The sequence below is a fragment of the Podarcis bocagei genome (genome assembly GCF_964188305.1).
Source record: "Podarcis bocagei genome assembly, chromosome: 8".
In the NCBI taxonomy this organism is placed as follows: Eukaryota; Metazoa; Chordata; class Lepidosauria; order Squamata; family Lacertidae; genus Podarcis; species Podarcis bocagei.
This window is the reverse complement of record NC_138133.1, coordinates 50640242-50784420: the sequence shown is the minus strand read 5'-3', so window position 1 is coordinate 50784420 and position 144179 is coordinate 50640242. Positions and strand designations below refer to the sequence as shown.

Here is a 144179-nt window from a genome sequence, read left to right as displayed (position 1 = left end):
TGAGTGGAATAATACAGTGTTTCCCAACCTTTTTTGGGCAAAGGCACACTTGTTTCATGAAAAAAATCTCGAGGCACACCACAGCCCCGTGACGTCAGCACGCAGCGTCACGCCGGGAGGGACGCACGAAAGTGTAAGTTTCAATTCCCCCCCCTGCCTTCCTTCTGTGCCAACCGCCAAAAAGCCAAGAATCGTGGGACCGCCGGTGGAGGGGGGGAGGGGGGGAGGGCGAGCGGAGGCAGCGGCGAGCCCCGTTCCTCCCCATCCGCCCCATTCCGTGCAAGGAGCGCGAACAGGTGTGAGAAGGGGGTCAAACCTGCAGGTCGGCGTCGGGGAACCTCCAAGCTTTGGGGGTGGGGGGGGGAGGAGGCAGCAAAGCGAGGCAGGAAGGAGAGTGCGGCTTGGCTGGGTGAGCTTTGGCAGGGGCAGGGAATGAGAGCCGCGAGGCGGGCGCTGCGGACGGAGGCGCTGCCCGCCGAGCTCGCAGGCAGCCAGGCAGGCAGACGGCGAGAGCCCCGCGCTGGGCGGCCTCTCCTGGGAAGTTTCAAAGCTGTAGTTAACTTTTTTAGATTATTATAAAAAAAATTGAATGCTGGAGCACGATTTCTGTTCTCATCCTGAAGCAAAGTTCTTAACCCAAGGTAATATTTCTGGGTTAGTGGAGTCTGTAACCTGAAGCCTCAGTTACCCGAGGTACCACTGTCCCATGTAATGTAGTTTTGTGTTTTTGTGTTGTGAGCCTTGGATGTTAAACAGCCACCACCACCGCAGGCCCTTAAAAACAAGGTACTTTCATATTCATCTTTACTTGGAGGCAAGCCTCCCTCTTCCCAAGGGGGCCACTTCCCAATTCAGAGTGCTTGGCATCCTAAGGAGGGGAGCAGCGCTGGATTTGGGACGCTGCTGGCGGCAGAGGGGCGCAAATAACAACACTGAACAGATCCGTTGGAAAAAGCAGCTGTACCAAAATGAATTATTGCGAAAATGAGGGATATTTGAGGGAGGGGCCGTCAAATGTTGTCCTCGCCCAGGACGCCACTTGAAGGAAGCAGCGGGGGCGGACGCGGGTTAGAATCCTCTCAGCCCGGCCTCCCTCACAGGGTTGTTGTGGGGGGTAAATGGCGGGGAGCCCCCCCGCCCCCCCCACCGGAGCTCCTGGGAGGGAGAAAAAGGAATGCGAAAGCGCTAATAATAAAAGCCAATTTATATATGTGGAGAGAGGGAGGGAACCCTGAGGCCGCGTCAGGCCCACAAAGGCGGGAAGGGGCCCCTCAGCCGTGCAGGAGGCGCCTGTCCCGCAAGAGGCCGGCAAAGGTCACCTCGGACGCCCTTGCGCCTCCCTCCCTCTCTCCATTGCGCGCGCAGCGGGGGGGGGCGCCGCTCACATCCTCCGTGGCTGCGCGTGGCGGCTGCAGGTCGGCGGGCCCCTCTGGCGCGCGTGGACGGCGGCGCCCCTGGCGCAACTCAGGCGCTGGAGGGAGCGGAGCGAGCGGTACATGGCGGAGGCTGAGGAGCGAGGCGCCGCGGGCGGGCGAGGGGGAGGAGGACGGAGTGGGCGGAGTCGCAGCCAATGGGGTGGAAGAAACCCACGTTTCCTTTTTGAAAGAGAAACTTTTAAACGAGCGCGTGGTTGAAGAAGGCGCTTGCCCAGCTCCCCTCTGCGCCTCGGAGGGCGGGTTTGAGCACGCGCAATGCGCCGCCCTCCCGCCCTGCGCCGCCGCCGTCTCGCGCTCTTCCCTTTTGCGCGCGCTGCCCCGCCGCCGCCCCATTGGCCGGGTCCTGTCAGCTGATCCTGTGCTATTTCCTGTGTGTGTGTGTGTGAGGGGAGAATGGAAAGAGAAACCTCGGCACCACCATCGCGGAGCCGCCCCCGGCTCGACGCGGATCCTCACCGCCGCCGCCCCGCCTCTCGCCGCCCGACTCGCCCGCCTCCCTCCCACGGCACACCAGGCAACGACCCGCGGCACACTAGTGTGCCGCGGAACACCGGTTGGGAAACACTGGAATAATACATAGAAGGTCAAAGGGTAAGCAGGGCACTGTTATACAATGGCTCCACCCCTTCCTCCTGGGCCTTGTCCAGAAAGTGTTGTTGGGGGATGAGTCTTCAGACCCCTGGGCTCTCACTTGTGGGGTGCCTCAAGCTCTGTCCTCTCCGCTATGCTTTTTAACATCTATATGAAGCCGCTGGGAGAGATCATCAGGGGGCTTGGGATGGGTGTTCATCAGTATGCAGATGATACCCAGCTCTACCTCTCTTTTAAATCAGAACCAGTGAAGGCGGTGAAGGTCCTGTGTGAGTGTCTGGAGGCAGTTGGAAGATGGATGGTGGCTAACAGATTGAGGTTGACTCCTGACAAGACAGAAGTGCAGTTAAGGTGGGGGGACAGGGAGAGGGCAGGTGTGGAGAACTCCCTGTTCCTGAATGGGGTAACTGTGCCCCTGAAGGACCAGGTCCGTGCTTGGGAGTCATTTTGAACTCATAGATGTCCATGGAGACGCAGGTCAATTCTGTGTCCAGGGCAGCAGTCCACCAGCTCCATCTGGTACACAGGATGAGACCCTACCTGCCTGCGAATTGTATCGCCAGAGTGGTGCATGCTCTGGTTATCTCCCGCTTGGACTACTGCAATGCGCTCTATGTGGGGCTACCTTTGAAGGTGACCCGGAAACCACAACTAATCCAGAATGCGGCAGCTAGACTGGTGACTGGGAGTGGCCACCGAGACCATATAACACCGGTCCTGAAAGACCTACATTGACTCCCAGTATGTTTCTGAGCACAAGTCAAAGTGCTGGTGCTGACCTTTAAAGCCCTAAACGGCCTTGGCCCAGTATACCTGAAGGAGCAACTGAGGTCCAACTCCAAGAGGTGAAGTTATAAGGGAACGGGCAGAGGGCCTTCTTGGTAGTGGCTTCCACCCTGTGAAATGCCCTTCCCTCAGATGTCAAGGAAATAAACAACTATCTTCCTTTTAGAAGACATCTGAAGGCAGCCCTGTATCGAGAAGTTTTTAATGTCTGATATTTTACAATTTTTTATGTGCTATAAGCCACCCAGAGTAGCTGGGGAATCCCAGCCAGGTGGACTGGGTATAAATAATAAAATTATTATTATTATTATTATTATTATTATTATTATTATTATTATTATTTCTTAATCTCACAACTTGCCTTTGTTTAAAAAGAACATCCGAAGATTGTTGCACACTTCGGCATATAATGCCTAGTTTCAGCCTCAGAAATGAATGTCTTCTGTACTCTCATTCATGTTATCGTATTTTTCGTCCCATAGGACGCTCCGTCCCATAGGATGCACCTAGTTTTTTTTGGGGGGGGAATAAAGGAATTTCCCCCCCTTTATTCCCCCCCCCAAACCAGGTCGGGGAAACAAAACCAGGTCGAGGAACAGTGGGATGGCGGCGCTGCACCTCCCCGCTGTCCCCCGAGTTTGTGGGGCTGGCCGATGTCTGCCCAGCGCGAGGGGCACTCTGTTTCAGGGCACCCCTCGCGCCAGGCAGCAGGGTGCTATCTGCAGCGTAGGGAGCCCTGTGGGAACTCCCCCAGGGCTCCAACACGCTGCGGAAGTCTGCCCGGCGCAGGGGCCCTCTGCTTCAGGCTGCCCCTCGCGCCGGGCGGCAGGCTGCTATCCGCAGCGTAGGGAGCCCTGCAGGAACTCCCGCAGGGCTCCCCACGCTGTGGATGTCTGCCCGGCGCGAGGTGTGCTCTGCTTCAGGGTGCTTCAGGTGTGCTCTGCCTAGGCTGCGGATGTCTTCTCAAGCCCCGGGCGCTCTGCTTTCAGCACGCCCGGCACTCCGGGAAGCAGGCTGCTATCCGCAGCCTAGACAGCCCTGTGGGAACTCCCGCAGGGCTGCCTAGGCTCCGGATGTGTTCCCGAAGCGGCGGGCGCTCTGCTTTCAGCGCGCCTGGCGCTCCGGGAAGCAGGCAGCCTAGACAGCCCTGCGGGAACTCCTGCAGGGCTGCCTAGGCTGCGGATGTCTTCCTGAAGCCTGGAGAGTGAGAGGGGTCGGTGCGCACCGACCCCTCTCGCTCTCCAAGCTTCAGTGAAAGCCTGCATTCGCCCCATAGGACGCACCCAGATTTCCCCTTCATTTTTGGAGGGGAAAAAGTGTGTCCTATAGGGCGAAAAATACGGTATATTGTTTCTTTATTTTTAAAACATATTTGATACTGCATTTTGGCCCTAACAAGTGCTCCCAATGTGGTCCACAAGAAATTACAAAAGTAGTATAAACAGCAACAGGTTTAAAACATAACATTTAAAACAAAGATGAGCAGAGTTAAAATATTCCATCTCAAATTGAAATTGAAAGCCAGGCAGAATAAAAATGCTTTTGCTGTCCATTGGTCTAACCTCCCTAAGGAAGGAATTCTGCTACCACAGAAAATGTAATTTTAATGTTGCCCATAAGAATACTTCCTTCTTCCCTCAATCATGCAGTGGATAAGTGAATGTCTGTCTATATTGAGAAGACAACATAATGACCACCACAGAATTTAATATCCCTGTTGAGAATGTTTGGCTTTATTATTTATTAGGCTTTCATATATTTGCAATTTAAATCATGGATGTATTCATTTTTATTTTGTAATATTATATATATATTATTGTATATATGTATATCTATTATGTTAGGGTTAAATTTAAGGAGCACCTTTGTAATTTTGCACTAAAATAATGGGTGACTTGGTAATATGAGTCTGATTTGCCAAATTTGGAATTCTAGTGTTGACTTCATGGGGCTTTCATACAGAGCTGGAGGTCACATATTATGATCATCCATCTAAATATACGGGAATGGTTTCAGTACATGGCAATGGTTCATTTGCAAAACTGTAATGTGCAATCTTGCCCTTAATGATAGCAATTAGACTTTGCATTCCTCCTCAAGGCTTGCTGTTTAAGCAGACTTTCTTTGACTTCTTTTCATCCTGCTATCCAGTGATCAGCCATTTAAAAAATGGACATGAATGAACAGTGATATGCAAATTAGCGGGTAGGGCATCTAAGGTTGCTACCTGTTTTTCAGTGTGTGTGTGTGTGTGTGTGTGTGTGATCTTAGCTGCTACTCATTAATATATTATATAGCTCATTCAAACATATGTTTATTTAACTGACAACTGAAAGAAAGAAAATGAAGAGATTGGGAGGGGGGCACCCACAATAGGCTAAACTGCAAAAGAACACTAGTCAGGAACTCTCAATGTCAGAAAAAGATTATAGTCCACTTTGTTTAAAGCAGAGGCAGGAAACATGGTGCCCTCCATATGTTTTGGGTGATGGGAGTTGTGTGGGATAACCAGCCTCGTATAACCAACATCCTTAAGTCTAAGTAATGCATGAGGGGAGGGGTTAAAACCATAGAGTAAGCTGTCCTGTCAGGCATAGGTCACCTTGGGAGGACCTACATAATCAAGCCTCCCCCCTGCTCCGCAGCCCCAGTCTACCTAAGTAGCTCAACATGTGAGGAGGTCTAAATTGGTTGCTACAGCTCAGACCGCATGGCACTTACAAACCACTGTTGAGATCCTATACCAATAATTTAGGAACTTTCACCTCACCACTGTAACTAAGCCAAGTTGCTTCCATAACTTTTCCTGAATGCTGTATTAAAAAGCACATAAATCTGACCTTTGGAAAGTTTGCAAGTAAACTATTTTTAACTTACAAAATGTGTGGTCTTTTTCTATGTTGGGGAAGAGGGGAACTTTGGAAGGAATTCAGATGGGCATATTTTAAAGGTCTAAAGGATATTTTAAAGGTCTAAAGGATATTTCCAAGCTTTGCTGCATATTTTGTGATTTTAAATCTTTGCTGGGGTTCTCTCACCAAAGAGTACTTGCCTCAGACTTGAATCTTGGCATCCATGAATTCTCCTTTTTTACCTATATTTTTTCCCCTTGTACCAACACATTGTAGCTCACAACATCTTTAAAGTGTGGCACAACTGTTCTTTTTTCTGGGATAATCACACAGATTGTTAGGAGACAGATAGGAATAATATTTCAGTATTCCTCAGATTTGTAATTCCCCTTATGTTTAAATTTGAGAGAAAGGTTGCCTAGAAACTGGGAAAATGTGATGTGTGGAGTGGCTGACGTGTTCTATAATGTGGGCGTGGTGGCTTTAGTCCTTTTAGCCCTACTTACATAGCCGGAAGTCTAGATGTGTGCATTCTTTTAAGACTGTCTGTAATGAGTTCACTTTCTGTTTTTGAAACTGTATCATGCAAGATTTCCAAGTGCCCCCTGGTGGAAAACTCTAAATCATAGTGTTTCAGTTATCATTTTTAAAGTGATCAGTATTTATGACTATCACCTAAAGCTTATTTAAAATGTTTTTATATTATTCCATAAAATGTCAGTTGTTACTCCAAAAATAGTTTTGTGAGTTTGGGAGCGGGTTAGGCTGTGTGCCTGAGTCCCTCCTAATTTCTAAATCCAGCAAGGATTGAATTGTTGGAATAGCCAGGTTAGCTTCTTGGTAATGGTTGCCTAAGTATGGTTTGTTACAGTGCTTTTTTAAAAAAATGTTTAGGGGTACTCTCATTTTCCTACTTATACTGAAATACTGCCCCTCCATGAGGTCAAACTTAGATTCACAAAATGTTTAGGGGTATGTAAACTGCAGTGCGCCCCCAGAAAAAAAGCACTGGTTTGTTAAGGTAACAAAGGAAGCAGTTCTGTGCTAGATAGCAATTAGGTAGTCCTCCCCTTCTTCAACTAGCTGATAGCAGATAGGTAGCCGTGTTGGTCTGCCATAGTTTTTATTTTAACTAGCTGATAGTTAGGAAGAAAAAAGCCAAAGTCGGGTTGTGTGTTTGTGTGAGAGAGCTGGAAGAAGGCCACAGGCTGAAGCCAGAGAGGAAGAGCCATGGTTGATTTCTGCTGGAATCTAAGGCTGTGGTCATGGGAGAAGAAAGACCTTCTGAGCTGTTAATGCTGTGAGCCCCTCCTCTATCATAGGCTCAGGTTGCATATAAGTGTAAATAAACCACATATCATAAAGACACCACAGTCTCCACTGCCCCTCATTCTGAGGAAACTGAACTCTGGATTAGCACCAGGAATCTTGCACCACTTGGAGATTGGGGTGGCATGCAACAATATGAACAAAAATAAATATAGATATAATTGAACTGAAACAAGCATTAAATGTCTGTCATTGATTGGCATTTGAAGGCAGAAGAACTTTCTAGCTTTATTTAACCCCTCCTAGTAAAACCTTTGCAAATGAGCTTTTGCTAGTGGAGATTCAGTTTTTGCCCAGTTTGAGGAGAGTGACTCTGTGCGGTGAGCCACATCTTGCCTATTTCCATCCACAAAACACCTGAAGTGCCTCCTTGCTGATGTACTTGCTGCTGAGAGGGTGAGAGGGAATTGTGTTTCCCCTTGAGTCTGCAATGAAGCAATTGTTCAAGTTCTTTCCCGCAGACTGCAACTGGACGTATTCCTTGTGCCACCTACTTTATGTGAGTTGTGTGGTCATGCTGAGCAGCATGTTCTGTACTTAGGGTACAGGATGCACTGCTCAGAGGACTTCAGTATGGATTCAAAGGCATCATGAGTAATCAGCCTCCAGCTTTCTGTTCCAAGAGGGTTGTGAAAACTGGCACAATACCTGCTTTCTAATTTTACTAGAAGCTTAACTTCTAATGTGGGTACCTGTCCTACCTGACATAGGACAGCGCACTATTTGAAGAAATATTCTATTTGAAGGGGTGTCTAGTCCAAGTCCAGTTGAAGAGGGGAGGTCAGGGGCCCCAAAGTTGTCCATCAACAGTTAGCCCCTGGGCAGCGGTTTGATCAGGCACACTGGTCATAAAGCTACTAGTCAGTGTCATGGTATTGATGGAGTACGAAGGGGAGGAGGAGAGACGAGCAGACGAAGGGGGGCAGGAAGAGCCAGTGCAGGAAAGGGGGGGAAGCCAGGAGGAGGAAAGGCTCTCAGATGCTGGAGCAGAGCCTCAACCCCGCACAGGAAGTTCTGGCACGGATAGCGATGCAGTGTCAGTTCCATCTGCTCAGGAACGGAGAGGGTTAAAGCGGAGGGGGCAGAGACATCAGTTGAGAATGCCGCACCTCTTCTGCTGGAAAAGGGGCGGACATAAATCACTCCGGGAATCTGACTCACAGGATTCGGACGTGTAATTATGTGTGCTGCTTGTACATATGTAAAATAAAGGCTGTATCTATGTATCTCTGAGTGAGCAGAAGCACTTCTTGCGAAGAGTATTCTCAAGCCATCACAGCCAGGAAGCATTCTTCATCTCTAGTGTCAGAGGCAGTGTGTCTCTGAATACCAGTTGCCAGGGACTGAAAGTGGGAGAAGGCTATTAAACTCATATTCTGCTTATGGCCTTCTCACAGGCATCTGGTTGGCCATCTTCTTTTTGTTCCTTCCACCACTCATCATAATCAGGATACTGAAGGGCCTGCTCCCCACATACACACACACACACACACACACACACACACACACACACACCAGGGCTTCTTCATCACTTCCTACCCACTTAAATCCTCAACTACCTGGCCAGACTTATCCTTTCCCTTTTCTCATAGGACTGTATCATAGGATCATAGGACTGTAGAGTTGGAGGGTCATCTAGCCCAACCCCCTGCAATGCTGGAATCTCAGCTAAAGCATCCATGACAGATGGCCATCCAAACTCAGCTGTAAAACCTCCAAGGAAGGAGAGTTCACCATTTTCTGAGGTAGTCTGTTCCACTGTTGAACTGCTCTTACTTGTCAGAAAGTTTTTTCTGATGTTTAGTCAAAATCTCCTTTCTTGTAACTTGAAGCCATTGGTTCGGGTCCTGCCCACCAGAGCAGGAGAAAATAAGCTTGCTCCATCTTCCAAGTGACAGCCCTTAAGATATTTAAAGATGGCTATCATATCTCCTCTCAGTCTCCTCATTTCCAGACTAATACCCGCTTCCCTTAACCGTTCCTCATAAAGCTTGGTTTCCCAACCCTTGGTCATCTTGGCTGCCCTTTTCTGCACACATTCCAGCTTGTCAATAACCTTCTTAAATTGTGGTGCCCAGAATTGGACACAGTATTCCAGGTGTGGTCTGACCAAGGCAGAAGAGAATGGTACTCTTATTTCCCTTGATCTGGACACTATACTACTGCAGCCTAGAATGGTATGTGAAATCATTAAAATACAATTTCTCTTTAACTGTGAAATAGCTTCATATTCACTAATTTGCCGAGGAACATGCCTTTTTTAGTTTTGAAAGAAAACATTGTTGTGAACAAAAATATAGCTAAGAATTTTTTTCAGCTGTGTAGCTGCTGTGAATTAAAGAAAAATAAGCTATGTCTATTTCTGTTCCTTTTTGGCATTATCATGTCATTACAATTTGTTTTATAGCATAGATTTTGAGACTGCTAGCAACACACAACATTAACCAAATGCTGCCCAGCCATTCATCATTACTGTAGTGTGATTTTGACCTGCACTACTTATAACATATTTACAACACGTTTGTGTCTTGTTTCTTGCACCACACTGTTTTTTATTGCTGCTTTATTCACATGGAAGTATTTGAAGGTGGAGCAGTATGCTGGTAAATCTAATGTACTGAGAAAGCCATACCTGACCCAAATATTTATCTAGTATTTCTATCAGATATTCAAATATATGTGAGAGGTCAGGGCAAAGCTAATCAATTAAGTCTAGTCCTATCGAGTTTCAGTGGATAAAATGTAGGTACTGGGCATTATCGTGTGTGTGTGTGTGTGTGTGTGTGTGTGTGTGTGTGTGCCGAGACTTCCGGAGGCGGCGTGAAACAGTAATGGCGGTCCCCTTTGCGCTGTGAAGGGGAAGCTCCGCGGAAAAGGTATGAAAATATCTGTTCCAGCCTACAACTGGCATAAGAATGGGTGCAGACTGGGCCTGATACCAACAAGTATCAGGCATTCCTGGTCCCCAGAATGCCCCATTTTCAGACTTTTTGCTGGCTGCTGCAACCAAGGATCCTGCCAGCAGTACTTCTGCCTGCCTGCAGGCAGGAAGGAAGGGGGAGCTCTGCACTAGCAGTTTTACTGGCATCACTCCCCTGGCATAGCTTGGTGAGGGCTGACAGGGCAGGATGGAGGGATGCCTACACCCAATCTAACCCCCTCAATTGAATTGCACTCTAAATAAGATCCCAGGTGATCCATGTACAAATTCCTTTTGGATAAAAAGGAACCATGCTGATCAAATTCATCAAGTTTTTCTTAAGACCAGCTAGAGTATGAATCTGTTGTAGAGGCACCATACCGACTTGAACCACAAGATCCCAACAGCTTTTATCTTGGTGACTGGGTGATGGCACTACTACTATCAGGAGGTATTCACCATGAGCAATCGGTTTGAAAATCTAGACGTAGACTGAGTGGGTTACTAGTTTCTTAAAATCCTCTCGAATACTTTTTGTTCCTCTGGCTAGTTTGATGTGACACAAAACAATAGCTAGTGTTTTTGAATTGACCATCGAAAAAGTATGGTCAGGGGATAAAAGCCAGTTTGCAACTGCTATTGAAGCTGCTGACAAACTTTTCCTTGCAGACCTCTGAAATAAATCAAGATGAAGCAGGAGTAGAAATAATAACTGGTCCTTTGTGGCAGATGAACAGTATTCTTGGAAAGGAATTGACTTGATCAAAGGATTAATAATCTCTTTTGAACACAAGGTATAGCAGACATACCAAATACTACAAACAATTAAATTGATTAAGCAAAAGTATTTATGGGTGGGGTAGGGAATGATCAAAATACTTCAGAATAAAAAATACTAAATTGCCCTGAGATTTCTTAAATGACACGTACCAATGACTGATATTGCCAAGAGCCCAAAACCAGAAGCATCAGAAAGCCTAGATCTATCAATATACAATGACATGGCATTCTAATAGGTGCCCTAATCCAGCAGAGTTGTAGTTCATTGTGACCCTAAATCTTACTAGGTAACAATTTGTCCAAGGGAAGGGAACCAAGTTAAATTATTTCATACCCAGATCACTGAAACTGATCTACTGAGATTTTATTACCTACCAGAGACTACAAATCCCTGAGATGCGCCAGAAATCGGCAGTCCCAGCATATAAGTTGATTTGGCAGAGTGCTGGATAAGGGAATCTTCAGGGACAACAGCAAACCCCTTTCCTAACTGTTGGGTCTGTGCTTCTATCGCACAGATAAACCTGCTGTATTAAATTGTGAAAACTTAATCCCAACCCTTTTCATATGTCCACGTTTTAGTGATGCATGCTAGGCCAATGTGCTTATCCTATATCATAGCCTGGATGTTTCCCTGTTTCTTTGCCTGGCTTTCAGCAACAACACCTAGAGAGACCAAATGGAGTGACGACAGGACAATCAAAGGGACCCTGGCTGAAAGACTAGAAGAGTAATAGCCTTCCAACTGCCTAACCTCTCTTCTCATTACCTGGTGTGTCAATCTCCCACTCCCTCTGCCACTGTCATACAGGATAATACTTCATTGCATCTGGTGCAGTTCACTGTAGTCCTTAATAAACCAAAGTTAGTCTTTAAGGTACCAAATGTCTCTTGGTCTTTGCTGCAACAAACTAACATGGCTACCTCTCCCTGAAAACTCTTAATTGTGGCATCCAAGCACATTACAAACTAGGCAAGAGCGGGGAAACACTGCGCCAAATAACCCAAACCCCAAGGGACCAAAATGGAATGAAACTGCTGAATGGTGTTATCTGGAGATTTGGAGTGCAATGACAGCAATAAGCAGACAACGTATAACTCCATCTCTCTTTTGATCTCAGTGGATATTTCATAAGGGTGCTGGACAGGTACCTAATTGTAGCAATGAATTGAATGGAAGCTAATCAACTGAGGATTAATCCAAATAAGGCAGAGAAATTATTTTTGTGTGTGGGGGTGGGAGTTCATCAGCTGGAATAAGTGATGTTGAATCAATACTTGAGAGTATCAATTGTGGCTGCAGGTAGGCCAGCAGGGCATGTTGCAGCCGTGGGACAGCTTGGCAGAGCCTGTTGTGGCCGCAGGTAGACCTGACAGGGCCTGTCATGGCCATGGGAAGGCCAAATGGGCTGCAGAATATTGAGGGGGCTGGTCCCCTGCATAAAATTGGGGGCCCTCAAATCCTCACCCCCCTAGATGGTGCACCTGGTGTGTGTGTGTTACTTTGCTATGAGATTCCTCATTTATTTAGTTTTCTTCAATGGAATGGTTGTCATTTGCTGTTTAATGGAATGTAGTTTTGTGTTTTAAACTTTGTATGGTGCTGGAGGAGACTCTTGAGAGTCCCATGGACTGCAAGAAGATCAAACGCATCCATTCTTAAGGAAATTAGCCCTGAGTGCTCACGGGAAGTACAGATCGTGAAGCTGAGGCTCCAGTACTTTGGCCACCTCATGAGAAGAGAAGACTCCCTGGAAAAGACCCTGATATTGGGAAAGATTGAGGGCACAAGGAGAAGGGGACGACAGAGGATGAGATGGCTGGACAGTGTTCTCGAAGTTACAAACATGAGTCTGACCAAACTGCGGGAGGCAGTGGAAGACAGAAGTGCCTGGCGTGCTCCAGTCCATGGGGTCACGAAGAGTCAGACACGACTAAACGACTAAACAACAACAAACTTTGTATTTATGATTTTGGATGCGGTAGCTTACCTAGAAGCTCTGGCACTGGTGACACACACATCTGATAAAATGAAGATACAATAAAGGTTAAAATTTTCTGAATGTCTGACATTTGCCATGGGCTTCCTAAAACTGCTTTAACACTCATCATGTTTCTGATATTTACTATTCCATAAACAGTGTTCTACCTGTTTTAGAATCCTTCCCCATAGTTTATACATGGAATGATCAGATGTCTAGTGCTGTCAGTCTACTTTTGCAGGCATTACAGGTATTGCAATGAATGGCAAAGCTCATGTATCTTTGACCTACCGTTGTTTAAATTCAGCTGCTGAGAAAATGTTACCACAGTGCATTTGATATGCTGCAATTGAATTAGATATACTGCAATCTTCATACTGAAGATGAAGAATGCATTTCTTTTTAAACCATACTTCACGTTCTACAGAAGATTGTAAAAAAAAGGGGGAGAGGTAAAGGTAAAGGTGAAGGACCCCTGGACAGTTAAGTCCAGTCAAAGATGACTATGGGGTTGCAGTGCTCATCTCTCTTTTCAGGCTGAGGGAGCCGGCGTTTGTCCACAGACAGCATTCCGGGTCATGTAGCTGGCATGACTAAACCACTTCTGGTGCAACAGGACACCGTGACGGAAACCAGAGCACCCGGAAACACCATTTACCTTCATGCTGCAGTGCTACCTATTTATCTACTTGCACTGCTGTGCTTTTGAACTTCTAGGTTGGCAGAAGCTGTGACAGAGCAACCAGAGCTTGCCCCATCACGCAGATTCAAACCGCTGACCTTCCGATCAGCAAGCCCAAGAGGCTCAGTCGTTTAGACCACAGTGCCACCCACTCCCACACGGAAGACTGTAATGCTAGTCAAAAGGGATGGATGAACTGGACATTAGGAAATGATGTTCAGCAGTAAAACTTAAGTCTGGTGGCTTAATTTCTTATACCTAGAACCTAAACAAGTTTTGTTGGAAGGAAATGCCATTGATTTCAGTAGAATTTTATTTCTAATACAATGTAGTTAGTTATAACTGTTTCTTTCTTATCTGAAGAAATGGAGGAAAGTAGGTGAAATGATGATGATGATGATGATGCACTTTCAGGTATCTTAAGTACTTCACATGTATGATCTAGTTGTACTTCTAAATCAGTGTTTCCCAACCGGTGTTCCGCGGCACACTAGTGTGCCGTGAGACACCGGCTGGTGTGCCGTGGGAGGGAGGCGGCGGCGAGAGGCGGCGGCGGCGAGGATCCGCGTCGAGCCGGGGCGGCTCCGCGGTGGTCGTGCCGAGCGGCGGGGCAGCGCGCGCAAAAGGGAGGAGCGCGAGACAGCAGAGGAGGAGGAGGCCGGCATGTCCGGGCAGCAGCAGCAACAGCAGCAGCAGCAACTCCCGGCGACGGCTCCTCCTCCGCCCGCTATCGCAGCCGCCGCCGCCTCAGCTGCCGCCGCCGCCTCAGCTGCCCTCGCTCTGCTGCCTCCTCCCACCCCGGCAAGGGGGAGGGAAAAAACTTTCATTTTTGTGCGTCCCTCCCGGCGTGACGCTGCGCGCTGACGTCACGGGGGCGGGGCTTTAATGGTGGTGTGCCGCGAGATTTTTTTCTGGTAAGCAGGTGTGCCGTTGCCCAAAAACGTTTGGGAAACACTGTTCTAAATCAACCTTGTAAGGTAAATCAGTATTATTCCACCTGTTGGACATGTGGGGCAGGGACTGAAGCTGATCATGCATGGCTTGTCTGAAGTTATTGAGTGAGTTCATGGCAGACATGTGATTCAAGCCAAGAACTTCATGATTTATTTCAGTATTTTAGCCACTAAGCTTTCATAAACAAAAGACATTGAGTAGGAGTAATGCAACCAGATTACAACACCATTTACCACATTTAGAATCATAGAATCATAGAGTTGGAATAGACCACAAGGGCCATCGAGTCCAACCCCCTGCCAAGCAGGAAACACCATCAGAGCACTCCTGACATATGGTTGTCAAGCCTCTGCTTAAAGACCTCCAAAGTAGGAGACTCCACCACACTCCTTGGCAGCAAATTCCACTGTCGAACAGCTCTTACTTTTTCTGTGATAATCTGGAATAACATAGGAATACTGTGATGGACTATATGGAATTGGCGGAAATGACTGGCAGAATCTGAGACCAGGGAGAAGAGTCGGTGGAAGAAGATTGGAAGAAATTTAAAGACTATTTACAGAAATACTGTAAAATTAATGAATGTTAGAATGACGTCGGAATGAAGTTAAGTGGTTTTAGTAGCAATGTTACAAAGGAGTATGTAAAAATGGATTGTTAACAGGTGAGAATCTAAAGGTATAATATATTAAGATAAAGGATTAAGATAAAAACGAGGGAAAGGATTTGCTGAATTAACTAACTGAACTAGAATACAAAAAAGGGAGGTGTGAGGAGGTCAGGGAAACAAGTAAATGAAAGACAAGACATGGAAAGATTGATTTGTTTTTAACTGTTTTTACTTTTCTGTATTTTGTATTTTCTTTTTTTCTTTTTTTTGTAATCTTTTCTGAAACTTTAATAAATATTTTTTTTTTAAGGAATACTGTAAGCCTTACAACAAAATCAAAGTAAAAGACCTTACCTGCTTGTTTTTCTCACTTGGATTAACTTCTGCCATTGGCAAGTCCTTATCAATAATGAAAACAGCATTCCAGGACATCTGAAAACTTATATCTGGCTACAATATTCCTTCCTTCTCCAAGTAGCATTGCTCTGATGTTCAGTTTTGAAATGGATCATAGTGACCATGAATACAGCATCACTCATAGATATAATATTCCTGTTTTCCTCCCCCCGCCACTGTTCTGTGACCTCACACCTGTGTCAAACATAAAATGATATCAGTGTAATATAGCAGTGCTGAGAAGCTTCCAGTTAGAAATCATTCTTGGTAACAGCTCCATCAAGACACTGTAGATTGGCAGCCGAATCTATTTTGCGGCTATAAAAATCACATTGTACTAACAGTGGTTGAAATGGTACCTTATTTACAGAGAAATACATTTCAAGTGGTGTGTGGCACAACATTTCTAGAAAACAAAGGATTAACTTTCTGTTTCACTGGAAGGTGCAGGATAGAGAGATTAATTGCTTCAGTCGCATGCGAAAGGATGCAGCTCTTCCAGAAATATGTCTCTCTCAATGGTGATTATAACTTAATAATTTTTCTCTTGTTGAGTACATTTGCCATGACTCTGTATTTTCCCTTCTGATTCCTTAGGTTGCTGACTTTGCAGCTGAAATTACAATAAAAGTGTTCCCAGACCAATCTAAAATTAATGTAGGCCGACTTTGTATGTTATGTAGTAATTTTCATTTTAGCTGGATATAATTACAGTGGTGTTAGAGGGGAGGAAACACATGGCTCCTATTTTTAGGAGTTTAGCATAACCTCTACTTTGACCTTCAGAATCCACAAGGGACGGACGACAACAAAATGTTGCAGTGTATTCCTGATGCATGCATGTATAAAATAAAGGATAACACCAAGAACAAAATGCCTGCTCTACCTTGGGTGTTACTTCATACGCAAAAGATACTGCTCACTCTGTACATGCAAGTCAATGGAATATGACACATCCACATAAGGAAATGGGAGAGAAATGGAGCAAAGACAGTGGAGGAAGAACCACCGATATAATGACCTTCCACCATCATCACCGCTTATGATCCTTGACTTGTCTCTCAGCTAGCTTCTGTGGGACATTCTTACAGTCAAACCAACAATTCATGTTTTGCCAAATAGGCAGATGAAGGGGCTGAGGCTCACAGAGCTTACCAGAAAAATTTGCTAGAAAGAACTCTGTGAGATCACTTCCTTTGTCTGCCTTGGGAAGAAGTTGTAACACTACATACTTCCTTCCTGCCTCAACATCTCTCCTTTTCTCCATCATGCCTCCAAGCTGACCACATGTGCTTGTTTGAGCTCTGCAGCTCACACACTATTTTGAACTTAGATATTATACTTTTGTAACTTAGGTAGTAGTTATGAACCTGCCTTCATTTTGCTACTGTAACTGCTGCTTCAAGACCGTCCTAGATTATGTAAGTAAATGCTACTTTTACTTCTTTACAAAACAAAGTGTGTGTGGTTGTTATAGTTAAGGAGGTGAAAGGGGGTAATACTGGAGAAAACCCAGTCTCCCTTAAAGCACCCTGGATCATTGTTTCTAGAAGGAAAAAAACTTCCAAGTTTAAAGCTGCAGAGGATGGTACTCTGCTGATCTCACTCCTGTGAGCAAGAAGTATAATAACTAAATAATATATCCTCTCCTAGTGCCTACAGCCTCTAGAATATTGTCAGGATTCCACAGTGTAATTGTTGAAGCTCAGATCTTGTAAGATGTGGCTGCAGCACATATATTTAGTTAAAAAACACACAAAAAACCAGGGCCTAACTACTGCATATTTAATTATGTTAAATACCATGCCTCTCCAAAAGGAAGCAATGATAGCTTCAGCAAGCAAGGAGCCCATCTCTTTCCAGCTGGCTTTCCTCAACCAGAATGGGCAAGGTTCCATGGCACAACTGGCCACTCACTTCCTGCCAAATGTGATCTCTGCATTAGCTGATGGCTTAATGATCTATCCTCACTACATCACAGGCTAGCAAAATCTTTTTATAGCATCCCTATGGAGGGAGAGGACCAGTGCAGCTGAAACAGAGGATTGTCAGTCTCTTTCCCTCTTATTGGCCTTAAATACAAGGAATTGGGGATGGCACCTCACTATGTGAATATAATCATGGCTAAACAGCTTTCCTGAATTGGAAATTTCTGTCAATTCTTAATGAGAAACAAAATTTTAAAAACAGATAGGTAGCCGTGTTGGTCTGCCATAGTCAAAATAAAAAAATTCCTTCCTGTAGCACCTTAAATTTTTTTATTTTGACTATGGCAGACCAACACGGCTACCTATCTGTAACTGGAACCATGGAAGGCACCACATTGAGCCGCATGAAATGGAAGTCCATCAACCTCACCAAGAAACTTGCACAGGTACAGACTGATATCTTCTTTCTTACTAAATGCAAGAACCTGGACATTATACCCAAGGGTCTTAGAATTAAGAACCCTCTACAATCCACGTATCCAACTTAGTTGGTCTTTAAGGTGCTACAGGAAGGAAAATTTTAAAAAGTTTTTGCCACTCCATTGATAGTCATTCTTCAGTTATCTCTACTCTTCTTTTGCACTAGGCTTCTTAGATATTCCTGGTTACAGAATGTAGAAGACAACCACACAGATCATGGTACTTAAATGAAAAATCAGACTACAATGTTTATTTATAATAGCAACACATTAACTACTGATCCTGAACAGAAATCCTCAAAATTATGAGCTCTCCAAGGTTCCTAAGTTGAATTTAAAGAATAGAATATGAACTGAAACTGTATCAAACCTTTATTTGTTCCCAAACTGGAAAATAACACACCACACTATTTTTTTAAAAAACTTATATTCAAATGTGAGTGCATTTATACCCAGCTTTTCAGCCCTAGAAAAGGGCACCAAAGGGGCTTACAAAAAAATACAAGTACACAGTTGAAATACAAGAATTAAGCAAAAAAAAAAAAAAATACTGTTGAGAGAGTGAGCAAAACAAAACCACTAAAATTACATCCAACCAACAAGAGGACAAAAGTAATTTTGTTTATTTTAAAGTTTTTCTTGAATGCAACTTTTTGAAAAAGTCGAATTACTAGCCCAGAATAAGGTTCAGTAAAAGAGAGAGAGAGAGAGAGAGAGTGAGAGAGAGAGAGTGCAATTTTAGTGGTCCGTTCAGTCACAAAGCAGAATGAATAATAAACATACAAAAAGGAAATCTGGGGAGATTTTTGATTAGGCTGTCTGCTAAGTGACTGATTAAATTTAAATAAATATACAAAGCCTCCAAGCCCTTTTGATGATGTCTTGAATGAAGTGTGAGAATTTAGGGGGGAAAGCTACCACATTGTTAGAACAAAAGATAATTTTAATTCCCTATTCCAGTGTAACACCTGCACCAGAAAAATAATAAATAAGTGTGCTTTCATGCTTTAGCATGATTAAAAAATATTTCTTAAAAAGTGAGCAGTTACAGAGAGGCTGTATTTATGCTGCAGAATCCCAGATAATATAGAATGAAACCATCAAATGTTAAAGTTCTGAAGGAGATAATAGATCCAGGGAAGCAACAAAGAAATCTTGAAGAGAGGATCGTGTATGCATGAGCTAGATAATGAGTTTGCTTTTTAAATTTTGTGTGTTTTCACAGCACATTTCATGTTTTAATATTGAGTAATAATCTGGAATCAACAAAACATTTCTCAATGTTCCCTGTAAATTTTACTCCCCACTTCCTATGTACCAACATCTTGTAGAAGTTGTAGGCTTTCCTGACTGGTGTGTTTAATAATGTGATAATAAGATAGTAATGAAGTATCATCATATTCCAAATCAAAATTTTATTTGCTCATTAGCCAATCAGGCCATTCACATACACAGACAATAAACTTAACAAAATAAATGCATATAAAATACATTAAATTTTACAAAACTCTAATTATAATTTATACCACTACAATAACTCTTTGACTTATATTGACATATATTATTATATGAAATGGTAAGTGAATTGGGTATCATAGTCTTAATCACTGAATCCATATTACCTGTAGGTACGGTGAGACTGTGTCTCTCACCCAGCCTCCAGTCAGCTGAGTCACAACAAGCATGCCAGGATGGAGAGGAAGAGAGGTATGGTGCTGAGGCTGACACAGTGCAAAACACAATGCAAAACACAATGACTGAGATGATCTGGCACTCCTGCCAGTGTGTTTGCACCACACTGACCTCATCACCATGTCCCTCTCCAACTCCATCCTGCTGTGCTGCTGCAGCTCATGTGGATGAAAGTGCAGCCATCTGCTGCTGTGGTGGACAGTGAGGTGACTAGGGAAATGAATTTTCCTATTCTGGCATCCGAAATATGAAATATTCACCCCATGGAGGTTCACCTGGTGTGTTCATGAATTTGTTTTGGCACTAAGTGAAGACCCTATTCTCTTGGGCCTTTTAAATGTATGGTTTATCTACTGTGTCTTATTTGTGCTGTCCTCTTATGCTGAAACTTTTAATCAAGATTTTTATGTTATGATTATTTTAAAATTGTATTGTAAACAGCCTTTTTCTAAAGTACAATGCATAATTTAGAGGTGAGCAACCTGCAGCCCTAGCTTTAATAATTTTGAGTAGGTGTGGGGGGAGCCCAGTAGAAAGGAGGGTATGGGACAAAAAGCAGAGAGGAAAGCTGAACTTGATGCATTGATGGAAAGAGGAGGGTGTGGGGGAACCTCCTGCAAGAAATCAGTTCAGACAACTGGCAAGCAGAATCTGTCTCTCCCCTGGCAGCTGATTGGGTGGGGAGAGGGAGAGAGGGAGAGAGGAGAGAGGGAAGGAGGTGGCAGAAAGAGAAAGGGGTGATTCTCTCCACTTTGGGCTATGGTCCCACCCACTGCTGATATGCAGACCCTGATGAATTACCTCTTAGGGACAGTGGCCACCACAGTAGAAATGTTTTAAATAAATACAGAAATGAGCATCTAATATTAATATTTTTCCTGCATGAACCTGACCAGGTGTGTCAAACTGGCCACTGAACTAAATCCAAGCTGGAACATCTTGAGCCACTGATGAAGCTGGTAAGTACATAAATGTGGCATATAGCCTATACAGTGGTACCTCGGGTTACATACGCTTCAGGTTACATACGCTTCAGGTTACAGACTCTGCTAACCCAGAAATAGTGCTTCAGGTTAAGAACTTTGCTTCAAGATGAGAACAGAAATCGGGCTCTGACAGTGCGGCAGCAGCAGGAGGCCCCATTAGCTAAAGTGGTGCTTCAGGTTAAGAACAGTTTCAGGTTAAGAATGGACCTCCGGAACGAATTAAGTACTTAACCCGAGGTACCACTGTACTTTGAAATACAGAGCTGAGAGCGTAGCCCAGTGGACAATGATGATTATGACCTGGGGTCAAATCCTGACTTCAGTCATGACCTTACCAAATGATCCTTGGGAAGTTAGGTAAGATTTTAGTATGTGATGTTGTATTGTGTTTTTACTGAGGCAACCCAATCAGATGGGTGGCATCATCATCATCTTCATGACAGCCTATGTGGTCATTTGGGATGCGGGTGGCGCTGTGGTCTAAACCGCTGAACTTAGGGCTTGCCAATTGGAAGGTTGGCAGTTTGTCGGTCCCAGCTCCTGCCAACCTTGCAGTTCGAAAGCATGTCAAAGTACAAGTAAATAGGTACTGCTCTGGCGGGAAGGTAAATGGCATTTCTGTGCGCTACTCTGGTTTTACCAGAAGCAGATTAGTTATGCTAGTCACATGACCCAGAAAAACTGTCTGCGGACAAACGTTGGTTCCTTCGGCCAGTAAAGCGAGATGAGTGCCACAACCCCAGAGTCGTTTGCGACTGGACTTAACTGTCAGGGGTCCTTTATCTTTTATGTGGTCATCATCTGAACACTAAGTGTTGTTCTTCTCACACTCCAAAGGATATTGAGCTCTAGGACTTTCCACATCCTCATTGAGTAGCTTTGCCTCACATTTTCTGCCCTACAAAAATAATTTTCATCTTAGGCATGAAGAGTCCCACTTTATACCAGAAGAATTTACTTGTGAGGAAAATGTCCAAAGTTTTTGGTTTCGTGGGGAAGCTCCTTCCTAGTGCAAGAATTGCAGCTCTAAACAGCCTTATGGGAAAGGCAGGAACTGAACTCTCTCCGGAGTTCCCTCCCCGCACTTACCAGGTGAGCAACATCCTTGTACCAGAAGAGACATCCTAATGGAGACCTCCCCACAACACACACCCGATGGCATCCCCCCCTCCCTGTCAACAGCAAGTGTGCATTGGCTCTTGGAGACGGATAACTGAGCACGGGTCCATTTGAAGGCAGGACTGGTCCACGTGCTTTGTTTTGCAAAGGTACCCGCTAGCGGCAACAGCAAAGGATGCCTTGGCTGTACAGTACGGCGGCAGCAGCCCTCCATGCTTGCGGGCCACAGAGGGGTCCACGGGGGCCAGATTCCCGTCAGATTCATCGTCCTTTTCCCCCTCTCTCAGTCATCAACGACAACAAAAGTGGCAAGAAGGAGGAGGGGGACGGCGGAGCGGCGGAGCTGAGAGCTTGCAGGTTGCTAAGGGGGCGGCTGTGGCTGCGGGAGGAGCCCTGCAAGTTAACAAGAATCCACTCGGGACTCTTGGCTCACCGGACTCCGAGTGGGGGGAGCTGCCCCCCCCCACACACCCTGCCAGTCTCCTGCAGCTGGTCCTCTCCTCATTTGTTGCTCCAATAAGCAATAATTAGGTCCTAAGCTAATGACGTGTCAGCTGATCTGATGGGAGGGAGGTGGAAGGGGGGGACTTAGGGGAGAGAGAGAGAAAGAGGGAGGCTAAGCTAGGCTAGACCAGGAGAAATCTCCATGGAAACGCTCCCCTCGCACGCCCCTCCCCCTTCCCCCCACCTGGCTGTGGCGGGGAGGGTGGTGGAGAGGCCTCCTCCTCCGCCTTCCGCCGGCTCCCCTGCGCCACCTTGCCGCCCGCCGCTCGGGCCAGCCCCGCCCGCCTGCGCGGCGCTCTCCAACCTGCCGCCGCCCGCCCGCAGCATGCGCGAGCCCGGCATCCCTAAATGGGACAATTCTGTCCGTCACGTCGCCGCTCTGCCGTCTCCACAGAAACTTTTGTCCCGCTGGCCAATCAGCGGAGGGCGGCCAAGGAGCGGGGAGGCGAGGCGGGGAGCCGACGCGGGAGAGAAGGGCTTTGGCGAGGAGCTTTTGCTCGCGCTCGGCTCGCGCTGCCGGCTGTCAGTCCCGGTTCCTGCGCCGCGAGACCTTCTAGTAGAGCCGCTGAGCAGAGAGAGCGGCTGGCAGAGAGGGAGGCGGGGGAGGGAGAGAGAGAGAGAGAGAGACTGAGGGAGCGAGCGGGGTGGGGGGAGGAAGGGGGAAGAGGAGGAGGAGGAGGCGGGAGAGGCAGGCGGGCACTGTCCATTTCGCAAGTGCCTGCCTGGGACAAGGCTGAGGCGCGGCGCGCGCGCAAGGTGCCAGGCGGCCCATTCATTTACCTCACGGCGCCTTTCGGATGGAGGGAGAGCCGTGGAGAGGGGAGGGAGAGCAGCTCGGTGCCTTCCCCTCAGCCCCCACGGCAACGAGCCATAGGAGGGTCTGAGAGAGGGAGCTGGGATTGGCGTGTGAGGTGACCAGAGAGAGAGAGAGAGAGGAGCCAGGACTGGACGGGTCCGGGAGCCATGAGAGAGAAGACGCGCGCAGAGAGACAGAGTGGGAGTGTGTCTGGGCTCGCGCGGCGGAGAGGCGGAGGAGGCGGAGGCGGAGGAGGGGAACTCCCTTTCCCGGGCGGCGAATAGGTGTCGGATGGAGCAGCTGCCGCCTGCTTTCGCCAGCTCGGAGGGTCGTCGTCGCGAGGCGCTGGCAACGGGGCTCCCGAGGAGGAGAGGGGGCTCGGCGGCGCGGCCCACAGGCGGCGAGGGTTTCAAGGGGTAACGGAAACGGGGGCCAAGGCAGGGACAATAATCGAGGCTGCTCCAAGCAGGGAGGGAAGCAGGCGGCGGCGAGGAAACGGGCGGCGCTGGTTCTCCATCAAGCATCCGGACGCCAAACTTCCTCGAACGCCTCGCAGCCGGGGGAGACCACCAGATACCTTCGGCTGGACGAGTCGCTAAATGGGCGAAAAACCGTTTTTACATGCGCAGCCCCACCGCCGGCCGCCATCCGCCGGCCAACATCCTCCCAGAACTCAGCTCGCCCTCCTTTGGTCCCAAGCCTAATTTTTGTACCTTCCGAAGGGTCGAGGTTATTATCATCATTATTCTTTTACTCGGTTTAGTGGGATTTCCCCACCCCCCCAAAAATAGCTAAATAAAGCCTGCGAGGATGATCTGTCAAGATTTCTCTCGGTGATGCACCCTGGATTTGTTAGGCAGGAAAGAACTTTCTATCCCACCAACAGCTTCCCACCCAAAGCATGGAGCCCTAAGATGGAATAAAGGAGAAGAGAAGAAGAGAGACCCGCTTGCCCTTCAGCGTTTTCCTCCATCCTGCGTGGAGAGGCTGCTTGTGGGAGAAGCAGGGTCCTCCCGGACAGACACAGGAAGGCAGCCCAGGGTTGGCTGGCTGGGGTGGAGGGTGGGCTTTTCTCTCTGCCCCCCCTCCCTCCAACCTGCACCATCCAGGCTGAAGCGGATGCCCGGGAGAGAAGAATCCGACTCCATGATCTGTCCTTTCGCTCTCCCTTTCCTTTTTTCTTCGCGGAGCTAGGGTCCATGTCTTCGGGGCCATAAAGGCGCAACCCTCGGGGGTGGGGGGAGAGGCGCTGCTGGAGACGCTGGGATAGTCCTGCCGGCCACGAGATTAAAGGGACGGATCACGTACTGGGGAAGCAAGAGGAAGCAAGACCTGGTTGCCTGGTGGATGTGGGGAGGAGGGGTGGCGGTTGGGATGATCAAGTTGAAAAATGATCAGGACTGCTGAGCCACTCTGGAATTGATCGCCCAGCCCCTCATCCACCCCGATCGCTCCTCCAGCAAAGAAAGGGGGGAGGCGACCCCCCCCCCAGCAGACACACACGCACACACCCCAGCCACCCCCACCCCTCAGCCCTCTCTAGGGTGTGATTGTCGCGGGACCTCCTCCTCCTGGTTGCATCTTCCTCCTCCATGAGCCCGGGGTGAACAGGTGCCCCGGTCCGCTTTGGGGGTGTGTGTCTCGCCCGGGGACGATGGAGAGCGGCGACCGGGACATGTACCGCCAGTTCCAGGACTGGTGCCTCCGGACTTACGGGGACTCGGGCAAAACCAAGACGGTGACCCGCAAGAAATACGAGCGGATTGTCCAGCTGCTTAACGGCTCCGAGAGCAGCTCCACGGATAACGCCAAATTCAAATTCTGGGTCAAATCCAAAGGCTTTCAGCTCGGCCATCCGGACGAGGTCAGCGGGGCTGGCGCTGGTGGTGGCGGCGGCGGCGGAGGGAAGCAAGTGCTCTACGTGCCGGTCAAGACCACGGTGAGTCGAGAAATTGCCTGCCTTGTTTGGGAGCCGCACCGGGGAGGGAGAGTGGCGAGCAGCAGCAGCTGCCGCCCCATCGCGGCCACCCGTGGGCTCCGGCTGCTCGCCTCCCTCCGCCCCCTCCTCCTCCCCCCTCCCCCCAATCTCCAGCCAGCGCTGCCTTTGCCTGGCACCTTCTGCAAGGCTCTGGGCTTTGTGCGCCTCCCTTCCCTTCTTTCCCTGCGCAGCCAACGCACCAAGCACACCCTGAGCGCGATCGCCCTCCTGCCTTTCCCTTGCCATGATCCCCTTTCTGTCGTTGTTGGGGGCGGCCTCTTCCCTTCGCCTCCCGGGGCTGAGAGGGGGCGCCGTGGGGGTGGGGGCTGCTGGGGGGGGGCGGCGTGTCCTACGCCTCCGCGCTCCCCATCTGAGACGAGTTCCGAGCGAGAAAGCACCGCGGGTCCTTCTTGGCACAAAGCGGGGCGGCCCTTGGCTTGGGGCTTTCCCCGGGATAGCAGCTTGTGTTTTTCCCCTTCATTGTTAGCCCATATCCCTCTGAGCATCGGGGAGATGTGCTCGGCTCACTGCAGAAAGCAGAGGGCAGGGGGGAATCAACAAAAGAGCTGTAGGCTTTTGCACATGACCGAATGGGGGAATTGGTTGGTCTCTCCCCCCCCCCCCGCCCTCCCCGCTTGTTCAAGTCTCACTTGATGCCAGCCCAGAAGTATTGTGAGCCTTCCAGAGGTTGGAGGCTGAAAAGCTAGCTGCAGATCTCACAGCAGAAGTGCTATTATGCTGGGTTGTGGTGGTAGTGGTGGCGGCAGGAGCAACAGAATTTCCTGGTTCAGAAGATGGGAACTGTTGGTTACAAGTAGGTTTGCATTCTCCTCTCCTTCCTTTAGTTTTTCTTGATTTCCAAGCTTTGCCTTTTACTCTGGTTTGTGGAAGTGTGTGCAATAGCAAAAACTTTACCTTTGGCATTCGGAGTTAATGAAACACATTTTTGTTGTTGGACTAAGAAAAAGTGTCCTGCCTCTCCTTTTTCTTTTTTGACACTGTGAAAGATTTTGTAGAATGTATTTAAGATGTGGCTGTAGAATGCTAGGATTCCATGTGCTTTTTTTAATCACCAGCAGCAAATCAAGTGGCCATGGTTAATGAAATAAGTATGAAATAATACTAAATGTCTTAAAGTAATGGGAAATAATTTATACAGTGTTTATTATTTTATGGTTTCAGGATTTCAGCTACCTATTGGGATTACTTTGTAAAAGTTTTGTACCTTTGGGACACTCCACTGAGCACTCCTGCATAAATCCATTTATTTCAAAAGTGGATTTTATCCACTATAAACCTGTATCCAGACTATTTACTATGGTTCAAGTACCTAATCTCATAAAAATAAAGTATAACCAAATTTCAAGAAAAGCTCAACTAATATACTTTCGTATCTATGCTGATTAATTCAGTTAATGCTGATTAACTGGAATAGCATTGCAGGAAGCATCCTTTATGTCTCATAGCATCTTTCTTGGAAAGCTACAGGTAAACTCATGTTTGAAGGAAGATGGAATTCATGGATAGCCTTAGAAAAAATAGTTTACCTGTAAAGATAAAGCATTATTCTGGGACTTTATGGCTGTATTCCTATGCACACTTATCTGGGAGTAAGTACCACTGAATTCAACAGAGTTTACTTCTGAGTAGGCATATATAGGATTGCATTGTATAAATGACATACATCTGCATTAACTAAGTCCATATTTGTGCTGTTTCTAAAGGGTTTTGCATATCCCCACTCTTTTGGCTCATGCTTCTGTCACAATTTGATGCCCATAATTTATCTTGATATACTTACCTACTAAACATAGTTTCACCTAAGCATTTGTCTGCTTGAAAAGCTCAGAAAAGCACAGAACAATCCTATACTCAATCCTTTACTCAAGAGTTCAGTGAAACTTTCTCCCAGGTGTGTGTAGGTTTGCAGCAACAATGTTGGAAATGATCACCTCTACAACAGTGCAGTAATGGGGGAACAAAACTATAAAAAGGCCCATCACATTTCTATATTACATAAAATGGCCCAAATCCAATGCAGGTTGGTATATGCCCATGCATGTCTGTGCACTGGACTGTGCCCAGTACACACTACTCTGTACTATCAGTAGCACAATGGGACAGTGTGTCCGGCTGTTAACCAGAAGGTTGGTGGTTTGAACCCACCCAAGGCAGCTGTGGGCAAGATTCCTGCATTGCAGGGGGTTGGGCTAGATGACCCTCAGGGTCCCTTCCAACTCCACAATTCTATGATTCAAATCTAATAGCATTCCTTGCATTGGTAAAATATTCAATCTTGAGTGCATGCAAATATTTAGTTTCCTAAATCCTCTCCATAACAGAAATTTCAAACAGCATGCACAGATGTTATTGAATCATGATTACCTCAAACTTCATATCCCCATTCACAAGGATGCATCAATTGTTTAAGGACAAGATTTTTTCTAATGTGCACTCAGTGCTCAAAGTGGAAGTGAAGTGGAATGGTTTCATTTCAAATTATGCCAGACTCAATAACATCCATTGGAAGAAATAAGGTGGTTTGGAGGCAGCCTGAAAAGATGTGGGATAGCATCTTACTCCTTTTGAAGCACTGGGCATGCTGGAGCTGGATACATATCAATGGTTGACTTTGGAAGTGTTTTCAGTTTCACTTTGCTATTAACATTTATGTGAAGTCATTCAAGTTTACTCACTGGCACCATGGACAGAAGCTTCACTCTGTTTCGTAGCATCTCATTCATCCCAATATATCCAGTGGCCATAGAAGAGTTTAATCACATACTATCACTCCTTGTTAACTCTTCTGTCTGATTGCTGCATACACTTGACAATGTTGTCACATATATATCTGCTGCTACAGTGCGCAGAGACAGTAACTTCCATACTATATAATCAAAAAACTTTTCCCACTACCAGAAAAGTCATTGTAGTGTACAGTATTTCATTTAAAAAAATCAAACACTATTGATAATTCTGGTCAGTACAGAATTAACAGATGCACAAAATAACATTTTTAACATCAAAGCAATTGGCTTGATGAAAAATTAATATGCAAACCACCTTCATTGTCCAGAATTATTCTCTCCTTGAAGCTTTAAGGTTTGTTGCTCAGCTTTGCTGTCAGGCAGAGAGATTTGCTCCTGAAGGTTCTGTAATCCACTGCTGCTGGTAATTAGACATCATTACTGCTGCATTAAAGGGAAAGAGAGAAGGGGAGAGGACAGGCTGGGGCTAATTAACTACTTGATTTTAATGAAAGAAAGAGAGACTGATAGCAGGTGGGAGTTTGCACCGGAACAGACCAGACAAGCAACACAGACTTCACTGAAGCAAGAATAACTTGCAGGCATACAGTAGCAATGCCCTTATCTGTTTATTAAATGGCATGGACAGCGAATGAAATACAAAGGCCTGAACATATATCTAGTTTGCTGTTGCATGTTGGTGAACACCTCAGGCTCCCAGGGCCTCATTCAGTTTAAACAGCATGCAGAGAAAGGGAATATTTAGCTTGTTGAATGCTGATTTAATTTATTTCAGTGTCTCAGTCTTCTGGAGAGCAAAAGGAGCAAATCAGTCTCCCTGTTTTCACATCCCTCTGTGGTGTAGGAGATGCACTCTTGGTCACCAGGCAACAACATCCGGCAATACGGCCATTTTAGGTCTACAGTGGGACAACACACAGTGGAGTATTTATATGTGCAGTTCAATGAATAATATACTGTACCTCTGCTAACTCTTCCCACTGTTGTTCTTTTGTCATCTGCTCTCTTTCATGAAGCCCAAACTGCAGTTTATGAGAACAGTGAAATGATGCCTAATCAAGAGGCTTTACTTGAAAGCATAAGACAGAGAAATATGCCAAATGGCTGACAATAATTAGTTTAAAGTTTTTATACTTGATACTCACAGTCACTTAGCAACACATAACACTATCCTTAGTGTGACTGGTGACTGAAATTCTACAGATAATTTTATGAACCGCTTATATGAGATTTCTGACTAAATTAGTATTTATGTTTGAAAATAAAATTGGAAAGAATGAAAAACATCAGTGATGTTATGTGGTAATGGTACAAATTATAGTATCCGGCTTGAAATCAAATGTTCTCATGTGTACAGAATGATGTGCCAAGGATGTGAATTCAGGTCTATGGTCTAGAGCAGGCATGGCCAAACTTGGCCCTCCAGCTGTTTTGGGACTACAACTCCCATCACCCTTAGCTAACAGGACCAGTGGTCAGGGATGATGGGGATTGTAGTCCCAAAACAGCTGGAGGGCCGAGTTTGGCCATGCCTGCTAGAGTTCAAACATTTGTGAATTAGTTAGGGGTGGGGCCACAAATCAGCAGTTCAGGATAAGCAATGAGGGCCAGGTGAAATACTATATGAAAGCAGACAGTCCTCTTGATCCCTATTTGAGAGAAATATTTGTATCCTGCTATCTTTTGTGTAAGTAACTATGTGGATGTTATGCCACTAGTTCAGAAGTGTGTGCTGGTGAAGGTCTAATTAATGGATTCCGCAGACCAATATTTTGGTTACCCTAGCATAAAAGTTGTTGGAGTTAAAATTGCACTTTAAAAGGAAATTAAGTTGCATATGATTCAGTAGTCCAGTTTGTAACTGCTTAAGATGTGGGGTGTCAAAAATTATGCCAGTACAACTACACAAGAGTTGTGGTGATATTATGATGCTATTGCAGACACACCATCTGCACAAATGCATAGAATTGGACTGCTAGCCATGCTCCTTTTAAAAAAAATGTATCTTCATTATAAACTCTCCACTTTAACTTGCAGTGATAACTGTAAAGAGCAAAGAAGTTTGTGAAATACTTATAAAGAAAACTATTAACATGCAGGACTTTAACATGCCACAAGTGTCAGCACAACAATACAATTGTGGGAATATTATTGAAGGTTTGTAAATATGCATCTTGGGGTTCCTATTATTTTTCAGCAATAGATCAGTAGTAGAATAGAGGCAGAGTTCCAGGTCAATTTCTGGCATATCCTGTCAGGGATGGGAAAGACTCCAGTCTGAATCTCTAGAAAGCTGCTATCAGTGTACAAGGCAACTTCTTAATAATTACCACTCTCTGTTTCTGAGTTCTTAGTCTCTAATGTGTGTTAGAATAATCAATCCTCATGATAGGAGTAAAATGTGTCTATGTGCCACTTGTTAACTAAAAAAGTTAAAGCATTAGGATATAGCTACTCTGTGTTCTGCACCCTCTCTATATAAAAGTTATACTTTTATCTTAAAATTCCATGGAATAATATTTTCACTTTGGCTATGCTTTATACCTTATCTTTATGTCAAACTTGTTCAGTTATGTAAAACTCTTCTAAAGATTGTCATGGCTTATTAACTGGTAATTTTTAATGTAGATTTTCACAAATAAGAAAAATCCTTCATTACATGGCTAAATTATAGCCACAAAACTATCTATGGCAGTACTTAAAAAAAATATGGTAATTGCAATATTTTAGGATGTAGCTTTCCAAAGAATGTTAGAAAACAAGGATAGACTTTTGTAAATACATGTATATACTAAATCCCTCTTCAAAGGTTCAAAATTAGCAGTGAAAGTGAAAGTGGGTAGGAATGGTCAAAGTACAAACCAATATGAGGATGTGGAAATACAGTCAATATTTGCCACTGAACTTAGAACTTAAGGGGGTTCTGGACAGAAAACACAATACATTTACCTAATGAAGAATGTTTATGTTGCATTTAGCTATTAAATGACTGGCATGCAGAACAGAAGTGTGCATGCGTGTGCATTTTTTTTTGTTTTTATCTACATGCATTTTTACATGTGTTTTTATTTACATGTGTATTTATTTACACACACACACACACACACACACACACACACACACACACACCACACACATTGGGGTTGGTATTTATTCAGCTAAGTTTTACTCAAAGCAGGCCCATTGAAATTAATGAACATGACTAAATTAGCCCTCTTGATTTAAATGGGAGCCTAGGGCTTGCTGATCAGAAGGTCGGCGGTTCGAATCCCTGCGACGGGGTGAGCTCCCGTTGCTCGGTCCCTGCTCCTGCCCACCTAGCAGTTCGAAAGCATGTCAAGTGCAAGTAGATAAATAGGTACCGCTCCGGCGGGAAGGTAAACGTTGTTTCCGAGCGCTGCTCTGGTTCTCCAGAAGTAACTTAGTCATGCTGGCCACATGACCTGGAAGCTGTACGCCGGCTCCCTTGGCCAATAAAGCGAGATGAGCGCCGCAACCCCAGAGTCAGTCACAACTGGACCTAATGGTCAGGGGTTTCTTTACCTTTACCTTTACTCTGAGCAAAACTTAGTTGAGTACCACCTCATATGTCACTGAATACTAGCTGCACTTGGATCCAGGCTTCCCATAAGCATCTAGTTGGCCACTGCGAGAATAGGATGGACTAGATGGGCCTTCAGCCTGGCCCAGCAGCCAGACTCTTCTTATGTTTTTAATAAGAAGCACTTTACTAGTGCAAATCACCATCAAAGCAAAGCTTCTGGACTTCTGTATAACAGTGTGACTACACTTCAGACACTCAGTGGCTCTGGGTCTCCAGTGTAGGTGACCAGCAAAGGGAGGGGAAGTAATAGAGGCAGGGCCGTGGTTATACTGCTGGTGGTTCTCTCAGTTAATCTGCTCTCAGTGCCCATTTGGAATTTCCCATCAATCACAAACCCCTGCCTCCAGTGATTCCAGTAATCCTAGACTTTGAGAATCAAGCTGCTCCTGTCTTTGGTTAGAAGTGTGATGAAATGTTGGGAACTGAGGGGTGGAAAAGGTCGAGCTATACTTCCCTTGCAGGAGGCAGAGCTGATCCTTGTGGCTCAGCTCATTCCTTCTGCCTCCATTCACATGAGAGAAGAATTGCTGTTGCCATGGAGGGAGGCAAGGAAGATGATAGATATCTGAATGCACACCCTGTGGAACCCTCTTCAGATGTTCAAGCCCTTACATGATTACAGTCAAGGGGGAAACAGGATCACACTCACTTGGCTTGCCCCCCTCAGCACATCCTCAATGGCCTGACCCTCCTACTGTCCATGTGTTGGGACTAAAATCGTCAGCTATATGCATGTAGATTCCCTGATTTTTTTAGAACCTTGATTGCATGGGCTTCTAAATCACATGGGGAGGCTACACATAAACATTAGGCTCCCTACTTCAGACTTTCAGCTTTAGTGTGTGGACAAGCAATGCGACCAGGCCACTAATGCTACAGGGATAAGGCTAGCAGGCATGCCACCAACATTATGGCCCATGCAATTGTAATCACTTTGGAAGAGAGCTTCCTTTCACTTCAGCTCAGCTGTGTGTAGGGACGTGCGCCACACCAAAAGCACCATAAACCACCAGTTTCTGTTATCTCCCTTGTAGACAGAGACAGTCCTTACTATTCCAGGATTCCCTTTCACTTTCTCACCAAAAAATAAGGCAGTGGCATTCCTAGGATCATTCACCACAGGGGCGCAGGCCTAAGCAGAAAATATGGCTTGAGCGAGTGAGTAACAAGTTGGTGATCAGTGAAAAAGTTAAGCAGAAGGAAAACAGCCAAGAGACAGGGGTCCTGTACCGCTGATGACATCACCACCAGAAGAAGCAAGTGAAATTATTCATCTCTGTGCTTTGGTTTATCTTTTTTCCTTCTCCTTGTATTATTTTCCCCATACCTAGTTACTTGTAAAACTTGTTAAAATAAGCAGATTTGTGCAAGAACACCACACATCTACAGTGGTTACTCTTCCAAATGGAAGGAACTTTATCAAAAGCAGTATTCCTATTGCTCAAGGCAGAGGAAGTGAGTGTGGAATTTTATCTATTCTACACAAACTGTGAACTAGTGTTCTGTCAGTGCAAAAAGTTGTGCTTTTGTGTTTATATTATGGTCCCAAATTAATCAACTGTGCAAACTGAGTTCTTATGGGTCCTGTTCTCTGTGATCACCTGTTAATTCTGTTCATTGACTTACTGACCCAAATATTTATTCTCTCTCCACCCGTGTTTTTCTACATACTGCCACCAAAGAAAGCCAATATTTAGTGTATTATACAGAACACCCACAAACTATTATCCACAAATCACTTGTTCTAGATCACCATCGAAGAGTGTTTACAGAAGTTTAGTGATACTCTAGGCCACAAATGACTAACCTATGGCCCCCAGGACATATCCAGCCCCCAAAGGCTTTTTTCACTCCCCACTTCACAATTTGGTGGTGGTAGCAATGACAGGCCCCCACCCGACCCTCACCATCTGATTCTCTGCTGCTTCCTCATTGTGGAGCACCTCTGCAGCATTCAGCAAGCACTTTCTGAAGGGCTTGAGAGAGATTGGGATACAGATCTCTCCCTCCCTAGTATGTGTGTTCCCTAGTATGTACGCAATGTGCATGTGATTATCCTGCTGGGATAGCTCAGTTGGTAGAGCATGAGACTCTTAATCTCAGGGTCGTGGGTTTGAACCCCTTGTTGGGCAAGAGATTCCTGCATTGCAGGGGGTTAGACTAGATAAACTTTGTGGTCCCTTCCAACTCTACAGTTCTATGATTCTATGCGCGCTTGCTCTTCTGTTTATGTGATGTATATGCAAAATGTGTGTGTGGGGGGGGTAATGTATGGCATGCCAACTGTGAGGTGGCCACACTCAATTTTTGACCATCCATCAAGTTAGAAGGTAGCAATGTAGCCACTTCTCCTGTAGGTGGAGGTGAGGTAGGAAATCCAGCTGCTTTGGTACCTAGGAAATTGATGATAGTACAAGAATGTTGTAATACTTACTTGGTTTTTGCAGGACTCTTTCTTAAAACTTGAGGCTGAGTTTCCAAAATATTATGCTGGTTCCTGGGATTTTGAATGACTTTTGTAGCTCTCTTTTAAGGGTCGATTCCACACTACAGCCCTTGAGCACTGTTGAAGGGCTCCTTTTCTACAACTGGTGTTTGCTGGGCTCAACTGGAGCAGCAACACTACCCGGGAAAGGATTCCATCTGCCTCCACCACTGCTTCACCTGCTTGCTGCAGATTGCCAATTTCCCTCCCCACTGTTAGGAATGTAGGAAGCTGCCTTATACCAAGGTAGAACAAAGGAACATCTAGCCAGTATTGCCCATGCTGACTGGCATTGGCTTTACAGGGTTTGAAAACAAAGTCAAGGTGGCTCATGAATAAAATCCATACTTGCTGCAAGGCCATTTTGCACAGGGACTGGCTGCACTACAGCAGAAGTGCCACCTTGGCCCCACGACTGTGGGTGCCCAGGATGTGGGAGACATGCAGCATACATGGCCCTGGTACCAAAAATTGTGGGTGCCTGGCCCCTTCATGGGGAATTTTGTAGGTGCTACGGCACCCAGGGTCCCAGGGAGTTGGCACTTGTGTTCCCAGCCAGGAACTCCATAGCATAGCAAATCTCAACTACGGTTGGTGTCACCATTGATCAGTGCTGACAGCAAGGCTTGCTTGCCAAGAAACAATTAGAACACACTTCAAGGTTCCCAGTTTTTCCATGGAAGATGTGTCTACCTGCCTCACACTTGATATCACAAATGATGTCAGACACGAGGGAGATGGCTGTGGTTTGGAGGAAATGGCCTCATAGTCAAACTGGTGTCTGTATCAGGTCCAATTTGGCCCAGAGGCTGGAGGTTCCCCACCTCTGGTATAAATGTCTATGGTGAGAGGAACCTGCAACCTAGATGCATGCCACACCACAGAAAGGGCTACTTGATGCAGACTTATTCCTTGTTCACATGCTGTTCAACACTGGAGTGATGAATGCCAGAATATGGCTAAAGTATTCAAGTTTTCAATGGGCTCCCACTCTGTGTGCTAATGCAGTGCTGTGAAGGTTGGCGCCACATATATCTTTAGGTGCCAGGCAAAAACTTTCCTCCATAACCTGTGGTCTTTTAGAAGTGAGTGGATTATTTTATATGTATGGTATTTCTTTTTCCTCTTGGTTTTAATGTACAGCTATCTATGTGGGGTTTACTGTCTGGTTGTAAGTTGCTTTGGGGTACCTGTGACAAAATAAGCTGACTGACTGACTGACTGACTAAATAAATAAATAAATAAGATTAAAAGCAAGCTATCAAGGCTGGCCCAAGATATTATGCTACCTGAGGCAAAGGACAAAATGGCACACACATGCATCTGTGCCACATATAGCAGTAAATCTTACTTCAATATTAGTAATGGAGCACTGCAGTGCCCCTGAGAGAGATCAGCAGGGTAATTATAAAGGTGGAGGGCAAGAGGCATGACACACAGCTCTCTTCTCCCAACAGGAGAGTATGGTCAGGGAGCTCAGGAGGAAGAGCTGAGGGGCACCACTGCCTCCTAGCACACCCCACCTGAGGCTGCTCCCTCACTCTGCCAAATAACAGGACAAGCCCTGTAAGCTAGTGGAGACAGAAATAAATATTGAAATTTCAGAAAGAGCTTTTACAAGTTGAATAAAGTCCTTCTTCGTTCTCAATACACCCATGCAGTAGCACAGCAGTTAAGAGAATGAGCTGAGAACTGCATACCCTTGATTCACTTTAACTCAACTGAATTTGACTGGTTGGAAAATAGTAGTCCTTCATCCTCACGCCTAGATTATGAGACCTACTGTACAGGAGGATTGCAGTGATTACTGAGAATGTACTGATGTTTAAAAAGTCAAGGGAAAAAAATCCATATAAACACAAATGGGCCTCCCGCCATCTATCTATCACTGCATTTAATTGTTATTACTGTGGATTTAGGTGCTTAATGTTTGGAAGTTAGTAATAAAATGTGTCTGCCATTACAGAATAAGAATATCTATTTGGGACATCAAAACAAAATTTTGCGTAATTTGCTTCACATTTAGAGAGGCATATTAAATCTAAATCATAGAAGTTGACTGTGAATCACGAAAACATGACCAAAGAAGAGCCTGGGGTCATAGCTCAAAGACACTGAACCCAGCACAGCTCCTGGCTGTTAAGAGTTCTAACTTCAGCATACTGAAACAAGATCTTCCTAGAAATTAGTTCAGCTATTTAAATGCTATATGAAATGCTTGTGAACATTACAACTTCTCACTAAGTTTAGAAGCAGATGGAGCTGTTGATGAAAAGGGGTGCAGAGAAGACAGCCCCAACACAATGATACTCAACCGAATGTGTGGATGCTATAGATTAGACAGAGTGGGACATGAATGGAGTGTGTGAATAGTGTGAAATGGTTTGTGAGTGAGAGAATGAATAGTGAATGGACCCAATAGATGTTACAAACAAAAGCCTTATCTGCAAATGTCTATAGGTTCACATCTCTTCTGCCTTTAGCTTCAGACAATGTAGTCCAAACCATGCCAACTCAGAAGTCAGTCCTAATGATTTCAATGAGCCTACTCTAAGACAAAGGGTGTTACATATATTATCATACATGTGCACACGCAGTATATAATAGTTGTTCCTTAATACAAAGCAAATGCCAGGATACAAATCAACAGGCAGTAAGACCAGCCTTTCAATAGTGCTAGCTGAATGCTAATTGTTAGATCATTGCCTGGGGGGACATATTAAGTTGCAACTAACGAGATGTAATCTAAACTTTCTATGAGGGAATTTTTTTTAAAAAAATTCTAAATCTGGAATACAGTAAAATAAAAGCACCACTTATCATATGATCCCATAAGGTCCAGTCCGCCCACAGCAATCTGTAGCAGTATTTCATCTTTCTCTTAGCAAAACTTTAGATGACTTAAGAAAACTGTAACAGAGTAATCAAATTATTTTATTTCTGGGTTATTATTGAAGGCTGGGGCCAGAGAATAGTGAGGATGAGAAGAGAGGGAGCTGAAAGTGGTAGGACAGAGCCATGATTGTTCATAGTATGTAGACAATTTATTTTATTCTGATCAAGCTGGGTATTCATGTTTTTTATAGTGCTTCAAAAACCTGCAAACCTCTTTGCCAACTGATGAAAGCAAAGCAAGAGATATGCTGTGTATACCAGAGGCGGATTTAGGGTTCTGCCACACTGGGTGCTGAGCGTAGTGGGTGCCACAGGCCATCATAATTATGACATGGTGAATTGAGCCAAACAGAAGGTGAGAGGCGAGAGGGCACCAAACTTTGGCCTCACACAGTGCGCCACTGAAATTCGAAACACCAAATACTGAATAAAGAAATAACTATTCTGGTAAAATCATAGACATGCTGATCCCAAAGCGGAATCTTGAATGAAGCAAAATATTTAATCCCAAACATAACCCACCAGTGTAGGCATTTACATGGATGGAGGCAAGATCAAATGCTTGTTCATCAAACTTAGGGTTCAGGCAAAGCTAGCATAGTGCTCAGGACCACAATACCTCAAGAACTGTCTCTCGCCATATAAACCAAGCAGGACTTCGTGATCATCATATGAGGCCCTTCTTCCTCCATGACAGGTCTGGAGGGTGGCCACACAAGAACAGGCCTTTTCTGCAGTGGCTCCCTGTTTGTGAAATGCTCTCCCAAGGGGGGCTTTAGAAACCACGCAGAAATGTTTCTCTTCAACCAGGCCTTTTAAATGTGTTTGTGGGAGGTGGGGTTATTCTTTATTTATTTTGTGCTTCTATCCTGTTTTTTTTTTAATCTTCTGAACTGCCCTGAGTTCTTCAGATGAAGGGCAGAATATAAAATCAATCAATCAATCAATCAATCAATTAATTAATTAATAGTCTGGTCTGGATGTAATGGTAATCTAGGGTTCAGGAACCTGCGGCCCTCCGAACATTGTTGGACTCCAACTTCCATGAGCCTCAGTCAGCATGGGCAATAGGGATGATTGGAGTTGGAGTCCAATAGCATCTGGAGGGCCACAGGCTCCCTGCCCCCTATATTACGGTAAATCAAAGTTAATATGCATAGACTTGATCCCCTCTCCTCCTCTGGTGCTCTGTGCTGGTGCTGCTGGGACAGTGAGAAGGAAATCAGAAGCAGCCACCTCCGTTTTCAACCAACCAGTTTGTCATTTTGTCTGAACCAGGAAGTGTGGGTAGTTTTCATCATCAGCCACTGTTTGATGTATGTTTGTTTCGACAAGCCCTAATTATAACTAACCATAGTTTGTCTGAATCTGGATGAAGCAACAAACTGCAGTTAGTTGAAAACAGTATTGGATGTGGCATCAAGATGGCAGCTCCCTGCACTGCAGATTGTATGCCTGGGAAATGTGAGAAGTCTTATCTGCCCACCCCCAACCAACACATAGAGATTAGTGTCATATTGGGCAACAATCCGCAGTTTAGACTGTGCCCCTTGCAATGATAGTGCTGACATCTCAGATCTACTCTTTGGACTACCAGGCAACAGCACAAGGAATGACACAAATGACTTTTCTCAAATTATCCTTCTGGAATTGTTCACACAGGCACACATAAGTAGTTCTTCCCTTCTCCTTCATCTGCACCAGCTTGATTAGGGACTGTGTGGAACAACTCCAATAATATATTCGCTGCAGAGACTGAAGGAAAGAACAGATTTCCCATTTTTTTGTTATTTCTCCCCTAGAAACTAAAGACTTCTTGTCTTGTATCTTGCCCAGGTCTTCCAGTTATATTCCCACAGAAATGGGAGTGGGACCAGACCAAAAACCGAGCGGGGGCATATTAATTAAGGCTGTGAAGGAGTTGCCACAGGCCAAGTGGAAATGGAAAGAGGGGCACATTTAGCTCAGTAACAAAAGTTCTATAACCCCGATTTTAATTAGCACTTGACACTATGCTTTCCCCCTTCAATAAATACACAATCTGCATACATTCTAACAGAAACAAGATTCAAATAAAAATTCTGAAGGGCATCCAAAATTCTGCAAATTAAGGGTGGAGGAAATAAAGTAATAGATACTTGGACTTTAGTGCTGCTTTGGAAACCAGACTTTTATGTTTGTCTAATATGTTTACTGCAGCCTTTTATACTGTGGTGCTAGTCTTATATAAGAACTGAATGTTATAGTCAAAAACACCACAAAACCTCTGTGCTGGCTAAAATATGTGGTATGTGCATGTGTGTGCAAACTCACACACACTTCACATTTAACTTCAGGTTTTTTGGTGTGTGTGTTTTGAGAAATCTGCCTGCCTGCCTACTATTGGTTTAGCAAGTGGCAGACAATTCTCTCTCCACCCTCAGTCAATAAGCCATATACTGTAACAACAACAACAAATACGAAAAAACCCCAAAGGGCTTTCAATACTATAGTTTAGATAATTTGTTGGAACTCCAATTTCTCTATATTTTCTCTTGCAAAAAAAATACCTGTCTCCCACATCTCACCTGTTTTGCCTAAAACATTAAAATAAAAATGTAGGAAAATATCTCACACACCCTGAGCTTATCATACACCTTGGGGGAGATGCACAACAGGATGAATCAAAGGGCTTATTGCTGGCAGCTTAGAAGGGGGCCATATGCTGTGCTTGGCTGCTCTAGTAGTTTCCCTAGGCCAGCCTGACCCACTGCAAGCCTCCCAGGGGCCTTGGCAAAACACAAGAAAGAACGATGGCAAAAATAAGATGTGGAATACTCTCCTATATGAAGTGTGCAGCGGAGTGAACGAGAACGAAAGCAGCCTTAGTGGCGCTTGGGGGCACAAATTGACACAAACCTGGCCACGAGGAATTAGGGCCGGCTTGCGATCCCGTGCCGCACACTGACTCGGGAGTAAGTCCCGTTGGACGGAGTTACTACAGGAGAAAGAAAGACACTCTGCACAGGATCGGGCTGCAGGGAGTTGGCATACCGCAGGGCGGGGGTGGGGGGTGGTGGAAGCTGCCCATGCCACCGGGTGACACCACTGTGTGCCTTTGTCCCCTTCGCACACCTCGATGCCCTTCATTCGATGCGACTGCCCCTTCTTCCTGCCCGACGCTCCCTTTCTCCTCAAAGCCAGGCTGCAGCTCTGGCATCCGCAGGGTCCGTGGCGTTGCCAGGCTCCTCTCGCCCAACTGTAGCATCTTTCCCGGCGCGATGAACAGAAGCACCCTGGGCGGAGAGGGAGGGAGGGAGGGAGGAAGGGCCGAGAACGGACGCTCCTCACCCCCTCCCGCCGCCGCCTCCTATCCCGCCGCGCGTGCGTGTGGCGCGGCAGTGGGTCTGCGAGGAAGAGTCCCCAGCCGCGTGCAGGGCAGGCGAAGGCGGCAGCAGCAGCGAGGCTCTGGGGCTGGGACGGCGCGAGGAGGATGGCGGAGGACAGGCGCTGGCCCGGCTGCCTGCTTCCCCCCCCCCTGACTTCGCAGCCATGGCCTGGCACCTGACTCGGGGCATTGGGAGAAGGGGCGGGATGGGAATGATCGGGGTGGGGTGGGGGTTAGGGGCGGTGTGTGTGTGTGTGTGTGTGTGTACACGCGCTGGCGGGGGGGGCAGCTTTCTCCCCCTCGCCTTCGTTCTCTCCCTCTCCCTTCCCGTTCCTATAGTAACCCTGAAATACCTCCAGGACACACATAGCTGGGCTCCGAGGCTCCTCTCCGGATTGGCGGAGGCGAGAGGGGGGAGGGGGAGGAGAGCCGAAGCCAGGCGAGCAGGAAGAAGCGCGCGCGGCGCTGGGGCAGGCCCGGCAGCAGAAGGCAGAGCGCGCCCCCTCCCCCTCCGCCCGCCGAGTTCCCATGGCGACTGGGTCGGCGAGCTGCAGGAGCCAGCTGAGCGGTACCTGGACGGGCAGCGAGCGAGCCGGAGCCCAGCCGCCACAGGCGCTGGCTGACAGGAAACACGCCCACGTGCCGACCCCAAACACCCAACAGAACAGGCCGGCACGCGGTCGCCCCCTCCTCAATTTTCCGCTCTCTCTCGTGCTCCCCGCCCCGAGAACTGGTGATGTTGACACATCCCAAACCAGAGAATGGCTTTGCAACTAGATTGACTCAACCAAGGATTGTGGCACAAACAGAGCACAAGCCGACAGAATCAGCGCTGCGTCACAATGCATGCTTTGGGAGCACGGAACGCTCTAACAATCGTTGCGGTTGGGGGGGGGGGGAGAGGTGGGACCATGAATCATAGAACTGTAGGGTTGGAAGGGAGCACGAGCGTAATCTAGTCCAACCCCCTGCAATGCAGGAATCTTTTGTCCAACGTGGAGCTCGAACCCACGACCCTGAGATCAACTGCCTCATGCCCTACCAACTGAGCCATCCCACGTGTTCCTTGTCCCATGTGCTGGTTGTACGCGTGTGTGATTCACACACATCTGTATGCCCAGCAAAACACAAACACCAATACAATCACCTCATGGGATAACCTGCTTGTGGAGTCCTGCATGGAAAGGCAGGTGTGGACATGGACATTTGGTGCTCAGAGGCAATGATGTACCAGAGTACCAGATGTTGGGAGCAAACAGCAGGAATTGCATGTCATCTTCATGTACCTCTTGTGAGCTTCTAGGCATCTGGCAGGTTGCTGTTGGAAACGGAATGCTGGAGGAAACTGTTTCACATGTTATCCCCATAAACAGCGATCGACACACTGCTGGTTCCTCCACCCTTAATGATGTGCAACCCAACCCCCAACATTGACATATGGAGAGTATCTGAGCAGGGAATCTGACACATGTAGAATTCTGGTTGCTTGGCTTCCATGCACTCTGGAACCATGTGGCATTAGAGTTCCAGACTGTGTAGAAGCTTACATGCTTCTACATGTGTAGAAGCTCTATGTCAGGAGTGAAGAACCGGCAAGCCTCCAGATGTTGGACTACAACTCATCAATCCTGATCATTGGTCATGTTTGCTGGAGCCACTGGGCATAGGAGTTTGACAGCATTTAAAAGGTTTCAGGTTCCCCACAATTGTTCTCCATGCATTTGCTTCCTTCAGGTGCTCATGCTCAATTTGTGAACCTTGGGGTTAGGAGCATGTGGATAATGTGGGAAGAGGTTAGGGTTGGGGGTCTGTGGTCTAATTCAGCAAAGTGCAATATGTGAAATGGCTCTTATACTAACAGAAAATGATGCTGGTACAGACTGTGATGGGCATACACATATCTATTGATGTAGAGATATAAAATACATCAGGGGGAAATCCCCTCAATATGCTCTCATATGCATTGACCCTGACATGTCACCACCCAGAAAGACACTGGAACACAAACACAGAGAGAAAACACGCCCACTTTTTCATTGGAGTCCACAGTATCTTACTAATGTGACACAAACAAACATGACTTGGTACTACTACTCTCATTCTTTTGCACACTGAGAATTCTAACAGCAACCCTTCCTCACAGCTGTCAGTTAAGGCCCCAAGCTACTGTTAAACTGACTTTCTCCAGACCAGACACACACATCCAATACATTACCAATGTATGTCACAATACAAAATGTAATAACACATTACATGATACTTATTAAAACTTAATTCAAATAAACAGGATTTCTTCACAGACCCAAACTAATGCCTTCAAATTACGAGAAACAGAATTTCAACTAAATGTTGGGAAGAGCATCCTTATTTTGAGCTATTTGATAATGGAACAGGTTGCCCTGAAAAGTGGTGGACTCTTCTTTTTCATAGGAGGTTCCTAAGCAGAGGCTGGATGGGCTACTAATTAGTAGTAAAGTTCTTGCATCAGCAATGGATTGGACCAGATGGTCTTTGAGGTCCCTTATAGCACTACGATTCTGTAAACACAGAAGAGACTTGATACTATCCACACCAAAGTTTTCTCATTTAGTGTTGTTAATTTTTCTTATGTAGATGTACAGACATAAAAAAATGCAGATCTACTGTATATGTTGGTACTGCTGATACATAGACAAACACACAGAATACTGAACAAAGTGGAATACCTTCTCAGTCAAAGTTAAATAGAACTAATAAAAAAAGAGTTTGGGTCACTTCTGTTGCACTGGAAGTGTTTAGTTTGTGACATAAAAAGTGCTAGGGCTAGTTTGCTCTGAATTTGAACCCTGTGATCTGGAAGCCCGCACCAAACTAAGATGAGTGGGGGCAGTTGTGGTTAATCAATAGTAAGGAAATAGCATTTTGCACCTGCACAAACTACTATTCCTTATTAGATCATCTGCTGAAAACAGCTCCAAGACTCAATCTTAGCGTAGCATGACTCAAATTCAGTTTATAGTCTGAGCACAACCTCGGACACTATTCACAAAACTGCCAATTTATTTATTTTTACTGGGAGTAGCTGTAAAGTGCAAGGTTATTATGAAGGCAAGTGCCAAATCTCTCTCTTCATTCAGAATCTATCGTGCTCTGACAGAAGAGCTGAACTATAGAAGCGTATACCAGAAAAAGATGGCCCAAAGTACCATTGCAGCATCTACTTCAATAATTATTAGTCATCTTAGTATGGCAACTATTCTATACATGCCTATACAAAAGTAAGTTCCATTGAGTTTAGTGGGGCTCACTCTCAGGTTAAGTGGGTATAGGATTGCACCCTAAGCCTTTATTATTAATCCCATCTGGTATGTCAGAATCTCAGTTTCATGCTACTTTTACTGCTATTCTCACTACCACCGATTTAATACTTTCACTCTAAAGTGCTATTTGTATAAGCCTAATCGCTTCAGTTATAATTGCACTAAAGGATAAGGCTTCCCACCAGCAATGGTTCTGATAGAGATTGTTCCTATCTCTCAGATTTCAGTGTCCATCCCATAATTTGATCAATTACATACCTAATAGCTAGAGGAACAAGATTTGTTCCCATAGTTCTTAAAAGTTTCAACAATATGTGCTTTTAAAGTTTGGTTGGAAACAGGGGAGATTGACATTACTATGACTATTTTGATATCACTGGTCTGCTTGTCAACCTATACCTATTGAGATTCCAACCATATTTGTTTGTTTGTTTATATAAAAAATCATTTTTGTAACGCATTTCAGCCCTCAAAAGAGTTTCCAAGTTGATTTATAGTGTTAAAATAAGAGTATTAAAGCATGAGATTCTTTATCACAGGATTGTGGGTTCGTAACCCCCATTGGACGAAAGATACTTCCAATGCAGGGGGTTGGACTAGATGACCCTCAAGGTCCCTTCCACCTCTACAGTTCTATGATTCTTTTCTATGTCAGTAACCCCCTCCCCAAAAGGCCCACAGGTAGGTATGTGTTAAAACAGGGGGATGACGACGACTTCTGACTTGTGGGTCCCAGGTTGACCCATGGAACTGTTTTCCACAAGCCCACACACACCCCACACCTGATATCCTAAATGATGTCAACTGCAGAACAGGTAAAGAGGCAGCTGCAAAGGAACAGCTGGAAGCATGAAACGTACTTCTGATTGTCCCTTGGCAAACAGGGCTTGTATTTGGAACATTTTAAATTTGGCACCAAATGCAAGCCCCACTGGGATTGGTTTTACTCTGGAGCACCCAGACAGAGCTCCTGAGAGTAGCTGATTCCCTCCTGAAAGCAGAACATGAAGACAATGCCAGTCAGCTGAGACCACAGAGGGCAGTCCCTACTATTTCCTCCCTGTATGTGAGAGGAGACTAGCAGCACCTTCTATTCACTGAGAGGCCACTGTAGAAGTGGAACTGGGGGCTCTGATGAGGCGGCAGATCCAGTTCCAAGGAACACACTGCAGTCATTGCTGCCACTGCAGCAGCAGCAGCAGCAGCAGCAGCAGCAGCAGCAGCAGCAGCAGCAAGCAATGCATTCCTTGGAGGCTGGATCTGCTGCCCCTGTGGATCTTGCCACCTGAGGCAGTTTCCCCACGTTGCTTCATGGGTGGGCTGCCCTGTCCTTCAGGTAACCAGGTCCTAAGCCACATAGAACTTTAAAGATAAGTATAAGGATTATGATTGTTCGTAGAAATTGTTTGGAAGCCAGTGCAGCTCCTTAAGCACATGCAAGCTGTGTCCCCTATGTTACGTCCCAGTTAGTATCCCAGCAAAAGGAGAGAGACAGCAAAAATCCAGCTGAAAGTCAAACTAGGCATTCCAATATTGAAAGAACCAATAATTGCATGAATTAGGTCCCCCCCCCCAAAGGTAAATTGCAGGTGTGAGAGTTTGGGGGAAGCCATCCCAGGATTCTGGAAGAGCTGGCAGCTTTAATCCTTTGCCCTCCTGCTATAATCCCAATCTGGATTGGGTCCTCTAAATCAATTTACATAGAAAGGAATGCTTCCATGGGTACAGCTGGAGCTTTTCATCCAATGCAAGGAGCAGGTGCAGGAGGCCAGCTCTGGCTTAGGACCACAACAAAAGGAGGAAAGGCTAAAAAACAGAAAACAAACTCAGCCTCCATCAGGGTCCCTAAGAAAGTATTTTCCCATCTTCCCTCCACATAAGCATTGCAGCTTTCTCATGCTGATGACAAGGACTTGGGGGCCTGCCAGGTGACAGCAATCAATGAAGGCAGGAGTGTGAAAATCCAGTTCAATAGCTGTAGAGTGATAAACAGTATCTGGAAGAACAGACCATTGATGTCATAATCACATCAGCCAACAGGGAGATGTTTTCAATATGCTTAGCCAAAAAGAACAAATCCCCCTATGAGTAATCGAGGGGCCAAGCTAGGGAAGTAGATTCACCTGAAAAACTTTCTTTTAAAGGTACTTCTGGATGTAGTTCCTTAGAGCCTTCAATTCTGGCATTTTATACCCCAGATCCTGTCCACTGGGAGAATAATAGGATCTGTTGGGAGATAAGGGTCCTGGGTTTGAAATCTTGATGCTTCATTGATAGAGTGCCAGCTTATACATAGCCAAAAAAGATGGCAAAAGAGGACACAGATTTGTGTAATGTTTGCATATATTTTCATGGTTTAAATAGAATTACATTGTATTTCACCATTGTAGGGAAGACTATGACCTATGTGCCTGCTCAGCCTGCTGTCCAGGTGTTAACTGTTGATGGACAACTTCAAGGCCCCTGCTCTGCTTATAGTTCTTTATCTTTAAACTAGAGTTGGACCAGACACCCCTTCAAACGGACGACTCCTTCAGGCAGAGAACTGTCATCTATAAAGTAAACCACATGGCCACACTAGCAGAGGCAGTTTTAGGGTAGTGCAACCGGTTTGGCCACACTGGGTGCTGTGCTGCATGGGGAGCCACAACAGTGCTGTAGAACAGAGTGTGAGAGGCGGGGGTGCCAAATTTTAGCAGTGTACTGAAATTTGAGAGCCCCCAATCTGCCACTGACACTAGGCAAACACAGACTAATGGAACCTTAGGGTGTTAAAGTGGTCCTGAGTGTGGAGACAAGCTTTAGGGCAAAGTCTATGAGGTGGCTTCATTCAGAACTTCAGGGGGTGTGGCTGGGCAGCATTTCTTCATAGTGTATAGGTTCTGAAGCAGGGGTAAGCACTTGGACAGGTGGGGTTTGTCCATAGACCAGGATGTACAGCTGTTAGACACTCATTTTATTCAATGCATCATTCCAAGAGGTAAGAATCACAGGGCCCTGGACCATATTGATGCCCTCACCCAGCATACAGATGCCCCATTAACATTGGACTTGTCCCTAATAAAGAAGCACATTGTGTCCCACTTGTGACTGCCTCCCTTGCTTCAATCAAGTTTATACATGAAATGAGGATTAAATATCAGCAAAGACTGTGTGGCAAGTTAAAAGTAGTAATGCTAGTTCAAGGAAATTACAGGTCCCTAGAGGAGAGATGAGCACTGTTACATCCTCCCCTCCTGTACAAACAATTTGCTCTCTTCCCATAGAGAGTATTTCACTCATTCACTTCCACAGTCCTTAATCCCTGTAATGTGCTGGTCCAGGGTTTAGATCAGTTAGCCCTTCAAACACCCATTGATCTCACTGATGATTAGGTGTTAAAGAATCATGCTATTAACCCACTCTAGTTCCTGGATCGAAACATTAACAAAGTGGTGTGGAGAAAATTGCAAGGAACTGGCTCCCACATTGCAGTGGTTAATGCATCCATTTGCCTTATGTTGCAATCTCATGCAGTTACATAGGAAATAAGCCTCACAGAAGAGAATTAGGCATACTCCCAAGTAAACGTGCAGAAGACTGGGTTGCTGATAGATTGCAAAACATTTAAAGCAAGCTGTAGGTTGGAATATATATGGCTTACCTTGCATGTGTTTTATCTTGTGACACTATTTAAATGGCATTCAGAAAAGCATTACACTTCCACAACCATTCCCTTGCTGATCTCTGGATCTTCATCACAGTGACGTGAAAACTCCCTCAAAGAAATTTCAGTAGAAATGTCCAACTCCCTCTACTGGAAGTTTCTTGTAGGATAACAGAGAAAAGGTAAACTCTGCTGTTATGCATCTTGTAATAAGATCAACTGAGTGCTCTAGTGCAAAATCAGATGAAACAGTGCTATGAAGCCTTTTCTTGTACACTACTTAAAATTACTTTTCTTTGGTAGAACATTTTCTTACATTTCCTTATCACTAATGCAGTTTGGGTAAACTAATAAAACTGTGTTTGGGCAAATATTTTTTAAGCAAACATACACATTGACTAAGTTGCACATTGTATTAACAGTAATGCTGCCAGTTAGTTAACTGCCTACTTACAAACACACCCCTTTATTCAGTCAGCTTAATTTTTTGTTTGTTTGAATAAATATCTTTATTGCTTTATTTAAAAGAGCCTTCTTCTGAAGCTGGCCTAATGTGGTATCATTCAGAACTGGAGGTCACAAAGTTACCAACTTTCAACACCTTCTATTGAAAATATTTAATTATTTCCTTGTGAAAGTGATGTCTTTCTTTGCCATTACGTACACCACCTGCTTAGTACCACCTGCCCAGGGTCTAAAGTATTATTTTGGGTGGCAGGTGTGGATCATTAAAAAGATGCAGTATTTTCACACTGTGCAGACAGTGTGTTCAAAGAGATAAACAGTGGAGGCTGGTCTATTAGAATGACTGGGGCACTGCCCCAGCAATTTCAGGCTGCCCTCAGCCAGCCCCACCTGCCTGCTTTCTCTTATAGTCAATCCAGTGTGTGGAACTGTTTGCCAGCTTCCTCATTTTTAGTCTTAGTGTTACCCTTGTACAACTCAATAGGGAGGAGAATGGGGACAAAACTAGACTAAGTTGGCTCTGCCTGTCATTGGTTGTGGTTGCATCAGTCAGTGGCTTTGACTGCAATCATTGTTGACTTGCTGCCTTATGCCCCACCAGTCCCAATGGACAGTACCCACCATTGCAAACAGCATTTGCTAATATTGATGGTTTGTTATGAGTTTGAGTTACAACTGATGGCCTTCAACTTTTCAAGAGCTAGCACCCATTTGGAAACGCAAAATATTATCTCCAAACTGGGCAGGGTTGTGAACTCCTCTTCCACTGATGAGCATTTGCTGTTCAGCTCTTCCTCCTCCGCCTCCAGGTCAACAGGAGGAGTTGAAAGAGCACACTAGCAGTGTGCACTGTGTACTCAGGTAAGGAGAGGATATTGCATATTTTCAGGGTTGCCTCCTTGAAAAAGTATGGACTGAGGTGTGGCATGAGGACCCAGAATCCTGGACAATACTTGTGGTGGTACTAATTTGCCCTGCAACACGTGAAAGAAAACACAGGACAAACGAAAGTGTGGATACGCCCCCAGCCGTGCCAAAGCTTTGAAACTACATTGTTCTCAGAGAGGTCTTTCCCAAGGATTCAACTTGGGACATTTTGCATGCAGAGCATGTGCTCTATCACTAAGTTATGCTCCTTCCCCAGTTTAGCATCCAGTTTTGGCTCCCGCTACTTTAATTTGTTTTATATAATATTTTAATCTTGGACAGTTGTTTGCATTGTTTTCATTTACCTTCTTAGCTGCTTTGGATACTGAGTGTAGAAAGGTGGGAAAGTAAAAAATAGAATTCAAGTTATAAACAGTCAGATTCAGTCACTTCTGGAGCAGGGTTCTCTAGCCAGTATCAGCCTGCAACCGGAACACTGGCAGGGCTTTGTTTGACAAAGGAGTTCTCTGAACCTTTACTTTTTAACATCCACCAGAAACTACTTCTTAAAGCCTCGCATACATATGATGCATAGTGCACAATGTATAAATCATATCAGATATGTGAGGGGTGTCTAGCTTCAGAGTTCCTGACAACATGTGTTAGAGAAGGACAGCACCAAAGTTCCTAATAGCATCTTTGCTAGCAACATAGCAATATATATCAATATATATCAGTATTGATTACATTAACTATGAAAAACCATACTCAGCTTTTCCATGCTAAATGCCCAAGGTGACTAGCAATAATAAAACTCACTCACACACAAAACACTAGCCAGTTAAGAATGAAAGCCAGTAGTCAATGCAGCATGGTTGTTGCTGGCATCCATCTGTCTTGGGAGGCAATGGAAGAGTGTGCCTTTGGGGGGTGAAGTCAATGCAGCAGGGTACAGAATATTTAACTCAACAGGCCAAAGGCCTGCTGAAATAATGTCTGCTCTTGTAAGTGGAATGCCATCAAAGAGGGACAGAAATGGCAGAGCCTGTGCACAGCCACAGAGGAGGTTCTCTCTAGCATCTACACCAAATGCACATCTGATGTGGGCAGAATGCAGAAGAGAGCTTCTCCTGAACTTTTTAATAGGCGGGTTGGTTCATACTGGAGAGAATGGTCCTTCAGGTAACCTGTCCTAAAGTATTTAGGCTTTGCTGTTTATTACTTGCTAATGTGTCTAAATATGCTGTGGGCAAGAGGGGAAAGATTTGAGATTCCATGTCTTTTCAAAAGTGGCTATTGGGGTGCCTACTTTGACACTCTATTTTTTCCTTCCATACCATACAATTAGGATTATATCCAGGATGTGCTGTGATTTGCCAGTGATTCCGGTTTGTCAGTATAGTCCCATTCAATCTGCAGCTGAGTGCAAATTACCAGAACTGATCCATGTTGTAGCAATGGCAAAAAAAACAAAAAGGTGTGTTGGGCTTGAGAGGGCCAGGAGCAAAGCTGTACAAAGTAGACAAAAGGTCATCAAGGGCTTTTTGCCTGTCTAGCGCTTCAACTGCCATTGGTACAGGACTGCTGGACCTAATGAACTGCCCTTTGCTTTCTTTGAGACTGCTAGCAAAGGTGCCAATTAAGAGTTTGTTACTGCAATGGTTTTGGGAAAGAGACGGTTGTCCACTGGGAAAAGAATGGAGACAATGAACCTGTTTACAACAAACTGCTGTACAGCTGCTGCATTGCAGAATCATAGATGTAGACGATTAGGTCATCTAGTGCTGACATTACAAGATTGATGCCTCCAGCACAGTCACAAGTTGTAAGAGAAAGAGAATCAGCTCAAACCTGTCATGTAGAAGTTTGAGACCCGACTTGCTATTACCACAATCTGGTTCAGAAAGTTCAAGTTATTTAGCTATGGAGCTGGATCAGAGGAGAGAATTTGATAGCAGTAACAGAGAGTTAGTGCCAATGCATTAATTTAAAATGTGATTTATTGTCTATGATAGGAGACATGAGGACCAGCGCCTCAGTCAAAGGTCTTCTCCACTGACAATTTGACAAGCAGCTGTATCCTCTTTCAAAATTCTGATAACTTTTGAATAAAGAATGAACTAGCTGAACTGAGGGTGTGCACATCTTGGTGTGGTTTTTTTTTGGGGGGGGGGCAGTTTGTATATTTTGTTCCTACTTTTGGTGTGGCCATATTCTAACCCTTTTTCTTTTAATAAAACATTTCAATATTACTTTAAACTTTTATTTATATTGATTACTCTGTGCAAAACTTTTATGTATTTTAAATTCTTTTTTCACATTGTTATTTTTCTAAATTGTTAACCACTTTTCTGGAATGTTTGTCACTGCTTTCTTTTTAGCTCACATGGTTACTATGTTTTCACTTTCAAAAATTTCATTTTTCATTTCTCTTTATTTAAGCTCCTATATTTGTTTTATTACATTTGCAGTTATAGCCGCTACTTTTCTAACTTACTCATCATCCTATATATATATGGTTTTCTACCTGCCAGTGGTTGTGAGCTGTTGGTTTTTAAGGTATTATAATCTGAGAAAGAAATCCTGACTAGTGTGACCAGTTTTCTAGCAATCCTCTCCATAATCGTATACTGTATCTGCTTTTATTCAGGCATGATATGCAGAGAAAACTGCAGGGCAAACAGTGTTGTCATAACAAGGAAGCAAGGTCTGTACTCTGAAAATAAAATATATTATTTCCCCTAATTCTGTCAGGTCATCAAGTCAAGTCCCATTTTAGAAGGTCTCTGATTGAACCAAGGATGGAAGCAGGTGATGCTATCTAACTGGAGGACTTCAAGGCTGTAATCTGGATGTACAGGTCTAGTTTATCTAACTGCCACAGGCGAAGAGACAGATCATGAGTTGTCAAACTCCATTGATTTCCCTGGATACTTTGATTCATACCTACTGAAGATCTAACAGTAAATGCATAGTTCTATCTATGTGTTATCTTTTGGGATGGGCTATACTAATATAAATCTGATAAAATCCCAGACTTATCACATTTATTATACAGTTCTGATTCCTGTGGAGAGTTATTGCCTCACAAGTTTCTCACCTCATTCAGCACATATAGAAGAAATAAAATCCTAGTTATTGATGGTTTGATGTTTTGTATTCCCAGCTGGATCAGCTTTGGTATCAATACAGAGGCAGACGAACAGATCCTTTGGCAAACCTGCTTGACTTTTAAAAACTGCAAAAAGCAATAATATATATTTTTAATTTGAGTTTTATGTACTATGTTACCTATGCCTTGAGAGTTCAGTCCATCAAAGTGCAAATAATTTTAAATGACACTTTGGTTGTGGATAGGTGAGATTGTCAATTCTGCAGATCAGTGTAAAGATTTTGTGCGTCAATATGCTTAACTGCACAATGCTATGGATGTTTATTCAGAAGTAAGTCCCACTATGTTCAATGGTGCATGCTTCGGGGAACTGTGACTAGGATTACAACCTCAATAAAGTTATTAAATGCACATTTGAATATAGATATTCAAAAATAGATTTCAGTCATGTATGTTGCACATACATGTGTGAACATATTAGACTGGAGTTATACTTAGGGTAGATTTCAATACTTGTACTTTAAGTAAGACTAAGTGTGGATCAAACCCTTCTCTAGAAGTGTGCAAATACAATAGATATAGAATTTTCAACAAGTTCCATTTTTACTTCTTTATCTAACATCAAATGCATCATCTTTTCATGCTCAGTGCAATGATTCTGCCATGATTTTGCGGTGTTAAATGGTGGGAAAAGTAAAAATAACCAAGTGGGTCAGCACTGAACATTGCCTGATATTTCCATTACTATGAAAATATTATCTTCTAATATAGAGAAAACATGCTTGCCATTTATATTTTGTAGTGTAAACATTATAAGGTTGGATTAGTGAGCTTTCTGATGCTCTTATGCTGCAGCTGACTATTTTTTTAATATGTAACTTCAGACCTAAAAATATTATGGTGCATAAGAAGTCTGAAATTAACTGTCCAATTTAACCCTTTAAAGTAATACATGATTTTTTAAAGAATATAGTTTGAAACCCTACAAATGTTTCCAAAATGACATTTATGCATGATGAAAGAGAATTTTCAAGAGACCTATTTTCAAACAGACATGTGAGCAGTAGATAGGATTATTGCTTCTTTTTTATTTTATTTTATATATTTTATATATTTTTTGAAGCAAGGGGAAATGAATACACTTTATTTTCACAATTTTTTTGGTTTCAACACTTTACTGAAAATGCTGATGGGTTACAAAAGCAAGATGGCATACTGAAAATGTTTACGTCCATAGTTAGACTTGTTTTTTGTCTACTCTGGATGGAATAACACAGAATCATAAAAACACAGAACTGGGAGAGACTTCATAGGTTATCAGATCCAGCTTGTAGTAGGATATTGTAATTAAGGATGAGCAGATCTCCTTCCCCCATTTCCATTTGGGTGGGTTGTCTCTGCTGTATAAAGTGAGGAGCAGATGGGGCTCATCAACCTTTGAAGGTAGCCTATCTAAGAGAAGGAAAACTCTGGCCCATAACCTCTGCTACCTTGCAGGACATCTTCAAGATAAGAAAAGGCTGAGGAGTAAATCCTACTCAAATCTGGAGTGGATTGCTAAAGTGGTTAGCTGATGTCTTGTACGCCTCCTTCTGGCAACTCCCGCAGCCAGGCTTGCACCAAACGTATTTCACTGCTTTCCTTTGTACCCCATCAGCAAGGCTATTGTCTAAGCAGCCCAGGCTTGCACCCTGGGAACGTCACTTTGGTGCTGCTAATGCAGCAGTTTGACTTCACTGGAGGTGCACACCATTGTCTCTTGAGAGAGAAGGATGCCAACAAGTAAGTTTAAGGGTATACACAGTCATTGCGTATTATCAATAGATGTTATCTTCTCTTTGTAGTATATGAATGGATTTTAAAATTAATTTTAGATCAGTCCAGCATATGGTTATATAGGTTTAGGAGACCCAGTGGCCCGATTTTAAATTCATATGCTTTGAAGTAAATCCACCTGACTTTGATGGATCATATTTTGTAGTACATAAACCATACCAGCCACATACAGTAGTCTAATTGGGAGGTTATTGATGTATGGACCCCTACAGCAAGGCTATCCCTGTCTAGGAACAGTCAAAGTTGTCACGCCAGCCAGTTTGCAATGGGCACTCCAAGCCACTGAAGTCACCTGGGTCTCCAGTGATAGTGGTTGATCTAGGAACAACACCAAACCATACACTTGCTCCTTTGGAAAGAGTGCAATGCCATACAGGGCAAGTATGCAACCCAATTCCTCTACCTGAGAACCACTGATTCATAGGGTGTCTGTATTGTCAAGATTCAGTTACAGTTCATTAGCCCTTATCTAGCCCATGATTACATCCAGGCACTGATCATGGATTAGATAAAAGCAGTGCTTTTTTCTGGGGGTACGCAGGGGTACGCATACCCCTAAACATTTTGTGAATCTAAGTTTGGCCTCTTTGAGGGGTAGTATTTCAATATGAGTAGGAAAATGAAAGTACCCTTAAACATATTTTTTTTTTTTTAAAAAGCACTGGATAAAAGACAATGGTTTGGAAAAGATACTTATCCCATTTCTTTAATGAAGTAAGTACATGCATTTGGGGGGGGGGCAGGGAGCACAAACTTTGCTCACCTTCTGTACATGTATTAGCAGCCAAACACATAAAAAAATTCCTTATCTGGAACCGTCCTCAGGGCTGGACAGCTAGAATTTAGCATATATGTGTAAGGAAAGACTGAATATGAGAGCATCCACAAAGAATATTGTCAAATGGGACCATTGTTTGAAGGCATGCACCTTCATCCTTGCATGTTAGCCAGTGCTGTGAAATATGGATGGGATCTGCACAAGAGTACTAAAGTCACAGAAAAACAAGTTGATTCAGAGGTGTCTTTGCTAGTTGGTTAGCAATGATGTGAACATCAGTTGCAAGGTTTTGAGATGTAGGTGGCACTGTTAACTATGGAATCTATAAAGTCAAATTCTCTCACACAGTAAAAGCAACTAGTGGATACTTATAAACACTGCTTTAGTGACACTACTCAGTGGAAAAAGTAGGCTAGATGGGTACTGTAAATGTACATCAACAGTCTGTTCAAAATGAGAGTAAGTGAAGCAGGTGTGCTGAACATTGTGTTTATTCATTTATGAACTTGATTTTTAAGGAAGATTAAGCCAGGGCTTAATTTGTGATTAATGACAAAGAGTCCCCCCACACCAAGGATTCGGGAAGAGGGCTTCCAGATCAGAAGGTGGTGTTTCTATATAGATCTAAGCTCCAGTATCTACCTGAGAGTTATCTATCTGGGATTCTAGGTTCCCTCTGGCTCATTTTGTATAAACACAGATTCATGTATCTGTACTTTAACTTTCCACTGCCATCAACTCAGAATGCTTTCAAAACCTAGCAACATGAATTTCAGGCATAGGCATAAAATAGACAGGATGAAAATTGCTGGTTTATTAAAGGGATACAATGTACATAAGAAAATACTGATACACTGGGATCTTAAAAGGTGCTTGTTGACAGTTTCTGAAGACTCAAGAGACATTGTTGCTGACAGCAGCCTCTAAGTGGCTTTCATCTCAAGCCGAATTCCCTAAACTTCCATCCCACAACCCAGTCCAGCTACAGCAGACAATCTGTCTCTGTACCCCCAAAGCTAGGGTTGCCATACATCTGGGTTTTCCTGGCTATATCTGGAATACCGCAGTTGACAGTAGTGTCCAGATAGGAATGTAGAAAATGTCAGGGAATATCCGGATGTATGGCAGCCTGTGTCGGCAGTGCAATTGTGTCCAAAAAGCTCAACAATTCTGGGCAAAACTGAAAAAAGCTCAACAAATGGCTATACCTCAATTATTTCCCTTAGCTGTTCCTCACAACTTTCTCCCTCCAACCCCTCAGCCATCAAAATCCCAGCTGCCTTCCTCTCACTGACAGTCAACTCCCCATTGACTGGAACCTCCAACCAATCAGGGACAGGCCCAGAATTACAAAAGCCATCCTCGCTTCTGCTTTGATCCCAGAATGTCTTGGGAATATTTCCCCTGCCACCCATGCCACTGCCAAGCTTGGGGAGGAGGATGAGCCTCTCTGTGGCCGCTGCTACCAGCCTCCTCCCTTGGGCAGCTCGTAGTAGCTGCTGGAGAGCAGGCAAGGAGGGGAGGCTGCTGCCACTGAGGCCCAGCCCCACATGACGTACCAGCTTTGAGAGGCAGGCAGAAGGCTGGGTTGTCCTGGGCAGGAAGAAAAGGGGAGCAGAATGGAGTACAAGGAGTATTGATATTCTAAAACTATTTCTGTAAATCTACCAAAGAAATCAAATCAAATTGAGATTAAGGGGTTTTTCTCAGGACAGTGTGGTGTGTGCGTGCTGTGTCCCATTGGTGGAGTGGTGGTGACACTCTCCCTTCTTCTGACAGGAAATCCTCTTCCGGTAGGGGACAAAAAAAATGGGGGGGGTTTGAGGAGGGTCAGTTGTGGGGGGAATGAGAAATATCCCTATTTTCATCTGACGAATGTTGGAGGGTATGAGACCACATAATGATTTATTATTATTTCAGACATAAATATATGTGCAGCTTTTCTGCATACAAACGCTAGATGAAACCTTCTAACTCCTCTTCCTTGTGAGAATGTGGTTATACATAGGCATACTTTATATTTATTCTGGTCAGAAGTTAAGATGCAGTCTCTTTTCATAACCAGAATGATATTACAAATAGGGTACTGTTGTTTTTTTACAAATTTACAAATTTGTCCAGGGCAGCTGTTTACCAGCTCCATCTGGTACGTAGGCTGAGACCCTATCTGCCTGCGGACTGTCTCGCCAGAGTGGTGCATGCTCTGGTTATCTCCCGCTTGGACTACTGCAATGCGCTCTACGTGGGGCTACCTTTGAAGGTGACGCGGAAACTACAACTAATCCAGAATGCGGCAGCTAGACTGGTGACTGGGAGCGGCCGCCGAGACCATATAACACCGGTCTTGAAAGACCTGCATTGGCTCCCAGTACGTTTCCGAGCACAATTCAAAGTGTTGGTGCTGACCTTTAAAGCCCTAAATGGCCTCGGTCCAGTATACCTGAAGGAGCGTCTCCACCCCCATCAGTCTGCCCGGACGCTGAGGTCCAGCGCCGAGGGCCTTCTGGCGGTTCCCTCACTGCGAGAAGCAAAGCTACAGGGAACCAGGCAGAGGGCCTTCTCGGTAGTGGCGCCCGCCCTGTGGAACGCCCTTCCAGCAGATGTCAAAGCGATAAACAACTACCTGACATTCAGGAGACATCTTAAGGCAGCCCTGTTCAGGGAAGTTTTTAACGTGTGACATTTTACTGTATTTTTGGTTTTTATGGAAGCCGCCCAGAGTGGCTGGGGAGGCCCAGCCAGATGGGCGGGGTATAAATAATAAATTATTATTATTATATTATTAATTTGTGGCCAGACCTCATTGTAACTGAAGCAATTGTTTTTCCACTTAAGAATTAGTGAACATGTTTATAACATAGTTTTAAAAATGCTTTTTTTTATTTTGCATCAACTTCATGTAACTTTGAAGTGCTTTAAATAACATGGAAATCACCATCAGTGAAAAGCTAAGATAACCCAAATTATCCATTTTTGAATCTTATTCCCCACTTAGAATCTTATTCAGAGAATTCTTTATTTATTGTGCAATTATAATGTTGCTGTCATTGATTGAGCTGCTAAGTATTACTCTTGGATAGGGATCTTTAGATGTCAGTGCCAAGGGTCTTTATCTAATCAACTCTAAGTAACAGGATGTGTTTTCCTGGTAGTTTTATCTATTCATCTTGTGCTCCCTATCATTTTTTCCCCTAGGATGGAGTTGGCGTAGATGAGAAACTGTCTTTAAGACGGGTAGCAGTTGTTGAAGATTTCTTTGACATAATCTACTCCATGCATGTGGAAACGGGGCCCAATGGAGAACAAATCAGAAAACATGCAGGACAAAAAAGAACTTATAAAGCAGTAAGTAAACAACCTTACAAAACAAAAACACTTGTGCAACTCTAATCTTTTATCAAGATTACCTTACTAGAACTGTAATTTGTCTGCTACTCTTAGCAAACCATGTATTCCTAATAACATATGTTTCTATTAAAACATTTTACAAAAGCTATAGATATGCTCTAATATCTCTGGCTACGTACTTACCAATTTGTGTTGTTTGTGGACAAACACCGGTTCTGTCGGCCTGAAGTGAGATGAGCGCTGCAACCCATAGTCACCTTTGACTGGACTTAGCTGTCCAGGGGTCCTTTACCTTTACCTCCTTATCAATTTTAAGGGGAAATTATATAGGCTACATTATGTTATGTCCAAATACTGTGTGAGTTGCTTGACTTCATTTCTGTGGTGGAAATTATGAGGACATACCAGGATCAAAGCAGATTAAAAATCATTGGCTAAAAATATTTCAGTATTGTTTCTTATACATTCTCATGTGTTCAGGAAGGCATTATATGTCATGTCTGTATAAGTGATTGAGAAATAAATATATATGATGCTCATACAAACTTATGTGCTCACATCTAACTGACTCCTATAGGTTTTAAACTTTATTTTTATTGATGTTTTTGAAACAAAACTTATTTGTGGTAGCAGTTAACCAAGAATATATATGGCAAAATCCCTTCTCCTTTACTGATGAACTACTCTCTCAAATAATCTCCCTTGTTTTAAATAATATAGAGGAAAACAATCTTAAGTTAGGATAATGGGGTTACATTTTTCAGCGCATGGTTCTTTTCCAAGTAGCAAAGGACCTGTTCAGAAGGAGGCCTGTGACCCTTACTGAACTTCATTCCTGATGGTCTAGCTTTAATGCTTCAGCTTTCCTCTTCCCAATCACAGTCTCTTTCTTGAACTCTGTTCTCCCTACCTACCTCACCCCCACACTCTGATGCCTCTGAATGATGTACTGTTACATCACAATAGGGCTTTGTAGGCAAGGGTGAATAATAGGCTTTCCTTTGGCTGCTGTTGGCTTAAAAGCTGTCTAGAGTCTGACCAGCCTGAGGCCAAACAAGCTGACTGCTTAGGCAAAATGCTAGGCTCTGAACATCAATCCTCCCCAATTCCCCATCATCAGCTGTCAAACAAACAAAGGAGGAACAGCAACCAGCAGCAGAACAATATGGCAGCAGTTGTGCTGGAGAGGAACAGGCAGGAATTGGTCAGAAGACCTGAATCCAGAAGAGCAGAGGGAGACAGAGCCATGAAGCAAGGTAGAGAGTAGTCTTTTTAATCTTAACCACCTGAACTGGAGCTGCCCAGTAATGATGTGCTGATCACCAGGTCTTGTGGAGACTTGTGGATACATGGGACTTTTCAAGACCCAATGATCAGCTCATCAATGGTACTTGGGAAGCCCTATGCATAGCACTTCACAAGAACTGGTGATGATTGAGTGCATAAGCCTCAGACATGCTCATGTAATGCCACACCATGATTTGGTTTCAATTGTGAACAAGCTCAGCATGAATTCTAGTTCTCCTATAAGTGTCACAAGGCAAATAGAGCAGTTGTTCCACATTATGTTGTACACACTTTCCTGCCCTTGGATACCAATATAGGTTCTGGCCTTTAGTCTCAGCCCCTCAGTACCTTCTGATGTGATTCTGTGCTTACAACTATTGTGTAAAATAGGGAAACTACTTGGGAGAGGAATCTATATGTCATAAGAGTACAGTCATTTCAAAGGTGTTACTCCTGTAGGGCAGTTTGTGGTCAAACAGATGATTCATAGTGGATGCTGCTTGTGACAGGTAAGTTGTTGTATGCCATCTTTCCTTGCATCTAGCAATTTGCCTGCTCTATTCAACAGCATAGCTTTTCTGTTTGTGCAGCCAAAGTATGAGTAACCTGCCTTCTTTCTCACAATAGCATCTAAGCACTCTTGTAAAAATTGTATTTGACAGGTTCAAAATTGTTTCATATGAAAGCCCAGTTCTTAAGAAAACAAAAAGGCTTCAGTTTTGTGGATATGGTCTTTTGCATAATCCTTAAAGAGTCATGCAAAGCTAAAACCTCGTTTAATATCAACCTACATGCTTTATTCTGGTTACCTGCTAATTGCAGATTTTGAAATCTACTAGTATTAAACATCTGTCATTTAGTTGCTCCTCCCAAGAAGAGTCGACTCCTTTCAATATATTTGTGAGGTTGCTGCAAGGAGAAAATGAGCACCAATGTGCACATTTTTGAAGGAACTCTTTTTAAAAAAAAGTTTTTGAGAATACACAGTGCATTCAAAAACCACAGTGCCTTTCCTGTAAACATGTGTGGCGCTGAAGCTAAAGGTATTTGCACCTTAGGTATGGCTGTTGAATGGAAACTGTTCTAAATTGCTCCAGCTGGCTGTTATCATATGCTAAGCTGTTTATATGGTGTCGCTCAAGGCATATTGGGGAAATGTTCTCCAAGTGAACACAAATGTTATAAGATAATATCTTGCTCTGGTATGGAGAAATAACTCCAACTGCAAGATGAGCTGCTTCTTATGGTCAGGTTTACCATGCAATAGCAATTACCATATGTACCACTCTAAAGTGGCAGAAGAATTTTAAAAATAAGGAAAGGTATACCCTTATTCTGGGACCAGTTTCCTTAAGGGATCACCCTGCCTCATGTGTCTACTCAACCACTTCAATCTGCAGAACTTGCACTTCTACAAGTGCCACAGAATGTTTGTACCACATTTGTGAAGAGTTTATCTTTTAGTGTAGCAACACCTGTGCTTTGGAATTCCCTACTTACTGACATTGGCATATGCCCTCACTATATTGTTGTAGATGCCTACTGAAAACTTTTTTATTTCAACAAACCTACTCAGACATGTAACTTAGCCTCCAATATTTGCCTTGAAAAGTGCTACTAAGTTTTCTGTGTTTTAATTATAATTATTTTATTTATAAATTTGAATAGGTTTGTGCATATTAACTGTATTTTGTCTATAATTTTACTATGTATGCTATTTAGAGAGTGTTTTGATTAAGCAGTTTATAAACCTTCCTAAATTGAAATAATTGGGGTTTTTGGAAAACAATACTGTCTTTATTTAGTTTCTTGTGCTTACTGTGAACTGATACAACTTCTTAGCTTGATGACCTAAGAGTAGGTTCTATATTTCTTTTTGTGAAAACTGCATTAAATTTTAGAATTTTAATTTTTTTTTTTGCAAATTTTGACTTTCCCTGTTGAAGGCATTGACACTCGTAACTGTTCTGAATATACACATACAGCTAATAGTTTCCTTCCTATTGTGAGCAGGAACATGATCATTGATCTCTAGGTCTTACCCAATATACAAAATGAAAAGGGTAACATTCCTAGAAAACCAAGAATAAAAGAAACAGAAAATAAAACAACACATGTTCTCTTGAGTCCTTAATTTCAGTATAAGATTTCCTCAAATAAAGAAATAAGAAATAGCCACTATTTATGCCCAGAGTGAAAGAACAAAGGCCTTATCCGATAAAGATCATGCCAGTAATTAAGAAATACAAAGTTAAGAGTACACAGGTAGTTTAAAAAACCAAACAAAAGATACTGTATTGAGATTGTATAATCAACAGAGTAACCAATTGGACCAACCTCCCATGAAGGCCTCTGGCTTTCTCTTGCTCATGGTTGTCAATCCTTTGTAGGTTCAATTGTCATGGGGGGGGGGATATGTTCTATACTTCAGCCAGACCATGGTCTTCAGTAGGCAGCTCATTATCTTGTCACTCACTGGCAAAAACTGTTTTCACTGCTGCTAATAAATATATACCAAGAAACATGCTGCCTGCAGTGCCAAAAACATTTTCAAATTTATGCAATAAGGTCCCTATCAGACCTTCTGGGATAGGATGATCCACAGTTTATTTATAAACTTCAGTCAAAATAAGTTTTCAGATGTACTTTCTCACATTCCTACATACAGTACATATCTCTTTAGCCACATCCTTTTCAACCTTGGTCTGAGCCCTTTTGCAATATGTATGAGAGTCTGTAGGTTACAAAATACCACCTGCTCACACCTTTTAATGACAGTTCTCTAAAGTTTAGACAAAAAGAATTAGAAGGCTTAGCCATCCAAATGCATTTCCACGAGTCTTGCATAATTTCTGCCATAATATCATTTCCCCAGTGCTGTAAATAAACCACTGTATCATCTAGCAATGAGTGAAGATTGTATATATGCTAAAAACCAAACATCTTGAGGGCTGCATGCCTGTATGAAAGGATATAGTCAGACTGCAGAGGATTTTGAAGACAGCAGTAAAAATGACACCGGAACTGAGAAGCATGGCACAAAAGAATAGAATAAAAAGAGTGTACATGCTTTAAACACCACACTATAGAAGATAGGCAAATACAACTTTACTGAAGGCAGTATGAGTAGTAGGACAATAAGCAATTGGTTCAAGTTGCAGCAGAGCAAATTTAAAGCAGCTATAAGGAGCTATTTGTCCAATTTTTATAATGGCTTGATAGTGGTTCAAGTTGCCTTGTGTAGCTGTGGAATTTCCTTCCTCCTTCTTAGTTTTTTTTGGTTGCTGAATCAAATGAAAACATTTTCAGCATGATTGTCCTTTATATGAACAACATACATACCTCTTTCAGAACACCATGAGAGATATACACCCTCTTATTTTCTCCAGGTCAACAGTATTATACATAAAATACAGCGATACCTCAGGTTGAGTACTTAATTTGTTCCGGAGGTCCGTACTTAACCTGAAATTGTTCTTAACCTGAAGCACCACTTTAGCTAATGGGGCCTACCGCTGCTGCCGTGCTGCCGGAGCCTGATTTCTGTTCTCATCCTGAAGCAAAGTTCTTAACCTGAAGCACTATTTTTGGGTTAGCGGAGTCCGTAACCTGAAGCATATGTAACCTGAGGTACCACTGTATTGTAGCAGCCTTGGTTATGGATAAGAAAAGGCTTATTTTGAAAGTATGTTAGTGCAGTCTACAACGTACCCAAATAAACCACTTGAAGTTGTGGAAGCCAGTTGAGGACACAAAGGACACTGCAGTTCTTAATATGGTTGTACAGTTGTAGACTACAGAATGCATTCAGGGAAGCATCATGCATTTCTAAGGAAAAGCACAACATGTCCTAATAGGCATCCACTTCCATGGCATGCTAACCTCCTGCAGTGGAGTCCCTGTATGCTTGGAGAGAGAGAGAGAGAGAGAGAGAGAGAGAGAGAGAGAGAGAGAGAGATGGATGCAGGCATGACCTTGCCTCTGCTCCCATTTTCTTCCCACCACTCTCTTATCTGGTGACTAGTACTGCTAGCAAGACTCAACAAGCACATCTTGTACAACTGTACCTGCTGTGTTGAGTGTGGGTGGAGAGTTGAGAAATGTCACTTCAATTCTTCTTGTTATGTATCAATAGCAGAATGATCCAGGGTTTGTTAGGTTGGTTGAAACAAAGCAGGTTATGGCCAGACAGTACTGAAGACATATTCAAATTCCACTGGCTGCCTCTGTAGCAAGTGAATATGTTATGCTAAAGAGAGAGTAGTTAGTGAAGGATAGCAAAACAGCCTCTCTTTGTACCATTCTCAGAGAATCAGGTGTAATTGTTCTGCCATGGAGGCAAATTTAACATGCATTTGTGAAATGTCAGATCACATTTCAATGAACTGGACGAGTATCAATTCAGAGACTTAGTTCTATTGTTTCCCATGCAATATTGCTATCCTACTGGTGTGGATTGAGAGCCCAACAGGAATGTTCCATTAAAATAAATGAAGCATTCTCTTCCAAAATTCAGACTGTTAATGAATCCAAAGGTATGCTCCATTAATTTCGGTGCAGCCAAATTCTGAAAAGTGCTGCTAAAGAATGTATAAGGGTTCTAATTATTTTCAATTTCTATTTTAAATATTCACTCATTTAGTTTCCTGGCAGCAGCTTGGCAGCATCTAGTGCAATTGTTCCTTGCTGCAAAGTGTGGAACTGGCAGAGTGAATGGGTGCATGACTTCTACCTGCCTTCCTTCCATCTGATGGCCACAGCATCAAGATGAAAATTGCTTGCTTGATGGGTGGCAGGGGCAGGGGGGTTCTCTGCTGGAGTGGGGTCCAACCATGGTGGATGGGAGCCTACTTGGCTGCTATCTCCCCATTGCTATGTCAACAGCAGCTTCAAGAATGGCGAATGAAATTGTCAATGTTGCTGGGTGAAAAGTGACAGTCTCCAGTTTTGAACTTTTACAGTGGAATATATAAAGAGAGGTTTGTGTAACACTCTTATTTTATGAGAAAAAGCATTCCCTCCAACAGGGGCATTGTAAGGTACTTAAAAAGACACTGCATGAGTTTGCATAATATTTGCATAGTTTAAATTATATGTCTAGATGAAAATTTAGGCTGGCTTTCAGAAAGGAAAAAAGGATAGAGATGAGGGAGAAATTTGACTCAGTTAATATTTAAAGCCAAGCCTACTTAATTCATACTTTCTGGAACAATATGGAAACTGAAACATAGCCTTTCTTTGAAATTCACATTTCCCTGAATTTTGCAATGCAGTTTTCTGATCAACTAATGTGTACAAAAATGAATATACTAGGGTAAATTTATATGTTATGCATTTAAATGTACGGGTTAGCTAAAACAGCACACAAAAATGCATTACATTGGGCAAAAAGCTTTGCAAAAATGTGTATATCAGAAAAAAAATGCAAAAAACAAATCTATTACAAGAAATTCACACTAAAATGCAGATTAATCTTCATGACGATATTATTATTACTATTATTGACAAACAAATGTGGAAATGTGGAGAATCCTAGATTGGAAAAATAAGAAACCAAGAGAATCTGAAATTGACATCTTTGCCCATTGCTAGTCAAGCCCTACTTTGAGCTATGGTGTACCAACATTACTTTCTGGTTCTTGTACACTGTATGTTTATTGAGCCCTCCACCCAAAACACAATTGACAAGAACTACTGCTTTTGAATATATTAAAAGTAAAATCAAGGCCTCTGGGAAAATTAAGATGATGGGTGGGTGTGGGATTTCAGTGGCAGTATGTTGTGACATGCTCAGTTATAATGTTTTTAAAAGAATCATTTTAAGCATAAATTTTAAAAAGAGGGCAAGGGCCAGGAGTTCTGGGGGCTGGCACAAAAGATACAGGCCTGGGGCCCACTAGGTCATCCTCTAACAATGCCCCTGCCTTCCAGTATTTCATAGATGAAAATCTATGCATCCTGTTCACACTCTATTCTCATACCAAAGATCACTTTGCAAGCCCCACACCTTCCCCCATTACACACTGTGAAAATCTGTACTTCACCTGCTATATTCTTTATCAAACTGTCCATCTCATTGCTTTAAAACCCATGGCAGTGAGGGTTCCCTTTGTTAAGGAGTCAACTTACTAACTATGAACTGATTCTGCAACCATGGATATAACCGAACAACACCATCCACTCACAAGACGAAGGTATCTGAAGGCTAGGAAGAACCCCAAAATTTGCTTAAGTACAAAAAAAAATCTTTAGGAAAACAAAACTCTTAAAGGTATCAACTCCAAAGGTAGCCCCATGAGGAATGAGCACAAATAATGCTGATTATTGGGGTGCAAAATGGTAGGAAGGGGGAATGGACTGGCCTATGCTAGAAGAAGGCATGGCTGGCTGTAATTCTGAACAGGAGTACTCCACATGCCAATATTCTTTTGAAGATCCACATGTAGGCTATAAAACATAATTGCCCAGCATTATGCTATTAAAAGTTCAAAATATGCCGTGTGAAATCACACTGTGCATTGCATGATGGCACCTTAGTGTTCATCCAAATCCATTTAAATGAATGTGTGCTAGAGACTCCCACACAGGAGTTTTAACTTTAGAAACTTGTGTGTGTGTGTGTTCTTGTTCTGAAGCCTGAAGAATGATATCACTAGTAAGTCATTTTCCCCAAGATCTGAAGAAGGGGCCCTTGCAGATTGGTGTTTTATTGCGGGTATATTGTGCCACATGTTCTTGCCACAATAATAGTGCACCAGTGGTGGACTTTTTCTGCTTTATTAGTTATTAATATCCCCAGGGACACTACATTATTGCTGTCTGGAGGGGCTATAGCACAAAAAGTGGGAGAAAATTAAAGTGGAGTGTTTGTGCTATTAAAAGTTACAGGATTTTAGCAGAAAGTTACGAGATATGCAATAAACGAAAAAGCAGCAGTGTGACCACCCCAAAAACTTTTAGAGGTGCAGACAGTATTGAAAGTATATGGCACCCTGTCCCCATAGCATCATGACAACAGATCACCACAAATGCTCACTAAAGAGGATGTCTGGAAGGGTTCAAGGTATCCCCAGTGGTTTTCTAAGGGTAGCTTCCAGAAAGCCCCCTATTAAACTGAAATAATTCAACCCAAACTGAAGGCTTTGTGAACAGCCAGTTTATAAACATATCCTTATTTGATAAGCAGAAAGATTAAAATGCTGGATTGTTGTTGTTTTTAAAAAAATGTTGCATAGCACATGCTTTTTACTTCCAGCAATTATGATATGTACACTTTATTCAGAAATACAATGATGAGTTCAATCAACTTATATGATGCCTGTACTCATTTCAGATTTCAGAGACCTATGCCTTTCTACCAAGAGAAGCGGTGACACGATTTCTAATGAGCTGTTCAGAGTGCCAGAAAAGAATGCATTTAAACCCAGATGGAGCAGATCACAAAGGTAACTTTAGTGCCAAAGAGTGGGATGTAAAGTAATTTTATTCATAATGCCCATTTATATTTCCTTGGTTTAAATGAAGACTCATAAAACATTGTACACTAGAACGGTTCAACAAGTCATATTGTCTCATTCACTTAAGTCAGAATATAGTAGTCTTCTGCATTCTCTCAAAGGATTATGTGTAATACCATGTTCCTGCTAAAATGGTAATTTTACCTGAGGGAAACATTCCCCCCCCTTCCTTTTTGTGTGTCCACTTTTGTGTGTCCAAGGAGGAGCTAGCATGCATGCATGAATAGTCACAATGTTTTGGATTTATAAACTCAAAATATTTGTCTAAAAAGATGCATGTACCTTCTGTCAGGGTAGCATGATGGAGCACCTTAAAATACCAAAGATAATAAGGACTACAGGAACCTGAGATGCCAGCAAATGAAGCTTGTATCACCCCTAATGTAAAGGCCTTCACGTGCTCTCATGAATGTTGATGCCCTCAGCAGGGTGAAGATCAGACTAATGTAGTTTCTTACTCATTTTTATTTGCTGCTGCTCATTTAACAGGGGGATTGTTCCATAAATTGTTTATATGACTTCATGGGCATTTTTTTGTGTGAAGCAACTTGTGGGGCGTGTGTGTGTGTGTGTGTGTGTGGAATGTCCAGGAAGGCAAGTTAGATTATTTTAATAAATAAATAAAAGTAAAAATAAGGGCTCATTTAAGGTACCAAGGAGCCCTATACTGAATATATATTTTGAGACAAAGGACAATATCCCCTTCTTAGTCTTCTATATAAATAAATTATTATTATTATGCACACACAAACCTATACATAGTACTACTGCCATTAGAATTCCAACTAAAGTTAACATTTTAGAGCAATGAGGCGATTCCTCCTCAGGAGAAATTTTGAGGGAATCCCAAAGAAATTTGATAAATGAGCAAATTTTCTCAGAAGTCTTTTCTTGTACTTGAACGACACAGGAAGCATCCCTTGCCCCATCCATTCCATCCAGTCTTACCCCTTGCTGGACTTATTCTCTAGCACAGTTAGAATGCTAGTTAAATCAGGCCATTATATTATTCTGGCACATAATATGGTGACCTTGCAGATGCTAAAGATATCTGGATTGACTTGTAGCTGAATGAAATAATGCCTGAAAACCCTGTGCTTGCTGCTTTGAGTGTCATCATGGAAGAAAGGGGGAATATAAATATAATAAGTAAGTGCTAAAATCCACCAAAACATTGTCACAGGACTTTTTCAGGAGACCCAGTTCACACATCATGACAGCTGTAAAGCAGTGTTTCATGATGAAACACACCCATAGTATGAAGTACTATATACCATTTATTTGTAATTATTTTGTTTATAAAAAGCTCCATAATCATACCTTATTTAATCTTTGTTTATTCTTACAGATAATGGGAAGCCCCCAACTTTGGTTACCAGCATGATTGATTACAACATGCCAATCACAATGGCCTACATGAAGCACATGAAGCTACAGCTATTAAATTCCCAGCAAGATGAGGTGAATATCTAAGACTAATTCACAGTAACAGTAGTGGTGGACTACGTTCATCTACAGTTACCTTATTACATTAGCAATTTGTTTAGTCTACTATTAAGAGTAATTTTTAAAGCTACAACTTCATTTGCTCTAATGACACAGGAGGAATGGAAAACATTCACTTAATCATAGGTTGGAAATCATACCTTGCTATTTATAGTTTATGATTCTACATAGAGTATGCAACATATTCAATCTTGAGAGCTGATCATATGGAGTTTTCTATGGTTCTGTTTCCTCATGTTCAAATAATGAGAGAGAAGGGGAAAGGTCCTTGGGAAGGACATTCTTCTGGATTGTTCACTTCACTCCTTGGGCTTGACTTGACCTTCTTTTTCTTATCAATACTCAAGTATGGAAGAGCTGTTTTGTTGGTTCATGTTAATGTTTATTCTTCAAATATTTTAGATGGCAGATTTTCAAGAGTTTCATTTTAAGGCAGAAGTGGGAGGTCAGAAAGGCAATTGTGGCCCTTCAGGACTCTCCATCTGATCCTTAGGATTCTCAGCATGTCTCCTGAACATGGGGCTTAGCTCTCTCCAGACACACCAGGGCCTCTAGCCAATATTTGTCCTACTTTGGCATTTCTGGGAGAGCTAAACCAAAGCCCACGTTCGGATGACCAACTAGCCAAACCTTGACTTAACTCAGCACAGTGCAGCAGCAGAACTAGAACAGATCCAAAGCAGCTGTGACCTCCTCTCCAAGCATGCTCATTCATGCGAAGTCATGGTTTGGCTTAATATTATGTATAGTGAAACTGTAAAAGCTATTGCCAGAGGCAGTACTGAAGCCTGGGAAGGGTATGAGAGAGCATGTACATTTAAGGCAGAAGTGGGAGGTCAGAAAGGCAATTGTGGCCCTTCAGGACTCTCCATTATCAACCAAGTCCATCAGAAACTTCTGTAGATGTCTTAAGAACTAGCATGCTTAGGTCTTGAACCTAGTTCGTTCAATTCACATGGTTTGTTAGTGTGTATGTTAGTGTGCATGTGTTTAAATGATCCCTGCCAAATAAAACACTTTAGCGCAGCTTCTTAAGTCGCTACTTAAATTTACAGCAAAACCCTTGAGTCTGGACTTATGCAAGAGGGATTTCAGAATATGCTTAAAGCTTTTCTGAGTAGGGGTTTTCTGAGTGGGATAAGCAGAAGAAATATAACGAAGAGTTGATCTGATTATCTGGGAGAATTAAAGGAAAACTGATCTAGTATTTTTGCCTTTTCTCTGTTTTACATTAAACCATCTGACAATTTAGTAGAATAATTAGATAGATAGGGTCACCTGCAGCTTAGACAGGGTCTCAAAGGTCATGTAAGATATTTGCAGTTATTAAGATCATATTGAATTATGTAATGTTTTCTGTTCAGTTTCATCTTTGCAAGCTAGTTGATGAAAGGCTTAAGCTAAAATCCTGTACCTGCTTACCTAAGAATAAGTCACATTGAACTTAATAAAACCAGCTTCAGTGTAGACGTGTCTAGGATTTTGCTACATGTGAAAGAAAGGCAAGGTAGACTGGCATCTTCTAATACCACCACCATTCTTTCTATTGAATATGTTCAGGCTTTGAGTGCCATTGCTTATGTAGCTAAAATGGCACCTTTCACAGACAACAGGGAGGTATTCAGCAGCTTCCCAGGGTGTGGGAGAAGTGCAGAAGTAAACAAAAATATCTGAAGTAAAAACCTGAATGGGGAGATCTCAAGAATAACCACAAAATACTGATGGTCAGAAACATAGGTGGATTGATCCACACTGACTTTGCACTGCCTTGCCCCCCACTCCTCTCCATCCTCGAATGCTGGAATTCTCCATCCTGGAATCCATCCTGGAACTCAGCCAGAGGGAGGTCAGGTGAGCAGCACAGGCCAACCATACTGGCTACCCCTGCTCTATTTCCTTCCCTTCCTACTAGTAGCAGACAATGTGATGCCCTCCAGATGCTGGACTCCAGGTCTCATCAGCCAAAGCAAGCATAGTGATTCATCAGAGAGAGCACCCTGTTGGCGACCCCTAGGGCAGATCACTGTGGAGGAGTGCTGACTAACTGGACCAGTAAACAGGAACCGAATAATGATGACTCCATACTGCCACTGTTAGCTGCAGGTCCTATTTATCAATTCTACTGGCTTTGCTCCTGCATCCTATCATCATAGAGCACATCTAACAACTGAATACTGCTGGTGGAAGCGGGGAGTATCAGAGAAATGTGACTCTGAGTAGAATACAGTTGACTGGACATCAGAAGCCAGTAGCTGTTTTATGCAAGAGCTTCTGACCTTACTCACTGTCTAGCAGGAGCAATCTATGTGAAGAGACAAAAAGTCAACTCTTTATTTAAAAATATGCCGCCATTCTTAACACGGCTAGCTTCAGGTTTGAAGGGGCCTCTGGTAAACTGTGCTCTCGTAGGTTGCCTCCAATATTAGTGGGCCTCCTGATAGGGGCTTACCTGAAAACAGCTACAAGCCACCTCCCTCTGTGAGTGAGTATAGTAGTGGCCGATGTAGGTGTCTTTTTCCATTGATGGAGTGATTGGTGGGTGGAGCATGGCCACACCATTTTGTGATCCTTTCTCTTTTTTCCTGCTCTTTAGATGTGGCAGCCATTACACCAGCCCCCCAAGTAGTCATTTTGTGTCATGCCATGCCCCAATAGCAGCCATTCCCCCCTCCCAAATGTGCACACTGGCCCAGAAGGCCTTTGTGCGTACAGAGCCTATTTACAGCTCAGTGTAAATTAGGCTAATTTTTAGGAATTTTGTCCCCTTTTGCCAGGTTGCAAATATGTGTAATGGTGTAAAATGCTGCTACTGATGAATGAGTTGGGCTTGATTCAGAAAGGGCATACTTAAAATGAATAAATTTGTCTTGGTTCAAATTGGACTCAAAATTGTTCCTTTGAATTGGGGGGCTCTGGGTTTGGCATGCTCCCAATTGTGTTATTGGGGATTGACAAGGCCTTTACACACCAGAGGAATATAACAAGGACTGTAGGCCTCCACAAGCTCCAGATGAGTCCCAATCCACTCACTTCCTTTCTTCCCCACCCATCACGATTTACTTGGTAGATGCAACAAAGGTCTACTGTTGTGACCTTGATTGTGGCAATAGTATTGTTGGCTCCATGATCCCTGGAGTAACACCTTCCTGGGGTTTCTGGGTCCTTAAAGGTAAAGGTACCCCTGCCCGTACGGGCCAGTCTTGACAGACTCTAGGATTGTGCGCCCATCTCACTCAAGAGGCCGGGGGCCAGCGCTGTCCGGAGACACTTCCGGGTCACATGGCCAGCGTGACATCGCTGCTCTGGTGAGCCAGAGCCGCACACGGAAACACCATTTACCTTCCCGCTAGTAAGCGGTCCCTATTTATCTACTTGCACCTGGGGGTGCTTGCTTTCGAACTGCTAGGTTGGCAGGCGCTGGGACCGAGCAACAGGAGCGCACCCCGCCGTGGGGATTCAAACTGCCGACCTTTCGATCGGCAAGCCCTAGGCGTTGAGGCTTTTACCCACAGCGCCACCCGCGTCCCACCCGCGTCTGGGTCCCTAGTAAGGAGTCATTAGCTTAAAGAAACTTTGGCCTCCAGGAATCTTGTTGAACATGTTTCTGGACACCAGTTTTCTTGGGCCCAGAACATTTTCCTGTGCTGCTGCAAAGCCTAATAAAGGCAGCAGCAGCGGCAGCAGCAGCAACCCTTCACATCACTGTTTATACTGCCATAACATAGGTTTCAGTGGGAAAGGGAAGAGGACTGCGACAATGGGCAGGGCTGGTGCTGGGAGCCAAGCCTTTATTAATCACGAGCAGAGCCCAACTTTTTTAGAGGATGAAGCTCAGCTCATAATTTGCTTGGAAGTTCTTAACGAGGAGAAGTTCTTAATTTGGACTCCAAACTTTGCCGTTATGAATTTTGGGTGGGATAAGCATCTTGATAACCACATTAATTTTGGAAGGAACTTATTTCACATGGGGAAGCAGAATTCCTCTTGGAAGCTCATATACTGAAAGAGTGCAACATGCCATTACGCAGTGCAAAGAGAGTTGTTCAGTACAGAGACACTAAACCTTTAGACTGTCTTGTTTCATATTATGAAATGGGGGGAGCTGTGGTGAGAGCACCTCAGCTATCTGTTCCCCCCCTTCTCTGCAGTAGCTGTAATCCTGAGTCTATTTACACTCATCAATTGGAGTTAAGCACATGTTACTGGGCACAACAGTCAGTTAATTACTCTTGTATAGATCTTGTAGTTAAATAACAAAGAATCAAAGCATTCTAGGTTGTCAGTTCTAGGCTGAACAACACCAAGTAATTGCTTGGTAAACCCTAATCTATATGAACACTGTGCCTGAAAATTATCTTGACATTTGTTAATATGCTTGTGATACAGAATTTTATATTTTCAGGATGAAAGCTCTATAGAAAGTGATGAATTTGATCTGAGTGACTCCACCAGGATGTCTGCTGTGAACTCTGACCTCAGTTCAAATCTCGAAGAAAGAATTCAAAGTCCGCAGAATCTCCAGGGCCAGCAAGATGGTAAGCTAACTTTCTGGCAAATGAAGCTGAGTTTTGTTGATCAGTTCCTTTCTTCTTTTGTTCATTGTCAATGATGTGGGGTATAGGGTAGTAAACAAAGCCATTTCTGCTACTATTCATTCATTATGATGCTTCTGATCTGTGCACATTTATTGTGTCTGTAGACAACTTTAAGTACTGTTTTGTGTCTAAATGATTAACTTGGCTCACTTTTGTGACATTTCCCAAAGATGCAAAAATATTCAGCCTTATATATAACATATATTATGAAGAGACAATGGCATCTCCAAATGCGCACGCCTTTAGTTTCTTTCACAAAAGTAAACTACCATTCATTTTTATGGGAAAATATGAAGTATTGCACATGGAGACATTGCAGTACATGGAGGCAAAACTAGCCACACGTAGAGGCACTGAATGTACACCAAGGAATCTGTGGTTTTCCGTTATTGTTGAACTACGACACCTGTCAGCCCCAACCAGCATGGTCAATGGTCAGGGGTGATGGGAGTGATGGTCCAACAAAATAATGAGGGCCACAGATTCCTCACAGCCTGTTGCATATACCTGTGAGTCCTCAAGATCACTGGAAAAATATAGGTCTCCCTTCTAAACACTAGCAAAAAATAAAGAAGCAGGACTTCAGCCGAAAAAGAAAAAGAAAAAAAGGCTTGTAGTAGCAGAGATGTCAGAAAGAGGATTTTCAGTCTTGCTTCTGACATAGAGTCTGCTTTAGTAGAGATTGTATCCACAATATACTGACAACAATTTTATTAGTCTTTTTCGTGTAAAATTGAGGTTGGCATGGAGTGGATTAGGGTTCATTTTAAGTAAATGGAAGCAATTGTGGTTCCAAGTCTGTGATCTAAGGGAGATGAGTGTCCAATTGGAGGCAAGATTTTGTCCCCACAGTACTAAAATATAGCAGTCCAGTGTCTGACTGCCATGCTGCCCTTGACTACACCTATTACCCTTTTGAACTTTATCTTGCATCCTAGTAACATCCCATATCAGAGATAGGCCAAGACCTAAGAACTATATGAATGAATGGGAAGCCCCATTCACATGCCACACTGAATGTGTATGGAGGAAAACAAGTGAGGTCATTTGTGTTTCAGGTTCTCTATAATGCAAAGAAAGCCCTACATGCAAACTGTTTTATGAATGTAGCATCCATGAAGAAATTCAGCTGAATATATGAAGGTTGGGAAGGATAACAGCATGTGCCATCCCACCCCCCAACTTAATGCACTTAATGCAATGAATGGGAATGGCTATTAAATGCAAGGATGCAGTGAAACCTTATACTAAAGCCTAAGACTACTTCTCTAAGTATGAAGGTTTAAATTCTTTGCTGTTGTACAGAGAATAGTATAACACAATTTGTTAATACCAGTGTACAGATGCACTCCACTAGAATACTTCCTTCCATTTCCTAGCGTTCACTTAAAGCTGTCACCATTTTTTTCCAGTGTCGTAGCTCTGTCAGTGCACCCTTCTATACTTCTGCCCCTCTAGGTGGCAGGCACACAATATGCCCACTTCAAGAATCTACTTAAATCTTTGACTATTCTCCTTGTGGCTTCCTTTCCTGCTGTCCTAAACTAATTCATTCTGATAGAATTCTCTGTCACTTACTCACAAGCTGCATTCCAGCCTAACAGCTGGGGCTCTGTTTCTCTTTTCTCTGTTATACCTTGGGGGATTCCAGTTCACAATATTAGTGTGTCAGAGCCACTAGGGCTACCTGAAAGTGAAAGCTAAAAGTAGGTTCAGTAAAATTCCTTGTCTGAAAACAAACGTCTTTACTATATTGATTTTAAATGGAAAGTTACTAGACTTGCCATATAAGGTGTTTTTTTTAAAAAAACTAACTAACTAACTAACTAACTAACCAACTAACTGTGCTTTGAGAGGACAATTCCCTATCCAAGGGCTCATTTCTGAAAATATAACACTTTCTGAGAGAGTTCTAGTTCTTCCTAGTGATGCAGAGATATTTTTTTGTTGACTCACCTGCTCTATGGCCTACTTCTGACTACTTCTGACTTGTTATGCCAGGCACAGCTTATTAACTCCTCGGAATCCACAAAAGAGGTTGGGATGATTCTTAAATTCAGGGGATGGACGAAGGGCAGTAGCCTACTAGAAGTAGAAAATTCAGTCAGAGGTTCCTATTGTTATCTGAATTTCAAAGAAAGCCATAAAATTGAAAAGTGATCATACTGGATTCTAGACCTTTCAGGAGAAATCCTAATGGTACTGAAGTCACCAGTAGCATAAGACCCGTGATGCACCTATGATTAGAGAGGAATGGTAACATGTGTTGCTCATTATAAAAAATCACTAATTCCCCAAATCTAAACATATCTCTGTGCATGAAAATGCTATTACATGTACGAAAGCGTGTTTAAGGCTGGGTATATGCAGTTCCTAGATACCTAGTTTTAGGAAGTTACCAATTGTAATAAATGAATGAGTGCCATATGAATTGTGATATAACAGTTTGATCAGAACAAAGCACCATTCTTACACAGCTTTGGGGGTTCTTATGCATCAGATAAAAACTCTTCTCCATTGAATTGAAGAAAACCTTCTCAAAACCTGAGATCTACACATGTGTTCTATACACATCAGGTACATTTCAGATTGCCTATTATCTGCTGCAGTTGTATTTGTGACTGCGTAAGTAGTGCAAGCACTAAAAATTGAAGGTGGGGGGGAGGAATCTACCTAAATAACATGTCTTATGCTGACAACAAACTATGGTGTGTGTCAAAATTTAAGATAGTTACTTAGGCTTTCTGCTGCTTCTGTTGCATTAAAATTTGCGGACCAGACAATCTAGTTTATGAAGTGCCTTGGCTAAAGTAAGCCGGCAGAATAATGTAAAGAATCTCCCTGCTTCTATTGTGCAGCACCAGCTCTGAGAATAAAAATACATTCTCTGCCTCCATGATTGTCAGTCTGCCACCTTTCACAAGCACTGAATTCTTTTGTCAATAAAGAAAAAGAAATTGAACATTTACATCTGCATGTCTCAGAATAAGCCTTAGGGCTGAACTGAAAATTAATTGAAGTGTTATCTTTTTCATGGCAACATCACAAAAGTTTCTTCATACTGGGAGTAAATAATATCACTGTGTCGAAGAAAATTAATGCCTTTGTCACCTGTGAATAATTTAAGTGAAGCTGGCATATATCATTACTTCACTGACTTAAATTATATTCAGTTTCTTCAAAGAAATGAGTAGTGTCCATTGAGCTTTCTGAGGTGCAGTGTGAGTTTCACAAATTAATATCAACTGTAAAAGAAAACATTAAATAACTATACCTACCAACACAATTGTAGCACATGTTGCAGACACTTTAACTATTTCTTTGTGGCTAATATAAGGGAGTTTCAGTGACAGTGGAATGATTGTTCAGCTGAAGACAGATAAAGTATTACTGATAAAGCATTAGATATTTAAGTCATCGGATAACCTGCAACATTTAAGGATTGTCTGTAAGGAAGAGTGAATTGCTCTTTGAATCAGGTCAGGTGCCATAGCAGAAATAGATGCTTGTCCTTAGAGATAAGTAGGACTCCTGAGATGCAGTTTGCTATCCTCTGGCCTTTAGTATATAGAAATTTCACTCCAACCTCAACAGAAAAGCTTATGGTAGAAAGGAGCTCTGCGGATGCTTTCTTTCTTTTGAGGTTCCCATATTCTTACACTGTGCTCACACATGTTCCTTCTTACATTTCTTCCCTTTTTACTTTTATGCCATTATTTACAATTATTATTTAGTGAATTTAAATCCTGCCCTTTCTTCTGAAAGAGCCAAGGGTTGCATTCCCCAGCTCTTCCAAGTTTGCAAGGATGGTACTTTCAAGGCCAATAAATAAGTTATAAACAAGTACTTTGACTGCCCAGCAAGTTGAAATTCCTATTCACAAGAAAAATGTCCCTTGCAATCTGTAAACATAAAGTATAAGAAGCATTGCTTGGATGTTTTTACCTCTTTAACAAAGTACTGACTTCCCCAGAACAAAATCAGAAGTAGATCCCTCATCAGGGATACCGCATAAGCAGACTGGTAGAGTCAACTAAACAGGCAGCACCAGCTTGTTCTAGTATAACCTGGAACATATCCTAAGAAAAACAGACAGCAGAGTCAGATACTCTGGATAGGGATTTAATTCAGCCTGCACCTAGCGTGTTGTGGGAAATGAATTACCAAAATGGGTATTGTGATAGATGGCTTTATGCGACACTGCTCAGATATTCAGTTATCATGCTAATTTCTAACATTTTCATTTGTCTACGCATTATCTTGCCCAGATCTGGAAATTTCTGTTCTTGGGCAGGCTTTGGTGCTGCTTCCGGTCCCTTTCTGTTACAGCTCCCAAGTTGCTAGTCCCTTAGATTCCGCTCAGAGGTTATACAGCCAAGTGTGCATAGCCTTGGGGCTCAGGGAATCTGCTCATTCACTCTCCATACAATAAGGATATGTGAGGGGAAATCAGCTAGATAGAAAAGCAGAAGACCATGTGTCAAGATCCTAGTAGCTAATGAGTTTTGGACAAAAACTGAAGAGACCTGAGATCAAAGGTCTAGTTGATCATGAAGCTTACTGACAGACCACTGAGAATCCACTTTCAGTCCAGCCTGCCCCACAGAGATTTTGTGATGCTGCAATTGGCATAGGGAGCACTGCCCTTCCCTCCTGAGCTTCTTGAAGAAATAGTGGTGTAAGAGTATAATAAAACAAATAAATGTAGGGTAATTTTTTAGATGATCTTCTTGACATATCAATACCTAGATGGGCTGCTGCTCCAAGCAGTTTGAAAAGTCATAAAAAATAAAAAATACATGGAAAAAGCTAATAATCATACACTTTCTAAATGCACATGCTTGTTGATCCCTTTTCCAATTGGTTTTTGGGGGGTTTTTGGGTGGGGAGGAGGGAGGTGTGCCTGCTTATGTTTTCCTTTCCTCTGTAATTTGCTTTCAGTAAATGAAAATGTTATTAGACATGAATTATGTATTTAGCAAATGCAATGCTGAGTTGTGACTGGTCCAACGTGATGAGGGAACAATCACATTTTCCACACCGCTATCCCAGCTGCACAACTGTCACTTTCTATTACTCCTGCCCTGAACAATTGAATGTGGCTTATAATGACAATAATTGCTTCAAAATTGTTTGTCATGTTTGACTTGTTAGCAACAATCTACCAACGGTTGGTTACAGCCAACTCCTTCGTTATTACTGCATAATTACATAAGTGAATATTTTAACCAATAATACCCCAGAATGAAAATTATCTTCCCCTCTGTAAACAACACAGAAATATTTTTGACACTTCAGCACAATCACTTTCTTCTTTTTACATTAGCCAGGCTTAAATGAGTGACTTTATTGCACATGTTCCTGCAGGGACCTTTTCTGGTGCCTGGAGTCAGTGGCAGAACTCCATGCTCCGGCACTGAGGGGTGGAGACCAGGCGGGGCCGGGGCTGGCACGCATCCTGGGGGTGTAGTGTGCTACCCGCAGGGGCATGGTGCCCAGTGGGGGTGGGGTGGCAGCCGCAATGGCACCCCACCGGGACCGGGCTGCCGGGGACGGTACGCTCCCCCCACACTCCTCTTCCTCCACCAGTGCCTGGAGTGTCCCATCCATTTCTCCCTTCCCATGCTGAAATTAAGCTTGAAAGAAGTGCTCTATTTTAGCCAATAGAATAGGTTGTAATATGTGTTTCATTATGGTGTGTGTGCTCATGATAGTTCCTCTGGTTTGCAAATGAGAACAACATCAGAGGTCTCATTCTCTATATGTAATGTCCACTCAGAGTCATACCTAGGATGAAATCATGTTTGTCTCCACAGAAAAGAGCAACAGAACACTGAAATCAAGGATGTGCAAGAATCTCCTTCATGGAGAACTACACACAACATTCAGGGACACTAGCCACCCTCTTCAGAACTGACTCAAAGTCACCTACTGAAAGTGACTGGCAGTAGAATCTACAAAATGCAATAGCAAGCAGTTTAGATAGCTTTTTAGAAGTAGATAACCCATCTATAATCATGACCTATAGATTTTTAAAAACAATTAAATGATGACATCAAAATGGATCTAGTAAATAGTTCAGTGCTACATTCCACAGAATTTTCTGTCTTGACTATGGATACTATAACGGGAATGCTGATGCAGCTTTATCTACCACACTGGAGACAATGCTATAATAGCATTATTAGAAACGACAGGTCATTTTTTAAAAAATTGAACTCTCTTGTGTTGTATTTCCACTGTGCAAACTTGAAGGGTATGACCCAAACTGACAGGCTGCATGTTGACCACTGATCTATGCAATCCACAATCATTACATTTCAAATATGTCTAAATTGAAAGTGAGAAAATAAGTTGACTGCACTTGTCTTGAGTAGGAAGAGGCTTCTGTAGGTTGTTTCCATGGAGCTATCTGCTTCTTGTTTTCATCTCTGTATGAAGGACGGTTACTCACCTGCCATTTTCTACTGTAGAAACCCAGAAAAACAACAACAAATACACACCATTCAGAACAGATGTGAGGCATGTGCTTTTTGAAAGCTCTGAGGGATAGTTGTGTTCAATGATATCACAGGGAAATAGGTATACTTTACTTTGGTCAGATTTACTAATGTTTATATAAAATTATGGAACAGGACAATCACTTGCAAAACAATTGGGAAACATGGCCCCTGATCCACACTTACAGCACTATGTATGTGCTGTGCACACCTACCAGTTCTTGCCAATGTCAGCTTGGGCAGTTGCTTGGAGAATCAAAGCCTGAAGCCTTTCATCCCTCATCCCAGACAGCTTGAAAGCCAGTGTGGTGTAGTGGTTAAGAGCAGTAGATTTGTAATCTGGGGAACCGGGTTCGCGTCTCCGCTCCTCCACATGCAACTGCTGGGTGACCTTAGGCTAGTCACACTTCTCTGAAGTCTCTCAGCCCTACTTTGTTTGTTGTGGGGGAGGAAAGGAAAGGAGAATGTTAGCTGCTTTGAGACTCCTTCGGGTAGTGATAAAGAGGGATATCAAATCCAAACTCTTCTTCTTCTTCTTCTTCTTGATTTAATTCTCCACTCCAGAAGGCTATTATTGCTTTCAAAGCTGAAAAATTGAGGGTATCGTTTCACCAAATATTTTCCATTAGCCTGTGTGGGAGCAGGAATTCTTCAATATTTTAATGGGGAAGGGCAGCACAACAACAATGGCACAGCTTCTTTCCTTTAGTAGCCTGGCCACCACTTTGCACCCCTCACGATGCCTTGCATTATTAAGAGGCATTATGTATTAGACACAGTGACTATTCAGATAATAGGCCCCCCCAATTGTCCTCCATTTCAGAAAAGGGCAAAAATATTCTCAGATTTTCACTCCAGAAAAATCTCTTTTGAAAAATTTTGGGTCAGTTCTGAATTCTCATTTTTCACATCTGTAGCTTTGGTGATGTTCTAGAAATTCGGCTCTTAGGAAATGACTTTATGACAACTAATGCTAGTGTAGAGCTATTTCAGAAGATACATCAACGTGAGTAATTATTGAAATGATCTTTCAATATGATATTTCTGAATGAGTTGTTCCTTTTCTTTGTAAACTTAGCAGCCTTTCCTACATAAAATAGTAAAAAGATAGAAATCAACATTTATATTAATAGCCACTAGAGGTCTGCTGATATCAAAACTTAGGCAATGTGAATTTATTTCTGCAAAGTGAACTCTGTCTAAAGTATTTTATACATATTTTTGTCACACACACCCCTTAGCATTACTCATAATCAGAGGTGTTAACAAGGATTTGTGTTTTTTTGATAAGTTGACTAAGGTGTAGACTTGTGTTTCAACTTTTGCTTCTCTGTGAATTGGAACATATGGGTGCTTTCCCTTTCTCACACTGATGTTTGTGGCAATGCTTATATTCCATCACTAGGTGCCATTATAATGCTATTTGGTTTGGTTCAAAATTTGCCTCCTCAAACACAAGCCCTGTGCAGACATTATGATGAATGTGTGTGTGGACGGGGGTGGCAGAGATAGCACAGACTGTTTCTGTTTAAGACATTCACACATACAGTTTAATGTCTGCCTACAACCTACATGTGTACAAGTACACATGAATAGGACTCTTTCCTAACAGACACACCATTCTGTGTTTTCAAAATTCCTGATCATGTGGCTATAACCCTGTTTGCAAACAGGTGTATGAGAGATAATTCTGAAGGCTGGGTACTCTTCTCCAGCTTGCATTTTCAGGGCTTGTAAAGTTCATTTCTTCTTTGAGACAGTTTTTACATGCCCCTGAAGTTATTATACCATCATCTCTACTTTTATGCAAGTGTTAGAATGAACCTGTAAAGAGATCTGACAGGCTTCTACACTAAGCACACTTCATAGGCTAAATACACTAGAGACACTTTGTGCTTGCGCTTTATGTGCACATAAAAGGTAAAGGTAAAGGACCCCTGACATTTAAGTCCAGTCACGAATGACTCTGGGGTTGCGGCGCTCATCTCACTTTATTGGCCGAGGGAGCCGACGTTTGTCCGCAGACAGTTTTTGTGGGTCATGTGGCCAGCATGACTAAGCCGCTTCTGGCGAAACCAGAGCAGCGCACGGAAATGCTGTTTACCTTCCCACCAGAGCGGTACCTATTTATCTACTTGCACTTTGACGTGCTTTCAAACTGCTAGGTTGGCTGGAGCTGGGTATGAGCAATGGGAGCTCACCCCATCGCGCGGATTCGAACCACCGACCTTCCGATCAGCAAGACCAAGGCTCAGTTGTTTATACCACAGCACCACCTGGGTCCCCTTATGTGCACATACATGCAGCAAAAAAATTCATGACCTGTGTAATTATCTACATTTCCTTGATTCGTATGTTCTGAGGCAGCCCTCACTCCTATATAATTGTGAAACACAGGGAGAGGGAGTATTTTTTGCTCTATAAGACTCACTTTTTCCCTCCTAAAAAGTAAGGGGAAATGTGTGTGTGTCTTATGGAGTGAATGCAGGCTGTGCAGCTATCCCAGAAGCCAGAACAGCAAGAGGGATTGCTGCTTTCACTGCACAGCGATCCCTCTTGCTGTTCTGGCTTCTGAGACTCAGAATATTTTTTTTCTTGTTTTCCTCCTCCCAAAACTAGCTGCGTCTTGTGGTCTGGTGCGTCTTATAGAGCGAAAAATATGGTGATTGTGAAACACAGGGAGAGGGAGAGGGGGGGGAGAGAGAGATAAGGGGGTGGGGTCAGCTCTATCATTAGACAAAATGAGGTGACCACCACAGGTGGCAGGTGCTATGGGTCAGCTGTGGCAGTGCTCTGACTGTTCCTTCTATGTCCATTTCCTCCTACAGTTGTACCTTAGTTGCCGAACGCCTTGGAAGTAAGAGTTCCGGTTTTTGAACGATTTTTTGAAACCAAACATCCGGTGTGGCTTCCGCAGCTTCCGATTGGCTGCAGGATGCTCCTGCAGCTAATCAGAAGCCGTGCCTTGGTTTTCGAATGGTTCCAGGAGTTGAACAGACTCTGGAATGCATTCTTTTTGAGGACTCTGTGTGTTGCATGCCTGTCCTATTACCAGCACAAATTGTAATATACCACATTTTTCGCTCCATAAGACGCACCTGACCATAAGACGCACCTAGTTTTTAGAGGGGGAATGCAAGAAAAAAAATATTCTTTAAAGGGAGCGCTGAGCAGAGCCTGTATACATCCCAGGCTCTGCTCAGCACTCCCTTTCACGAACCATGTGGAGCATGTGTGCGGTGCTTGCAGGCTTTTCCCCAAGGAGGCAGAAGGGACTGATGGGCTGCCCTTCTCCCTCCTCGGGGAAAAGCCCCAAAGAGCCGCACACATGCTCCACGCGGCTCTTTAAAGGCAGCACTGAGCAGAACCTCCTGCCTGAACCTTCGCTCCATAAGACTCACACACATTTCCCCTTACTTTTTAGGAGGGAAAAAGTGCGTCTTATGGAGCAAAAAATACGGTATTTAGGACCCACTCTATTCTTCTGATTATACCTGGTTTTAAATGATTTTAATATTGGATTTTTCATTTTTGTAGCCCAGCCTGATATGTTACAGTGAAGGGTCAGTAAGGAATCTAAACAACAACAACTGTCAGCCCAGACACATTCTGTACCTGTAAAAGGGCACCATTGTGTCCTTAGTCCCAAATGTCTTCCACTTGCCCCAGGGTCAACAAATGGAGCATAAAAACAATGGCCTCCTGTGAACTCAAGAAGAAAGCCAGTGGTCCTGGATTCTAGCAGGTTAGCAGGGCTCAAGGAATAATGCAGAAATCTCTGTTGGTTTTGCTTGCACTAAGTTCCTCGAGAAACCAAGACAAATAAATGTTAGGGCTATAAAAGAAGTGACAACACAGTTATCACACTTTGCTGTAATACTGAGTATTGGCCATAGCCTATTAACATAATTTTATTTAAAACATTTCCCCACTACTATGATAGCCTAATAACATGTTTGTAGAACTGTGGAGTATTCCAACTTGATTGAGTGCCCCACATTATATTGTTCCTATTATGTTAAAGGATGGCAAGGTTAAGACGGTATGATTACTGTCCTCCAGGACGTTAATGAAGAGAGGGAATATTTTCACTCAAGCCAATTTCAGAGAATGATATATTACCTAAATGTATTTTCATGTAGATTCTTGAGAACACCAGCTATTACACTATTATATACTTTTACTATACCATTAAATAGCAATTTTCATGTAAAATTTTGGACAAGTTTGATGTAAAATTTTGGATAATTGATAGCATATTTTCTGTAAATGAAAATTGCACTGATCTTCTCACTTTTAGTTCCGCTTGAGGTGCCATTCAGCTTTCATATGACAATTTTCTATATCTGAAGCAAAGGCCAGATGGAACACTTCCACTGATGTTACTTTATAAAACATAGTGAAAGTGAGCTATATCCAGCAGATTATATCTAGCTATGTCTTTTTCTATTATATTTGTGAAAACAGCAGCACACCTGACTTCTATAATTTCAACTATTTATTGCTTTCAACTTACTGATAAAAACCCATAGCAGAATACCTGGCTGAAGGTTCCAGCTTAATGCAGAACTGACCCTGGCTAGTAGTCCATCTTGGCCCATGATTTTTTTGCCCCGTGAGGGGATAATGCTACAAAAATAAAACTGTTTCTTGCTGTTCACTCACATGGTCTGTAGCAACCCAGGGACTCTTAGGATTGGCTCTTAAAGAGTCTGTACACATTTTCCTTCTATAGATATTATACTGAAGTACAAATTCAAAGGAGCTGAGGGCATGCTACAACTTTAACTGTGTTGTTGTTCAGTTGTAAGCAGAAGTGGGCAGCCTGTGTTTTCCACATCATGTTGTTTTCCAGGTCCCATCAGTCCTAGCCAACATGGCCAATGGTCAGGAATGATTTTCTTACAGTTTTAAAAAACTGCCAACTCTTTCATTATCCCAATATTACTATTGCCTCAAATCCTTATTTTAATATACTTACACTCAAGGACAGGTGATTGGCAGGTGCATTTGCTAAATTCTGCTTATTATGCCCTCTAACACCACACAGATATATATATATATATTTTACACAGCCAGGTGTTCAGAAACCTGCTGTGTTATTCCAAGGCCTGCACTTTTTCCTCACTTAAATTTTTCACCATCTTTCTTCCCATTTTCCTGTTCACTCAGTGGGAAAGTCTCTGAAGTATTCTCATGCTGGCTAGGCAATTTACTGCAAAGTTTCAGATAGGATACAAAATTGAAGCTCTCAGCAAATGTTTCCTCCTGTTCCAGGTAGCTACATTCTGAGGATTTGCTGAGCTAGGATTAATAGTTGCCTCCATCTTGCCAATATTCTTTCTGGGTCTTTAATCATTTGTAAAAACAAAAGCAACTTTTGGATTTATATTAATTATACAGTATCGTATCGGGATAAATAATCTAATCCAATGGATAATGTTAGTTAGGAGATTCACTCAAGTGATTTGATTCACTCAAGTGATTTCATCTTCTCTCAAGTTGAATAAAACCATCTATTTCCCCCAGCTATCTACAGTCATGCCTGAAATGTCAAGCATTAGACAAATAGGCAAACCAAAAGCAGGCTCTGGCATCTTTCTCAGGACTTTAAGTCTCTCTCTTTTCAGCTCTCTGTCATAAATTTTTCACCCCACACCATCAAGGAAGAGTTATTTTTGTTTGAATTGTCTCTGGCCTTTCAAAGCTGCTTATAAATGCAGCTTTTGCATTAGAGACAGCCCTGTGGCATGGGATACCAGTAACAGTGGGACCCCAGTTTTCCAACTGCTCTGTCACAAGTTGCTGCAAATAAACTAATTTGCTAATGGAGAATGCACTTTCACTGACAGCATTTCTGACGTCCTTAACTGATCCACAACACATGGCCAGTAAACACAGCAGTAACACAATCTTCTGTTCATCAGTCATAGATACAAACATATTGGCCACAGAAAACTAGCATCACTTCCTGGCAAATATTTATCAATGGATTCTTTGAGGGATAACTGCAGCCTCATTTAAAGGGGGAGATATGCAAATGAAAAATGCTACTATTTTCTTTGCAGTTGTTTTCTGCCCAGTTTTTAATTTTACATTCTCTTTCTAGAACACTAAATAATACATTCCACTATGAATTTATTTTAGTGGACAATAGAAAGTAAAGTTACACTCACAGCTCTATCCTAAGCACGTATCCTCAAAATACAGTGGTACCTCGGGTTACATACGCTTCAGGTTACATACACTTCAGGTTACACACTCCGCTAACCCAGAAATAGTGCTTCAGGTTAAGAACTTTGCTTCATGATAAGAACAGAAATTGGGCTCTGGCGGTGTGGCAGCAATGGGAGGCCCCATTAGCTAAAGTGGTGCTTCAGGTTAAGAACAGTTTCAGGTTAAGAACGGACCTCCGGAATGAATTAAGTACTTAACCCGAGGTACCACTGTACAGGTATAGTATTGCACAGTCACCACTGTAATTTTCAGTGGGACTTACTCACCCATTGGTCCACTGCATAGGTGTTGGTCCAATACATTTTGCTGCCTGAGATGTCCACCCCATCCTCCACCCCACTCCAGTTGCAGAGCTGGCTAAATAATGAGTTGAACCTCACTTCAACAGTAATAACACTGTAGCAACCTTGCTGCATCTGAAGCAGCAGGCTAGTTATAGGGGACCAGGACAGTTTGCAAAGTCTACCCAGGTCTGTCCTCCAAGCAGAGAGGCCACAGAAATTGCAGGCAATTTCCACCTGGCCTGGAACGGAACCCTGACTCACTCCATCCACAAAAAGGTGAGGCCGCTAAGGAGACCCAGATACTACCTTGCTGTGAGTCCTGGAGGACCTGCTCTCTGCCTTCCATCTGAAAGACAAATCAGAAACAGAGAAGTGAGTGATCAGATATATAGAGTACAGCTTGATTACACAGGCAACCTGATAGGAAAAGGACATACTATGAACTGAATTGGTTTTTTTAAAGGATTATTATTTCGTCTCCTTTTTGAGAGAGGAAGGTGGAGAGCTGTAGGTCAGCTTTGTTTTTGGGTAAATGAAGTAACAGTAACAAGAAATGCAAGGGAGTGGATGGATTTCATTATTTTTACTTTGTTTTCCTTTTTATTTTCAGGACATCCAAACTTAATACTTAGACAATGGAGACAGGTGGCGTGAGTGGGAGGGGGAATATTCTGTTTAAAATGTTAGCATTTGTCCTGAACCCATGAAATATAAATCAATATTTTGTTAGCCACCTTGAATATGGTATTTCAGAACAGTGGGGTAAAATACATCAAATAAACTAATAAATGGCCCTGTGTCTTTCCCTGTGCTGACAAGGGGGCTCGGCAATCTTGATGGGATTTGCTATCTGGAGCAGAAGAATTCTTACCTGTTCCAAAAGCTTTCTACAGACCTTGTTGCACAGCATTATATCAAAATTAACTGACCTCATGGTCAGTGAAGATAACTGATGCTTCAGTTTGCACATGCTCAGCAGTTTCATTGTTACATAACAACAACTCTTGTTGCCATAACAACAATCAAGCTCACAATGTTCACCTTATATTGTCAATAAGACAGGGAGCAGCTTTCCCACTTTTGACTACAATAAAGCTCAGAAAAGTTGTTTCCATAAATCATGGATACCAGATCAGGGGAAACCACAATAGGCCTTGCACTTGTATTATAAATGGATTCACAGTGTTTTTCTCTTTGTCTGCCTTAAGTTCCAACAAGGTTTTCAACTGATAGCATCAGCACAAACATTCTGATGCTTCAAAAAACTACATGGCACTCTTTTCCTGTTTCTCCCCTTCAAACTGCTGTACCGTTTAACATACAAAAGGGGAAAGCAGGTGGTGTTTCTGCCAAACTATAACCTAATTATAACCAGCAGGCCAAGAGGGAGTTCAGTATCTGTGTTGGCTGAGGCAGGGAGAAGAAAGGAGACCCTGTTGTGTGGAAAAGGACAGAGTAAACAATAAGGAGATATTAAGAGACTCGAGACTGTACTGAGCCTTGAGGGAACAAGCAGAGGTCTTCAGAAATGCTGAGTAGTTGACAGATGACTTCTGGAAGGGCAATGCTCAGTGGAGGTCACCCTCAGCCTTCCCTGCTGCCCCTCTCTTCTGAAACGTTATCCTATTTGTTGGGAGGGAAGGTGTGGGGAGTGACAGAAAAATCTTTAAGCCAGGTACAGTGGTACCTCAGGTTACAGACGCTTCAGGTTACAGACTCTGCTAACCCAGAAATAGTACCTCGGGTTAAGAACTTTGCTTCAGGATGAGAACAGAAATAGCGTGGTGGCAGCGCAGCAGCAGCAGGAGGCCCCATTAGCTAAAGTGGTACCTCAGGTTAAGAATGGACGTCCAGAACGAATTAAGTTCTTAACATGAGGTACCACTGTATATTGTTGGTGATGTGGTCGAGGGTGCAAAATGGAAATCCCAGTGCCTCCTGGTTGAATCTCTTAACCAGAAAGCCATCCAAAACTTCACTTCCCAGGTTCACTGGCATCAATAAACACCCTGCAGCAGTGGCAAGGAGCACTGGCACCAGGGTGAGCCATTGTAGTACAAGTCAGGCCCAAATTTTGTGAGAGATGGGTTCAATTTTTTGCTTATTGTTTTCTGATGCACACAGCCCAATTAACATTTAACTGTACTAGACTATGGGGACTTTATTGGGGATGTTCACAGGTATTGGGACATTCCTTAATGGCACCCTAAATTGGTCACCTGAGATGGCCTCTTCAGTCTACTCTACGGAAGGCTCAGACCTGTGCTCAGTAATATTCCTTGTACTGCATTCTCGAACACCAAGATGGGAAAAATCTGGAATTTTACACCAGAGCTTCCAGTTAGAAGCCTATGTGTAAAATAGTGCCTTGAGAGGGGAATCTATTTAGCAAATAAATTCCTCTATGCTTTTGAATTCTGGTTCATTGGTTCTAATTGCAGAATCATACGTTGGTTGAAGTTTTGGCCTATTTCCAATACTACAGAGCACAAGGGTAGGGGAAAAATGCTTTAAAAAATTCCTCATGCTAATTAAAGAAAAAAACCAAATGCAGGTGCTATAGCTGTTTTGTGAATTATACTAATCTCTTTGAGACAAACTCTGGGAATACAATCAAAGCCAATATTTTTTTTAAAAATGTTGTGTATATGCCTAGTATGCAGGCATGTCAATTCTCAAATTAAGGCAAATCTAAGAGTTTGGCATAATCTTACTGATGATCTACCGAGGCTCTGAGAGGACAAGCTAAGCAGTGCATCCCAAGACAGAGGGATATTTCCGTGTGTGTGTGTGTGTGTGTGTGTGTGTGTGTGTGTGTGTGTGTTACACTAGGCCATATATCTGGCAGGCTCCCTGGCATGCCAATTATTCATTCATTCAAGATTCTGCCTTCCTCCATTCTTGAGTTTAGGATGGTGTGCTTCCTGGGGTGAAGTCAAACCACTAGAGAATCACAGCACTTGCTGTGACTACAAAGACCAATAACTCATAACTGCTGCCTCCCACATGTTTTTCCTACACTAGCAGCACCAAAGTGATTTCCCTGGGGTGCAAGCCCGGGTGGTGTGTATGGAGGTCCTGGGTTGCCCAGATGACAAGACCACACTCTCAGCCTTGATGTGGTCCAAAGGAAAGTAGATCAATACATTTGGCACCAGCTGGGCTGCAGGAGTTGCTGGAAGGAGGCATAAAGGTACAGGTAAAGATACCCCTGCCAGTACGGGCCAGCCTTGACAGACTCTAGGGTTGTGCGCTCATCTCACTCTAGAGACCAGGAGCCAGCGCTGTCCGCAGACACATCCGGGTCACGTGGCCAGCATGACGAAGCTACTCTGGCGAGCCAGAGCCGCACACGGAAGCGCCGTTTACCTTCCCGCTGGTAAGCGGTCCCTATTTATCTACTTGCACCCGGGGGTGCTTTCGAACTGCTAGGTTGGCAGGCGCTGGGACCGAGCAACGGGAGCGCACCCCGCCGCGGGGATTTGAACCACCGATCATGTGATCGGCAAGTCCTAGGCGCTGAGGTTTAACCCACAGCGCCACCCGCGTCCCAACCCGGAAGGAGGCATACAAGACACCAAACAACCATCTCAGGTACTCCACTCTGGATTTGTGTAGGGTACAGATTTTTCCTTGGGGTTAATTCCGGAAGCCTTTCTCATGAATGAGTATAGCCACAAGGCAGTGAAGGTTTAGGATCAGAGTGTTCCTTCTCCCAAATGGGCTACCTTCCCAGGTTGACAAGCCCCATCTGCCCCTCATTTTCCTCAACAGCACATGCAGTAACCACCTTCTTGACCCTTGGACACACTATTGGTCTCGGCCACTAAATCTGACAGACCCTGTCTACACATGCAGGGAAAGTCCCTAACTAACTGGGGGTTTGAGACCCATCGGCTACTCTCACCTGATTTAGCCAACCAGTCAAGTACATTTCCCAGGTTGTGACCACTGTTGCACGCTGACAGCTTCTAGGAGCCACAGGTGAGAGCTAAGTGCAAAGAGGGAACCAAAGGTGGACAAACTATCCCAGAAGGAGATGATGTGTCCCCCACCTGAAGTACTACCCCTCCTCCAACACTCCATACACCCCTAAGTATTCATACAAAATAACAAAACATTTAAGGTATAAAGTTCAGCAACAAGTACAAGTCACAGAGGGACCTGAATCAAATACAATGTTTGATTTTTGGAACCCCACATTGCTGGGAGCTTATTTTTATTAATAAGAAACACAAACTATTTCAGTGCTAAACTATGGCGGTCCACACAGACTTGCTGTTTTATTTCCATTATGATCACAGTAGCACGTGCAACACACATTAGAAGGCAAGAAAACTTAGCGGCAATTTCAACATTTAGCATTAAATGAGGAGATAAAGGATAGCTAGGTGCAATGGTAGGGGGATCGTGCATAATTTACACTTCTGTTTCCTGATCCCATGCAAAGCAGGATCATGCAGAATCTCTTTCATAGACAGAACATGCTATCTTGTCAAGGTGGATATAAACATGTTCCCTTCCATCATTGGCACAAATCCCAGAAGCAATCTTAGAGGAAGCATCATGCTTCATTAATTACTGCTTTCAGTGAATGCCCAAAGCCAGCCAGAAAGGCAACAAACTCTATGGTCACCCATACTTTAGATGGCTAAAGGCTATTCAAGTCAAATGAAGATGAAAATTCTGTGGAATGTGCTCTGGGAGACAGGAGCACCAGAAAGCAGCTAAGCCATTTTTTTATATTAAACAAGTGAACATAGTAAAATAGTCTAAAAGGCTCTTTATATTGGAAAAAAACAAGCAAACAGAACCAGTTTGTTTCTCTGGAAGTTACCGTAAGTGTCTGTTACACATACAATATGTGAATGATGTGAATGACTGGATTTCTTTTACCCTTGCTGTTGGAAGGCTCTCTTAACCTTTTTTGGTTTGGCTTATAGTAGCCCATGTAAAAAATGAGGCATTTGTTGGCATTTGCTGACCCTACCTTGAGAAATTTAGTTGCTCAAATGTTGCAGTTATAGCGGTTATATTGAGGTCTTGGTAAGAGGCAAACTCAAAAAGGAAGATTATGGAGGAGGCAGGTGCTGAAGGACTGGGCTTGGCATGTGTCTTTATTTTTCTTTCACACAGGGAGTCCTTAATTTGGGGATAAGAGGTAGAACTGTATAATGGTTTATAAAGTGGCCACATCTTACTCGATATATAACACACTGAAAAACAACAATTTTCACTGAAGTACTCTCTAATAACTCAGCCATAGTCTTAACTAGTTAATCTCCAAATGACAAAATTCATAGATAATTAGCATCCCAAGCTGTCAGTAAACATGGGAGAATTAAATCCTAGAGGAAGGAGCCCATAGCCCTGGAGGAAGGCTGAGTGCATGTCTCCCTGTCATCTTTTCAGCTCATCCCAGTAGTCCCACTGCTAGAATGTGTTGTCATAGCAACACCATCTCTTGCTTCATGCAGGAAAGATTAGCTCTTACTGTGCAGTGGAGAGAATGTAGGGGAAGTCAAGCTAATCCCTGGGTGCACTGCAAGAAAAAGGTTGGACCTCGCCCGAGGGATGCTGTATCTGCAATGATAGAATTGGCCTGCCACAGACTTTGGTATTTAAGTTGAAGAGCAGAATTCACAGTAAGTGTCAGCTCCTCCTGAGTGGAATATTGAATCAAGGTTTTCTAAGTCTTGTTGAAGAATGTCCCATGACCATGCTCAAACAAAATGACACCAGGCACCTGCATCTGAAATACGAATATATCCACTAGTTAAAGTGCCATTTTCAATAGCGATGTAAAGCCTTATTTTATCAACAAGCAAAGGGAAAGCATAAGGTGTATACCTGAAAACCTTAGCAATGCTTGCTTAGTAGCAGCAGTGAGCATATTTTACAAACTGGAGTGAGCATTCAACACACTGAATGCTTCAATATATCTCTTGAACACTTGGAAATTCCTGAAGTTCATGAAGGCTGAGAAGAAAATGAGAATGCGTGTGAAAAGCTATTTGTGTGTACTGAAGCAATTCCCACTTCTCAAAGTGCTGAACATTTCATTTTGAACATGCAAGTTTACATTATTTTAGCATTGATTTATTATCTTCCTTGCCATTTTTAAATGAAAAAGGGAGAAAAAAGTACCATAAGATTAAGACAGTGTGACTTATGTGATGTTTTTGTGACATAACGTAAACATTACTGCAGCTCTCCATTGTATTAGTGGTAGGATAAAAAGAAAGTATTTTAATAGTTCATTTAAAAAAAATAATGATTGGTTGGTTGGATTTCTTATCCACCCTTCACCGTAAGGTCCCAGGGCAGGTTACAGAACATTCATTTTAGTTTAAAAAACCAAATAAAGCCACTAGTCCCCACATTAACAATTTCCTGGTATGTCATTTTAAAAATAATTTCAGCTCAGTCTAGGCTAAAGAGGTGCCTTATGTTTATCTGGTTTTTGTTGCTATTCCCAGAAACAGTTTTAGTATTTTGGCATTCTGCCATAAACCTTATAGCCAGCTCTGAAATCAATACCCCCCCCCCCCATTTTTCTAAAAAAGATGGGTGTAAACCACCAAGCATTATCCAAGGCTTTGGCACAAACCACCTTGAAAAAAAGAAATGTTTTGTGGATTATCATGGGGTGTGTGTATTTTGAATTAAAATATTTATGAGCAATATGAGAGACATGAAGGATTTAAAATACAACATCTGGATTATGAGGTGATTTTTGTTTGTAGTGAAAAACACTAATTATATTGTTGCAATGTACATTATATGGAATTTAAATTCTGTTATGATAGTAAATGAAGATTTAGGCAAGATTGCGTGTTTCTTTTTACATGCATTAAGAATAATTTACAATATTTATTAGGTTCCTTCTATTAAAGGCTAATATTGGCAGTATTAATTCGAATGCCAGTTTAAATTTCTAAAACATATTTTGAAGCAGTAAACACATCCCATTTCCATGCAAACAAATTACACGTGTTCTGCTGATACATTGTCAAGATGCAGTTTGACTTTGCAGAGAAAGGATCCAATGGTGAATGTTTAAAAGCTTAAGAACTCTCTCAAAGGAAATTAGGCGCTGCCATCAATATGTTCCAATAGATGTTCTTTTTTCTGCCTTATGTAATTCACAGAACACAAATGACATGGATAAACATAGGAGGAAGCATTTTCCCCCTTCCGCCAGCAGTCACATGCCCATTCAATAGTTGTTTCTGAATAAATAACCTTGTCAAGGTTAGTATTCTATTAAATGGAATGTTCTTTCATCAAGGTGGAAAGAATCTAGAATAGTGGCTTATAATGAAAAAAAAAGTAAATTTAATAATTTGCCTGCAATGAACACATATTCCTTGTGTAAGGCAAATACTTGCGACTACCTGATGGTTCTTTTAATTGAAGGCAGAGTGATTTCGAGAGCTGGCATTTGCAATGTCAGTTCCAGGTTCTGGAAGGTTCCATGAGACCCAGTGGCGTAGCGTGGGTTGTCAGCACCCGGGGCAAGGCAAGTAATTTGCGCCCCCTAACCCGTGGATTTTGCGCCCCCTAACCCGTGGAGCGCGGCCCCCCAGATGTTGCGCCCGGTGTGGCCGGCCCAGCCTGCACCCCCCACGCTATGCCACTGTAGCACAGAACACCATCCCTAATCCTGCAACTGCAAAAAGTTCTGCAACACAGCACAACAGACCGTGCAAAAGGATCGTTGTTGATGCTTTTATTAAAAAAATGTAAACAACAGCCATCTTTATTTACACTATGAGCTAACTGTCTGAGATGGGTAAAACCAATCCCAAAGGGCCCTTACAAACAGTAGATTATGCTACATTTTCCTTGTTTAAATCCACAATGTTTTGGTTTTTTTAAATGCACTCTACCTCCCCACCCTTATACCCTTTCCACCCAAGACGTACACCTGATGCCTTTGTCACACATTACATGCACCCAACCCCTTCCCTGCAGTCAGCTAGATTTCCCTCGCAATAAACGTGGGTGGGTAGGTACCGGAGAAGGGAAACCTGAAAAGAGGAAGTGGCTGCTTTCCTGCATTCTGCCTCAGGGTCTTACTGCCCACCCTGCTCTGTTTCGTTGCTGTGTTTGCTCAAACGGAACAAAGAGCAGGGAAAGCCCCTCCCCTCCAGGGAGAGAGAGAGAGAGAGAGAGAGAGAGGCGCCCTCCACGAGTTGTCGAGCTTGGGCAACGGCTGCGCGGCCGACGGCGAGGCGCTAAGGCGCCGGCTCCCCAGGCTGCAGCGCTTGGCCAGGCGCTGCGCTTGCATGCCTGGCCGCGCCCAGCTCACCTCAGCGCAGCGGAAAACAGAAGCAGTGGCGGAGACGACGACCCCCCACCCCAACCAAGCCTCGATTGCTTGTCCCTTCCCTCTGGACTCGCGCCCCCCCAGGTGTTGCGCCCGGTGCGGCTGGCACCCCTGGCACCCCCCACGCTACGCCACTGATGAGACCCTCAGCGCAGCAGGTCTAGGGTACTTTTGCCAAGAGGCAGGGGTGGCTGACTCATCACGCAAGGTGAAACAACCTCCAGTAGGATCCACGGGGGCAGCAGATCCAGCCCCCAATAAATGCTACTGCAGCTGTGGTGCATACCCTCCAACATTACTCTGATGGAAATAGGGACATCACATTCCTTAATGATAATTTTACTATTTATACCCTACACATCTTATTGGGTTGCCCCAGCACTCTGGGCAGCTTCCAACACATATAAAAACATAATAAAACATTATTTATTTTTTTTTAAAAAAGACAGCTCGGGGGGTTAGATAATGCCATACTCTCCAACATTTCTCCAATGAAAGTAGGGACATCCTAAGGAAAAGCAGGACATTCCTAGGATCAAATCAGAAACTGGGGCGGCTTCTGTAAATCAGAGATGTCCCTGGAAAATAGGGACACTTGGAGGGTCTGTGTGGTGTGCTCCTTACAGGCTTGACCTGCCTTGGCAGCCCCCTTCCATACCACCTCTACAGAAGCCTCTTGGCAAATAGGAGAGACTGCCTCTCCCCCCCCCCACTCCTGATGTCAGAGGCAGATTTAGGGCACAGAGCCTCAGGGACACTGCAACAGGTGCCACAACTCTGAAGCAGAATAGAAGGCAAGAGGTGAGGGGGGGGCACTGATTTTTGGTGTCACACAGGTTGCTGCTGACATTTGAGACCCTAAGATCTGCCACTGCTGATGGAGATCTTCACCGATCCCTTCTTCCCTAGCCAGGGGGCTGGGATGGCATTTTGTGGTTCTTCTCAGGTGCCAACTCTGTCAATAGGCCTATTTCTAGGGTGTGGGCCCTCAGCCAGTGCTTGACTACACTGACCATTGATGCCTGGGCAATGGAGATCTATGCTATTTTTATTGAATCCCAATTCTCTTGGCTTTACTGTCTCTATCCAGGCTAATCATACCACAATAATGTGAGGTTAATGAGATCAGGGCCTATTTATTTATTTTATATAATGTATATCATGCACCTTCAACACAGACTTAAGTTTCCAGGGTGGCTAAAAAGAAATGATGATTAAAATTTTAAACAACAAGCTAAATTCAGTAACAGCCAATTTAAATAGATGGTAAAATCATACAACTAAATTAAAGAATGCTGTCACAAGCCCTTCTTAAAATCAGAAAGAGAAGTGTGTTTTCTTGTACCTAAATGATAGTAATGTGGTCTTTAAGTGAGCCACCTTAGGAAGAGCATTGGAAAGGTGAAGAGCCACCACAGAAAAGGCTCTCTCTCTATATTTAGAATACAGCAATTGGTCAGAACATAGCCAAAACACTTGCATACACTTATCTTCCTTGTCCTCAGTCCTCAAATGTGCCCATTGTTATTGAGAGCTGAAGTGTTTGGTTCAATATTTTGTAACTCGGGCAAACACACCTAGCTTTTGTTTGGTATTCTTAAGATTCTACTCTACATGAGCAAGAAACTTGTTAACCATATGAAAGTATCATTTATGTTGTCACATATTACACAACAGCATACTTAACAGTTGCAGCTCAGGTATATTAACAGGCAAAACTTACTTGAAGTAAATAGTGAAATGTGCTTTCAATCCAAACTGTCATGTGAAATATACATTCCCATTTGTCAGATAAAATAGATTGTAACATGCAGCTACAGGTTCTACGACTATTTTTGAATTGAGGCCAATGAATGGTAAATATTCATTGTTTGAATGGAATGAATGGAATGAACAAGAGCTGTTTCAGCAAATTGGGGGACAGGGATAGGTGAAACTGTGAATTTCTAGAATGTGAGTATGAGATAGGGGTAGGGATTGGTTTATCTTGTGATTGAGGGTTTCTTTCCCCATTTTTTCCCTTTGGCAGTCCCCCCCCCAATTAAAACAAACTCTCCTTCCAACCTCTTACTAGCTCATATTCTTTGAGGACTATGCTGGAGAGATATCCTTGTCACCTGCTGCAACTATGAGTTTTTTGGGGAGGGGAAACTAACATAAAAAGATGGGGAAAAGACCAATCAGCCTCTCCATGAAACTATAGGGTAAGTCAGCCTCCTCTAAAATTTCTTGCACTGCACATAAAAGCTACAGAAACCACTCTTCCATGAGCAGGCAAAGGTATTTTGCAAACTGGGGGAGGGGGAGAAAGCACAGCTTTATAATGTCTCATAAGAACAAAACAAAAGCCAGACTATGTCATATGTTCTTAATTGGTGATTCATTTTTATTCTTATTACGTAATTCTGTATACTAAAATTAGTACAGGAAGCAAAGTTGGCTCAGCAAAAGTACGGTTCTGATTTGAATAATTGCTTGATTTCAGAATCTTAACAAGAGCCTGCTTTTTGAATTTAAAACCAATAAAATGAGAGAACCTAAAATCAAGTGGTGTGAATTCCATGCATTCTCACTCATTCTTTCTCTGTTGCTACTCTGTTCCACATTATCCTGGTTGCTTAGGACTTTGGCAAACTTTTTAAATTCATTTGTATAATCCACCCAGATTTCACGTGCATGTTTTCTATATGAAGGTTATAATTAGTGTAATGTTAACATAATCCAAGCTATATAGGACGTTTTATACCTGAATGTTAGGAACCAGCATATCCCCAATAACTGCTATCTGCTAGTATCCCTATAGAAACAGCCTTAAATGTGTCTATATTGTGTAGTTAGAAACTGAGTCATGATTTTTAGTTTTAGGGTTTTTTAAATGTTGCTATTAGGGTAAAGGGAGTCAGAGACTCTTAATCTCAGAGTTGTGGGTTTGAGTCCCATGCTGGGCAAATGATTCCTGCATTGCAGGGGGTTGGACTAGATGACCATTGGGATCCCTTCCAATTCTGTGATAGAACCTTGTCAAAACAATCCCAATGCATTTTCATCACTATTCTTTTAAAAGCAACAAAGTGTTCCTAATTTTATGTCGGGACAGTTTGTAAACTACTTTTGCTTTTTGGTCAATAACCAAGCAATTAATAGCATAAATACTATTGATATTACAAAGCAATGTGAAAAATATTGGAAGGCTAACTATGGCCGGTATATTGACTTTACATTTTATTTCAGCAGCACAAACAATTCATTAATTGTTAGGAAAACCATATTAAACATATTGATAGAACTCAGAATTCCCTGTCAAGCTCACAATAATCCTCATAGCCCCAGACTATCTCCCTTATCCTAAACTAAAGGTTTGGATCCAATCTTATCACTGGACCATTCTATTTTCTCTAACATAGTAATTCACTTCCTCCACCACTCCCCCTTTCATTTTCTTACTGGCTCATCACTGGGCTTACCAACCCAGGATTCCTTTCTTACTCTCTCATACCTCTCTGGCTTCCCTTGCAACCCCTCTTCTTTCTGTACTATTTTCTCACCCTCTCCCTCACTTGTAAATCCCTGTTCTGTCCTTCAGTCTATTTCCATGTCTGACCCTCCAGCATCCCACCTTTTATGCAGCTGCTGTGATTATTGCTGTAACCGTCCTAATGCTGTCCTGACACTTCTGGTCTGGCTGGATTTTTTTTTATTTGATTGACCTGGGAAAGGATTGACATGAGAGGCAGAAGTAACCTGCACTTTCTTTTCATACCATGTTTATTTACAACAATGTCTTCAGAACAAAAAAAGTGTTTAAAGGACACAATTTTGTTTAAGATAATATAGTTTTCCATTTCAACCAAACAGGGAAACTATAGTGGAAAACTTTGTGACAAGCCTGGGCATTAAGTCATGATTTGCTGTTGATTTAAATACTGTAGTCTGCTTTCCTCCAAAGCTGTTAACCCTAGGTTCCCCAGTATGGATGAAACAGGAAACTATAGTTAATGGAAGACTTCCTGGTTTATTCCTGCCATGAAGGGAGGAGCCAAGAGGCTTTGTGTGCAGCCAAAAGGCTCATCCATGCTTTGGCCTATTAAGCTGAGCTACGATCATCCAAACTTTCCCAATAGGATGACTATAATAGTTCCTTCCTTCCAACTGATGGAATGAGCATTATCCCCTCATAGAAGCAGTCTTTCCATTGGAGGAAGTCTCCTTCCATCAGAGGATGGGAACTTTCTATTCCAATACTGTATATTTTGCTGGTTTAAAGAACTATAATTCATAATAATTGGGATATGTAAAGATCCCCCCCATATAACTTAAGCAAGTGAGTCATGATGTCACGTATAAAGTGGAAAGATAAGCCCTTCCTTTTCCACCTGCCTAGGTCATTAAAGAATCTGTTCTGGCTGAAATTTTCTTAACTGTTCTGTGACTGTCAATAGTGACTGGTAATCACATAAATATTTTCAGCTGAACTGTTGGAAATGTTGTGTGAGTGGCAGCAGGTTGTAGGGTTTTTTGTAATTTTTTGTTGTTTGGGTATAAAGATAATATTGATGACATGCCATTGAAAAACTGTAAATCCATGTGTTTCATAGATGATTCAGCTGCAGAGAGTTTTAACGGCAATGAGACTGCAGGACACAGTTCCAATGCTTCAGGGGGAACACACTGCAGGGAAGTGGCAGAAGCCAACAGTAATGGCAAAGCACCTCTGGAACCGGATGAACAGCCGCTGAATCTGAGTGACAGTCCCTTCTCTGCTCAGCTCACGTCAGAATACAGGTTAGATGACCAAAGCAGTGATGGAAAGAACAAGTACAAGAACATCCTAGTATCTGATCTTAAGATGGAGCAAGAGGCAAAAGAAAATGGAAGCAAGGTAAGATGCTTCCATGTTCACAAGATATTACAAGAGCATAGATTAGGAAGAAGAAAAGTCTACTGTAACGGTTCAAGGGCTTTGCAAATTAGGAAATTGGAAAAGTTGTTGACACCTAGTTGTTTCTGCTATTTTGTGCTCACACTGTCTATTTCTCACGTGCATATTAGTATACTAACAAATACCAATATTTTATCAACCAGAAATACATTCTGCAAGTTTTTCATTTCTGATCTGAAATACAGTATTTTGAGAAGACCTGTGAAATCTTCCTGTTGGATGAATCACACATGTTTCATGATCAGTATGTATTAGTATCCTTATTGTGTCAACAGAGTTGATCAGTATGTATTAGTATCCTTATTGTGTCAACAGAAGCACTAAAGCTTTCATTGCCATCTATAAACATGTACAAACATGTCTGAATTGAAACCAACAACTTTGCTTTAAGAAGCTGACATTTCCAAACGACTTTCCCTCCAGCACCCCTGGTTGTTCCTATTGTATTAGCTGGGAGAGAATAAGGTGACTATGTGTAGCTAAAGACAGATCCAGCAGATTAGATAGCTAGTCTGATAGGAAGGCAGTTGCCATGAATGTGTACTGTAAGAAGAATGAAGAGTTGAATTTAATCTAACAGAATTCTTGCAATTATTGTTTCTGCTTCTATCACTGAAAACTCCAGCCTTTTAAAATCTGATATTACCCACTGGATTATTATCTTTATACCACTGAAACTGAGTACAGGATCCAGATACTTCCACTGATTTTAATACCAGCAGGGACATATCATAAATTACCCTGAAAGTGCTTTGAGTGCCACTGTGTTCTGTTGTTGGTTGGTTTTGCATCCCCCCCCCCAACATGAATAATGTGAGAACTCCATGAGTATTCTGAAATGATCTTGAAATCATTGTAATTTGCTTGATGTAAATATGTTTAGAAATTGAAAAATATATTCTATCTTTTTATTTTAAAAAAGTAGCAGAAAAATGCTTTCAATGCTGGACTTAATCAAGGACTCAATACTCAAGGAGTCAGAAAAATCAACAGGCTACAATATACAAAGTAATATAAAAATGAAAGAGGGCCTAGTGATGGGCAGAGCACTCTCAGGAACTGCATTAATGGGGAAACACAGTCTCTGATACAGTAATCAACAGTTATCAATCCAAACTCTGCCTGTCTTGGAAGAGCTAGATGTCCCTCCCTCCCATTGAAGATTGTCTTAAACTCTTAGACATGTGGTAAAGTCCCAGGATAGGACGCAATCTCCATAGAAATGCTGAAAGCTGGCCTCAATTCCTCCCTCATGACACACCTCCACAGCCTCCTCTTGCAGTATTGAGAACAAGGATCAGTGCCACAAGACATGTGTGACCCCAGCACTGTGAACCCTCTACAAGAACAAAGGTGACCACCATGACTGTAACAACTACTGTGCAATCTCTCTGCAGAGTACTGCAAGGAAAGTGTTTGCCCATGTAATTCTCAACAGATTGCAATTACTCAGTGACAGAGTTTATCCTGAGCCACAATGTTCTGAGGTCAGCAGTTGACATGATTTTCTCACTGCGTCAGCTGCAGAAGAAATGCCTAGAATAGAGGTGCCCCTTGTACGTTGTCTTCATAGACCATACAAAGGCCTTTGACCTGGTCAGCTGAAAAAGACTCTTCAAGTGCTCAACAAGATAGGATGCCCACTTCTTGCTCTCCTATGCCTTCAGTTTGATGTGTGTGTGTGTGGGGGCGGGTTTCTAATCCAAGAGATGTTGTTTGCAGATGATACAGTCTGGACAGCTCATTCCAAGGAAGCTCTACAGAGACCCATAAACCATTTTATCCATGCCTGCATGGAGTTTGGCCTTGCGATCAGCCTGATAAAGACCAACATCCTGGGTCAGGATACTGGCAGCACTCCACACATCAGCACTGGTGACCTCACACTTGAGGTGGTAGAAGATTTTGCCTACCTGGACTCCACCATAACCAGCAACCTGTCTATCGATGCTGAACTGGATGAGCATATTGGCAAAACAGCTATGGCAATGACTCACCTCTCCAAAAGGGTGTGGGAAAATGTGATGCTAACAATCAATGCCTTCCATATGCACTGCATCAGGAAGATTTGGGGCATCACATGGCAGGCAGAGTCTCAAACAAATATGTATTCTCCCAAGCCTACATTCCCACAGCATGTTCGCGCTCCTATCTCAGCGACATCTACACTGACTTGGTCATGTACACAGCATGGAAGATGGCAGGATCCTCGAGGATGTGCTCAACGGGGAGCTGGCACTAGGCCTGTTCCTGCTGGCCAACCAACTCTGTGTTACAAATATGTCTGCAAACATAACACGAAGGCTGGAAGCATTAAGCCCACCATGTGGGAATTCCTTGCAGATGATCGCAGTTCCTGGAGACAGACAGTCAGATTGCATGTCAACAGCAGTAACCAGAGAAGCATTGACAGCTCGGAGTAGCACAGAGAAAAGAAATTCTCCAACCATTTGACTTTACCCTCAAAGGGACACTCCTCATTTGTCTCCTAACACAGAGATGCCAACAGAAGGGAGGTTCTTCAGTGAGACCCATAAATTTATTCAAGTGCATTTGTTCTTTTACTCAGTATCTGTTATGGTTTTCACTTTAAGGCTACACCCCAAAACAAAGATGACATCTACATCTCAGGTCCCACTATGTTCCAAATGTTATTGATCATTAATATTTGGAGATTTAAAATCACCTACTCATAGTTGCTTAACAATTAATGATGGTCTGATGGGAGCTTTACGCCAACAACATCTAGAGAGTTCCATATTGACTATCCCTGGTGTACCCCAAGTGGCTACACTTTGAGCAATACTGAATGGTTTGGAATAGCATCTGAGAAACAAGGGAGGGGGGGAGGAGAAAACCTACGCATTCCATTGTATCATAAACCCAAACCTGGGTTTATGCAGCGCATGGTGGAGAATCCAGATGATGTTCCGGTCACTTATTCAGGGGAATAACCTATAGTAACTTATTGAGGGATCTCCTGGCCAGAGGACACAACCCTACCTCCATCCTCTGGTGCTCTAACTGTTCTCTAGCAACTTTTCTGCATTACCTCTGTCTCTCCAAGCCTCACAGATATCAGACTACAAAACAATGCAAAGGCCTTTAACCAGCCATCTAGCTCCTCCAGACAGGCATGACTTACCCGATCAACCCTGCATAGCCTGCATAAGGCTTCAGTTGTCTCTGTCTTCCTGTAGAGACAATTTCTCTTTTAGCTGCATTAGCAAGCAGGGACACTTTAGAGCTGTCCAAGGTCCTGTATGCTTTCTGCTCAATTCAGACTTTAATGCCTGCTTTCCCTGTGAGCCTCAGGTACCTGCATAACTGACCATATATTTTGCCTGATTTTCTAGAACATAAAACATGGCTCAGAGCTTACAAAGTTAGCACAAACCATAGTTTAATATCATGTCTGATTACAACCATCCATAATTATCTGAAGGAAACCATGAACAAGATGGCTAAAGGTCCCAATCAGAGATATATCCCCCAATATATATTCTGATTTATATTCTCTGGACTTTCAGAGAACTTCAGCACTACCATTCTCTAGAATTACAAAATCCTATTGAACCAAGCATAGCTTAGATGGGGCACCAGAAAATGATCCATTTCAACTGGGGTTTAGGCTTGGTTTCAGCACAGAAACAGCTTTGGTTGCCCTGAATGATGACTCCTGTTTGGAAAGAGATGGGGAAAATGTATCCTTGACCTCTAAGACAGGGACAGCCTAATTTCTGTTGTCCATGCTCTGGTAGCCCTCTGCTACTGTTGTTCCCCAGTGGCTGGTATTCAAATGTATTCAGTTACCAGTTGCTAGAAGTGGGAGTGTGTTATTACATTTATGTGCTGCTTGTGCACTTCACATAGGCATTGGTTGCCCACTGTGAGAACAGAATGTTGGACTAGATGTGCTTTGGGTTTGATCCAGCAGGGGTGCTCTTATGTTTAGAGGTGTAGTGACACTGATTCTGGAAATAGTATGCAGCCATCATGACTCTTGTCATGTTATACATAGGGCTGCTCCTGAAAACATTTCAGAAACTTTAGCTGGTGCAGAATTCAGTGGCCAGGTTGCTCACCGAGGCAAGACAGTTTGAGCATATTACACTGATCGTGGCACAACCACACTGGTTGCCAATTAGTTTCCAGGCCCAATTCAAAGTGCTGGTTTTGACCTATAAATCCTTAAACTGCTCAGGACCACAATACCCCAAGGAACACCTCTCCACTTATAAACCAACCCAAACACTGCAATCATCATCTGACACTCTTCTTCATGTGCCTCCTCCATGAGCAGTCCAGATGGTGGCAACACAAGAATGAGACTTTTCTGCAGTGGCTTGCCATTTGTGAAATGCTCCACCAAAGGAGTTTCATCTGGCACCTTCAGTATACTTCTTTAAGTGCCAGGCAAAAAATTCCTCTTCAACCAGACCTTTGGCTGGATAATAATCTATGCCCTTTTAAATGTCTTTGTGGGAGGGAGTTGTTATTGTTTTGTTTTTATTATGTACTTTGTGGTTTTATTCTGTATTTTATTGTGTGAACTGCCTTGAAATTTTTGGATGAAGGGAAGTTTACAAATTTAATTAATTTAAGCTTCTGTGAAGATAGCCCTATAGTTGAAGTTTAAAATATATCTACTGCACTTCTTTAATAATTTAGATACTAGAACTTTTCATGCTGACTCCATGTAGGTTTTTCCAATTCTTATCTCCCATGTGAGCCTAAAAATGCATTAAGGGAACTCTATTAAAATTAAGGGAACTCTAAAAGACATTCATAAACATTTGATGCTTAGTGAGCACTAAGTCTGATTTTCCTTATGCACGACCAGCTTATTTGGGTGGATTGTAAAAAATATCTTGCCATATTTGCTTATGAACAATCATAATGTTAATAACAAATATAAATAACATCAATGCTCAGATCTGGGCAGAGCTCTATTTCTGTGAGGGTATTTTTGGTTGCAATCTGATATCTTTGCACAGTTTTGACAATCCAAAGGGGCTATAAAACTGCAGCAACCCTCCAGCTATAAATTGCTCAGATACTGGGAAATCCATGGTAGCTTGGAACAAGTTTCTATATTTCCCAGAAATATCTGGAATGATCCAACTCTCTGCCACCATCTTCAAAATGCTGCCACATCAAACCTCTGCCGTTGGCAGATTGCCTCATTTGCATTTTATTCATGGCTGTACTATAAAAGCAACAACCCAAATTAAAATTTTGCACCCAGGCAATTAAAATCCTGCACCAAGCAGAGCCAAATTCTGTGATTCATAAATTCTGCAACCTGAGTGCATTTACATATTTTCTCTTATTTTGCACAATCTATTCTGCAGTTTTACTTTTCTTTATTGTGCTGTGACTTGTCATGGCAAACATCCTATCTGTTCAGTAATGTTCCTAGCAATTTGTAACTTGAAATGAAAAGCAAAGCCCAGCTAAAATATGTACTGTACCGTGATATTCGGATGTACTTAAAACAAACCAGAGGAAAAATAAACTTGCTTATTGGAGGTGGTAGGTGGTGGAGAGAAAATAACAGAGAGTTCAAGAAACTACAGTTATTCAATGCTGGTCATAATGGGAGTGCTAGTCATTGGCCAGTGCCTGCAAGGCCTTCAAGAACTTACAGTACACCCTTTTTGATGGGAATTGGGGGTGACGGGATGGGCCACATTTGGGCAATAAAAAGTTCCTGTAGTTCTTTCAAGCATCTAAATCATCAGATACATGAACGAGTCCAAAGGCCAATTCATAATTAATCTGAAAAGTTAGGCTCCAGTCTTGGAAATCTATGTCTGTGTTTGAAAGGAAAGCAACTGGATCTGAGAGCACATTTGATGTGGGAGGAAATATGATCCCAATTGTGGAGGCAAATCTGATCAAAAGAGAAGAGTTATGACTGATTTCTGAAAGTTCTAGACTCTCCTGAAACAATTTCAAGATACCAAAATGTAGCTTAATGGACTACATCATAAATGCTACCATTATGCTGAAGGGGCACTGAGAGTTAATGATGGGAAAAAAAAGGAAAAAGGAAAAAGGAACCGTTTCAGACTACAAACAAGCTTGCCATAATCTGTTTTACTTGCCATAATCTGTTTTCTTAAGCAAACTAATTATGCACATGTGTTCACCTATGAATGGTTTATGGGGACTAACCTGCTTCCTGTGATGTTCTTAGATCCCAATTCCATCTCTGTTAAATAGCTTTTTAGGAATATCTTTTTAGGATCGAAGTACAATCCTTCTCCTCATACATACAGCGGTCATATTTTTGGCAGTTTGAATCCATACGCCGGGGTGAGCTCCCGTTGCTTTGTCCCAGCTTCTGCCAACCTAGCAGTTAGAAAGTGTACCAGTGTGAGTAGATAAATAGGCCACTGCTTACAGGCTACCACTGTAAATGGGGGGGGGGGTTGATACCAGTAATGCCATTATCTTGCTCTGTGCACTATTAACAGTGTGAACAAGACTTTTTGTTAAAATAACAAAGGAGCTATACGCACAAGGAAAGTAGCTGACCCACCTGAATGCATAAGCTTGTTGGGATTGCAAAGGTGGATCTAGGGGAATGCAACTAGTGTGGTCACACTGGGCACAGAGCTTCTGGGGCATCTGAGGAGGCACCACAACTATGACATACAACAGAAGATGGGGGGTGGCACTGGATTTTAGCATCACACATGGCACCACTGAAATTTGAGACGTCAAGGTCCACCACTATGTGATTGTGGACTTTACAGGGAGCAGTCTAACCATTAATCTCAGTTAAAATATGATTTGAGCATTGCTTTATTTGACTAATTTTCCTTATTAATTTGTGTTCAAATTAGTACTGGGAGAATTCCAAAACTATGCATACATTCATATATATTTGTTAAACTACCAATTGAATTATTTAACTGAGAGTGGATATGTATTTTCTTTCCTGGCCTTTCTTATGAAAGGAGTTAAGCTACTCACACCCCCTATAAAGACAGTTTTCCAAACTGTTAAGGACCATATTCCAATTAAAACAAATCACAAAATTAATAGAGCAGCAAGATAAAAATGATTCATAGCCCTTGGTGATATATTTGAGAGATGAAGTCTGCAGTAAATCCCATTGAGCTCAGAGGGACTTGCTTCAGAGTAAACATGCTCTTAAAATTGTGCTGCATATTACTACACAGAAACTGTGTCTTTTAGGAGATTATACAAATTTGTCTGTTAACATAACATTTTTTCCGGTACCCATCAGTAATTGGCAGTTGCAATGAATTATGTGTCAACCAAAAAGCTTCCCCCACCCCTATTTAAAAAGGAACATTTTAGCCAATGGCAAAAATGTACAGAAACAAAAATTCATTAGTTTTGCATAAAATGGCCTGAGGACAAATATGTGACCCTGGAGCCATTTGTTTCATGTCTTCTTTTTGATGTAAAAGAGTTTTGTATGAAGAGTAAAAAAGCAGAATGAAATGAGAATTATTTACTTTGCTGGTGCATGAGACTAATGGGGTCTTCTGTTATTCCCACTGATGTCACTGAGAGATTTGCTTTGGGCTTTCTTGCAGTCAGGTTTTGGTTTAGTCTGTGTAGAACTATGGAAGAAGAAAAATGTAGTGGTTTTTAAAATTCATAAGCAAAGGAGAAAGAAGCAGTTGGTAAAGCATAACTGAAAAGGAATCTGAGGCTAACATTTCAGAATCTGCAAGAATTTACAAAATGTATTACTTGGAACTGGGGCAGCAAGGTTTTGAAAGAATAATAAAACTTTTGATGTAAGGCAAATACAAAGATTAGAACCAAAATTTTCTAATTAGGTGAGGGATCTGTGGAGAAGCTCTTCTCTTCTCCTAATAGGTGCCGTTGGCTATGGAAACACCTTCACTCACACACACCCTACAACACCGATGTGTGCACTCAAACCTGGGCTGCAAAATTCCCTGATGCAAAACATATCAATGGGTGTGGATACAAGATGGGGAGCCAAGCTACTCTTAAAGGGGCCATTAAAGCTAGCTGCAAGTCCATTGCCCCTTTAAGAGCAGCTTAAATCTGAACTCTACATGGCAAAATAAGAACCCGTGATTCCTCAAGGGTTTTCATGATGGTCCCAGCAATTTCAGGACAGTTGGAGGGTATGCAAATACAGTAAAACACTTGAAATAGTATTGCTAATAGAAGCAAGCAGCAGAGAACTTGCAGCTAAAATAACATTTTCACTGTGCTCAACACAAGTGTCAGCACTGGTGTGCCTACTAGGGAGCTGGGACTTTGGCACCTGCTTGGAGATTCCATGTTCTGTTGCTGGAGATGGGACCGTGCTTGCACTCTGCACTGCGCTGTTCCATGTGCAGTTCTAGTATTTTTCTGCAAACCTAATATATCCCTTCTGTATTCAGAAAGAAGAAAGGTGCTTTGCGGCCATACTGGTTGGTATAGGGCCATTCACTCTGCTATGAGTGCAAATAATAACATTCACCATTGCAGATGGATACTCCCTGGAAATTGCCTTAATGAGTTCCATGAAAAGGTCTTTATGTAAAATATAATTGGTAGAAATTTTAAACTGAAATATGCATACATGTGTTTATAGTTTGAGATAATGTTGTAGCCAGCTATTATCTTGTATCACACAGAATACAGATTTGAACACTGGCCATCCAATGTGAAAGGGACAAGGATTAAATTAGTAGTCACCCATTGTTCTTCACTAGAGAATTGTGTGTAATTAAAAATCCTGGTTTCTTCTAATATCACATGACTAGACATGCAAGGAAGCTCTGGGTATCTGTTGGCCTTGATGAAAACACACTCAAATACAGTCATACTGCTTTTCCTAGAGGATTTGTGTTAGTCAAAAAGAGTCTTTAAAAAAAAATCCCCCTATCAAATCAGTTTCATGAAAGAGTTATTTCATGCCTTGAACAAATTTTATATAACCATCACTTTAGCTTTTCTGGCCTTCGATCAAGCTGTGAAGTGAAATTATATTAAATAAATATGGAAAGATTATGCTTCAGTCCTGTGTTATATTGTGCTCTGCATAAAAATGAGAAGACACTCAAAAAATTGCATTATCAGACATTTCTGGAAAAATAAAGGGGCACATTTTCAGAGTACGGTAATTTATATTAATACAAGCTGGAAGTGTCTGCCCAGGAAAATTAAGAAACCAAAAATTATTGAGATTTATGAATGGATGGTGTAATTTGTTACTCTCAGGGCTATGTGTAGTCTTGCCCCCTGCCCCAGGGCCCCAAACTGACCCAATAACACTAGACCATAGCCGGCCCCTAATCAATTTGGGTTTAGGGCTAATGTTTAATTACGGTTTTAAAAAACCTTATAAAAAACCTAGGGGGGGAAAGGTGCTGGTACTCACCACACAAGGACACACTGGCCCCACAACCCAGACTCCAGCCACAAAAGCTGAGGTCTGCTTAAGAGGCCAGAGACCACCTTGGCTTGGACCTGCATCTTGGGATGCCTACAGAATGGCTCACAATGGTATACAAGCATAGACCAAACCTTGATTCTCAATCTTGGGAGCTGTCAGAACAAACCGGGCATCAAAATCTCCCAAGGCACCCAAATTGGTGTAGTGTGGAACACTTAAGTCTGCCACCTTGGTTCAAAATGGTGCCTGATGGCTCCCCAATGTAGGCAAAAGCTCTCTCTTCCACCTCAGGAACAGTCATGCATGGAGAACAGAAAGACAGACGAACAAACCACTTTCCAAAACATGTAGCAGAAGTAGAAGTAGCAGAAGGCTGTACAAGTCAATAGTACACAGAAGTAGATACTGTAGTAGATAAATAAGCATTTCAGTATATTTCATACAAAACCTCTCCCCATGAATTTATTTTGACAGTAATACATACCAAGATATTATCAAAGAAATGTTGTCTTTTGCTGTCAGTAGATACTGTTTACCCAAGAATATACAAACGGAATTGGCCAAAAGGCCAACTAATCCAAACCCTCGAGGATTACACTGTTAGAGAAATCAATTGTAAAATCCAAACTGTTCATTGTATATTATATAAGATCTGTTTAATGATCCTCTTTTGACTGTGCAGCACTCTTTAAGCCTCTGGACTCCTCCCTACCTTTCCCTTTGACCAGGCAAAATCCTGCTTGTTTATTTCAAGCTGTGACAGGCAATTGTATATTCCCCTTAAGGTGGCTTGAAGCCAAAGAGGCCAGAGAACCTTTACCTTTAATAGCTGTGTAGAAGAGGCCATATGAGCAGATATGGATTGCATTATAATAAGGTACACCTGTAGGTTTGGTGGCCTCACTTCCATCTGGTCAGCCTGTTTAATAAACCTGTTGCATTACCAGCACCTGTATGGATTCCAACTGAGTACTGAAATTTAACAAACAAAAATAGTGCTTCCAGTTACTAGCCTCAGGCAGGTGTAAGCAAGTAAAATCCCACATTCCTCCAGGCTCCCCATATCCATTTGTGTTTTAGTGTAAACAAAACTAGGAGAACTGCCTAGTGTTATTCTGATTCTGCATAGTTCACTTTCTGCTGTTCAGGAGGAGGATACAGAGCAGACACAATGCTGATAACTGGTTAAAGGCTAGAAATTGGAACAGAAGGAAAACATGATAGTTTAGTCAGTTAAGCATGAGACTTTTAATCTTAGGGTTGTGAGTTTGAGCCCCACCTTGGACAATTCTATGATTCTGTGAGAAAGAGGATTAAAAAAATGAAATGCAGAGAGGCAAAAAGAGCAAATAACTGAATGGTTTTTATGGCCTGTTTCTCTCCACCCACAACCTGTCTACCCATCCCATTCTGAGCACTTAGAGACTCCTCATTTCCAGATGCCAAGTATTCTCTACTTTTAAAAAAAAATTCTCTTTACTTAATCTGTTTCTGTGCCTCCTATTCTTGCCTTTGAGCAGGAAGAAATGGGAGGAGGGCTGAGAAGATGCATCATACCTCCAACTAAAGGAATGGCGCAGTACTGTACAATAGAAATAGGCCCAATACAAGTTAGTCACAGTGAGACTCCAGCACAGCCTTCCAGAGGTGGTTCCATTCCCAAATCACAGATCTGCAGTGGAGATCCTTCATCTTGGTTGTACATCATCACAACTTACCCACGCAGATGTTCATATCTCATAAACTGGCAGAGATGCAGCCACTTTATATGTTCTCTAAACACATCAATTGGTACATATGCATCTTTTAGCTATATTGATAGAATTGAATGTGTGTTTTGGCTTGTATTGGGTTGCTGTGCAAAATATACAGAAAGAGTTCCATCCAAAATCTAAATCTGTTAGGGGAAAACTGTAGTATCTGATTCTGTTGGTAGTTGCCAAGTTTTGGGCACTCTGAGTGAGTAATTGTTTAATGAAATGGACACATGTGATTTATCCAGCAAGCTATTGATTCCATCCTAAAGGAAATTATGAATCCTGATGAATGAAAAGCTTTGCAGGGAAAACAAAATGTTTCACTTTCTCTCTCACACAACTTTAAACATTTGTTTTATTAAGGATATTTCTATATTGCTTTGTATATAAAAATACATATATGCGGTAAAGAGAAAACTAAAACAGTCAATTTAAACAACTACAAGTGTTACACAAATATACACTGTTGGCAATTTGAAGGTGACAAAACTTATAGTATTTACAGTTGTTGGTGAATTTGGTAAAATGAAAGGATCAATCTGCATGTTACAATTTCCAGAATTAAATGTAGTTTACAGAAACTTAAATAAGTGTGCATTGTCATTAGCAATTGAAATATTGAATGGCTTCTCTTCTTTCTGCCTTGTTTTTTTCATGTATGTAATTGGTACACACACACACACACACGTATTAGTATTCTGGGAAAGCTATCAAAACAAACTATTCTATATACTAAAAGAAAACACCATGTGAAATTGGATTAGCATAGAAATACTACTTATAAGTCAGTTTTCTCCACGATATAGTTGGTTAACTGAACATGATGGGAAATTACTTATGAAAAGATTTCTCTTTGTTTTACACACACCTGTTTAAGAAAAAGAATGTTTGTTCAACATCACAACTATTTAACTTCGCAGAAAATGAAATATTAACTCTAAACTTTGCAGTCATGTAGAGGAACTTGCAGCTGAAATGAAGACATCTGAGGCACTTTTCACTTTTATTATATAGGCGGGGAAAGAGAGAGAGAGAGAGAGAGAGAGAGAGAGAGAGAGAGAGAGAGAGAGCGCTAAATGTAACTGGAATGCCATTTTTATAGTATGTATTGTAATAAGGACCCTTTCCATGAACATGAAATGCAGGCGTATCATGCCAGTTATGAAGAGCACAGGCATGTATAAATTTTGAATATATTTTGAAGATAAATCCATCAAACAACAATAAGAGCAACTGGCTATAAGAAGAATTCCCAGATACTGTTTTACCTTAGGCTGGACTCTGATTCCATGGCAGAACTGGAATATTAAACTTAGTTCTTAACAAGTCCAAATTAATCATCCTGTCCATTGGATCACATCGGCTCTCTTCTTCCCAACTTCTGAAGTGAATGTTATGGCTAAATTGTGCTTTTTTAAAAAAATTATTACTTATGAACTGTACAATTACCGGTACATGCTGCCTTACTCTAAAGCCCCATACAAAGAGTTCTTGAACACAATTTCTATTCAAAAAAGTCCATTTGGGGAATCTGTTAGTATGTAGAGAAGGCAAGGATTTGTTGAGGTTGAAGCAGGTGATTTCCTCAGACACGTTTTACAAAATGGCTTCCTTTATTCCTAGTCACCTGCCCATAGCTATTCAAGCTATGATTCTGGCAAGAATGAAAGCATGGACAGAGGTGCAGAAGACCTCTCCCTGAACCGTGGAGAAGAGGACGAGGATGATCATGATGAACACGAAGATGCTGAGAAGGCCAATGAGTCGGATGGTGTAGAAGCGGAGCGTCTGAAAGCTTTTAATGTGAGTTACATGGAGCTTTATGCCCTTCAGAATTTTATTTTCTTATTTGTGGCATTTATTATGGGTATATGTGGCAGTAAAAGAGGTACACTAACTTTATTAGAAGGGGGACCTCCCTCCCTCCGCACACATTGAAACACTTGGAAACAGACACCAGTTCACCAGATTTAGAGGTTTAACGTATATTTACCTCAGTTGTGTGTTTTGTGTGTGTGTGCATGTTTGCTCAGTGGACAGCAGCAGTAGGGACTAGGGGGCTGCAGTGTAGTTCCAGGAGTGTATTCCAGCGGCCAGCTATTTTCTATTATTTTCCAGATTTATATAATTTTGCATGACAACGTACGCAAAAATTGCTCACAGCAGGGGAAGAGTAAGAGACGCAGTTCAGTATAACAATGTAGGCATCCTACTGCATTGTTAATAACAGACATGAAAACAGTGCCTATTTTCACAATCTGTGTTTTATTTCCCTCACAATTTCTATACACTACAGCCTAATCTTTTCTTGTCTTCTTTTTGTCAATCCTAAAACAAAATCCTTGCTTGCTTAGCATTTCTGACTTTCCATTACAAAGCTCTTCACTGTGTAAATAAAGAAAAATAAAAATAAAGAAAATGTCTTCCTCTCTGTAACTGAGCCAGGAAGCTTAGAAAGAGAAGAGAACACCACCCCTCCAAAACCTTCTCCTCTGTCTCCCTCTTGCCAACAGATGTTTGTCAGGCTGTTTGTAGATGAAAACTTGGACCGAATGGTCCCAATCTCTAAGCAGCCCAAAGAAAAGATCCAGGCTATCATTGACTCATGCAGGCGACAATTCCCTGAGTACCAAGAGCGTGCCAGAAAGCGTATACGTACTTACCTCAAGTCCTGCAGGCGGATGAAAAGGAGTGGTTTTGAGATGGTGAGTTTTGATCTAAAAAAAACCCCAGCCCTAGTTTCCATCAAAAACCCCATATGTAAATCCATGACACTATTTTGTTTTCATCTTAGTGTCTCTTTTTATTTGTATTTTTGGTAATGTCAGGTCAGAGGTTATTCTTCCTCCTTTCATATTACCTGGATCCCCCCTCCCTTTCTCCAGTGCATTTGAAATGCCTTCAAAAATGCAGTTTGCAGTTATTTCAAATAGAAATTCATTTTAAAAAATGAAGAGCTCCTCAAGATGTAAAGGAACAAGCAGAAGAGAAATAATGCTTGTTTATTTTTGCGGGGTCATCATTCTGACTCCTGTAGAGATGATATAGTGGCCTGAATCTACAGGTACACATTGGTAGTAGTGGGATGCATACGTGAAACTGGACATGCCATGTACACATAGCTACCTACTGATTATCTTTAGGATGGAATGTCAATCTAGTCAATCTAGGCCTTCCTCCCAAGCATATGATATACACATTCCAAGCTGACAGATCTGATCATGTCATCAGGGATCTGCACGTATTTCATGATGCAGCAGTGAGAATCATGGGTCCAGCCATTAGTGGTGGGTGAGTCAATATAGCAAGGGAATCTTTCTATATTTTGGAATGGGCGTATTAATTGTTGCCCTGTTGTCATAATTACCACAACATGTGTCAGAGACATGAAAACTGCTTTTAATGGTGCTTATGCTACAATCACACATACATTTGGCATTTTACCAAATCAATGTAGCCTAAGCAATGTAAGACTATAGAAAAACACTTAGGATCAAATTAATATGCTTTCAGCATTTTCAAAATTGTTTAAAATTACTCATTGTTTGTCACCCTGGGCTCCTTTGGGAGGAAAGGCAGGATATAAATTTACTAAATAAAGTTTTGCTTTATAGGATTAAGATTTTAAGGGATCATTTCTTAATTGCAACATTAATATTATGGGGAGCCTTTTTAACCTTTCTAATTTCTCAAAGAAAGTGAGAGAGAAATGAAAAAAACACACCATTTTTTTTGCTGCCATGATCGAACACCAACTAAATGTTAAAATACCACACCACACGCATCATTTCCCATTATAGTAGAAAAGAAGAACTCCTGTGAAAATTATCCCAGCATTTCCATTAAAAGTCCTAAAACAAACCTCAGACCCTTCCTTTCATAACTTTCAAACATCATCTACCTTTTAAATATCATTTTAAGAAATACATCCAAAAAACCGTATTTTATATAAAAGCAATAAATCAGTCTATATTTTGTCGCTCCTTCCTTCCTTCCTTCCTTCCTTCCTTCCTTCCTTCCTTCCTTCTTTCCTTCCTTCCTCCTTTCCTTCCTTCCTTCTGATGTCCATTCATTGTTCCAGAACCTTAAATGACTATGTTCAAAACCAATTGCGACATCTGCTGAAATCTCTAGCTTAGGACAAAAGTGAAAATGCAGGAAGTCCTATTTGTACAATTGATGCAAGTCAAGTCAGCTTATGAACAAGGGAACTATAGATTGAAAGGGAGCAGAGACCATGAAAAAATATCGGATGTGAAAATCTGATTGTTGAGTTATATTGTGTTTTGAAACATTTGACGGGCAATATATTATTGAAGTCTAGTAAATAGTGTAGTTTTACATTTGTTTTATTTGAATTAAGTTATTTATAAAATGAAAAGTCTTTGTGCAACTGTCTGATCTTGGTAACTTTGATTAATTTTATCTCACAACTTTATACACTGCTCTAATATCGGTACAGATGGAGTATAATATATATATATTTACAAAGAAGTAATATTTTTCCTGTCTTATATGACCAAATTTCATACACATGTTCACATCACTGAACAATTACAAACATGAATGATCCCCAAAAGGCCTGTGCTTGTTTATATCTCTACATAACTGTCCAAATAAAAAAGCATGTAGGGGTAGCAAGTTTTTCAGGTGTGCTGTTGCCCCATGAAAACATAGGACTAATCTCCTTCCCTCATGCATGTGGAAGTAGCTGTGTCCAAAAGCTGTTGCCATAGTTGAGTGAAAGCAAGCAAAGTCTTCTCCTGAGCAGAGTGTACACCTCCCTGTCTTACGTGCCTTATTTCAGCAGCATCATTGCATAACAGTAGCAGTTGCAAATGAGGCTGAGAGACCAGATCCTCAACAGTGGAGACTGTATGAGAAACCAGAGTTAGACCTTTGGTTTATCTAGCTCGGAATCGTCTACTCTGATTGGCAGTGGCTCTCCATGACGCTTCACAGAGGTTTTTCATGATCATATTGTCTGAAGTTCTTTTAACCGGAGATGGTAGGGATTGAATTTGGCACCTTCTATAAGCAAGATGCATTGAAATATGGTCCTTCCCTTAAGATAGACTAGTGGAATAGAATGTGAATGGTCACTTCCAGTTTGAAAGATGAAGATGGGCAGACATTCTAAATGGTAGTGAAACCTAGTTTGAACACACCTTCGCTGCATCCTGAGGCATTTGTTGTTAGGACAGAGAGACCATGTTCAGTAAGCCCTATACCATGGCTTATAAGCTGATTGGGTAACTTTGCTCCTCTCCCCTGTGCTGTGGAAGTTTATGTCTTGGCGTGATATGTGAACATGGCCTCCATAGACTCTCTAGGTTTCATAAAGACTTTTTGGTGGTTTGCTTGAGGGGCTTATTATTTGAAGGGCACTACACAAACCGTCTGCATAGGTCAGTTTCAATTTGATAGATTTGGCAGTGCTGCAAAGACAAACAGGAATAGTATTTCTTTTCACTTGTTATTACATTTCATCAGCTAAAGCTTGTTTCAAATCCTGATGATTAATATATGTCAATATGAAGAAATAAAGAATTAAATGGCCTCCATGCTTGTAAAACATATCATTTTAAAATGTCTGGTGCTATCTAGATTGTAATCTAAATTTGTTTCACTGTAATGACATAACTGAAAGGTAATTAGAATACAAGGAGCAAAGTTGTTTAACTGACTGCTTATTTAATATCACTTAAAACGCAGGAATGGTGACTATATCACTGTATCATTATGGTAGTAAGGCGTTACAGTGAAATTTCTACAGAGGTCTGGGCGTAAATTCAACTTTTCACATGATTCAGTTGATAAATCTTTCTGAAAATATCAGAACAATTAAAATTGTTTATAGGAAATGTAGCATTTCAGGTGTAATTATGGAACAACCACCATGACTTGACGCTCTGGAAGATGTAAATATATTAATTAGTGGAAGGTGTGTCTTGCTCTGATCTACCTCAAACCATATCATGTATACCAAGCGTAGTAGAAAAATATACATCTTTCTTTTAGTTTATGAAATACAATAGGGATAAAATAATATAAATTCTGAAGCAATTTCTTTGGGTGTCAATGTATATAACACAGCAACAGGTTATCATACTGCTTTTATTTTGAACGGCACCATTAGGATCACAATGAAAATGGATGCAAAAACTATCTGAAGAAATGAAACAAACCTGCAGAACCATTTGTCAAAGCACAGGTTTCAGATCATCATGATAGACCAGCGATGGTTCCTTCCTCAGTTGACCCATGCAGATCGGCTGAGATGAAAGGACTTATAGTTCCCTCACCATTCAGCAAACTATTAATCTAATGACCAGACAGGGGGCAACTTGCCTCCCATTAGTGCACTGGGCTTTACTGTCTTTACTTTTATACTTTTTGTTGCTTCTGCCAAATTTGGGGGTGGTTGTTTGGGATATTGATCAGTGCCCCAAACTGGGGATTAGCCACTCCTTTGGTAAGCAGAAATATCAGTAGCAAGTTCCATAATGGACCAAATATTGGGGCTAGTACTAGCCATAGTGTGCATGGCCTTCTCATTATTATAATTATAATTAATTAAATTTCTATACCGTCCATCCAGGGATCATAGGGCAGTTTATAATATAAAAACACAAAAATACATAACTGTATCAAACAAAAACAAAAAAACCCCGCCCCAGTTTAAAAGGCCATAAATTGCTTCATTAGCCAAAGGCCTGGTTGTTGAGGTCTTGGAAGGTTGAGTTTTATATGTCCAAACATTTTTTTTTCTTTTTAAGAAGAGGCAACATACATATTAATCAGACTATTTTGGTCAAAGATTCCTAGCAGAGTTTTATTTATCATTCTTCTAATAGTTATTAAGGAATTGCAGTTTCTGTGCCTGAAATATCTTGCTACCATATCCATTCAGATATTGGTGATAAATATATGGTTGCTCTGAGAAAGAAAATGCGTTCATCTGTTCCTGTTCTGTCTCAGGAACAGAATTCAAAACAAATAATGCAACTTCAACCTTTCACTCTTTCTTCAAAAGCACATTTCAATAAGCAGCCTAGAGTTCAAACATTCTCTATCAAAGAATGATCCTGAAATCTTCAGGTCACCGGGGAGAAATTATTTTGTAATACTAAAAAAGAGGGGATTCTGCAACTTATTCTGAACTGGTAAATAAGATCTGGCCTTCAGATAATAGCCTCATTATTCTTCCCCTGCAGGGGGACATCTGGAAGAGAGTTCTTAACTAAAGGCCTTCTTTCTCATTAGTATCTGCCCATCTCACAGGAAATAATTAAGGCAGTTGATGGGGGAAATGACAAAAAATGTGCCTTTTGGATGACATCTGCTCTAAGTATCTTTAAAGTTTTGTTGCTGCTATAATTTCCTGCCTAAAAAAAGAATGTCATGTTCACACATTCATATCTGATGACCATCATCTATATGAATCTCTTCTAAGAAAAAACACACTAGTATTGATAATATAGAAACTGTAGGCAATACTAGAAGTTAACTAATTTCTGAGATAAGGGCTTCCATACCACCTTGAAATAGTTTCACACAAAGTCAACAAAGAACACAGCCTCAGTACAGCTACAGGTGTCCTATTTGTTGGGTAATAAAAGGCAAACATCTTAGTAGATCTTTCCTTTCCTCAACCAACAACAGAAACACAACAGTTTGACAGAGCTGTTCCTGAGATGAGGAAAATACATATCAGCCTAACGTAAATTCATACTCACTTCAAACTGTGCATTTGTGTGTGTGTGTGAGAGTGAGAGTGAGAGAGAGAGAGCGCGTGCACATGCATGCACTCAAACACTTTTACCCAAGGCTGTACCTAAATCTCATTTAACTTAATGAAACCATGAGGAACATGTGACTTCTGGCTTGCCTTGGGAAGACTCAGTTAACAATACAAACCTTCTCCATATATACAGTATTCTGCATTCATTTACCTGTTGACGATGGCTGCTTGCCAAGCCCTTCTTCACACTTCCCTGCCTTTACAAACCACCAGCCTTGTCTGAACATCTGTCTCATGAAAAGATCACATCAACGTATTATGAAATCCTAAAGCACAAATCTCAGGAGATATACCTGGCATATTATCCAGCCCTTGCCCTGTCAGATTGTGTATGTCTTTACTTTTACAAGTCACCCTACTCATTTCACTGAGGCAAGAATATATTGGGACAGGATTTGGCATTATGTACATGCACAGCAGCAGGAAAGAGATTACTAATTGGTCTACATGTGTTTGTTGCCTCTTTTCCTTCTGTAACTACATTTTTTGGCTGTATGGTAATCTTGGGCAATTATTCTCTAATTAATTTGCATTGTAGGTCCTCCATCAAAATAATGCTATAACGTATTGTGCCTCATCCATCCCTCCACTCCCTGGCTGGTTTTGCCAACAGTTACTGAGATTTTGCTTCCTCCATTTATTCTCAGACAAGAATGAATGAAAAGCATTACAACTGATGTCAAAATGCAGCGCTGCTGCAAGTCTTAAAATGACAAATCCTTTTATATATTTACCGGGGATATGAGAGCTTATTACATTAGAACAATATCAGGACATCCAACAGAGTGCAGTGCTGTTCTTCAGTTTGTAATGCAGAATGTTGCTCAAACATGTGCATTGTGCTAATTTACATTGCATGCTTTACAGTATGAGAGAGTGTTTTAATATGCCTCTATTCTCAAGAATCCTTTTTCAGTCTTAATTCTGTAACAAGATGTTGGTGAGTATATTCATGTTCTGCTTGAGGTATTCTGGTTTCATTGACAAAGTATTTTATTAGACCTTTGAAGTTGTACTTGTTATGCATAAAACAGAAGATCCACTGTGTATTCCATAACTAGAATCACTAAATATCTGTATTTTAAGGACAAAATTTTCATTTGAAGAACATGTTGGCGGTTTGAGAGAAGGTTTAGATCCCAAATATACATGTAGTAGAAATACTGCTTTGAAGTAGATGATGCTGTTTGGACACAAGCACATTTACATATAGAACTGAAAAAGAAATGCTTAGTATTACCTGTAGAAATTTACTGATGATTTTATACATTCAAGCAAATGAGGTAACACATGCCATATAGGTTTCGCTATTAAAACTAGCGTCTGATGTGCAGCACATCAACCAATGAGTGCCCTATATCTAATTATTTTGTTGCAATCTAAGGTCAGTTGTATCTATGTATTTTCCCTTATGCCTTTGGAAATAAGAAAATGTTTTATAGACGTTTCCCTGGCTGCCACTTAAGAGACTTTTATATAAAAAATTCTTACATCCCAATCTCAAGTATTTTTACTAGGAAGTAATTACCACTGCCAAATGAACAGATTCAGAAGCTCAGACTGATCCTATAACACCAGGCAATATTGATTCTTTTTAGGGGGAGCAGGAAATTCCCTGAAACAAATACCCATTTTACAGCATTTTTATAATTTTGTATCTGTGCCATTCTACTTAGATTATTGAGTGACCTTCTGCCAAATTGGCTATAACTGTTTGTTTTATATGTGTTACTTTCGGTATAGTATTTAATGATCCTGTAATGCAAATAGATGTCTTTGGATGAATCAAAGTATCAGCTTTCTTATAGTATTATTTGGGTTTTTTTAAAAATTTTAATACTGTTTAGTGGACTCAGCATGAAACAACATCATTTGAAGGGTGCAACACATGATTTACTGTGCTTCCACTATAATGTAATATCAGAAAATAAAACACAGTAAAATCGTGATCAGCCACCAGAGTCATATGTTCTTTGAGACTGGATTCCAGCGTCAGTCTACAATGCTCAAGGCTGGTATTTGTGATGGGCATTGACAGTAAGAAGCTGGAGGGTGCCATGAGGATGCTCAAATCTACTAGAGGCTACACTCCCATACATACAAACCTGGGAGCATGTTGAACATATAAGACTGAACTGTTACTGACCATCTTCATTTTAAATGAAAGTAATGAACTAGAGAGTACAACTGTATGTTTCCCTATATGCACAACATTTCAACAGATGCTGTAAAACGGATAGATTTTTATGGGGGAATACATGGACTTTCCCTCTGAAACATCTGCTCTAATTTTAAAAAATTAAAATATTTCAAAGTTATATAATAAAATTGAAATACAAAAAAATTGAAAACTCATCTGTCCTGTTTAAATTTAAAGCAGAAATAAAAGGGTAGCTACCAATACTACTACTACATCAGATTTCTTACCTGCACTTCACCATGAGTCTTCACCATATTGCAATATAGTGCAATATTTGTATTTAAAATATAGAATTATTTAGCACACAATCCAGCCCAAGGTGGAATAAGCTTCAATTTAAATGAGTATGTTAATTACATGCCTCAAAGGGCCTTAAGAGTATTTAATTTGGACTGATTCTTATCTCACATATGGTATTTGTGAAACCAATTTCCTCTATTTACAGTATTTACTGTCCCAAACTTTGATAAGCAGTCGTGATTGTACACTTCCAACATCTCCAGCTTATTACAAATTGAGTCTTCTACTACTACTACTACTACTACTACTACTACTACTATTATTTATTATTTTATTTAAACAAGATCTTATTTCTACATCATGTTCAATAGTTAAGTGTAATTTTGATTATTGATTTACCATCATTTATGTCCAACAGATAATTTAAACACTACTTAAGTGAATTGAATGGTTCAGACACATTTCAGTGCCCTTTGGATCAGTTATTTACATTTTAATGTGAAAACTGACTCTTTTGTGAAATGCAAGTAGCAGATATAAGACAGTGTCATTTGTGAGGCAATGGGTCTACATTGAGTATTTCACTGGATGGCTTAGGGGTGACTGAAGATCAATAGTACAAAATATAAGTGTTGTCAAACCAAATATAATTGCACGAATAAACAAACAAAAAAGAGTATTTATCTAAGACTATTTATTCTGAGTTTGTATTTCTTTACTTAATTTATGTCCTGTATGTTCAGCATAGGTTTATGTTTGCAGGGTTGCTAATTGAGCAAAAATCAAACAGTACACTTTAAATAAATAAATAAAACAACAGAGAATGTGTAGATTGTATAGATCATTTTTAGAAGTAAAAGCATGCTAGGTAGATTATCAGTCAAGTATATCAGTCAAGTCAATAGTGGAATGATAATAAAGATGACTAGTACTAATGCACACCCTTATTTTTTTTTCTTTGGGGGGGTGTTAATTCTTTTGAAGATGGGGAAATTCACAGTCAAGTAGGTGAATAAACATTACATACTGCTTAAACACTAAGGCTGTCATCATTACAACTCTCCAGGTAAAATACATACAAAGAATATGTGAGAATGCTTTGATATGCATTCAAGTAAAAAGGACAGCATGCTCTTCAATTCCAATATGATTATGAAATAAGACTCAAATCAGGCATGTTCCTGTAATGGGCCAAATTCAGCATTGTGCTCTTCCAGTTGTTCCGTCTGTTGCAAGCATTCCAGCTTCCCAGATGAAAATATACCATCTCTTCTTCCCTGGCACACCACTCTGTGGGTTCTCATGACACACACACATCCCAAGGCAATTTCAGGGGACATATGAGGGAAGAAGAAGGGGAAAAGAAAGCCCTGTTTCACAACTGGAAGTCCTGACGCAGGGCTTCTGCCGCTGGTTAGGTGAATCCTGCCCAGTGCTTCCATAGCACTTACAAGTGTTCACTTCACATTCATCATCTAGCTGTAATGCTTACAACAAGACTGAAAGGTAAGTCAGTAGTTGTGCCACCCATAATTCAGAGGGTGGGTGGCTGAGGCTAAGAGAGAACAGTGGCGTAGCGTGGGGGGTGCCAGGGGGCAGGCCGCACCGGGCGCAACATCTGGGGGGGGGCGCGCTCGCTGCCTCCGGAGTCGCCGAAGAGCCTCGGGCGCAGGCTGTAGCAGAGCCCCATGTCTCGCGGCGCCCGGGCTGAAGGCGCCCGGCAGGCAGCAGCTCTCAGCGCTCGCCGTGGAGGACGCGCCAGGCAGCCCCTCCTCACAGCCCCGCCTCCGTCGCTGCTGCTGCAGCTGCTGGCCGTTGCATTTTCCTCGCCTCTCTGCCCCCCCCTCCTCCGGGCAAGCGGCGTCGTTTGGGCAGCAGCACCAGCGGCAACTCGCAGGTTAGGGGTTAGGGGGGGCGCAAATTACGTGCCTTGCCCCGGGTTAGGGGGCGCAAATTACTTGCGTTGCCCCGGGTGCTGACAACTCACGCTACGCCGCTGAGAGAGAATAACTTACCAAAGGCCACCTGGTGAGTTCATGGCAGAGGTGAAATTTTAACCAGGAGCTCCCAAATTCATAGCTCAGTCTCATATCCACTATATTACACCAGATCTTGTCTGTCATGGGAATATACTAGTGTTTCTTCAAAATGCATCCTTAAGAGCAGGGATGGCTAAACCTCTTTTGGCCCCAAGGCCATATGCAGCTACCTCAGCACTGTGTCTGCTTGAATTCCCTGCTTTCCTGGCTGCTGCCAAAATCAGTGAGGTGTTGGGAAAATAGGAAACTTTGTTGAGTAGGGCTGGAAGGCCACCCAAACGGGGTTAACTACCCCGGCTTACGAATACCCACGTACAATATTGGTGGAAGGATGTAGTTGAGGATCAGTGGCTGAACTGCAGCTTTAGTTTCTAACTAGTTTTCATTTTTCATCTTGATAACCTCCATTTCCACTTTCTGTTGAAACAAAATACATTTCAATGAACCAACTCTCCAGTCTATGTGCTGCTTGTAAGCACTGTTGTTGACCTGGCGATGATCCTTGTAATTCTTATTATTCTCTTTCTCCCTTTCTTTCTTTCTTTCTCTTTCTCTCTCTCTCTCTCTCTTTCATAGTCACGGCCTATTCCCTCACACCTTACTTCTGCAGTAGCAGAGAGTATCCTGGCTTCAGCCTGTGAAAGCGAAAGCAGAAATGCTGCGAAAAGAATGCGCTTGGATCGACAGCAGGTATGGGCGTGGGGGGTGAAAGTCTCATGATCCATATGGACTGATCAAGCAATAATCACAGACTTTGTAAAATGTGTTCTGTGGAGAGATAAGAGGTTCTCCATAGCGGCTGCAGAGAGAGCAGAAAGTGGTAGCAAGGCAGATGGGCTTCAAAATGTTTGTTTTCTGGCATGCTCAGCTGTCAGTTTAATCGTGAATGCCAACGTGTAGCATGGCTGAAGAACATGCTGTGAGCTCTTCTTTATATCAGATCTGCCTCCAGCCTTCATACTGATCATACTTTATATAAAAAGGTAGAATAAATTTTTTTTAAAAATATAGGAACTGTTAATTAAGATAAATTTGTGTTCATTTTATAATGTTCATCTTTTGATGTTTATAAATACCAGTTTTTAGCTGTTTTCATCAAGAATTTTAATGTTTTGTTTTATATTTTTGTAAACCTCTTAGAGGTTTTCTTACAAACAGGTATATATTTTTTGTTAATCACAAACTTACATAGTGGACAACTATAATATAGCAATAATAATGTACAGCATTATTAAGAATAAAACTCTCAAATGTGCATTTGTATTTTTGCAATTGTAGCAATCCAGTAATTCTAAAGAGTTATTTCTGTTTAGAACAGTTCAAGGATATTTTCAGCAATACTCTATCTTAAATCCCTTTCCCCTCAAAATTACATAATTCATAATGAGTTAGACCCAGTCTTGTGATTGATGGAGTTCTGTTCGTGTCCAAAAGCATGGGGGACTATTTTTCCCCAGTTCCCTCTGTTCTGAAGGAATATGGCCTTCTTCAGTAACATGAGAAGTAATGTACAGTCATACCTCGGGTTGAAGTAGCTTCGGGTTGAATGTTTTCAGGTTACGCTCCATGGTGACCCGGAAGTAACAGAAAGCGTTAGTTCCGGGTTTCGCTACTCGCACATGCGTAGATGCTCAAAATGACATCATGCGCATGCACAGAAGCGGCGAATCGTGACACGCGCAGATGCGCAGACGCGGGTTGCGTTCGCTTCAGGATGCAAACAGGGCTCCAGAACGGAATCTTTATTCTAATGGGGGGGGTTGGCTTGAGGGTGCTGTCACACAATCAGGGTGCCATTACAACACAGTATAACGCCTGTTTGAAGATGCCTTAGTAAATCTTGGTATGCTTGATATAGCAGCAGCCAGTGAGGAGGGGTGTCACTCTAGGCCTGGCCTCCCAGCATAAGCATTGCTATCATGTACTGGGATGGTGCAGACACACCTTTGCAGGGGACCTGGTATGCTGCCATGAGGCCAGGACTATGGCACACCCCTACCTACTTCTAGTTTGATAGAAAATGAGAAGAGAAAACCACTAGACCTCCAGACTTATGAGTACAAGTGGGCTGATTGCCTGAGATAAAGTTTGCCCTGCAACCAGAACAAGTATGATTTTGCCTGGAAAACTCAATTTATGTTGGCTCCTCGAAAAAAAGAGGGGGTGGGGTGGGGTGGGGCAGATTTTACATGGGTCAAAATATACTGAGTTATTCAGTTTAGCTGCCTCATGATACTGTGGGGTTAATGCATTTTTATTCTGGGAGCAGATAATGATCTCAGAACACTTAGTGTTAATGGGGTTTAATGAACCAAAACAAGAGCCAAACAGCATCTAGTCCCTGTTTAGAGATAAAAATTTCCATCTCTACTGATCACATCAACTCTATAACCTTATTGAAATTGAAAGGAATTCTTGGGCACTATGATATGCCAAAACACTATTCCGTAATTTGAGCTTTCAAGTTTATTGCTCATAAAATTTAAACTAGGTCAAGCCCAGAAGAATTAAAACTAATGAAAAACACAAGATTGTGTCAAGATATTTTTACTAGTTTATGTGCAAAAAAATGACCCCGTCCAATGAGACTGAAACACTAAACAGAATACCCCCAATCCTGTCCCAGTTATACACAGCTAGTAACATGCAATACTTGATGGAACTGGAAGAGGATATGCATTCCCACCTACATGAAAAATGCATCCTTCCAGTTCAATTCTTGCACCTGATGTGCTTTCTTTAGAATTCCTAAATACAGTGTCTCTTTTTTGACTTTCCAAAACAATACACCGCACTTCCTCTAATGATATTGAGTGGGGAGTCTATTCTGGAATCTAAAATGGAATCTAAAAGATTTCATTCAGCTGTTAATAGAACAGATTCAAAATTAAACTATGTAATAAATTACTTTAGATCTTTTAGAGCAGGTTAGACTGTTATTGATGCAATTAGCTTAGGATGGTGTATGCACTCACTGTGGCCAGAGAATTGATGGAAGACCGCTTAAATGTTACCACATATCCTTCCTGCCACATATTCAAGGATATAAAAAAATAGGGTAAGTGATCTTTGATAAGGTTAGGTTTAGGCAGGAAGTTGGACTTGATGGTGCATTTTGTCTATTCCACATTTCTATGACTCCCTGTGGTTTAGTGGTAGTTTTTTAAGTGCAGGAGCTCCTAATGACAGCCCCATAGCCATATGTGCAAGGAGAGTTCATAGCCATGCTCCCAATGAAAGTCCAAAAATACAGGCAGGTGTGTTGATCCACAAATGCACATTCACACGAACACATGCAAGTGCATAATTCCTGCTTGGCAGGGGGTTGGACTCGATGGCCCTTGTGGTCTATTCCAACTCTATGATTCTATGATTCTAATTTATTATGATCAGCTGACAGTCAGAATGGTGAACTTACAAAGGATGGTGTCGTTGTAAGCATATTGGAATTTTGCTATGGAGATAATAGATTCGCATCCCTGTGTATTAAAAATATCAAACTGTAAATTCAAAAAAAGCCTCAGGTCACATCTGGAAATCAGTGTAGCTGTTATGCCATTAGGAGCTGTTCTCTTGTGTGGTGTTATGCTGTTTTCATGAGGGAGGAAATAGTTCCTTTTAACAAAGTAAAAATATGCATATATGTATGAAGAGAAATTTGAATGATGGCAATGATAGTTGGTATGTGTTGCCTGCATAGTCTTAGTTCAGGAAGCAGAAACAGATGGCACCAGCCTTCCCCTTACAGGGAACCCAAATCTCAATAAAAATAATACTTATGTAAGTTGCATTGTTTGCTGATTACTGTAAAAATATGAAAAAGGGAGCATATTATTACTACTGTATAATTTAGCACATGCAGTGATCTCAGAGTTGCCAAAAACAATACTTCAGCAACCAAATATCTGGGTAAACAGGAATGCTTTCTAAATCCTCCTGAAAGCTAATAATGATAGAGACAGGTGCACCTCACTAGGGAGGGCATTATACAACTAGGGAGACACCACTGAAAAGGCCCTGTCACAGGACAGTGCCAACCAGGCAGCCCCCAGTAGTGGCACCACCAACAAGGGTACCTGCCAATGGAATGCAACTGTAATGCAACAATATCAGACTATAACCCACCATAGAAAACAATACTGATGGCATTATTGTTTACCAAAACTTGTCAGAAGCCTTTACTCCACTTTCAAAAAACCACCAGAGGTTGGTTACCCACCTCCTTAGGGAAGAGAAAAATATAGGGTGGTTGCTGAAAGAGACCAATTTTGAGCTACTACTGTCCAAAACTGCCTCCAAGCTGTCACAGACAGTAAGGCCTGCTAACAAGACCAACTGGTGAGTGGGTTTATACAGGAAGATACACTCCTTAAGAAGTCTTAAAGTGCAAAGCTTTCAAGACATGGTGGATTTTATACACTCCAGCTTTATGTTTATAACATACGGAACCATGAGGTCCATCTCTACGGGCGTTAGAAAGAGCCTTTCCACATTCAATGAACACGTGGAAGAGGGAGTAGGAGAATGCAGAGAATTGCCCTTAGTGAGATGGGAATTCTTGCCCTTCGTCAGGCACAGAAAACATACAGCTGAATGTGGGGGGCAAGGAGGTGTGATCCAGCCCACATAGTCTCTTCACAAATTCAATGAACCCTGATAGCAAATTGGTGTGTCACAGGGCATGAGGGCCAGATCATTTCATGTTCCTTACAGACCCATGATTCTATGATGACTTTCCTACCGTTATTTTCTGCCACTTCCTAGCACCCATGGGGATGAACTTTCTAGCTGCCAAAGTAATTTTTGCTTTTTGAAAGAATCTCAATTGATTCTTCCAGCAAAAAAATAATATAATATATATATTTTCTTTGCCTGCCACTTATATCTGCATTTAGAGCTGAGTTTCCCATGACACAAAACACAGGAGTGGGGAACTGGATTGGTGGGCTGAATTCTGACCTCCCCAGAATTATTCCTACATGCCAATTTAATGGGGCGGGGGGCAGGGGTGACTCTACCCCATGTCAGCCACCTGACATCACCAGGTGAAGCATTTTCCTTTGCCTATGTGGTTTTAAAATCAGTTTGCACGGACAAATGCACAGTGCTTTGCAGGCACCAACAATCAGCTGATTGGTGATGCCTTCAAACCTTCCTTTGCCTGTTCAGTTTGAAATCAAACCACATGGGCAAAGGTACAGGACTTTGCAAGTGTCACTGGTCAATGTCTGCAAAGCCCACTTTCAACATAGAGCCATATCATATGACTTATCAGGTTCAGGGCAGGCAGGTGGGGTTTATGGAAACAGCCTTGCAGGCCAAATTAGGAATCCTGCTGGGTTCCATTAGGCCCACAAGCCAGAGATTCTCTAATGTTGCTTTTTAGAGCAAAGATTGTGGGCATTGATAGGCTGAATAGAGCTGACTATACTGTAGCTACAGCCGTAAATGACAATTTCTGCTACAAGACATCTATAACCTGCCAGAGTTCTCATGTTTTCTTTCCGACAGATAAAAGTGTCAATTAAAAAACTTGTATGTGCTTGTTTCACATTTCCTTTAACCTGTTTTCAAAGTAGTGCAAGGAAAGTCTATTGAATAACAATACAATGTCTTCTTCATTCAAGGAGAAAAATGCAGCAGTGATTTGACACTGTCCGCTGAACCATTGTTCTTGCAGGATGAGACTGCTCCAGCTGACAAACCATATAAACAGGAACCAACCCAGGTCACTTACTCAACATCAGCTGTTTCCAGCACACAGGAGGTGTTGTACATAAATGGAAATGGGACCTACAGTTACCATAGTTACAGAGGGTTAGGAGGAGGTTTGCTAAATCTCAGCGATGCTTCTACCAGCGGTGAGTTTTATTTATTTTTTACCAGATTTCTGCATTTATATTTGCATGCATGAATCTCCCCCCCCCCCCCGCGCCCAATCCTGGCAGTGTTTAAGATGAAAAACATTGCATGTTTTTGTTACAGACTATAAATTATCCAATATATTCCATATCTGTGGACTTAAGTACTCCTGTGCTAATACAGTCTTAATGGGCACAAATTACTTCAGATGATTTTAACCAGCCATTGCTTGTCTGAGAGAAAAAACCTATCTCTATATAATACAGGATGGAGAGTACTGCTCACTCACATCAAATTGAAAAGGCTAAGCATTGCTCCCAGAAGATGTTTCGATTCTTTTGGAACACATGGGACAGGGAGTTCCACTTATGGAGAACAGTCACCTTAAAGGGCTTGTTTGTATGCTTTCATTAATACTTCACACACAGAGAGCAACATGAAGACGTAGGCCTGATTGGCGCAGGATCAAATCTAAGTGATTATAATCCCCTTGTGGTGGTTGTTATTTGCATTATAGCCCACCTTTTTCTCCAAGGAGCTCAAATGTAGCATACCTGGTTCTTCCTCTCCTCATTTAATCCCCACAACAACCCTATGAAATAGGTTAGGCCAAGAGTTACTTGCCTGAGGTCAGACAGTGAGCTTCGTAGCTGAATGGGAATTTGAACCCTGGTCTCCCAGGCCTAATAGTTGAAGCAGCAACTTATTGGAATGGCTGCTGTATTTCATCCTGATCCTCATACAGGTTTATTCAGAAGTGAGCAGTTAGAATAATGGAACTTCCTTCCCATCAATTATGCTTAGCACTGCAGTCCCAATGGAGAAAGACAAATGTATTAGACCATTGTTTCAACTGGTAAAAACAACTATAACACTAAGGCAACACTTATTAATAAAATTTCATCTCTAAGGATTACAAATGAGTGGCAGTGTAATTTGATAATGGATACTGTAACTGTTAGTATTCTTAAACTATAGGTACCATAATTACGCTGATTTCAAAATAAAATAAAATAAAAGCACAGAGTTTAAACATCATTTTTTCAGCTTTACTGACTATAATTAATCCATTAATTGAGAAACTGATTAAAAAGAAAACACAAAGTATACATACTACGCAAATTTTAATGAAAAGCAGCTCAGGACACTGTGGTTTTAAGTGGAGGCGTGGTAGGAGCTGCTTAACCCAGCCCCTGCTGAGAAGAGGAAGAAATCTGCCAGTTTTATTACGGTTCTTCCTAGCCTGGCCAGGCCTGCAAAGATATTAACAGCAATGCAGTGAGTGGAATCTTCCTGTATTCTTCTCCATAGACACAGTGAAAGGTGGTGGTTGTGATTCCCAAAGCATCCTGAAAGCATCTGACAGGAGGTGAACCCAAACACCTGCTTGTCTAACATTTTCAGCTGAAAGTAGAACACATAAGCAACATGCACCTTTTTCAATAACAAGGTGGCGCCTTCATCTCCCAAACTGTATCACAGCCAAAAAAATTTTAAACAAATATCTACTTAGGCTTCTGCAAGGGGCTTCTGGATACAAAACCTTTTAATATTCTTCCCTTTCCAAGCTGAGCCCCTGCTCATAGACTGTTTCAGAAAGACTTCTCCGTTTCAGAAACAGTATTCCGTGCAACAAATAGGGGTCTGCTTTCCCCCCTTGTTTTAAAGAAAGCTGTAAATGGACCCTAGTTTATGAATCTAGTTTCATGGTTCTTTGGATCCTGGCCACAGTTAATTCCCAGAACCAAAAAGTTATTTTACATCTTATCACAGTGTCTAGACAGCCTTGCACTTTTTAGAATTATCTATTGCTGTTATAAATTATTGTCTATAATATTAATGATCAACTTAAAGGTAATGGTTGGATTTACCAGGGCCTATTGTCTCCAACAGACTATTAAGTATCCAACTGGGTGTCCCATTCTAGGAGCTGAGGTGGGTTATTGCAGAAATAACTCACATATGGCTTTGCTACTCATGAGCCATCAGTGCTTTGATCAGTGAAATAAGCTGCCGTATCATATATCTGACCTGCATTTTAGAATTCTAAGTAATTGATGCTGCCAATGAGTAATTTATGAGGCAATAACTACCTCATGTTAAATCTTGCAAGTCATTTGTCCAGCAGTGTATTTAATGTCAGATTTACTCAGCAGCTAATATGATAAATGAACGTCTAGCTCTTGGAGGAGATTCGCAGTGCTTGTAGCATTTTGAATGATTTAGTTAAAACAAGAACTACTTAGCTTCCAAAAATATGTGATGTCTATGCAACTTAAATGAATCCATAAACCATAGTCAGTTACAAGTTACAAAATAAATGACTGACTGAGTCACCTCACTGATGGCTAGAGAAATGATATCCAGTGAGCATTGGAAATTATGTGACAGGGAAGATTTTTTAACATCAGGTTTAATTTGATGCTCTAGAAGAAACTGTACTTCTGTACGCATGAGAGAGCAAGCAATGCTGACTCACAAAAATGTGCAACAAACACTGGCAGCTGGTGACTTTTGGAGCTGATAGAGCTACAGAGTTTTTACCCCATGCCGCCAGCTACAACAAAGTTTTATGCCTGCACACATGTACCAAATAGCAAGGGGAAATAAATTCAAGTGCCATTGAGAGCATGCGTCATCATTATTGACTTAAATGATCTCAAGGCCAGCAACCACATACACACACACAAACACCAAGAAAGTAAGGCAGAGACAAATTGTATCCAATGCTGTCTGTGCGTGCACCCTCAAAATTTGCACCGAAGGGTAGGAAGACTCCCTCGATTTTGCAGGTGGCCCATATTTCTACTTTTGTGTCAAAACTTGCATTTGAGAGGGGAGTATTTTTTAAATAAAAAACAATAAATGCAAACCATGCAAAAAATAAAAACTGCTTTACATTCTCAAATCACAGGCAGCTATACTGGAAGCCACGTGGGGCTATTTTGTAAGACTCCAGGAAACTATGCATTCCCTGAGGTGGCCCAGAAATTTACTGCTTGATGAAACTGGGGGCCCTGTACCAATCCTCTGGATGCTATCTATTTGACATTGCCTTTGTTATTATGATGATTCACATCATATCCCACTGTGCCTATGGAAAGCTCTAAATAGTTTACATAGGGTTTCCAGGCATTCTTCTGTATAGGCACTGGTCAGGCTGAGACCCCATTGCCTTTATAAATGCGGCATCATACGCCCTCTGGCTCAGAATACAGTGGGTGAGTGTGGGCTAAGGGTGGATCGGAGCAAGTGTCTGTCTATACACTGCCATTTACTTTGGTGCTATGTAAACAGTAAGAGCAGTAGCAATGATGAGGAGTGCATTACTTAAGTTTGTTCTTGGGTATGATGATACCCCCTCCAGACAAGAAACCCCCCCCCCTTGCATAAATGCACGTTTGCTTTGTTGCCATCTATTTATGGTTTAAACATTGAGACTTCTGGAACTAGAAGACCGTTTTGTACACAACCACATTAGCATCATCACTTTGATAACAGAATTGTAATGGTAAGGTTGGTAAAAGCTAAATAAAGTAATATATGAACTAATGAAACAAGTCACCAATTGCCATTTACAGAGGAGTAGCCATGCTAGTCCACTGCAACAAAATGAGCAAAGTCTTGATGGACCTTTAAGACTAACAAATTTATTATGGAATAAGTTAACACAATAAATGCGCCAATCAAGCAATCACTAATTTTAACCTTCAGTCCTTTGTCAAATTGTCTCTTAGTACCATAAGCTATGTTTGTCCCTTTTTGCTTGTACATTTGGTCTCTTACTGAGATGTGTCTAGCAAGTAGCAAGTCACGATTAGGGTTGCCTGATGTTTCACCAGCTTCCATTTGTCAATTGCAGGTCCAACTGATCTCAGTATGAAAAGACAGTTAGCAACCACTTCTGGATCTTCCAGCAGTAGCAGCTCCAGACCTCAGCTGAGTCCAACTGAAATTAATGCAGTACGGCAACTGGTTGCGGGATACCGAGAATCAGCTGCATTTTTATTGCGTTCTGCAGATGAACTGGAAAACCTTATTTTGCAGCAGAACTGAGACATCAGCATCCTGCTGACCTAGTTTTATCACAGAATTTCCACTAATGACATTTTGATCTCCCAGAGCAGATCTTTCAATTACTGCACAGTCTTGTTGACGAGTTGATTACCATAATGCCACATTGTTCTTGATGTTCTTGGTGTGTTAGGGTTCTTCAAGTGAACTTGGACCTCTGATATCTCTGAGGTATTTTTAATATATCCAGCCTATTGCTTTATGTTTGTTTGTTTTTGTGTATCAGCATCAACAGCAAAAAGTGGCTAGAAATGCTAAACTCGTTCTAACACGGATGGAAGTAGAAGATGCTGGGGGTTCAAAATTGGTCCAAAATCCAAGTGCAATATTAGTGGAATGTGCTATTGACTCAGTGGACTCAAAGCTGCATTATATGGCAAAATGTTGCCAAATGCCCTGTTGTTAACAGGATGCAATTGCAATGAAAAGGATCTTGTATTTTAAAGAAAATGTAATTTTTATAGAAAAAAAACAAGACAAAAATGTTGGTTCTCATTCTAAATTGATCATTTTTACTTTGGTAAATTTTTCACTGATTTTTCAAATAATGTTTTGAGGAGTTATTGTTAAGTCCTCTTCTCTGAAATCTCTGTCCCCCTCTCCAATCCACATCTGTTCCACAGCGAGTACCTTTTTGTGCTGGGCAGCCCATTCCCTGGTGGATCCCAATATACGTAAATATCTCTGGAGTGACTTCCAAAGGAAGTAGACATTTCCTGAACTTAAACCATTTTTGCCTCCATTTCATAATGAGTTGCAGCTTTATTAGCAATTAATAAAGATGTGATGGTTGTTTTTAAAAAGACATATCATTTTTAAAAAATTTCTTTTTTAAAAGTGGTTTCCTACAAGCTAGCTCACTTAACTCCAGGATTGCTGCTGCTGCTGTCTTGTACAAGTCCTTCTAGTAGTGAATGGATGTAGATGATTGAATGTGAAGAGGTTGCAAGTGACAATCGGAAAATTTGCACTCTTGTGTGTATTTATTTCTTTATTTCTTTTTAAATGAATACATAACTGAAAAGGGCCATTGACACTTCTGATGTGATTTTATAATGTTAACACTGAACTAAAAACTGTACAAAAATTGTAAAGGATGCAGCTGCCACTTAAGCAAAGTCCCCTTCTCCTGATTTCCCCAACCCCTAATTTCTTATTTTATGATGTCAAATACACATCAATTGTGTTTTTGTTGTGCGCTAAGGAAAGCTTATTTTTTATGTATTTAGAGAGAAGTATTTTAGTTCTTGCTTACTGTAATATCTGTTCTGATGTTTAGTTTTTGTTAAATAACAAGTTCCTTGTGCATTCCTGAATTTGCCTTATTTTGTGTACAATTTTTATGTAATTTGGTTTTTGACAATGAGTTTAAGGCATCAGTGATATTTTCTATCTACTTGTTACATATAGTTTTTCAAGTAATGACTGTGATTGTGACAAAGTAATGTGCACTTTTTCTTGTAACTGTGGACATTGCTATGCTTTTTTCCCTTTAGTGTTTCTAGAATTACTGTTGCTTACAGTTATGTTTTAAAAAAACAACTTTTGTGATACTGTTGGTGAATATCAATGTGAAAAAGCCTATTGAAATGAGTGTTTTGGAGATATCAAAATACACAAATTTTTCTTTTAAGTTGTGGACTTTGAGTTCACAAATTTAAATGAAATTTTTTAAAAAAGAGGGCTGGGAAAAATTCCTCTGTTTTTGTTTGGGTAAATAAACAAACATCTGTGTTTCAATACAGGCCTGTGCAACAATGTTTTAGCATACTGCAAGGTTAATATTTTCTGAACACTGTTGTCTTCTAAAACAGGAAGCTGCAGTTTAAAATCCAATTTAGACGAGAAGTTGGAGAAAATCGCTAAAGAAATATGTGTCTGAGTGGATAAAGTGGTTAGTTAAGTACTATTTAGAGGCATGTTTGGCATAAATCTTGCAGCCAATCTTGTCTACATTTTAGCTGAGGTCAAGACCACTCAATCTACCTATTTTGAGTTCCCCTTCTATATGCCAAGAGCGTGGTGTAAGGAGCTTTGCTGCAATATGCATTTATAACACACTCCCAGCATCCTGGTCCCTGCTGGCTGTTCCTTTACCACGTTAGGGATGCAGCAATATTTTGGCCATTCGCGGTAAGCTGAAACTTTCCTGAGCTTTGTCTACAAATATAGATAAATGTAAAGGACCCCTGACAGTTAAGTCCAGTTGCGGACAACTCTGGGGTTGTGGCGCTCATCTCACTTTACTGGTCGAAGGAGCCGACGTTTGTCCGCAGACAGTTTTTCTGGGTCATGTGGCCAGCATGACAAAGCCGCTTCTGATGAACCAGAGCAGCGCATGGAAACGGCGTTTACCTTCCCACTGGAGCGGTATCTATTTATCTACTTGCACTTTGTGCTTTCGAACTGCTAGGTTGGCAGGAGCAGGGACTGAGCAATGGGAGCTCACCCCGTCACGGGGATTTGAACCACTGACCTTCTGATCGGCAAGCCCTAGGCTCTGTGGTTTAGACCACGGCGACACCTGCATCCCAGTCCAGAAACATACAGCAGCACAATTCCCTCCAGACCCCTGCAACAGTGACCACTTGCAAACACAAGGCCCTGAGAAAGAGCGGATCGGTGAGTACATCTGGTGAGCAAAGGAAGGCCTCTGCCAATCGTGAGCAGAACATTATCATAAATGAGAAAGGTAAACTAACTTATCAAAAAGCACACTGCCACTGGTAGCTGCATCACAAATGATAAATCCACATTATTTGGCCTCCTTATGTAAAATACAGTGGTACCTCGGGTTACATACGCTTCAGGTTACATACGCTTCAGGTTACATACTCCGCTAACCCAGAAATAGTGCTTCAGGTTAAGAACTTTGCTTCAGGATGAGAACAGAAATCGTGCTCCGGCGGCGTGGCAGCAGTGGGAGGCCCCATTAGCTAAAGTGGTGCTTCTGGTTAAGAACAGTTTCAGGTTAAGAACAGACCTCTGGAACGAATTAAGTACTTAACCCGAGGTACCACTGTATATTGTCTCCTATTCTACATTTGCAGCAGTCAAGTTACATTCTCTAACTCAGCCACATAACCAAGAATAGAAAATCAGTAGGAAGCAATTCTATGCTTTGGGATGAGCTACACACACTAGAGACATATGAGCATAAGGCTCAATGAGAACCTCTTCTGTCTCAAGCTTGCCTTCTGCCATGTCTGCACTAACCATTGTTTGCAACAAGAAGCCCACTTTCTTCTCCAGGTGACTGGCCTGCAAAGTGCTTATGCCTCTAAGTTACCAGTGTATAAAAATAGAGTGCTATGGAGGGAGGACAAGTGCTGTTGTGCTCAGGTTCTATTTGCCAGCTTCCCACAGGTATCTGACTAGACACTGAGAGAAAAGGATGCTGGGCAAGATGAGACTTTGGCTTCCTCCACTAGGGCTCTTCTCTTCTAACAAGAGGCAAAGGGGAGCACTGAGGCTAATGCAGATCTTCCCCTGTGCGTACAGCTTACCCCTTGCATTATTGTTGACATCATATTATTTTCTCTTTACAGTATCAGAAGATAATAAAGGTATGTGTATCAGCTGGGAAACAGTGTGCTTTTTTTATAATTCAGAATACAATGGTTTACATAAAATGGTGCCATGGCCTTCAATGAAGAATAGCAAATCTAATCAAATTTTGTCTCTACCCATTTCTGCGGTAGTGTCGTCAACTGCTCCTGTATGTGCCTTTAGCAGCTTTGTGACAAGAAGAGATTGGGCAGCTGATGTTTTTTCTCCAATCTGCAGATGCAATGGGGGATGGGGGGTGGGAGCTTGATTTGATGAATGTCCCTATGTGGTATTAAAGTACTTAGAATGTTCTACCCCAGTTTCAGTTTTTAAAAATTAATACCTTGCCTCGACATGCAACTATAAAACGTCTATCTTTTTTATCTGCAGTAGCAATCTTACAATGAAGAGCAAGGTCGTACAACTCACAGTACACAATGTTTGATATTATAGAGTACAGCTTCTGTTTATTTTCCTCTCTCGTGCTTGCTGTACAATGAACATGTTCTGTATCGTCATGTGATTAGAGAACTGGGCCAAAACAAACAAAATGAATTTTAACAGGGAGAAATGTAAAGTATTGCACTTGGGCAAAAAAAATGAGAGGCACAAATACAAGATGGGTGACACCTGGCTTGAGAGCAGTACATGTGAAAAGGATCTAGGAGTCTTGGTTGACCACAAACTTGACATGAGCCAACAGTGTGAAGCGGCAGCTAAAAAAGCCAATGCAATTCTGGGCTGCATCAATAGGAGTATAGCATCTAGATCAAGGGAAGTAATAGTGCCACTGTATTCTGCTCTGGTCAGACCTCACCTGGAGTACTGTGTCCAGTTCTGGGCACCACAATTCAAGAAGGACACTGACAAACTGGAACGTGTCCAGAGGAGGGCAACCAAAATGGTCAAAGGCCTGGAAACGATGCCGTATGAGGAACGGCTAAGGGAGCTGGGCATGTTTAGCCTGGAGAAGAGGAGGTTAAGGGGTGATATAATAGCCATGTTCAAATATATAAAAGGATGTCACATAGAGGAGGGAGAAAGGTTGTTTTCTGCTGCTCCAGAGAAGCGGACACGGAGCAATGGATCCAAACTACAAGAAAGAAGATACCATCTAAACATTAGGAAGAACTTCTTGACAGTAAGAGCTGTTTGACAGTGGAATTTGCTGCCAAGGAGTGTGGTGGAGTCTCCTTCTTTGGAGGTCTTTAAGCAGAGGCTTGACAACCATATGTCAGGAGTGCTCTGATGGTGTTTCCTGCTTGGCAGGGGGTTGGACTCGATGGCCCTTGTGGTCTCTTCCAACTCTATGATTCTATGATTCTATGATTACATTATGCCATCTACTTTGTGAGTGCTATCTTGCACTTTCATAGAAGTCTTTGTGCTTGGTGCAGACTTTGGTAATGTGTGTGCCCTGTGCCCCTCAAACCACTGGCTGCAGAAACGAAGTGCAATAATGACGTACTGGTCTTTCCAAAACACCACAGCATGTTAGCCAAGGAAAATATTCTATAAGTAGTGCATGGTGAAATGCTCTTGGACCCATACTATTGTGCCTGAAATCATAACTTTCTGTGTAGGTCCAGTATTGTGCCAGCCCCTCAAATTTTAACACACTGATAAGAGTATTTGCTCTTGATAATGTACTTCTCTATATCCAGCTTTTCCTGTCATCCAAGTTGTACTGTCCCTGTAACTGCCTCAGCAATTTCAGTTAAGATGTTCTTATGCCCTGACTCTGGACATTTTTGTTTTTTTTTGAGGCAGACACATTAGGTGCTACTTACACAATGTCTGATGAAGCAGTATCTCCAGAATGTGTCCAGGTCTCAGTTGCTGTCTTCTGCTTTTTGAAATAATTGCTGATATCCATACCTAAACAAACAGAAATGATTCTGCTCCTCTGCTTTCTCTCTAGCAATTCTATATAAAAAACTCTCATGCCTTTCTTTCAGCCTTCAATGAATCAAAACAGGAGGACTAAATTTCTGTTTCCCAAGAAGCAGATCAGCAATTTCACATCTGAGTTCTTGCTTCTGTTCCTCATACTGCCTTCCTGAGAAAGTTAGTCCAGGCACAGGAATCTACTGTGCTGTGAAGACAAATGCAAAGACAGAAATTCTGGCTCTCTGCAATCTCGTGTGTGTGTGTGTGTGTGTGTGTGTGTGTGTGTGTGTGTGTGTGTGTAATGTCTGACTGGCTGGAACAATCTTTGTTCTATTATACTTTCATTGGATACTTCTAGATGTTTATTTAAAGTTATGTTCTGTGCATTTCCAAAGGTCAGTCATATGCCAATTATACTGCAAGAAATCTCTGGCCAGTTATTCCACTGCCTACTGAAATCAAGTAAAGCACCATTTTGTGAAGTTCTACATGATTAGTTCTGTGTAACCAATGTCTTTTCAGCAGCTCCTGGCATATGTGGTGTACCTGTAGCTTAAAAATTCTTAACTGGTGACAGCCTGGGGTCCTGTACCCTAGGTGACCAATTAAGTCCCACCCAGAGGCACTTAATGAGGTGGAGAGACTTGTTAGTGGCAAGAGAAGGTAAAAACTGAAGAGGCATGTGAAGGAAAAGTTTTGGGAGAAACAGACTGGCTTCTTCTGCCTTTGCCAAGGGGAAAAATGAATGGAAGGAAGATTTTTTAAAATTCTACAAAGACCAATGCTCTCCACATGATTAAGGGGCAGTGGTGCTGCAATGCTTGTCCTGCTCTCTATATTGTGTAGCTCCACCTTCGGCACTAATGAATTAAGCATGGACGTCTGCAGTGAAAGAATCCTAGAAATCTATGTGTATAGTTCCCCACAGACCCCAAATACAGACATTCATGTCTAATATTTGGACATCACTGGAGGGGCCAATCAATGTGACTCTAAAAGGTGTGGCCAGTGGCATAATCCCACTCCCGCTTGATCATGTAGAACCCCTTCAAATGCATAAAGGGTCTTAAGGGCTGGGTCAGATGTTGTTTACTTCATGATGAAGAATCTCTAACTCTTGGTTCCTCCAGCCAGTTTTGGGTAGCTGGAGCTTTCTTTCCCCTTGTCCCAGTCAGAGACCTAGTGGAAGCAAATAAATCACCCCACCAGATGCTTTCCTTTTTATCTTTCTGGTGGTGGAAGCTGCTCATCCCCCTTTCATTTGCAGACTTTGAGAAGGATGAGCAAGTTCTGCTATGTGTATGTCTGAAAGCCACCTGGCATAAATAAAAAGGCATGCATGCCTCTCTTAATTCTGTCGTGAGACTCCAGGAAACCCACTTTCTGCACAGTGTTAATAAACTGATTATGTGATGCCTACTCTGGAATCTGCTGCCAGTATGTCATTTCCCCTTGGCAAATGTGGACAGTCACTCGAAAACATTTCATTGAGTGACAGGTGTGTGGGTAGGCCTGAATTGTCTCAAGTACCATGACACTGGGTTTTAACAGTGACAGGAGTTATGTGACTATCTGAATGTTCTTTCTTAATCTTTCAACACTGCTTCTCATATCCAGGATTCTCATAGACATGGAGGACAAGGCTGTCAATTGCTGCCAGTGATGATGGCTATGCACGCCCTCAATTGTCGGAGGTGGTGTGTCTCTGAATGCCAGTTGCCAAGGAATACAAGTAAGGAAAGTACTATTACATTCATGTTATCTGGCTGGCCACTGTGTGAACAGGATGCTGGACTAGATAAGGTAGTTAGTCCACCCCACCCTGCACTCAGCTCTCACCTGTGGCTCCTAGAAGTTGTCAGCATGCATCAGTGGCCACACTCAGGAAACGGCTTTGACTGGTGGACTAAAACCAGGTGAGGGTGGCCGATGGGTCTCAAGCCTTCAGTGTGTTTGGGACTTCTCCTACATGCAAAGACAGGCTCTGGCAGATTGAGCAGATGAGGCAAATAGTGGGTCCAAGGCTCAAGAAGCACAAGCTGTAGAGGGAAATGAGGGGCAGATGGGGCTCATCAACCTGGGAAGGAGAAGGAATATTGATCCTAAACCTCCACTGCCTTGCAGCTAAATTCATTTGTGAAAAAGGCTTCAGGAATAAATCTTGAGGGGAAAATGCATACCTGCTGCCTTGTGGGACAACTTTGGGAGAAGATATGACTAAGGAGCAAACTTTACACAAAGCCAAAGTGGAGCCCCTGAGATGGTTAGATGGCATCTTGTACGCCTCCTTCCAGCAACTCCTGCAGCCAAGGTGGTGCCAAATATATTGCTCTGCTCTCTTTTGGATCACATCAGCAAAGCTGGGGGAGGTCTTCTGGTCTGGGTAGCCCAGGATTTTCATACATGCTGCCCAGGCTTGTGCCCCAGAGAGGTCACTTCAGTGCTACTAATGCAGCAAAAACAATGTGGGAGGCGGCAGCTATAAGTTGCTGGCCTCTGCAGACACAGCAAGTGCTGTGATTCTCCAGTGGTTTGACTTTGCCCCCGGAGGCGCACTCCAGTTTCTTGAGATAGACACATGCCAACAAAAGAACCTTTCCCAAGCAGTGAAAGGTTTTAGAGGTGTAGCATTTACTCAGGTTTCCTTTGAATGGAAGAATCTCAGAAGACTTCCAGTGGACTGGAATATTTGAACATATTTACAGTGTATAACTTGAATATAAGCAGAGACAGACAGACTATTGAAACACTCAAAGCAAAGCAAATCCCATACAAAAGAATAGGATTAGCTTAATGAAAATGACTCACACAACGCAACATATATGCGTAACTGAATTACTGGGGTTTCTGGGTATTATTTTATCTAAAGATGGCAGTTCTGGTAAACAGAATGAGCCAAACTAGTCCACCAAAAATTGGCTTGCTAGGGGTAATTTATGAAAAAGAAAGCTACTGAAAGAACCCTAAGGGCAAATAAATCTAGAGCAAAGGCAAATGCAGAAGTAGAGATTTGAAGCAAGATTCTCTCCCATTCCTCCTGCTCCTGTAAATGTGGGGTGACAGGTTCTCAAAGACCCAAATTTGCAGATAAGTATACCAAGTTTTCTCATGTCATTTGTATATCACAAAAATAGCACAGTAAAATATTCTTGTTTATAAAACCCAATAAAATAAAATAGTAATTTTGCACATCTTTGCACATCTAAAGGAAATCTATCTTACAAAAGCTGACCTAAACTGTATACTACTTGGCAAACAGGAAGAAAAAGAAATATTCTCAGCTGCAGAGGAAGGTGGCCTCTCTTTTTTAAAATCACAGGGTTGTGGTACCACTTTCACTATTCATACTAATCATCTATATTAGAGTTTCAGAGCAAAAGCCAGTATTAACTTACATGACATGTGCTCTTGGCCTTGCTCTGTTGAGCTGGTTCAAAGAAACATTCAATCAGATTCCATCACATTTCAAGTTTAAAGACACAATCGGATTTTGGCTTCAAAACTTGACATCAGATAGCAAAATGTTGATTTTCAAATGACAGGTTTGGCAAGACTTCATTTTAAAATTAAAATTACTTTTGACTTGACAGGCAGCTAAGAAAGATAGAGCTAAGGCCAATTTCATTTTATGCCTTGATCAACTTTCTCATAACTTTCTCCTGAGTTTCAGGAGTGTTGCTATGGAGATGACACCTTGTGACATCACAGTTGCATCATAATAAGCAAGATGGTGCTGAGCATCTGGCTGGCTTTAGCACAATTTCATTGAAAGCAGTGAGGCCAGTGTCCAAGACCTGGAGAAGAGTGGTGATTTGGGGCATCTGAGGCCAGAGAGATGCTAACCAAGAGGCTGTGCATAGAACAGATACTGAAATAAGACTAACAATCTTTGATCCATGGAAATGACAAGACAGCATGAATGAACTGAGCAGAACTTGAATCAAAATCACATGGTAAGAAGCTTGATCTTCCTTCCTCTTTGCCCTTGATGCCAAATGCATGCAACAGTGTGGCTTGCTTTAGGCAAACAAGAATTATAGAACTGTAAAATTGCAAGGGACTCCAAGGTCAACTGATTCAACCTCCTGCAATTTAGGAATCACAGCTAAAGTATTCCTGACAGATGGCTATCCAACCTCTATTTAAAATTCTCCAATGAAGTTGAGTCCACCATCTTCTGAGGTAGTCCGTTTCACTGCCAAACAGCTCTTCCTGTCAAAAAGTTATTTCTGGTGTTTAGTGGTAGTCTCCTTTCTTGTAATTTGAATCCATTGGTTAGGGAACCACCCTCTGGAGCAGCAGAAATCAGCCCTTTAGATACTTGGATATGGCTATCATATCACCTCTTTTCCAGGTTAAATAGACCCAGCTCCCTCAACCGTTCCTTGTAAGGCTGTTTTCAGACTGTTGATTAGCTGGGTCACCCTCCTCTGTCCATGTTCCAGCTTGTTGATATACTCCTTAAACTGCTGTGCCCAGAACTGGACACAGTATTCCAGGTGGGGTCAGACCAAGGCAGAATAGAGCAGTACCGTTACTTCCCTTGATTTGAGCACTATGCTTCTGTTGACTCACATTAAGCTTGTAATCTACTGAGACCCTTAGATCCTTTTTATATGTACTGATGTCAAGCCAGATGTCCCCTATGCTATGTGACCTGGTTGCAAACATGACCTGCACATACATACATATATATATATATATATATATATATATATATATATATATATATATATTTGAAGTGAGCAACTTGTCTTTAGACTTCCATCACATGAACAAACATGGAAGATTGTGGACATGTGGGACTAGTTCTGTGGTATTATTGCCGTTAAACAGTTCTGCCTAAATATGTAAAAGGTGAAACTGTCCTTGAAAAATCATGACACAGATTTGAAATTGTCACTTTTTTAGAGCTTTTCAGTACATTCACAAGAGATCTGGGATTTGAGGTTCAGCTCAAACTTGATCAAATTTCAGTCTGTAATGTAGGAGGAAGGGGGCAAAAAATTCTGCCAAGATGCCACTTCCTTTCAGGGTCTGCCTGCTGGCAATGGGTGGGGCCAGAGCCAAAAGTAGGTCAGGTCACCTCTTTTCTCTCTGACACCCTCTTGTCTTTCTCGCTTGCTTCCAGCAAGGGCAAGCTGTCAGCAGAGGAGCAGATTGCTCTTGGCAGAGGTCCTCATCTGCTCCTGATGCTAGGACTATGTTCTACCAAAACTATAGCCCATTTAGATGCCCCAGAGGAACATTGCAACAGCTAACAACCAGCAGCCTCTCCTTTCATTTTAACTTCTTGCAGGACTTGCTGTCAGACATGCTGATATTCTCTGATGGCTAGCTTTTACACCTGCCAGTGATGGGGTTTGTTTCATTTTGTTTTTTGCTGTACATCTACAAATAAACATATAGCAGAGTGGAACTGACGTTTCCTTCTGAAACATCACACATTTCAATCAACCACGAGAATACAAACCTCCAAGAAAAGTTTCAGATTTGACCTCCTCAGTGCTGAAAGGCCAATTTTCTTTGATTGTCCAATTTCCATCCTTGCTACAGAGAGTTTCTCTCACAATTAGGAGTAGAGCTTCCTTCCTCCTAAAATGAAATGCCCATGATCAAATGTATGAAGTGAAAATGACAGCCTAAGTTTGCCAAGTCGCTCAACAGAGAGCGGACACGTTTCATTCCTGAAGCTGACAGTTGTACATCTCTTTTGTAGCTAAGGTGGCTGAAGCAGGGTATGCAACATTTACATAGAAAGGTGATTTTGGTCACAGTGCCAAAGATCATTTTAGCTGTGTAAATTGTGCATTGGAAGCACTGTCTCTTTACCTCATGTTTTCTTCCCTAGATATTTCAAAAGGAACCCTTTTGCATTTTTTCCTTAGAGCTCTGCAAAACATAATTTGCACTGGATCATATGAGCTTTGATAGTAAATATATATTGGACTGCTTGCTGCTCTATGCAGAACTCAGAGACACACCTTTTTATCTGTGGAACAGGTCAAGTTTGTTGCCTGGGCAGCCCAGGGCATGCACACACATTGCTCAGGCTTGCATCCCAGGGAGGCCACTTTGGAGCTGCTACCACAGCATTTCAGTTTAGCCCCTTGAAGCACACTCCATTGTCTCTTGAGACAGACAGATGCCAACAACAAGGTCAAGTGGTGTGACTGTAAGAAGACTAAATCCTCAGTAGTGTATAATTAATGTCACAGAACTAGAAAAAGCAGGAAGCCAAAAGGATCTCATGGGTCATCATACCTAACTCCCCAACCCCTGGAACATTGTCAGAGGATACCCAAGCTCATCTCCAGTGATAGGCGGCATTGTACATACACCCAGAATTGAAGTTTCCTACATCAAGGACTGAATTCATGGATTAAATGCTTGTTTAACCTGCTCTTAGACAACTCATTGCAAATGAAAACCGTTCCTAAAATATAACTCTCCAGACTTTATATTTTGCATGTTTGAATACTCCTGCTGCCTCACAAACAAATGTTAGTTTTGTGGAGTTCTTCCAGAAAAGGGCCTTCACCATTCCAGTGCCCATCAGGTGGAATGCTCTCTGTACTGAAATTAGGCTGGCACCCCAGGTGAAGTGTTTCCACCATAAAATTAAAATGTATCTGTTTACCTAAGCTTTCTAAAGTCTGCTAGCACTGGTTCCTATTGTCTTTGGTTACTGTGATATTATTACTAAGATCTGTTGAAATATGCTGTGTGGGAACCTCTTTGGTATTTTCTGGAAAATTCAGAGTGGTATAAAAGTGCTTTTAATACGAAATAATAAATACATGCAAGAAATCAATTCCCCTCTTGGAAAATCCATAGGTCATTGGGTTTATTTATATACATTCACCATCTCTTTACATGATTTCGGGTTTT

The 144179-nt window shown here is 42.1% G+C and overlaps 1 protein-coding gene and 2 long non-coding RNA genes across 9 annotated transcripts; 1 reads left to right on the top strand and 2 right to left on the bottom strand.

Annotated features, from left to right (window-relative positions):
• Positions 1-22694: 22694 nt before the first annotated feature.
• On the top strand, positions 22695-133589 carry NOL4 (nucleolar protein 4). Of its 4 annotated transcripts, none has more exons than XM_081206814.1 (11): positions 22695-24761; positions 57118-57267; positions 65891-66002; positions 67423-67535; positions 71983-72115; positions 98124-98407; positions 111254-111433; positions 112144-112335; positions 122490-122603; positions 127594-127774; positions 131638-133589. In XM_081206814.1, the coding sequence occupies exons 1-11, from the start codon at positions 24477-24479 to the stop codon at positions 131829-131831; spliced, it is 1938 nt and encodes a 645-aa protein (XP_081062940.1). In that variant the 5' UTR covers positions 22695-24476; the 3' UTR covers positions 131832-133589. The 4 variants fall into 4 exon arrangements, with proteins under 4 accessions (XP_081062940.1, XP_081062941.1, XP_081062943.1 ...); XM_081206817.1 differs by lacking the exon at positions 22695-24761 and adding an exon at positions 25502-25614; XM_081206815.1 differs by lacking the exon at positions 112144-112335.
• LOC308593516 lies at positions 27856-40748 on the bottom strand. 4 transcript variants are annotated; one of them, XR_014010993.1, is made up of 3 exons: positions 40273-40748; positions 39451-39529; positions 27856-27991 (listed from the first exon to the last, which is right to left on the bottom strand). It is a non-coding gene; the product is annotated as an uncharacterized lncRNA (long non-coding RNA). The 4 variants fall into 4 exon arrangements; XR_014010994.1 differs by having other exon boundaries at positions 27856-27988; XR_014010995.1 differs by lacking the exon at positions 27856-27991 and adding an exon at positions 28140-28467.
• Positions 133590-135494: 1905 nt separating the features above from the next.
• On the bottom strand, positions 135495-140946 carry LOC308594121. The gene is made up of 4 exons (XR_014011342.1): positions 140684-140946; positions 139128-139327; positions 137189-137276; positions 135495-135629 (listed from the first exon to the last, which is right to left on the bottom strand). It is a non-coding gene; the product is annotated as an uncharacterized lncRNA (long non-coding RNA).
• Between the last annotated feature and the right edge of the window lie 3233 nt (positions 140947-144179).

Bases quoted from the DNA above. Each gene is read 5' to 3' on its own strand.
- NOL4 (XM_081206814.1), top strand. From the start codon at position 24,477: ATGGAGAGCGGCGACCGGGACATGTACCGCCAGTTCCAGGACTGGTGC. The intron at 111,434-112,143 runs GTGAGTTACATG...TCTTGCCAACAG, and splicing joins AGCGTCTGAAAGCTTTTAAT to ATGTTTGTCAGGCTGTTTGT. The intron at 122,604-127,593 runs GTATGGGCGTGG...TTGTTCTTGCAG, and splicing joins TGCGCTTGGATCGACAGCAG to GATGAGACTGCTCCAGCTGA.